The following is a 144,179-nucleotide window of genomic DNA, read 5'->3' as shown; positions in this document are numbered from 1 at the left end:
GAGTCAAATCACAAACATCCTGACACCCAATTTAATTTCCTCTTTCCTCATTTACAAACATCTTATGAGAGAGACAAACCCTGAATTATCAGTGACTGAAGATCCAGTCGGAACTGCTGCAGTCATACTTGACCATACAGACCCTGATAATGATGTGAGCAGGATTTAATCATAATGATTTACATTTTTTAAGCTTTCTTGGGACACACATTGCATATACATACATACATATATATATATACATACATATATATATATATATATATATATATATATATATATATATATATATATATGACAGCTACTGTTAGAAACAAAGCATTGACATGATCCTCTCGCATGTCTTTAGAATGTTTAGAAGAGAAGATCATCCCTCAGGTCTTTTCTGTGCATTACAATAGGAAGCCATAATCCAATGATCTCCAGTCAGTTGTGTAGCTCACCATTACAAGTGATCTAGTGTTTCCAGCCTTCTATTGTTTCCCAAGGGCAAATTTATTTGACATGTTCCACCATTGCTCATCATTTAACCAACCACAATAAAGGATGTTATCATCTGAGGACCATCTCTCTCCCGCCCCATCCTCCCTCTCCCAGCCATTAGCATAAGCTATGCACAGCAGTGTTTACCGCTTATGACATCAGCTGTGATAGCGGTGAAATTGATTGCTATTTCAAGCTCTGTAGTGGGTTCCTGTGGGTAATTTGTGTGACTTTCCACCAGCTGATTTTGATGAAGTGGTTGCTGTCTGGACCAGGGGACAACATCTGCAGAATGTAGAGTAGCTAACTGGTGACCTGCGAGTTATACACCGTGTTGCATAGATACTGTAGATATGAGCCTTTATTTAATGAGGTGGCACATATAGCTCTGAAAACCAGCAACTAAATTATATGTGTAGTATCTAAGGCTAACCAGCCCTGGGATTTAGTGCTATATTGTACTGGAGTTAAAGGATTGCAGTCCCTTAGTCAGACATCAAAGTTCTGACATTTGGCATTTTTTTTAAATTATACCAGCTGAATTTGCATATATTACAACATATAACAAAGAAATACTTATTTGACAGAAATGACTGCTCTTCTCGACTCTGTGAAGTAGTGTTGGGGGATATTAGCTGATGTTAGCTAGTTAATTAGTCATGGTATTTGATCCAGTAAACCCAGCCTCTGGCAGGTCACATCCACTGCACTCATAGTGATGGTCCCAAGCCTGGATAAATGTGGAGGGTTGTGTCATGAAGGGCATCCTGCATAACAAACCTCTACCTAATCACATGTAGCTTTCACTTAAAACAATACTGCCATATCGGGTCAGTCGGGGCCCGGGTTAACAACGACCTCCATCAGTGAGTCATGCACCAACATGGTGCTGAGGGAAACTGAGCTACTGTTAGCCCCTTTTCCACTAGCGTGGCACGCCTGGCCTTGGCATGGTACGGTCATTTTGCATTTACCTGGTACCTGGTACTTTTTTAGTACCTGCTTTGGCAAGGTTCCAAACAAGCTGAAGTATGTCAGGTCAGGCGAGCTGGGAACATGTAGTGGAAACAAGGCAATAGTACTGATTTCACAAGTGCGAGAGATGTTAATTCTCATGGCTGGTTGCAAACATTAATTTCAAGATAGCAACACCTTGAATTTAGCAAAGAGTGATAGGTGTTACCCCTGTAGATGCTATGATTGGCAGGGTTCCGACACCTTGGTTGAGATCAAATTCAAGGACAATCAATTCTTTCAAATTTGAGGACCAAATGTGCTGATACAGCTTATGGTGGCTAAATGATTGTCCTAGAGATTTTGGGCAAGCCAGTCTTTGTAATTTTCTTTGGTGAGCCAGCGATCTTGGAATTTGCATTTCCCAGACATCGTGGCATTTGTTCTGTTTTGCTTAACTCACTGTGCTCATTGGAATCTCACATCAACAGCAGAGAGAGACAGTGTACAGTGTCCACAACAACGCTACTAATGACCACTAAACGTTTGTTCTGCACAGGCCTCGTCCACGTACATCAAACAATGCAGGGCGCGTGAGACTGTAGATGGCGTCATAACAAACAAGGGCACATTGGCACAGGAGACTTTTACCTCAATATCAACTTAACTTGGATCCATGGAAAAATTGAAAATGATTTTAAAATTGTGACACTTTCCAAACTGTATTTCTGTACCATTCATCCTGTTTGCCACAGCTGCCTGCAGGAAATCATTTTGAGTGGTGAGATAGAACAAAACAGTAAGGTTTCAGGCCATACAAACAAAACAATACATTAAAAAGATGCCTAAACCCTCCAGGTACATGCCAATGTTTGCTTGTCTTTCACACTGTATGTATGCATCCACTGGTAAAATAAAAATAAAAGATTTAGGCAGCTTTAACTTTTTAACAAGCTTTTCCACATACACACATCTTCAATCTCTGTCGGGATTCAAAGGAGTAGCAAAAACTTACTTTGAATTCACCATGTGCGCGAGTGTTGGATCCAGAACACCAGAGAAATAAGTCATACCACCAGCTGATTAAAACTTTTTTTTTTAGTTTTCTTCAAAGTGCAGAGAAACTGACATTTAACAACTGAACTATTTGACTTGAACACAACATTGTGAATGAGACAGAAAGAAAATAGAGTTGGATTAAGAAGGCAACCCTTAAATCCAGCTCAACACAGAGATCTATCAGAAATTCCACATAATAGTACTTGGCACTGGAAAGCACTGCAGCAGCTACCTTAAATATTTTATCAACTATAAAAATTAGTCAGCTGGTGTTGGGTAATGCATGTTGCCTTTCAGCACCCAACACTGTTCTGTACCCAAGCGATTGATCATGAAAGAATCAAGAGATGAAAAATAAAACTCAAAGTAAACTTTTAAGACTTTTTAAGAATTTTGTTTTTCAATGCAGCTAAGAAATATTTTAGAAACAGCACTTCCCATGTCACTAAACCAATAACCATAATGCTAACAAACTGCAAGTGAGCTGCTGACACTGGTGAAAATTCAAGGAAAGGAAAATACAATAACATAAATATTACTGTCACCAGAACAATCCATTAGTGTAGGCTACACAGCCGGGGAAATAATCTGTATGTGTGAATATAAGCTTATTTTAACACTTTACATTATTTCTTTACCCCCAAGGATAGTAAGAGCCTGCAGCCAACAAGGTCCCTGATATATTACAACCTGCCACAGTGATGTTTGTATTCTGCATGACCCATGGTGGTCTGACACACTTTGGTGCTTCTTACAAAGTGTTATGTGGAGCTCAGATAGTTGAGCATTAATCATTTAGGGAAATATCCCTCCCTTCCTGTGCGTCTGCATCTTTGCAAAGGGTGCCTTAAAGGCTTAGGTCTTATTTACTGGAACAAGAGCAATATATGTGTTGTGCCCCAGTAAGAGAGTAAGTCGGTCAACAAGCATATAAATAAATTAAATAAAAATCAAACCCCCATGATGAAGGAAAATGACTTTTAACCTTTACTCAGGACAAGACACAGGGCACAGAGAGAGCATTGGTACTATTGGTACTATTACTGCAGCAGCACATAACACTGTTTAGTCATCTTGCCATGAACTGGCCTGTCAGCTGTGGTGTGGGTGTGTTGCAGGATCATACATTTGTGACATGCCACAAGTCCATCGTTCATCCTCCACCAGTTCAAAGTTGCTGCAGTCTACTAGAGAGTCAACCTAACAAACTGATGCCTTCACTGCACTACACAGGTGAAATTGGCCTTTTTTGCAAGTTAAAACTTATTAAACAAAGAAGTTAAGGAAGGTGACTTCATCAAGAGACTAGGGTTGGTGATTGAGCTAAGAATTAATGACACCCTTATCCCCCTCAGGAAATGAATATGTTAGTGCTTAGAGTTTCTGCATCAAGGCAAATCCTAAGTATAATATACTTGGTGTGACTATCAGTAGAAAGGGCACAAGCCAATATATGTAAACCTGTTGTGTTGGCAATTTACCACAACACATGTTAAGCAAGGTTTAAAGAACACTTTTGGTGAACTTCTGTTGCTACTATTAACATTGTCCTCTCTCCTTCACCTCATTAATTTATTTGATATTTTTCTAGGGTTTCCGCTGTGAATCTGAAGTCATAATCTGCGTCAGTATATCACGTCACATTCACGTACACTGGCCATCCTGGTACCGAACGTAATCATCAGGATTGTTTTTCATTAGAATGACAGTGAGGTGAAACTATAAGTGCTGAGAGTGCATTTCATTTGCAACTGAACTGGTCAGGAGGCAAATGTGGACGACTGGTATTCACCGTTTCTCCCCGTCTAGACTGAAAGGAAGCCCAGGTGTTCTCAAACTGAGCCAGCAGCGTGTTCCAACATCTCTGTTTCCAGAACTCTAAAACTCCAAGGCAGTACGGACGGCAGGGTTGATAACATAGTAGAGAGGATGTAACAACAATCCTGCACTGGCCTCCCACCAGCAAACATTATCTGTTGTGGTTGAAACTGAAAGCATTTTTATTTTTCTCTCCATCATAAAATCCAAGAAATACAGTCGATTGCAATAAAAATTAGAAATGGCATCAGTCCTACTAAAAACTGAAGTGACAGCGTCATAAAAACGGATGAAACCTCGCAGAACCAGACCCGCGTTGATGTCAGGTGACTGATGTTTTCTGTCTGTTTGTGTAATGTTATGTGGCCCTCAAAGAACTAAACAGAGCACTTTACCATATACGATTGTGATTTAAATGACTACATTGAAAAACATTGCCCTTTCAGACCCCAGCATTTTGTAGACAGGGAGATATAAAACCACCTCACACTCATATTTCAGCGAGGCGATCTCACACGCAGGTGCAGAGATTTAGTCCTAAAGTAAAATGTTAGTTGGTATCTATCACACTTCTCATTGAAGGTTGGTGCACAGGATGTGTCTCTCTCTATCAATCGTAGGAACAGTGTTGTCAGTGTTGGTGTTTTATGGGTTTTATATGCACAGTATACAGAGCGTGAGCAGTATACGAGCACGGTACATGATGATTCATGAGGTCACGCATGATTGTGTGAATGTATATGCATCCGTATACATGCATGCAGCCTTTGCAGACTGCAGACTGGGCCTAGAAGCAGGTAATTACTGCTCTACGGTGAAATACCATTATTCACTCATCTGCCCACTAGCACCATCTGTCCTGCTGAGCATCAACCTCATACACAATCAGCACCACACCAAGGACAACTCCACCCACACATGCACACCATCCATCTATCTCTTCGAGCACTGGCTTATAGGAGACCGCTCATCACTTCACCTTTCCTTCCATCTATCCTCTATCGGCCTCTTTCTTTTTTTTTTGTTGCTGTTTTTTTTTTTTTTACACATGCACACATGACACTCTGGGGTTATTCTGTTGCTCATTAAGTAATTCCATTCAAGGCTGCTACTGTCGCGTTTCATGTATCATTCAAGAAGTAAAGCTATTTCATTTTGCAGTTTCACCTTATAGTGTGCATTATCCCAGATGAGATCATGAAAAGTCAGCTTGTAAATCGGCAGTGACGCATTCCAGCTGGTGCTGGTGCACTGCAAATATCGTGCAGTAAAAATAAGCAGTTAAATGTGAAGAAAAAAAGAGCATTAAAAAAAAAAGGAAGCAGAGGTAGCAGAAACAGTTAAGACAAAGTGGCAGCTCTGACTACAGGGGCAAAGTGGACAGCAGGAGGAAAACCACAAGTCCAACTCTGCAGGACACTCTTGGAAGTATCAAAATTTTGCAAGCTGCAATTAAAACCATGAGATGACTTTATATCTATCCTAATGATGTATCTTATTATGAGTGCCCATTACTCTCCACTTGCTCCCCATGCTCTGTAGGGAAAAAAAAAAGAAACTTTAAGTGCAATTTGCAGTAATGCACCATGCCATAATTCTGATTCTGTCCACTGACTGCATCGATGGCCGGGTGTAATTGCTGTTTTACTCATCGCTGATGGATAAGAACATAAAGTAACAAGAGAGGAACAATCATGTCAAAGAGATGGATGGATGGCTCACTGGAGTGGGTGAGTGAGTGAGTGTGTGTGTGTGTATTTGTGTCTGTATGTGTGTTGTAAAAGCACTGGGCATCAAGCTCCAAATGTGGACTGCTTCTGGGAATTCAAACCACTTCCTGACTGTCATTCTGATCCAGAATGTGAACAAACACTTAGAGCTCAGACACACAAACAAAAACACCCTACAACATAAATAATTTAAACAGATTTGACACATTCTCATTTAAAATAGACACTTTTCAGAGCCAGTGTGGTCAGATACAGAAATCCCAGCAATGACATTGTTCTAGTCTTAGGTATCTGAGTGTCGCCCCCTCTTAATTCCTTAAAGCCTTTGGTCTGCAGAAGCTCTTTTAAGTTGAAGCTCTGTCAAATCAATGTGATTGCCAAGGCCTTCCTGCTTTGCTGTTTCCCTCGAGGTCAGACGCTGAAAACAAGCACCACAATGGCAAAAACAACATCAATGCAGACGTAAAATGCCATGCATTCAAGCATCAAGGCCCCATGAGCTGCAATATTCAGTATTTTTCATAGAAGCTGCACAAAAGAATGATAATAAGACAGCTATGCAGAGACTATTCATTCATCACTGCCACACAGTATAAAACACTGAAGCAGTTAAGTAACTGAAGACCCTGAAGCCTTCGAGAACATCACAGTTATTGAATTATTATTATTATTATCTTATTTTCTTCCATAAACTTTAAATATTCAGTTTGAAAAGTTTGCTGTCATTTAGTGGATTTCACCACAATGCTGGTCATTTCTTCTTCCAAACACTCGCTGAATCTACAGGTAGCCTGGACTGACATCCAGCTTGTCGATCTCCACTTTGTCCTGACTCACCCAGACGATTAATGCTGCTTTAAAATCTACGGCTAGGTAAATAAATGAGAGGCCAGGGTAAATTAAAACTCTGATGCAATTACACCACCACTTCCAGTTAACCCCCTGGCAATTAACAAGCTGTCAACTGGGATGGATAGGAGTGTGCATGGCAGTGCTGGAGTGTGTGTTTGCAGTTGTGTGTGCATGTTTATGTGAGTGTGTGTGTATCCAGCTGGCCATATAACACTCCACTGCCGAGGCAAACTCAATACACTTAATTAAACTGCACAGAAACTCTATCAGCATACTGAGAAGAAGCAGCAGGAGGCAGCCACAAGTGAAAAGTATTATTTCTGGGGAGGTCAAATGCCTTCAATGTATCTGTGTTAATACATTAATAAGAATCTCTTGATACAAATTTGAAATACACCTTGAATTGGATGCATGCCAGCTTTGGTATGACAAGGAACATGTCTGAATGAAATAGAGGAAGAAACCCTGACTCAGTTAGAGCTAAGGATGAGTTACAATCATAGAATAGCTCTGATGTTTCAGCGATAGTCTTTAGCAATAGATCAAAAGCTGTAGCTCTTTGGCCAGAGAGGGAGGGGGGGGGTGAGCAGAAAGAGTGAAATAAAGAGGGAGATGGGAGATGAGAGCAAGGTTTTGGCTTGTTTTCAGACACCCTTTTGTTTGTGTGTGTGTGTGTGTGTGCGTGTGTCTGAATGTTACACCCATCCCCGGGGTCTAGCTTTAAGGAGCCATTAAAAGCCAGATACGAGCCAGACTGACCTCCTTGCTCTCCTAACGATTTTTGATGCCAGTGGAAAAAAGCAAAACATATCATCCTCCCTCACAGCCATATTGCTATCATAGCACTTTAATGAAAAAGAATGCAGGGCACTGTCCCAGAGGTCCCAGGTGGACACAAAGGTTAGCTTCTGGAGTTTAGGGGGAATTAGAGGCAGAGAGAGGCTCACAGGACATGGATGAAGACATAGGACAACATCAGCTTCCTTCGGGAAGTCCTACACAATATTTGACCCCCCTCAGGTTAGTGTTTAACACTGTTCAAGCCAACATCAAATGGTGTTTGACACACATGCTTGCACCGCGTGTATATACACGTTTTGTCATGTAATCAATCCTGAATACAGGCATGCAGAGAGTAGCAGATCAATTGACCTATTTGCGAACACTGTAATGCATGGAAAATAGGCAAACATGAGAAGGATGCCCTCTTTTGTAATGTGCAAAGTGCACAAACACACATCCAGTGCAGTACACTCACACACAAGCACATGCAGTCCCTGAACCTAGTCTCCCGTCCAATCAAAGCAAAGCTAATTACTGTGTTTCAGTGGTGTTATTCCAGCGTGGAAGTAGCTCGCCTGTTGATGGCGTCTGGGCTTAAATTACAGCTTTAATTACTGATGCTAATGTTTTCCCTGCTATTAAACATTTATGCAAAGTGGCATCCGGAGATGTTCAATCCTTATCTCCATGGATCCCCAGGGGCTGAGGGGCTGGAGGGGAGTGGCGAGTAGGCCAGGGACTGCGGTGAGAAAATGCCATCGCTGCAGTTCCACCCAGGCCTCCGCGCTGTGTTGTTGTAAAGAACCAGCGCTGGCCTCTGGGCTTCAGGCCCAGAGAGAGAAACATGCCTCTACTGCCGCTTGAAGTATGCAACAGGGCGAGCACATACTGTACATATATATATATACAGAGGTTCTGAGGGGTGCCGGCTTCAGCTGCGAGCAGTAAGACAAAGAGCATAGTGAAAACAAGAGGTGGGAGGTAGGCAAGAAGACAAAAAGAGGAAATGAATATGCATTATGTTTGTGGAAAGGAGAGACGCGAGACAGACAGAGAAGGAAAGATGAGTCTGGAAAGAAAAGCAGAACTATACAGAAACAAAAACATAGTTACAGTGAGCCAACCATTAGCATAGTGAATGCTAATCAGAGTTTTACAGACAATCTTGGCCGTAGGTGTCCCGCAGTGATACTCCGGCTAAATCAATAACTCTGGGATTCAATTACTGTCCCCCACTGTTCACCATACTCATCGTATTCTCTCTTCTTCGCTCTGTCTCTGCATAAGAAATGCAGCCAATTAATTCATCAGGGTGACTTTCTAGCTCAGTGAGAGCACCGAGGAAAATGCGCACGTGGAGTGCTCTGGCAAGTTTGACAACCTTGATGAATGTTTGCAGACACTTTTGCCTGGATATCGTGAAATGTAGTTTTGCAACATTTCATCCCATCCTCGCAGAGAGGAGTTACGAAAAAAAACCTCTGTGAATAATATATAAGTAAAAACACTGTCTGCAGGAATACAATTGATGACATAAACCACTTAAAAAAAACTATAAATGTACATAATTCACCCATGTCCTCTCAATAACCCGACTATTATTACATTATCATTTGATTCAAAAATCTCTTTTAATTTTTTATCAGTTTCAGGAAGAAAATCCACTTGTTCTTCCAAAGTTTGTGTCCTTGGTGTTTCTGTGTTTATGAAGAACATACTCCATGGTGCTATCAAAGTGTTTGCAGCTTTTTGCATATAAATGCATGTACAATAGAGAGAAAAACAAACTAAATAGACAGGAGAAGGAAGACAATGCCTAGCCTTACTGGCTGTGTAGGGATAAATGTCAGTAACTGGGTTCCATAAAAATGTAAGGCAAATTAAAAAAAATAATAATAATTAAAAGAAAATGCATTTATGTGTTTTTCCATCCTCTGCTGTTAAAAGAGTGTTAGTTCACTGAGAAAAGCAGTGGGTGGTGCAGAATTCTTAAGGATAAGAAGGTGCAGCTTGATAATGTAAATAGTAGAGTTGTGGACACAGGTCTACTGCTCTAGACTCATGCTAACAGCCCTGTCTGCATAAATGTATGAGGTTTATCTTTTCATCCACTGTTTCCACCATTTAGCCAGTACAAAATGTCAAAGCTGGATATCCTTTAGTGAAGTCATTTCAAAACACCATCCTGTAATCACTGAATCTGTTTCCTTCTGTTTCCAACACCCTTCTTTTCCACCTCCGTCAAGCATAAATACTTTTGGGATATTTCACAATTTCTTAATGTTCAAAATTGAAAATGTGCATTAAAACACCTTGATGAAAACCTACCTAGTGGCCAGGGAAATATTTCAACTACAGTTTGGATTATAAAGCACTGTGCACAATAAAATGAGTATTGGTGAATCTGCCAAAATGTGTTTATCATATCAGCATTTCATCCACCCAGAAACGGGAGACCTAAAATGCCGTCCTTGCATTTTCATATAGACAACCAATGTGCTCTGCTGAAAAAAATCAATGATTAAGTATTAAATATTCAGATACCTATGATATGAGATATATGAACAAGTGAAACTAAAATTGTTTCTTTAAAATGTATTTTATAATTTTATCTTGTCGAGAGTTTCCTGTGTCATCATGTGGTCATGTGACCAATTCAGACGATGCATTTGTAGCTCGGACGCGCAGTGAGATGCGGTGCCACTGATGACAGCTCTGTGTGGGAGGGTTGAATTTCCAAACTGCTGGTGAAACAGTTGTAAGGAATTCTGAGGAAGTCTCCATAATTCACGTGTCCAGTGCCCTGCTGAACGTGGATTGTCGCTCCAAAAACCTCACCGAGGAAAAAGTGACAAGGTTCACGAGTACCGCAAGTTGCCACAAAGACTTTCTGAGTTCACAAAAGCAGCCGAACACTTCACTTCAATGAAACACTGACGCAAACTGACATAAACGGAGAATCGTGACATTTGGACCGAGCCGTGTGATTTCATACGTCGCACTTATTTCCCTTATTTTCATTATTTATTTAAATTGCTAAGTTAACGCAAGAGATAAGTGCGTAAATTAGTCTTAAATTAAAGGAGTCTGACTCGGCATAATATATTTCTAGGATTGTATACATTGTGACGTGTACTCGTTCGAAAGACATGTCCTGAATCATGTGCAGAACTTTTTCAAAGCCACAAAGAAAAAAATTGTTTATACTTAGTTTTGTTTTCATGCGGACAGGGCCGATAATAACTGGTCAGCCCATTGCTTAGCCATCATGGGGTCAATTTGTGCAACACTTTGGTTCATGACCAAGCATATGTGAAATTCCCATTAGCCTCAGCAGTTTTAACAGTAGTTGAGCTTGTTAGTATGCTAACAAGCTCAACTACAAACAAAATAAACATGGCTGCTTGAATTCAACAGATAACATTGTCAGTGATAGCATGCTGACTTTTTAGCATTTAGTTCAAAAGAGTACCCACTAATAGCTCAAAGACCATTAGCATGGCTGTAAACTCAGTTTCCTCAGACCGGATGTGGGCCTCAAATCATTTTTGAGGCGATGCGGTGCAAGCAAAGTCAGTGCAATGACCCAGGCACAAATTCACAAAGTGGTTGAAAATGAGTTGTGAAGCAGCAGGAGTCTCACTGAGGAGTCACACTGGGTTTAAATCCCATTGATTCTTCCCATAGACACTGTACTGTGACTCACTGTTGGAGCACTTCTGTGATTTGGATAAACATGAAAGATCCTAGTTAAATCATCAATACAAAAGCCATCAGGTGCAAATCTGAGGTAAATATCACAGACACAAGTCTGTCAGTGAGGTTAACTGCAATGCCAAAGCTGGAAATTAAAATTAATGATGGTGAAAATGAACTAAATCAATTTGTCTTTCAATTATGGGTCATTAGTGGGTGAATTTTGCAAGTACGGTGTGATGATTTGTTCTCAACTGTAAAGATGAAGCTTTTTAAATTGCCTTCTGCTCCAATTGCTGCCTGACTGACCACCTCTCCATGGCAACTGTGGCTAAATGTTGTGGGTGTTGTAGTATTTTGACATATCTACCTTTCCAAATGTATGGGTAAAAATGTAAACAAAAAGAATACAGCATAAATCCTGCTATGGGGTTGTTGCACTGACGGTGTTTAAAGAAAAGATTGAAAGAGAAATACAGAATGGGAATACAACATGTTTTTGGACCCAATATTGTAACTCACTGTATAATTAAAGTAGAGGTTACAGTGCATTATAACATTTAATCAGCACATCAATTTTAAAGTCACATTAACATTCAGGGCTTTTTTACCTTAATTGGGTGTTTGACTTGTAATAACTATTCATTTTAATATGCCATTTTTAAAAGTGTTCACCACTGGGAAGGAGCACATTGAGAAATTGCTTACATTTCTCAGTCATCCTCTCCATCACCACTGTGAACACTAATGGTGCTTTTCCACTGTACAATCCCAGCACTACTCGGTTCTACTCTCCTCGACTCCACTCGGTTTGGTATCAGGCACGTAGCTGATCTGAAATACGGCGGAAGCAGTGCTGTCGCTAAATACACCAGACTCCTCTGTTGAATATTGAGATTTTGGAAATTCCCTTGCTAAATGTTGGAGAATAACGCATGTTTTCAGGATTTTTAAGTCTCTTTAACCGATCTACATTTCGGCAATGTTCGGTTTGATTCCTGTGTCGCTCCAGTGACGACTGTTGAAGTCACGTTTTAGTCTTGGCTCAGCTCGCATGGAACCTTGCCAGAGGTTCCGAGAAAAAAAGCACCAGGTACCAGGTACTATCCGTAATGGAACAGCAAAAAAGACGGTGCTTGTTGTTTCTCAACTGAGATTACAGTTTCATTTTCTGGAACACATCTTGACCATGCTCTCTGTGTGTACACCTCCAGTGACACGTACTATATGGTAGCATGATAGATAACAGACTTTCACAATGTGTGTGTTTATCCGCTGAAAGGCTATTTTAGACACAACAAAAACAGAACTGCGCCGACAGAAGGGAAACTCTTTTTCTATTGGACTGGAACAGTTTGTTTTCCAAGAGCCTCAGAGAAGTGCTGAGTAAAGCAGTAGCAGCATTTCTACACAGCCTAAAGCGTGCACAGCCAGCACGCTACCTGCCTGTATCCATTACTCGTTCCCGAAACAATGCATGTGGAGTCACAGCGACACGAGGGGAAACCACAGTCTAGTTCAGTAGCCCTGCCTTGTGTGCACACATGGGGGGGTTTACACTCTGCCCTGCTCATGAAAGCACAGCAAACAAACAGCACCTTATTTTACCCCCGTTTTGCTAGTGATCAGTCAGAATGAAATATGTGCATCAAATGGGAATAAGTTATGATTGTGTTCTTCTCAGCTGTATACAGTTGTAGCTGCTGTACATGCAGGTCTAGGTGTTTGTGTTCACAAGCAAAATCTGTCACTTACTTTTTTTCTTTATTGGATTTCCATTGTGCCAATGCCATCAATTACCCCCAGGTATGATTTAATAATATTATGCTGTGATGTTACATAACGTCCTGGAGTTGCCTTATGTTCTGCCTTTAAATGATTGGTGACCCTCTGCAGTCCTCAGTAAACTACTTACGAGTCTGCACGGACACTCAAACCCGGTCAGCAGAGACATGGATAACTGGAAAAAGAGGGGAGGGAGAGAGAGAGAGAAAGAAAGAAATAACTTACGCCAGTAGTACATGATCAGAATATTTCTGTTCCTTCCTGTCAAATGAGTCTGCGTGAGCCAGTAAGGCTGCTTTCTAATGAACCATTTGCATTTGTGAGCTGTTAAGGTTCAGTTTTCTTTTGTCCATGGACGTCCTTATTACTATGCACCACAGCAAACCTCAGAGGCAGCCCGAGGTAGGCATATTGTGAGAACACAGGCTTGTGTAAATAGAATAAAAAAAGAGGGACATTGGGAATATCAAGTGTTTGTGTGAGGAATGTAGCAAGTCGGTGCGAAAAATAATTATTCAGCACGGCCTCTGTGCATCGGCCTCTTCTAAATCCCTCCGCTGGTATTCATTTCCTCTCAACTCCAAAACATACTCTTTAGATGCGCACAAGCACATTCACTAAACCCTAGTGTTTGTATTCACCATATATTTCTAAGAGCAAAGCTTTGATTTTCCAGTCATTCTCTGGAGTTGTGCTTTCAGGGAGAGTGGAGTCAGCCTCTCAGGAGAGCTCAAAGGTTCACCAAAACATCCCCAAATAAAGGAGCTCAAGTCTGGGAAAACTAAGTAGAAAAAAGATAACAGAGGCACCATAGGTGCAAGCAAAGCCTTAACAGAAATCATATAATGAAAGTGTCTCTTCAAATTTCATTATAAGCATAGTTTTGTTGGAGAATATGAGCTGCATTTCTACAGATATTTACAACATATTATGTTCATGTGAACGTGCCAGATCATTTTTGTCAGAGGGCAGATTTGCTCAGTGCACTCGTCCATGGCTATACTGTATAACGCTTTGTGGAAAACTATAGATTGAGTCAAGTCTCTTATCTTGCTCACAGGTTATGAAACTGACCCGAGCTAATGATTTCTGGTAACCCCACATAAATGTCACCAGGGGAATGGAATTCTTTTAGTGACACTGGACTCATATCTACGGTCAAGTGTCAGAGAAGATACATTCACGGACATGTGGATCTGTGTGTGTGTGTGTGTGTGTGTGTGTGTGTGTGTGTGTGCGTGGGTCAGATGGTGACTTCGTGCAGCCACTCAGGGCTGAAAGTGCATCGTCAGCAGAACCCCAAGAACGGCATGAGAAGCCGAGTCTGCAGAATGCTCAGAGTTTACACACACACACACACACACACACACACACAGGGGCTCAAGGTTTAGAGCATTAAATAACACGTACACACGCACGTACATAGCGTTGAGGGGCCTGTGTTTTGCACTTCCTCAGCAACATTTATATCTGCTTTATTTCAAGCGATAAAGCCACCTGATATAACTCATAGGGGCCGACAGTTGGACAGCATGTAAATGCATCCATGAAAATGAAAACTGGGCTTCTGCAGAATTTCAACTGCCCCCAAAAGAATTGAGGTGCACTGCTGCAAAGGAATATATACTGCTCTTCTAAGTAAGTCGCTGTCAGATTGGCTATGCAAAATGCATGCAAATGGGTATGTTTATTGGAGGCTCTTAAAAAAGGAGTGCTAATCGAGTATTAACACTGTGGACAACTGTGGTTGACTCATCGTTTTCACTTTGATGACGGCAAACTGTAACGATGCATTTGTGGTTAGTGCATAATCATCAATATATTCCACATGGGAATTGACCCCATAGCTGAAGTTTAGTAGAGCAATGCTTGTTATTTTTAATCTTAGGTGCTTTGTGTTAGTGAAACAACAAAAGGTCATTGCATTTTGGTATTGACCAACACGACCGACTCCAGCCTTTCACCATCTGCGCGCAGGTTGTGCGATGCGTCATCGGGCTCCGATGTGGTCGTCTTCAGGACTCAGTGTGTGTTTCCTGCAGCATATGTCACTTTGCCAACAGGAAAATGTAAAATCATGCAGCCGATGAGCTCATAAAATCCCGCTCCCACAGGTGTTCTATAAAGTTGTTGTTGCAGAGTGTTTTATACTAGGAGGTAACCTTCCATCAAGACACCAACAGTCCCGTTGAGATTCACAAGGACAAGGAGGTCACAAGACAAGCTAATAAACACTGTCTTATCTTCAGGTGAATGCACTAATAAAATCTGCTCAGCTATACAGATTGTGTGATTCATGAGGTCGTGGCCAGTGTGTTTACACCTTTGAATATTGGTTCATATTGCTGATTGGTTATACGGTCTTATTTTAAACTACTCAATTATCTGATCAGATCGTGAGGGGTTTTGTAATATACCTGCCTTTCACTGTAACCTCTGGCCAAAGGATTTACTAAATCAACTGTTCAGTCAATTTATAATTATCAAGTTAATTTAATGCAACAGGAGGTCTAACCAGCAGAATCTGTCTTTGCCTCCTCAACACCCTTTACACTTGTGGCTGAAGGACGAGGTAAGAGGAGCGTTAAACAACAGTAGCTGGCAGTGCCATGTTTACGGTGACCATGTGACCAGCTTCATTTTAATTCATTCATTACTGTGAAGTCACAGTTAGAAGTGACTGGTAAGAAGTGACACTCATCATGAATCCAGATTTATTTATTGTTAAAGGTGAGTAGCATCTCAGATTCCTTTTTTTTTATGAAAAGAGCATCAACAGACCCTTTGGCCACATTTAATGTCATTTCCGTTGTTCCAAAATCAGCTGATAATGCTTTTTTTGGAAATGGTACTTCCACTTGCACTGATTATGACTCACATTTTGTGCAATTGTCAAGAATGGTGACAAAACTGCAGCAAATATCATCATTATGTTATGTTTCTGTGTCACTTTTTTTTGTTTTTTTTATTTCTGTTTGCATAAAATCTCTGACAACTAATTTCAGACAAAGTTGGTGATTGGCTGAGGGAAGACACTCCAACTAAAGACACAACTTAAGTTAGGGTGACATCGTAAGCTGTGGATTGCCTGCTGAATGTTCTCCAAAAAAAGAGAAACAATCGTAAACAGGGTTTTTTTTTCTAGTTTCTGCAAGCGGTGGGCTTGTGGGTAGAATGTGAAAGCAGAATTCCTGGAAAAACATGAGGACAGAGAAGCGTTTGTATACATCCAACATGGCTGCCAAGCAAAGAGCAGCTGTCTTTCAGTTCAGCTGTTGCTTCCATTTGAAGCGACTTGCTCCACAGAGTCATTAGACGCCATTACTAGATAGCATTTTCTCCTAGGAAACTACAACAAGCACGTTCGCTGACACATTTTCCGTCGCTCTGCATACGTCATCCAGTCTGGTTGGTTGTAGGTCTATCCAATGGTGTACAGATGCATTTTGATCTATGCCCGTTGGTGACAACACCCTTTCCAGACTCATACTCAATCTAATGCTAATGAGATGCAGTCTGGATATGTGTGGTGTGTTTCCATCCATCCATCCATTGTCTACCGTCCACATGAGGGTCGCAGGTCACTGGAGCCAATCCAAGCTGTCACAGGGCGAAAGGCGAGGTACACAGGTCACCAGTCCATCGCAGGGCCAACACACAAACCATTCTCACATTCACACCTACGGTCAATTTAGTGAGTTCAGTTAACCTCTGCTTGTTTCTGGACTGTGGGAGGAAACCGGAGAGCCTGGTGCACACACGGGGAGAACATGCATACTCCATGCAGAAAGGTTTAAGGCCCTGAGAGGTGTATTTGTCAATCCAAATATATCTCATCCTTCATGTTCCCATTTTTATTAGCTTTTGAAAGAGAGGAACTGGAGGAATAAAGTGCATCAGCTTCCCACCAAAAAAAAAATAGCTTGACAAAAAGAAAAACGTCCTCTTCCTCATCCGTTCAACTGACTTTTTGCCCAGTGTCATTGCATTCAGACTTTGCATTTAAAGATCAAATCCAAACAGTAAAGATGTCCTTGGTTCACTTTGTAAGTGCTGCCATTAAACTGTTCAATTACAAACACTAAAGTTTTAATGTTTCTCCTTCCGGTGATATAAAACATTCTCCATAAATAGATACTGTATATGCTTAGGTAGGAGGGATCCATCTCCTGCAGAAAATGGCCTCATATTATTAAATTCATCTGTCAGACTAATTGTCTATTAAGACAGCCGGAAGCACAATGCATCAAATTTGTTGCTTTGTCACATCAATAGTCGGGAAAGTTCAGAATTAAAGACAAAATAAAAGTCACAAATGAATAACAATGGGAATATCAATTGTGTCCTTCCCAATTTTTAAAGCTCATTTGTGAGAGATTACGCTTGCTGTTTTATCACCAGGTTGTAAATATCAAAAGCAAGTTATTGGTTACTTGACAATCATCACTTTTACAGCCAAAGCTCATTTATTGTCATCTGAGGACACGTCTGCCTCCAACCAAGCTGGTTAAGCCGATGCACAATGACATGGATTTTCCTTTTACTCACAAACTACTCATTTCACCATGACAATGTGACAAAATAAGATGTTTTTTTTTTTTTTCTTTCACTCCTTGATCCAAGTGCTACCGTAGCATCTGCATGTTACCACTCTACATAGCACACAAACAAACAGATGCATGGACACACTCATACAGACAAATTGCATCCAGAAAATTACATCACTTCCCTGCCGTTGTCTGAAAATTACATCTGTCCCCCACCATTCCACCAATCACTCCCTATAGGTCTCTTTTCTACCCCCCTCACTTTTGCCCTGCTTCACTATTTTAGGCTTTTTCCCTCCACTTTAACTTGGCCCTAAATTGCCAGGTTTGAATTGCCCTATGAACAGCGTGGGGTGGACAGACCGGCAGGAGGTGTGTGTGAATGCGTGAGTCTCTGTGTCATCACCATCTCTTTTCATTTTCCTCTCCAAGTGGTGCTGTCAGGAGCCAAACAAGATATCACTCTCCTCCCGCCCCCTGACTGCGAGTCAAAACATAACATAGAGGAAATGGAATAAAAGAATAAAGACAAAGGTAAACAAAATGGTTGCCTTCCAGACTCCAGTCCCTCCACCATACAGGATTAATTCCACAGTTCTCTTTGTTCTGCTGCACAATCAGCCACTGGGGCTATGCGTGGCTCTCTGGGTGTAGATAATGGTGCCATGCTGTGTGTCTCGATGAAGTACGGGACTTTATCAAAGAGAATCCACATGCACATTTAAAAACAGGTACACTACGATGAGAAAAACTGCCATAGATAAAAATGCACATCCTCTACATTTACTGTTCTCCGGTTTTTTACCACAGTTGAAAAAAATGCAGCGGATTGAATGCTCTAAATTGACAGTAGGTGTGAATGTGTGTGGTACACCCTGGTGACCTGTCCAAGGAGTACCCTGCATTTTGCCTTTATGTCAGCTGGGATTCGCACCAGCAGCCCCATAACCCTCATTGCGAGGATAAAGCAAGTAGACATGAAATTAACGAATGAGTCTGCCATCAAGGAGATCTGTGATAATCACTGTGTTAACACTGTGAATCAGTGTGTGTCCATGTTGTGTTGTAATAGCAACCTCCTATAGAATAAATACGTATAAAAGCCACAACCGCCTTGTGTTTGCTCCACCAACTGTAATACATAGTAACACCAATGGTTGCAACAGTGTGATAAGAAGGTGGTTCTGCTGCGGCAGTTCTCCAATTACAAAGCATGCCATCACATTCAATCTTGTGTTGGAAGCTGAGGCATAAAAATGTGTGATTTAAGCCAGGCAGCCATCAAGGTTGTGTGAATCTCAGCCTGTAACGGCTTCCATTCAGCAACAGGGAAGGCTAAATGAGGGCACAATGACGAACAAGCTAATTTGCACAGCGATACTTGTTTCACTTGGGAGCCAACATGGAGAGAGCATATTTTGACATGCATTAAACACTTCACACGGAATATGCCTGCACTCATAGATTTGATAAAGAATCACATAAACCAGAAAGCTGGTACATTTAGCGAACACACAGCCTTCAATAGCAATGTTGTAAAGTATTCTCTGCTGCCCAGTTCCAGGAGGTTATAAAAGCCGCAGCAAGTAACGCACGGTTTTTCACACAGGCAGAGATGTTGCCGTGTGTATTTTGGGAAAAATGGATCTGGAGACCTCCAAGTGCCACCATGAGGTTACAAATTCAGAAGCTTTCTAGTGCCACAAGCAGCTTGAGTGGTGTAATTTCACGCTCAGAGTAAATAAAAACGTGTCTGAAATCAGCAACACCCTCTACTAATGTTTCTGACTTGGCATCTCACTTGCTATTTGCAGATGAGCAAACAGTTTCCATATCCCTTGAATCGTAAAAGCCACTGAACGAGCTCTTCTGCTTTACTCTGTTTATGGGCACACAAATAGTCTGGTGCTGAAGTGATCACATAAAAGTACTGGACATTTGTGATGACCCCAAGAGGATTCTGGTCATGCACTCAATTACAAAGCCCATTCCTCCCCCAAAGTTCACTTGAAAACTTTGAAAAGACATTTGTGTGGATAGACACACGACAATGTGGGCTAACAGCTGTCCAAGGTAGCATACATCACTGTAACTCAGCATGCAGGGGTTACTTTCTGGGCAACCTGCTCATTACTCCAAGTGTTGTTAGCCAAAGTACACACCACATCGATTCATCAGCGCACACCAATTTGTCAAAGCCAATCACTTTGGCTTGTTAGCAGAGTACTTCACATCTGAGAGTTTGTTAAATCCACTGCGCAAGCCAGCTCACTTTGTGTGTGTTGGCATGGGATAGTTCGACAACACGTGTGTCTGTGTGGGTGCACTTTACATCCGTAATCTGGTGCTTGCACCTTAGTCTGTCTCTAATTATTTGTCTCTGTCTGCCCATTTTCAGTGGCTACACAGCAGATTGTGTGTTTGCATGTACGCAGACTGTTTAATCTGTTGCTGCAGAGCTGTTGCTGGGGGACTGCGGAGGATATCCTTTATCAGACTGATTAGAGATGAGGAGAGGAGAGCAGGGCGGGCGGAAGGAGAAAAGAAGGATAGGATGGGGGATACAGCCTTCTCAGGTAAACACACCCCAGGCGCTGTTCCATCCCAGCATTTAAACACACGCATGCTCAAAGCCACAGTGCGATTATTCACGGCAAAATACTGCTTTCAACGAGAGCTAACCCCATTTAAGAGGTCTCCTCACCCGGAGGATCCTTTGTAAGAAACAGCAACAAACAAGCATGGACCAAAAGGCAGCGAACCATCGCTCAGTCCTTTCTATTTTTAACCACTTAATTAATCGAATACATTGGTTGTAATGACCTGTAGTTCATACGTCAGAGAAAGTGTAAAAGAGAGGAGTTGCTTAGGAATAGTGACAGAAATAAGCAGTGCAGCTTGGAAGTCTTTCATGTTATGATGATGATGAGAGTATAAGGAAAGATACCCAGGTGCTCAGGCTAAAACTGGAGCTTACATTTCATGTGATCGTCTGATATGATGCAAAGACAGTCCCTTATTAAACGCCTTCTTTTTCCCTGCGAATAAAAAGCATCTATTGAGACCAGAGCAGAGGGAGAGTCGCTTGCCATCTCTCATTTACATAAACACTTACTGTTCAATACAAAGAGAAAGAGAGAGCATGCAGACTAAAGCAGATTGACTCTCATGTACCCATTTTATTAAACATTTATTAAACATAGTTAAAGAAGAGATGGGGTCTTGTGGTGGGAGAACACAGTTAAAAAGCCATTCAGGGAAACTGCAACAGGCATTAAAAAAATTAAAATTGCAAGTCTGTTTTCAAAAAAGCAAGGGGAATTGAATTCCGCCGACATTGCTTGCATCACAAGGGGATACTTGTAAATAGCTCTAGTGCATAGACTTCTCATTTCCCTTTCTATTTTTTTTTTATTTATTTATTTATTTATTTATTTCTCATTTTATGCCCTTTGCTTGCCAACAGCTCTTCTGTAAACCATGTAGCTGGGGCCAGAGGCCAGTCATCATCTTGTCATTATCTGATGGGAGCACTGATAACTTCCTTACTGCCTCCTATTCCGAAGTGGGGAGGGGTCAAGAAGTCGGCGTGTGTCAGAAATGGAGAGGAAACGCTGGAGCTGGAGCTATGGTATATTGATGGCATTGACATATGTAGCTGCCTGTGATTTGAATTTGTGAATCCTCATTATCGCCTGAGCCCGTCTGAAGACAGCATTATTAACATAGCGAGAGGCGCACATGCCCCCATGAATACTTAAGTCCCGCTTGCCTTTGCTTGAGGATTTTTCCCCAAATCGATTAGGAAAATATGTACTCTGCATCACTATGAGTTTGAGAACTTGGCATCATTGAGGAGAAGTCACTGTTTTTACCCTACTCAGCATATTAGCAAAATGTTAAACTCAAGGTTAACATATTCATACTGGCCATCCTTTTTGTTAGTCAATAATTCATCACCTTAATTTTTTTTTTCCTTTTTTTGATCCATCTATTTTGATCTCAGGCCCGTCAAACATCCCCATATTTTACAGAAAGTGATGATCTAGAAGTGACTTCAGGAATTTAAGCAAGCAGTGCTTTACTCATCACTGTCTGATTCATAAAATGCTATTATGCATGCCCACGTACTCATTTATCCACACACACACACACACACACAGCCTAACCAATGTGTTATCCCTAAACCAACCTAACTAAACCAGTTTTTAGTCTCCATGAGGATTACTATTTATGACAAGGTCAGTGTTTATGCCAGAAAGGATCCTAAAGAGGAAACAAATACATGAACACACACACACACACACACACACACCTTTGTGGATCTGCTGCTCTGGTTTGCCCTTGCTCTCCTCACTGTGTGCAAACAGAGCTGCCCTGGAAGCACCAGGCCAGCCTCTTCAATGCTAATCAGCTCCTACACACTGGCCTTTCTAATGCTGTCTGCCACTAATACAACAATCCAACATTAGACAAGAAAATAACCTTCCAGAGAAGGTTTAACGTGGTCAATAGCAATCATATTTTATATTGTATAAACAAGTCTTTTATCCAGGACGAGTGCACACGCGTCACAATTGAGTAGAGGGATCTTTATAAGGACACAAATACCAATAAACCCCCTATGAATAAAGCAAAGGTTTAATGTTGTTGGTATTAGAGATGATAAATGCTGAAATGATTACGTGTAAACATAGCACAACTGTAACTGAGGAGAAAGTGATTTTGATGTTTTTTTTACCTCATCAAATAACTCATACACTGATGTCTACAGCAAGACAATCCAAGGTTATGATTTTTCTTTTCGTGTGCATCTGACTCTGAGTGCATGTGTGAATCTGTGTTTGCAAACGCGGCCGCTTGTACATCTCTGTATGATCTCTTGCCCTGTGGGCTGTAATTAATTAGAGTCGCAACAAGGCCTGATTAGGATTCCTCCGTGATTCACAACCTCCGTGACCTTTGCATCCAGCCTGCAGAACCAATCCCGACCTAATGCCATTTCTGCTATTGCAATGTACTGAATGTGTACACTGCTCATTTAGCCTCTTGTCAAACATGTCCCTGTACAACCTGCAGGAATGTGCACAGGCCAGTCTAGGTATGCACAATAATATGTGTTAGTTAAAGAAATAAAATGGCGCTTTAATGCTGCTATGGTTTAATTGGTACATGACTTATTAATGTGATTGGGCAAAAAAAAAAAGAAGAAGAAGAAGTAAATCCCTCTTTGCATTCTGCTGTGAAGCTTCCATTGGGAATATCTTGAACACCACAGCCTTTTGTCCTTGGCCACTGAGGATTACTTCCTCTAGCCAGCTATTCAAAATTGTTTCTTTTGATCTCACGTTGCCAAATTAGGATTCTAATTCACACTATGAAAAATTAATTACCATTTTCTAGGGGTTCAAAGAAAATGGGTGTGATCAGATCCACACACACAGCTGGTATTAAATATGTTAAACACAATCTTTCTTTTCTCTTCCTTCATGGGGACATTTTTGTCGCTTGGTCAGGGTGCCGAGAGCTGAATCAGTGATGACCTTCATGCCGCAGCTCTTTTGAAGAGGCTGTCTGGAAGTCAGCGTCTTGGTTTATATTCTCTACTACAAACACAAATGGTGCATCAGCAATTATTCTGCAAACCAGCTGAAGAACCACATTTGTAGAATCTCTGCACCTGGTATTACACGGACATAAAAATGTGTAGTCTGGGAGGAAGAGAAACACAGTCATAGTATCTGTCAATGTTTTTTTTTTTTTTTTACCTGAGATAAAGCAACTCAGCAGCTCACAGAGTCTTACAACTTAATATCATCACATGTTGGCAGGGAGGGAAAGAAACACATTTATAAAATATACTGGAAGACATAAGTGCACATGAGGGCCGCTCGCCAGTGAAATGAAATTATTAATGCTGCCTTTACAAGTCAACACCATTTGAACAACTCATTCAACAACAAACACCCAAAGCGCACATCGCCGTGTGGCCATTTCCTCCTGACAACAGCACGACTGCACATGAGTGGGAATAAGTGTACTGTGCTGCTCATCCACTGTGGATGGAACTATTCGTTTAAGGGTTTTTGTTTGATCAGGAAAAAACAAAGTTTCATTCAACTCAACATCTTTGATCACTTGCTTTTACTCATCACTGTGTCCTTTAAGCAGCAACTCCTACGGTTCTTGCGAGAGTAACGCTTCATTCAGTATTTCATTTGTGTGACAAATGAAGTGTCTTTCTATCGCAACTGATTGCCATGTGTTTAAATTCTTTGTCTTTTTAAATAGGCAATATTTAGCTATGTAATTAATTTCTTTTGCTGCGAACACAATTGATTCATTTAAAAAAGTAGAGGATTCTCCTTATCATTTTCCCAGAAGGTTTGCACCCACAATTTCCTGTTCTATTTCAAGCATATAAACTGTTCATTCGAGGCCAATCCCAATCAGGACACATTTAATAATAGTGCAGTCTCAGTAAGCTATTCAAAATGAGTTGACCTTACAAAATTGAAATGAAAGGAAATTAATTTACATTGAAATTAACAATATGCTTAACAACCAATGGCAATTAAGCAAAGCTTGAAAGGTTTTCCATCACCTCTTGTCTCAATATTCAGTGGACACAATTGTGTACTTTTTTTACACTAAATTGTATAATTTAGTCATTATTGTTGACAGTGAATAAGCCTTGATTTGATTGTTTTGTTACATAATAAAAAAGAATATTTTACATGGTTTTATCATCTGTTAGAATGTGAGAGTATAAACAGGAGGTGGATGGGTGGAAGCTTTGAAATAAAGAAAAGGAGAGCTTTCTCGTCTCTTTTCTGAAGCCATTACTGGACAATAGATATTGATTCCTGCTGCACCGCACATTGGAATACTCTATGGCGATCCATTTATCTGTTAATCTGTCTGCAACCAGAGGTGGAGAGCCAAATCGGATGAGAGCCAATAAACCAAAGTCTACATAACATTTTATAAACTAATTAATCAATGTTGGGCCTTAGCAGAATCTACGAAAGCTGCCGCAGAACTGCAGAAGTGCAACAGTGCCACCTGCTGCCACTCGACCAGAGGCCTTGGCAGCCACATTTGCATTAAGATGAGAAAACAGGCCCTGCCAAACACTGTCATATTGTGTTTTCTGGTTAAAAGAGACGACCACTGATTCAGCTGTTGTGAAGCACGAGGGAGACGAGCATATGGCCACAGTAGCTAACACAGAACATGCCGACAATGTTAATTATAATTCATAGATTTAATGTGGATGGAAAAGTTTGAGCTGAACAACATTCAAGGTTAGTGTATGATTTATGCCGGATTACATCTCGTTGTTGGTGATGCTGAAATCGATGGCAAGCAGCCTTTACAGAAATCTGTAAGTGGAATTAAGTATTAGCTTCCGCCTTTTTCCCCATGCATAAAACCATATACATAAAACTAATCTGACATGCAGAAATGTTTCATTAAACAGCCGTCATTAGTGTGTTACTACATGTATACAAAATAGAGTGGGCTCTGTATTTGGTGGGGACTGTTAGATTACAATAGTAATACTTTCCTGGGCTGCTCAGGGTCTATGGGATATGATGCTATGGATTAAAAATGCAAGAACTGATGAATGATAAATTAAGTGAAGGAATAAATCACACGTTCTACCTAAAAAATGCAGGTGTATGTTGAAAGGACACAGAGCCTGAATCAGTGTCAGTGAATCAAGCTTTCATTTAACCAGAACCACTGTGTGTTACTCTGATGGGTTTGTCCTCTTTATAGTGAAATTATAATGACAGTAAAAATAACATCAATTATGTGTAAAATCATCCATTTTATCGCCTACAAATATCTTTTTCTGAAACAGTGTAGCAGAGGTGGCTCTACATATTTCTGATATGCCCTTTGTTTGTGAAACACAAATTCCCAGAATCAAAATAAAACCAGGTCAGTATCCTCTAAAGAGATTTCCAATACAAGGTCTTGCCTTTTATTCATCCAGTTAGGAACAACCACAGGGAGGAATTCAATATGATATGACAACACTCATACATGCATATGAAAATTCATTGTAAAAACACGTGTTTTACAACTATTATACTTATATTACTTATGTCATCTGTTCCTAATCATATTTTAAAGCAACTCTTATTAAATTATGCAAAGTTATAAAGTGTAACGCTAAAGAACGTGTGGTTTCTGAGTGTGTGGGAGTCTGTGTCTGCAAATGTTCTACAGCCTTTACATTAATTATAATGGTCCATTCAGTATTCTACACATTTCCAGGAACTTGACACAACAGGCAATTCCAATAAAGGAATCAGTCAAAGACATCATTTTTCAAAGGTAAATATGTCAGCCTTTTAAAAGCTCTTTTGAAGTGAAATGAAACTGAATTTGAATGCTATGCCATCCTCCACCCATTTCTGCAGCTTATTGTGGAATAAATTGATTAAAGATCAGTGGGGACTTCATGTGCACTTTTTGTAGCAGACTTCTCACGGCTTGAGAGAACTTCAGCAAATGTCACGCATCTGTATCAACAATGTGGATATGATTACCTCTAAATCCTCAAAGCATTCGCTGATGTTTACTGCTGTGTGTCATCTTAATACCAACAAAACACAAAAAAAAAAAAGTTTGCTTTATCCCCACTCCTGGCATAATTTCATATATTGCGATCCTAACCCATGTCCTACAGCTGTAGCAGTGAGTAAGTGGCATGTCACTCCTAATGCATTCATTTAGGTCACTTAAACTTGCATATTTATACAAGGCTTGTGTTTCCTGTTTTCACAACAGTCCTTTTACTGCATCACACTCCATTTCGGTGTTTAATTTGTGCTTAACCTCCTGTTTTGTTTTTTATCTAGTTGTCAATATGGCAGTAAATGTATAGTAGGGGCCGCAGTGTGTCACAGTCACAGTTTCAAATAGGGTTAAAAATATCCCTATAAAAACAACAACTAACAGTATACGTATGGGCATCTGTAATATTAGCTACATGAGTAGGATGGTAAGTGAATAGACATGTATATATGTATATATGTTCATCAATGTGAACACAAATTAATCAAAATCAGTGAAATGTAAATGTTAGTGCTCTTTATTCAGAAAACCCTCATGTCACATCTACATTTCAGGATCTGGTTATTATAGACACAGATTAAATGTTAAATATAAATATTTCAACATTTATCATCACAGTAACAGTGTTACACACATTAGTAGCTGTAAACACTCAGCATTAGAAAAATACATACGTTGGTTTGGTGCTTACTTAGGCTAAACATTTATAATCATCACTTTAAAAGTTACATAGTTGTTTTTGGTGCCTATTTGTTTCCCACATATATTAGTGTGTGTGTGTGTGTGTGTGTGGATGGGTGAATAAGAGGCATAAACTTAAAGCACTTTGTATAAAGGCGCTTTATGAAGTTCAGTCCATTTCCTTTTATTAGTTTACGGGGAAGATCTGCCACATCCAATATGGCGGACGCACTGACGTAACGCACCAACCTGCTCAATGAGGCGTCTACGTATACATGTCTATGGTGTCGGTCATGTCCAACTACGTAGCTATAGTTGCTAATGCTGCTAAAGTGATGATGATGTCCGCCATTGTTGGGTACACTTACACACACAGGGAGAATAACTTTGTCCTTGATACTGCTCCGTTCAATGTGAATCTGTAGTAAGGGGTGGGGATCAGGGTCCCTCACGTCATCATACGCGGCCCATGATACTAATAATATCACGCTACAGTGATTCTGTGATGTCATGACAGATATCATCACGATATCTGTCCAACTGAAGAAAACAAAACGTGTGTGAAAAGTGCAGGATTTCTCTGTTTATTCACAACATGGAGAACAAAGTCCATACAGTCTATGGTCAATTTAGAGTGTCCAATTTTACCTAATCCCCACATTGCATGTTTTTGGACTATGGGAGGAAGCCGGAGAACCCGGAGAGAACCCATGCACACACGGGGATAACATGCAAACTCCATGCAGAAAGGCCCTTGTTCCAACCGGGGCTCAAACCCGGGTCTTCTCGCTGCAAGGCGAGAGTGCTAACCACTACACCCATACAGTCTGCGTATTGAATGTAAATGGGGAATCTCTTAACGTAGCTTTTTCCACCATTATCCCGCTGTAACTTCCCTCTTCTTCCGCCCTCAGTTTCCCTCATTCATTTGAACAGCACCACTGTGTCGAGACATCATCAGCAAAGCCCTGGGAGTGAGAGAAACTGGCAGGGACTGTTTACTTTGGAACGCCTTCATTTGTTAATTCAAATATCAATATTTACCCTGACGACTATGGTATTGCATGAGGAAGGACGACGATATATCACCAAAGCGATATTTTGACCCACCCCCTAATGGGAAGCATTTATTTTGACACCTCCACTGCGTACGTGTGAGTCCATACTAAGTAATTACAGCATGGCTATTGCACTCAATACGGTAAGTCAAGCAATAATAACATAACTACTATTCCTGATTTATAAACTGTGTATTTATTTGTCTAGAGTAGTCAATTATCAAAATATGATTCATAACAACACGATGTGTCTCTCCAATTTGCATTTTGTGTCTGCATTGCAGTGAATGTCGTATTTGACAAAGCTTAATGTTGTGTTAATGTTACTTTTGAATGTTTAAGTGCTACTAAGTGCCCTTAGCAACATTTATTTGAGAACAAGCTTAGCCACCGCCAATGTCAAAAACTGGTCTAGTTTTGACTCATAATTTTGCAAAGCAGTAAATTGAGGCTCGTCTGAGCAAAGTAGCCAATGTTGATGCTCTGTCAGCTTTTTATTTGCTAATTACAAAGAGGTCCCATATTTACTCTACTTTTTCTGAACTGTCTTGCATTACTTAGTCTATCAGCTAACATCTGTCACAAGGTAAGTGCACTGTATGTGTGAACAAGCACATTAGCGAGATTACTCATTTTCCCATATGTATAGTATTTATCAAGCCCACCAGACTGTGAATTGTGACTGAAGAAATTAAGCACTGCTTTGCGGAGACACAGTGTTGTAGCCGTTTGAAAGCACAAAAGGTCACAGCTGCTGAATATTCAGCATTCATAAAGACGCTATTGCCACGGCTTTATACTCTCTCATGCGAACAAACTGAGGCCTTCGGGGATCTTAGAAAAGTCAGGACGTAGTTCAGCCTTTCTTCAGTCCAGTACTTTTAATTCTTCAACCTCAAATAGTAAGTGTCACTCTGGTTTTGTATTTGCATAATCTTGTACTAGAAAGAAGTGTACAATTATAGGCTTATGTTGGGGCCGAGATGTCTACTGTAATCCACTTTTCTATTGTTCTCCATGGGTAAGGCCTACATGCAGTTTCAAAAGCCTGATTTGAGTTTTCAACAAAGTCTCAGTCCACCATTTGAGACATTCTTGGTTTTACGACTGGTCAGCATTCCATAGGGTCAGTGAATCTCATTGGCCGTTCTCTGTTTTATGGCCTTCCCCCGAAAACACTATAAAACCAGAGGACAGACATTTTTCGTTCTCTTTGTGTTCCTCTTCCTACTTCTCTTTGTCTTCCACTCTTCCTATTTTTGCTCTCCTGGGGCTCTTCTCCTTCGGGGGCCGCCCAAAGGGCCCCCGGGGCCCTGGAGCCCAGAGCTCCGGCCATGTGGCCCCATGCCACACGAACTATGCCCTTTTTGAAGAAGCCGTGCCAGTTTCACACTCGCTGCCCGAGTGAGAAACTTGATTTGCGTCTAACCACGCATCCTTCCAGAACTGAAATGGAGACGCTGCAGCCGCCAGCTGCCATCCTCCGACCCGCGATGTCCGCACCTGAGCCGACATCTCTCTCCGAACCTGACGCACAAACTACCGTCTTCCGCCGACGCATAGAATCATCAGCTGTCCGCTGTGATCCACACCACGGGTCGTCCACGCTCTGCGACTCCAACGAACAGGACCAGACCCGACGGACCGCAAAACGTGTTATCAGCTCACAGTAAGAGGCAAAGTGTTCTGGGCAGAGTTAGGTTAAGGTTCTGTGTTTTATAACTTTCCTTTGTGTTAAACGTGTTGGATTGCGCACCCACACGTTCGTATTTGTTCTACAATTGTTAACTGTTTGTATTTGTTCACACGTTTGTTAATTCCCTTCTCATGCCATGCGATCACGCAGTGAGATAGTTTTCTTTGATCGACCTGTATGTTTAAATGTGCCGCTGAATGTAGAGCTCACCGCTCACCCTGCAGTGACGTGTCTTCTCCCGCTGTGAGCGCGTAGACAGATCACGTGGTGAGAGAATGTCGGCATGAACGTTAAGATTCACAGACTGGCCTGGCTTTGCCTATGTCAAGTCTGTGTGGTTTAAACTGACATAAACTCTCACGTACGCGATCCTTTTGTTTCATTCACTGAACACACTGTGCTTTGAAACACACCTTTGGTCTGCCGCTATTCAAGCGCGATTCTCACTCACTCTCTCTCTCTCTCTCTCTTTCTCACTCACTCACTCTCTCATTCATGAATGAGAGTCTCCTCATAGGCGCCATCTTGCGTCAAACACGTGTCTCTGCAGCCATGCTATCACATGTTCGACCCAAGATCTGCGACCTCATGTTAATGTGTTTCTGGCGCCATCTTTGGTGGAAGCGTGCGTCTACAGTCACTGCTACTGCGCATGTCTTCTCCACTTTGGTGTTGGAAGTGGGAGTGGCTTTGCTCGGCCAACCGCGTCACTCCCCTATCTTGTCTTTGTCTCATGTTACACTCACACACACACACACACACACATCACATCACATACACACACACACACACACACATTGGTGTTTATGTTGTATATAGCCTGTGTTGTTGTAGCTTAGCAAGTGATATTTGTTGATTCAACCAATAGATTGTCGTTTTACATTAGTGTTCACTTTAGTGAACATGATTGTTTAATTAATTTCATTGTTTGATTTAATAAATTGTTACTTTATTAACCTGAAGGAATGCTCTATGTCTTTTGTACATGAATACTGTGACAAATGGGGGTTGAAAGGGTCTGTGCTCGGATTCATACCTTCAATACTGTTAAATTGGGATATCTTTGATATCATAGTCAATTACAGTTATTATTTAAGACTGATTTTAAAGGCATAGATTGATTGTCTTTTCCCTGTTTACAGGGTGGTGCCCCGTTCTAGAATTAATTAACATTTAATTAATTTTCCAAAATATTTAATTAAAATATTTTATTACTTTATCTTTTATTACTTTATCTTTATCAATCAAATTATTGCCACTATAGTTGATGCCCAACATATTGTTGCCACGTGTGAGGATTTGACTCAACTTTTTATAAGAAATTAATTATTCCATAATTAATTAATTATTAATATTCTAAATTCATAACCAATCACGCTCCGAATCCCAACACTTATGTAAGGAAAAGCACCCAGGCTTTCCCCAAAAAACTCAGTATAGTGAAATATACGAGTGCAGCTATAGCCAGCCTGGCTATAGACTACAAAATGTTAAAAAAGGAAATTCACTGCATCTAAATAACCATAATAAATGACTTGCATTTAGGCAGATATGTAGTTGAAACTTTTATGGGATATGGTGGGATTTTAGTTGAGGTGGCATAGCCCTAATAAACTTTGATTGAGGAAGGTGTCAGTCGTAACAACATTCTCTCTTCTTTTAGGGCTGCAGAGTGCCACTTAGCTCTGGATGGAGAGTGGGAGCACTTGCCTTACCTGCTAGGGTATGCATTTTTAGGGGCTAGGTGGGACCGAACTTTTAACCCAATGCCTGGTGTTTTAACTTAGTGTAATAAATGATTGGTATTTACACCAAATGGATATGTCCTGCATTGGTGAATTGTGCCGCAGCTCCTTGGTGAAAGACTGTACTACAAGAGGTTCAATCGCTTACTCGAAACATTTCAAGGATGGATGGAAAAAAATGCTTTAGCAGTGATTTTACATTGTATTTACTGCATATGGAGCCTTTTTGTTAAGACTCACTTCAAATAATAGGTCGTGTCTGAGCACAAAGTGTCCTATTGTGCTGACCAAAAAGCCAACCAAGGGAAATGTGTGATTTGATGATTCAGGAGGGTTATATATACACAACTGTCTTTGTAATACAAACTGTTTGTTGCTGCCTGAATCTTGACCACGATTTCGGTCCTTAAAGAAACGTGTTGGAAGTAGAAATGTTCAGCAGGTGCCACACAACTAATACAATTAATGACATAAGGAGACTCACCACTATTCTGGGCATGAGGTTACACCTGCTGTGCTATGCCATTAAAAGCCAAGATGGTGAGGACTATCATTGTCAAAACATTTAAGGTTATAAAATATCATTATTATGATATGATTGAGATAATTGCTTCTTTTTTTTCCACTGTGTTTTCCAGCAGAACCATTCCCATCAGTAAATGTATGTGGGGGCAATTTTTGCTCTATAATTATAATTGGAGATGATGCACACTGAAAGAATAAAATGGTTGACAATAGGTGTGGAGCAGCTCACAAAATCCACAATTTGGTTCATATCACGGTTTGCAGTTTGTTTGTTTGTTTTTTACACTCCTCAAATCTATATCTTAATAATCCACCATTTTAAATCAGATATTCTTAAGGACATGACATGCAATCATGCAAACACTGAAAGAATGGGGCAGCTTGGTTAGGCACATTATCTTAAATCAAAGTGATGTGAGATTTGTTTTACAGCAACTGTTTGCCTTCTTGGTGAGAATACAAGCTGTCTGTTCTGTCGAATTTGAAAAGAATAGATTTTCTTGTGGTGGTTTTTTTCAAAAAAAAACCCACCAACAGCAAACATGGAAAAGATAAACACCCCCATTGCTTTAGCTGTGGCTTTTGCCCCGTCTGACTTCTCACCGAGTGGCTGTTTAAATGCTGCGTAGAGTTTCTTTTCCGGCTCTCTCCTCCCTGTGCTGTCAATTGTCACACTGGGGTGATGTCTTCGGAGAAGAGCGGACATATGTGAAGTGTGTGTTGCACAGTGCTTGCGTACAGTTACTGTTACTTTTCTTCTTTCTTTCTTTTTTTTCACTGCCGTCATCATAGGTAACAGGAAATCTGAAATGCTCCTAACACTGGAGAACAAAACAATGCTGCTGGCACATCCTCTAACTCTGGCCCTCCTCCTGTGTCTTCTCTCGCCATGTCTGCTACAACTGACCCACAGCACTCAACACTCCACGCCTCGGCTTGCCTCGTACAAAATGAAAAAATAATAAAATCAAATTCACTTCACCCGAACCGTGACATGTGTCGTGAAACGGGATGGATTTCTTTAAGTGAACGGTTCCACCCTTAGTTGAAAAACCTCACTTCATATAACTTTGAATAAACTTAATTCATTTATGTCAACCTGAAGTAATATTGAAGGTTTGTCAACCCTTTTTTTTGTTCCAGTGCAGGTGTTCTGAATTATTAGAGCTTTGCAAACTAGCTGAGGTAAATAAGTAAGGACTGGACAGGCCTAAGGTTCATCTAACATTATTAGCTGACATCCATTACTGTTACAGTTGTTACAGAGGGAAATCTGTAAAATACCTTTCTGTAGGTGACCCTGTTTGGTTCCCTCTTCTCAACTTTCAGAGACAGGTTTGAACAAGCGTGCATGGGATTTGTGCATCTGCTCTACATACTGTATATAGCTGATGTAAGTCTGGACATGTCCCTGAAATTGTCTGGAGGGGCCATATGTGAGGACGCAAATGTCCGCAAAAGTTATTATGCTGGAACATTTCCTGTCAGTAACCTATATGTCAAATCTCCAGATAATATCAGAGTCTGCAGCAGCAAAAGCTCCTCTTAATTAACAGCAAGCGAGTGGACAAATGTCCTGCATCCCACACTCTTCCCTGAATGCGGAGGACACTCTCCTGCTTGCTGTTGTGACCATGACTGACCCAGAAAATCTCCCGCTGTGTTCGTCATTTTTGAATGTCAAACTCCGAACAATGTCCAGACCCTTTATTCTCCAGACATTTTCAGGATTTCATGTCTGAAAACGATTTATGTTTCCCTGAGGTCCATGAGGGACAGCATTTTTTTTGGAGTGTACTATATACAGTACAGTAACTCAAGCTTTTGTTTGGAAGGATGATAAAAGTGAAGCTGAATGTAGAATCTGTGAGGAAGGTTGCTACAAACAATGACAAATTACAAAATAGAAATGCATTTAAGGCCAAATATATATTATTTCATGATTGTAACTTTGAAATATTGATTTCATAACCTTGAACAACAGCAACAAAACACATATATTTAAGGCCTGACAGTAAAACAAAAGAAAAATGTTAGACAGACTACATCAACAAGCAAAATCTATGAGGGGGAAAAAAGACGAAAATGTTGAAAAGTAAAAACATCTATTTTCATTGACAACTACGTGAGACAAAATGGGATAAACAGTTTGCAGCAGTTCCGCTTTCTGTGCCGCCTGCACCGAATAAACATTACAGCGATTGGCAGCACAGCATGGAGCAAAGAGAGGATGCAGAGTAACTTATAATTAGTTCCTCATTTAAACTATGCTTTTCAGCAGAGTAAGATATCATTTTATGTCAAATGTGTTTAATTTAAAATGACAAAATAAAAAAAAATAATAGACGGACTGCAGTGTTCAATAAAATCTGATGAGCTGGGGGAAAAAAAACAAAAACTAAAATGTCAACCCAACTAAAATGGCTTTCTTTGATTAAGATGAGAACTGCCCTTATTCTTTTGTCAAAAAAGTTGACAAAAACTAGACGAGCCTGATTAAATATGAGAACTCAAAGGGCATTTGACAGAGGACTCAGACTAAATCAAACAGTTTCCGACAAAATTAAATCTACTGCATTAGACTCCTTCATGTGTTGTGTTGGGTGTAATGAGTCAGATGCCATTTTGAAAGATGAGTGTCCCGACTGACGCTGGAGGAATGAAGACAAATTATGGAACAAGTGTGAGCTGCATTTACCAGAATTTGACAGGCACAAAATGACAGGGTTTGGCCTCAGAATATGGACTCACACTGACACCAGCATGCACACACACACACACACAAGCACATGGAAAAGTGGAAGCGGGGGGGGGGGGATTTGATCTGTTTGAACAAACACAAATCAGTGTGCATGTGGCTCTGTATGGGTCTACAAAGACACACACACATACAGTTACAGACACACAAACGCACACTTTCTCAATCACTTGGGCTTTCTCAGACGGGGACAAAGCAAAGTCATTTGACAGTCAAGTGGCTGTCCGAACTTGGTTGTGACAGCTAGGAGAGCTGCTATTAGACACACCAACCTGAGGGACTTCCGCCTAGGAAGGACACAGAATTCTCACTCCCTTTATATATGTTTTAGAGTGAAGGATACACTGACATGGACTCATTCAGAAGTGTTAAAAAATGTTTAAACAAAGAAAAAAGGTTTATCTGGTGAGCTTTAATGGTGGATTAAATTCATTTAAAGTATGGACCGACACCAACGTATTTTTATAATTGATTCATAAGTCGATTATTTTTCCCACTAATCAACTAGTTTGGTCCGTAAAACGTGAGAAAACGTTGAAAAATGTTGATTGGTGTTTATATCAATCCTGGAAAAGATTGAATGAATGAATGCCCCATTTTTTTCAACAAACCAAAATGATTTATTTGTAATGATTTTTTGTTATATGGAGCAAATAAACCAGAAAATTGTCACATTTAAAGATCTGAAGGAAAATAATGCTTGAAACCCAAACCGACTATGCAAACAGTTGAAGATCAATTAATTGAATATTTGTTGCAGCCCTAAAATCAATCAATCCATCTATCCATCCATCTATTTCTGTAAATAAATAAATAATTCACATTAAACATGTCCATCTCATAGCAAGTCATTTTCACAGCTACAGCTATCATTTTGACAGGGCAACAGACAGGCTTCATCAATTATTAGAAGAACAGAATTTAACCACCACACTGGAAAAACACAGCCGTGCTACATGCCAAGTACCGATTGTTTGCATTATTTTAAAAGACAGATGTTTATGACAAGTTTTGGCAAGTCGTACCATGTGTCCATGTGCACATGACGTCCATCATGGTAACGCACAGAGATGATGGGTCATAAATATCATGTTGCACACCAGTGGTTATAATATATTTATTATGCTTATTTCAAGAACAGGGGGAAAAAGGTATGTGAAGAAATCTTCATAGCAGGATAAAAAGTATACACAAAAGTGATAATGGTGTATAAGATGTGTGTAAGAAACTGAGAGAAACCCAAAAACAAAATAAAGGTGCTAAAAAGATAATGCAGACGAGGTGGAGTAAAAGAAATGAGAAAAGGAGGAGGAGAGACGAGTGAAACACAGCAGGATGACAGTGACAGATGAGAGCATGAGCTGACAGAGCGCTCAGTGATGGTAGTTTATCAGCATCTGGTCCGCAGGATCACTTCAGCTCCCGGACTCCCAGTCTCATCTGTCTCCATCTCTCTCACTCCCATATCTCCTGACCCAACTTTCTCTCACATCCTGTCTTCTCTATGCAGCCCATCCACCAACAGTTCTGACATGGTGTGCACTGCAGACAATATCCCTCTCCTTTTTATGCTTATTTTCTCACATATGCACCACAGGCCCGTGCAGTGCCCTCAGACATGTCCACACACCAATTAAAATAAACACCACTAACAATAGTTGTCAATAACATCATTGACCGTTTAGGCAAAGACTTTATCGCTTTTTCACTAACATATTTAAAATGCCAACCTCCTTGGGCAAGACCAGTGGATTTACGCAGACACGCGCCAGCTGATTAAACGTGATGTTTCAGGATTAAATACAGCCTTGGCAAAAGAAACAGGAGAATGTCAGTAGAGGCCAGGCTCACACTGCATGTGTACGACACCTTAATTGCATCAATGATTACCCCTCCGCATTACACTTTCCTTGCTCATATTTATAGTTGTGTCCAATTTTCATTATGCTCTTCATTACGGAGCATAAATAACTTGCGTAAATGTGCCGGCACACGACGACACTCCCCATAACATCCCCAAGTGATATCCATCTTGTCCCCCAGTGATCCGACATTACCTGCCTGAATTATGTCTATTAGCTGCATGTAGACCCTCCCACTCCATCAGGACAGCAGCCTGCAGATGACAGCATTAACTTTAAAGGCTTATGGCATCTTCTTTACCCAATACATACTATTAATCAACTTAATGGCCACCATGACCCCTTTCATCGTGTTTCATAAAATAAAAATCTGAATAAAGCTCATTACAGTCTCTATTGTGGAGAGTCTCAGCGATAAATCAGAGTGGTTCTATTAGAAGGATTGCCTCTTTGACAAGTCAGGTTGGTTGCACTAAATCATCTGTGCTGTTTGCTTTATTAAAGCTCTTTTTTTGCCCGTTACAATGCTTAAGGCTGGAATCTTTCACTTTACACATGCTCAGAGTCATAATTCAATCCCTTGCCATCCTACAGCCAGTTGTGATAGTGAAGGCCTCTGAAATAATATTTCTTCCTCGCCTCTGAGTGAGTACTGCCTCTGTGACTTTTGGGGTGCCTTGCTTTGCTACTGACAGATATTTATTTAGTATATATCAGCGGCAGCATGAGGTGTCACACGAAACGTCATTACTCATCAATCATTTGGTCCACACTTGGTGAATGTCACAGTCTGGAAAATACCAGTCAGTGAAACCAGCACATTTAAAAAAAATAAAATAAAAATTAAATTGAGCAAATTCACAGAGTTAATTGGGGAGCCTTTTTCAGAGAGAGACACTTTCAGGCCAAGTGTGTTAAGAGATCGTGACATCCAATGGTCAGAACAAACTGACTCCTCTGCTCAGCCCTCCCTTTCCCATGCACGTTAGGGAACTTTTGGTGCTTTTCCATTATACAGTTCTAGCAATACTCAGGTGGCCCCACAGCCCCACAGTGCCCCCGTGTGTCCCACCCTGCTAGACCTCCCACCAGTGTAAAACATTACCGCTGAATAAGCATTATAAAACACAAACAATAACACCACAGTCATTGCACAGCTGCACGAAACTGTTGTGCTTTTTTAGTACCAGACAGAGCAGGTACTAAAAAAGCGCCAGGTACCAGGACCAGGTATTACCCCAAAAAAAGACTCTAGTTCAAAATGCATGCTTTAGCAGGATTATCCGCTCAACTTGCTGTAGAAACATGGCGGACACAAGACGATAGCCAGTGGCGTGCACAGGTAGACACTAGGTGGTGCTATAGCACCTGCCGTTGCCCTCTGGACCAAGCAAGTGCCCTTTTGACAGTTTGGTGTTATTTTAAACAGTGTATGTGGCCCATGCTGATCATCTAGAAATTCTCCACGATTAAAAGCGTGTGATAATATTGGCCCAATTAATGCTGCTTAACAAGCTAGACGCTAGCCCAAATCACTGATATGACGTGATGACCACCACGTAACTAATGTCGGTAGAGTTTGTGTGAATCTATCAGTACACTTAAGCTGAATATTTAGTATTGTGTAGGTTTACATTAGGCTACATAATTAACACGTATGCTTATGCTCACTTTAGAGAGTTAGCATTGCCACTGTGGCAATGCTCACTCTTCACAGTTCTGACAACTTTAGTTCTTAACATGTTGACATAAATAAATATGTAATTACATTGCACATGTGCAACAGTGCCTGTAATGTTTTTTTTTATAATCTCTCACTGCTATAATAAGGCAGCCAATAGTTCCAAAATGTCTGTGCACACCACTGACGACAGCCTCTGTAAAGCAAGACCATTGCCCAAAGAACTTAAAAACAAGGCTTACCTTAATGCTACGAGAGGCAAACTATTATTTTGAAGCAACTGTACACTTAACTGTACAAATAAACTCATGGGTGGTACATTCAATGTTTGCCAATTAACCCTCCTAAATGTTGCACACTGAACCTTTAAATGTTGTTCTCAACAGAATAGAGCAATAAATATAGGAATTCACCATCGATCCATCATTTCACTTCCTCACAACTGACCAGCCACTGAAAAGACAGTGAACAGTGAGCATCTTAAGTGACATCGGGACATGTTAACAACCAATTTAATAGCTCATTAGCTACTGTTAGACAACAGCTTACATTAGCATTCAACCACTCCCTAGCTAACATTACCCATTAATCAAGACTGCTAACTCCCATGCAGCTGACACTGATCTCACGTCCTCAGTCCACACATGAAGCATTTCTCACGCTCATTTTTCATCTTGGGTTTTTGTAATGTAAATATGATTTTCAGCATTGCTTAAACAATCATTTCATGGGCCACTAATGCACAAAATGGTGTCTGCCATCAGTCAACGACAATACAAACTGAAGAAGATTGCGAGTAAGTGCAAGGTTGAATCATAGACTAGATACATTAAAAAGTGATGTGTTTGGAATGAAGTAGCTATTTAAGGCCTAGGACGTTTCCTGGTGGACCAGACTACAGCCTTTCTGGTCAAACCTGATTCTACTCTACTCTATTCCACTGATGGCACTTTTCCACTACACAGCTCCAGCACGACTCGACTTGGCTCAGCATGGCTCGGCTACTCGGTTTTGTAGCGTTCTCCATTACTATAGTAGCTCATGAAACTGCTGTGGTGTCGTCTATACGTGACACACACAAACTAGTGACTGGTGAAGCAGTTGTTTTCAGTGTACTGAATCATTAGAATCAGTTCACAGAATCGTTCAGTACTTCCTGCATGACCCGAGTGCAGACTCTGAGTTGTGATGCGACTTGCAATCGCCGGCTTTCTGCAATGCTGTCACTAAATACACCAGACTCCTCTGTTAAATATTGAGATTATAGAAATGGCCTTGCTATAAGATATAAGATAGCTTGAGATAAGCGCCATAAGCGGCTGTAATAGTGTGTGGAGAACAACAACATTTTAACATATGAAATAAATCTATAGATATCTTAAGATATCTAAATACTGTTATTTGTTTCATTTGGGAGTTGAAGATTGCTCGCTTTGTCTGTTCTAAGATTTAAAACCAAAAAACCAAAGTCATTGAACTGATGTACTTGTTTAATTCAAGTTCAGTATCACCACACTGCTTCACTTTGAATACGAAAGTGCAAATTAATACTAGGTCACTTTTGTGATTGTATTGTCCTCTAAGGTAAAAAACAAATGTGACACTGGTTTGATGTAAATTATATTGTTACATTTGTATCAAGAATAGTCGAGCACCAGCTACTCCGAGGTGATGGGAGGAGCACCCAAAATATAATACTGCTTACAGCCACATAAAGACTTGCACTGGCCCTGCTCTTGTACAACCACCACAAACCCCTACCAGACCACCCCCGCTCTGGTCCCCACTGTCCCTCCCTCCTTCTCTCACTCATGGTGCTCTCTAGGGATGGGATTTTGTTTTTGACAAAGCGACTGACAATCAACACGTTATCACCTCGACAAAAAAATAGAGAGTTGAAATGTTGGGGGGTGGGGCTTGTGGGATTTTCATGTGTATTTGTATATTGCATTTTGTCTTTCAAGTTATTACATTGTCTTATAAATTAAAAATGAAGTACACTACACAAATGAAGACAGTGTCTTCGCAAAAGTCTTTAATTTTTATTATCACTGCTTTGATGGTCAATATTGGACATTACAGCCATGTTTTGGAGCCTAAAATGAAGTAGTACAGTGTAGAATATTTTCCACCATCCGCATTGCTGCTGTTGCTGTTAAAAAAAGGCAGACAGTTCGACAAAAATTCAACACATGGGCCTCGACAATCGACTCTCAAAGTGTCGTTCCCATCCCTGTGGCTCTCAGCCCACATTTTGGCATTTTTCAAAATCAGGCATTGGGTGGAGTTAGCATCAGAACAGTGGGTTTAGTTACCCTTTAAAGATAACCAGCATAGCTTGGACCCTTTGAACTATGGGGAATGATGAAATAGAACACCATGCATAATTGAGATTAAAGATTACAGTTTGGATATGATGCAACCAAGAAAGGATATTTTAAAGACAATATCAACATTGCAGGGGCTGAAAAAGGCTGGGGTTTAAATAACAGCTTCACAAGCTCATGCAAGAAACGTGCAAAACTTAACAACTTCCCTAAAACAGACTGACAGACTCAGGGATACAGACGGATGTGTATGATAGTTACAATCGCACGCAGCAGATGTGATACAAGTAAGTGCAGCGTTAAAAGCTAAATTAAATTTTGACAGAGTGAGACCCTTTTAACTGCTGCAGCCACTGGAGCAGTGTTGCTGCTGGTGGTGAAGAGGCAGAATGAGCCAATACCTTCAGAGCAGGTTGATCATGAGAGTAGTTAAAGTTAGCAATGCCATGCAAATCGTCTTATACCCCATGCCTATTTGCAAAAAAACTAACTGATCACTGGGAATGTGTTAAATCGGCATTCAGTCCTGGGCCAAATGACGGCAATGCTTATTCCTGCATTATTTCCAGTGCCCCACTATGACGCACATTAATCTTCTTCCCATTGGTACATAAATAGCCATGAATGTTTGCAGCTGTTGGGACAGCACTCAGTATTTTTTATTTCATCATTCAGATCAATTGAAAGAGGGACCAAAGTAAAGAATACAAAATAGTAAGCACTATTATTCTTCCACCGACTTGTTTTGTGTCTGGTCAGTTCGTGACATGCACAGTTGATGTAAGAACAAAACCCAGGGGAAGACCGACCACTGACAATGGGAATGATGTTAATCATCTTTTTAACAGGTTCGCAAATGTTAGATACAGTATATTGGCTAATTTTAGTGTGAAAGAGCCTTTACCGCCTCTTGACCTTACTTTTTCAAATCCGTAACGTTATAGTATCAACATTATAGTGAGCATTTAGCACTTTGATTCAGACTTTATTCGAGTGTATACTACCTCCATGCTTAAATAAATGTGTTGAAATGGTCGGCTGAATTTGCAAAATTAAAAGCCATTTTGACATTTTGTTCTATTTCCACATGAGACTGCAGATAAATAAGATCAAGATGAAGTTTCTGCATTCAAGATAAATGACATCCCAAGGCAGCCATACTGAGCGAGGGCATAGGCCAATCACAATGAATTAGTGTGAGTGTGTGTGTGTGTGTGTGTGAGATGGAAATACTGTGTGGATGAGAAGCTCAGGACTACATACTGTTGAATTATGGAGCAAACCCATGCTGGAAAGCATTAAGTATTCTTCTGCGGTTTCTTAAAAAAAAAGAAAAGAAAAAGAAAATCTCAAGTCCTCTGTTTTCACCTTTCTCCAGTCTCACTCTGCCTTTTGTTGCTTGAATTTTTTTCTTTGTGGTGACTCAGAAGGAAGTCCTTTTCTTTCACTTCAAAGAGTTATCTTCTTTCTTATTTCTAAGAGTCAGGAGGGGGGGAAAAAAACCTACTTTAACTAATTCCTAACCATAGTGATTGAGTGTCACATATAGTTTGTTGTTCAGGCGATGCAAACCAGTGTGTGCTAGTACACAATAACAAATGGAGTTATGCTTAACAAAAACCCTATCACTCACTGTGGTACAAAGGCCTTTCAGTAAATTCTCAATTTGAGGATCTAACACTGCCCTTGAATTGTTTAGGCACAACTGGGACGGGTGGAGGAATTAATTTCACATATTACCAAACAGCGGGGTACACCGCTCCCAAGGCACCGCAGACAAAATCTTTCATCCCTGTTAGAAAAAAATTGAATGGGGATTTAAGGAGAACACAGATAATTCAATCTTTATCTGTGGCAAGTCACAATCAAATGTTTCGTTTCCATGGGATCCGGTTACCTCAAAGGAGGACGGTGGAATAAAAGGGCAACGCATCTGAGGCATCTCCCTTCCTGCTTTCCAGCAAAAAACAAAAACATGCGGAGACACACACACACACACACGCACACACACACAGAACATAAAAGCTTCTCATCAACATATCAAAGCTGTACCTCCTGCTGTCCAACATGCTATATGGGAAACTTGTGGAAGCCAACAGGGCAAAGTACAGGCCTCCTCTGCAACTACACAACACGTATATATATATCGCAGCGACAGCTCCTGCAGAGAGCAGACAGTTACAGATGGAGATAACACTCAGGTGTCAGGTGTACAAGCGCCTACACACAAACATGGACATGTTTGGCATTAAGCTCCACAACCACCAGCACCACGCTCTCTCCCTCTTATGCATTCACACCGGAGAGGACGTTTTTGGAGGAGGAGATAGCACGAAACATTGTGTCATAAAAACATCAAGTCACACTCCACGAGATATCCAATAACAGCAGCATATACAGTAGCTACATCTGCAGAAAAGCACCGATGTAGCATTACAGTTGTCAACATGCATCTAATCCAGTAGTTTGGAGAGCCTTACACTGAGTCAATATGCAATTTGAGGCAGGTTGGCAGAGAACATTGGATTGATTGATTCTGACCTTTTCCCTGACAGTACCTGCTGTACACATTCTCAACAAAATAATGAAAAGTGTTGAAATCCCCCTATCTTTAGCTTGGGCCGCTTTTCTTCTCACAAATAAGCGCCTGTTGTTAATCCCACTCATATGACTGGCTGTAGGTCTTTCTCTTCTTTATCTCCAAGAGCAGGGGGAGAGAGACTCAGGGGGGTGATACCAGCCGTATCGATTTGGTGCAAACATGCGAGGACACACACACACACACACACACCAGCATTCATTACGGCAGGTGGTTGTGCACAGCCTGACTCTAATCTTGAAGATTTAACTCCATCTATCCTATAAACCACAACAACAAGTGATTTGTGATTAAGATAAAGAAAGATTCTTGTCATCAATACATACATGATATTCTAAAACACATACAATATTTTTGACTTTGAAATATACTGCTCTTCTACTGCTGTGATAGCAATGTTGTGGATGGCAAATACGGTGGCTTGGTGCATGGTTCCCAGAGGACGATCCCTAATGACTTTTCCTCCTGGTTCAATAGCACTCCTCCAGACCTTTGCATTATAAATGGTAGTGAGTGAGGTCACATCAACAGCTAACATGATTCAATGACAAACTTTGAGAGTAGCAGTGTTGTAATGTAACAAAAGTACAAATACTTTGTTACATACCTCGTACTTCAGTACAAAATTCACATATATTTGTACTTTACTTTATTTGTATTTCTAGCAACTATTACTTTTACTTCACTAATGGTCTGTATTTATATAGAGAGCTTTTCTAGTCTTGATGAACTGATTTACACTAGTTTTAACATTCAGCCTTTCACACATCTTTAATACAGATTCACATGCTGCAACATGAGGTTTCGTGTCTTGCTCAAGGACACAGACTAGTCAGGAATTGAAACACACAACCTTCCAGTTGAAAGAATACTTGTCCTACCACTGAGCTACTATTGCTCAACCCTAACTAATATATTTTTATACTTAAGTAATATTATAAAAAGTGACTTCAAATTCTACCAAAGTCATTTTCGAGTAAGATACTTGTACTTTTACTCAAGTATGCCTTTTAGGTACATTATACAACACTGGAGAGTAGTCTATGTTTGAGTAAAGTACAAAAGGTTACACAGTGACTTGCCAATTTTAAAGCCTGTCAAGAAAGTTGTTCGATTGACAGACAGAAAAACACTTGTGCCATTTATAGATAGATGCTGTAATTCTCAGAATTCAATACAGGTATGTCTCTTCATTGTTCAAGCACACTGAAACTTTTGCCAGCGTGATGTGCCGAGTGCTCGTATAGAGGCCTTCAATGACTCTGACCTTTTCCTTTTCCTCCAGATATTTAACAACCACTGTCCTTAACACTTTCACTAACACACATGAACAGAAAGCAAGGAAATAAGCCGTATTGTATTTTGTCTACAGTTCATCCAGGAATATGAACCCTGTCCTGCTCTTAGAAATTATTTCTGAAGGCAGGACGTACCTGGCAGTTATTTTCCTAGAGAATCCACTTATAAAGAAGCAATTGATTGTCTGACTGGTTAAGATGAGTTTTTTATTAATACCAAAACAGGCCAACGTTTCAATATGTTCAACACGTATATTTATTTTTCTCCCATTTTTGGCTAGAATCTCTCCTACATATAAACAAGCAATGCTTTCACTCCCTTCTATCCTGCTATTACTAAAATGAATAAGTGAATTGACTGTATTCATTCACCTGTGGATCATAATGTTCAGCCTGCAAAAGGAAAATAGGGTTTGTGAAAGACAGGTGAAAACATAAAAGAAAAAGACTGTGTTTAACATGTTTTACCCTAAAAGATCTGTTTAATTTTATGTTAATGCCGTCGTTACAAATGTTTGATGAATCTTAGATGATTTCATTGCCTCTGGAACTCTCGAAGTTTTGTAATTTTATTTTGACTTAATACAGATGCCTGTGTGCAGCCTTTCACAATCATTACTTTGGCTGTAGAAAACTCCAACTACAGAGGGATGCAATCATAAAACTGATTTCCAATGCTGTCAACAAACCAGACTGTATCACATCAGCCCCAAGCCACAGTGAATCAACACCCTCTCTCAGTGAGAAATGTAAAGGATCAAGCACATTTTAAGCTGCTGCTGCTGCTCATTGGTGCATGGAAAGGTTATAATACCCAGTTGGGAGGGTCACAATACGGAGAGACACAACATCCCGCTCCCCTCGGATGTGCTGTAAAAAAAAAGATTGTTCTCACATCAAACCATCAGACTGTAGGATGTATCATGCAAACGAGACAAATGCCAGTGTTAAATTAAACTCTTTTGTCTCACACTGAGCAAAACTTGCAAAAGCCAGCCACATGAGGGTTTAAATAGAAATCTATTTTTCTGTCCTGAAAATCAAACTGGCCATCATTCTGTCATGCCTCACCTCTCTCTTGGGGATGTGTCACATTTATAACATGTAGTCATTTTCTCAGCTGTCAAACCATGGTCTTGCCAAGCTCTGTGACCCAACCTCTCCTGTCAACCTCTAATTCTCATCTGCTCTCTCTCTCTCTCTCTCTCTCTCTTCATATGTGCGCATTGAAACAGGGAGATTTTCAAAGAAAAACGTCACTGGAATTATAAACAGATCACTTTCCCCTTTAGTCATTATGAATGTGTGAGCGTGTGTTCTGTAAGGGTCCAGACAGAGAGGTGGCATAGCAAAGTAGGTCGTGACAGAGGTTAGTACTGCATTAGCGACTGTCACTGACAAAACAGGAGAGTGCAGTCACCAGGGCAGCCCTCTGACTCTCAATCACAGTCTCACACGCTCACACATGCCACAATTCCACAGAAACTCCACAGAGTTCTGTCATGGATCTGAGCCAACAGGCTGTGACACACATCGAGGGCAGTGTCTGGAACAGGCGGATGTGTCCAGTCTGTCTTTTGCATGGATGTGTACACATGCATCAGACAACGCTTGCATATGGCAGGGACACTTGACCTGCCAGAATCCAAACAGTTTGCCCTTGCTTATGATTCTGAGGCTCTTAACTTTTCTTTTTTTCTTTCAGCCCTGAGTGATTTTACATTTTTTTTTTAATGGCACTTGCTCAATATTCAAAGATTTGCTCCTTCGAAGCATGGATGATTCTTGTGTAGCAGTATCCAGTTCTCAGACTTGGCTTATAAAAAGCTGCCTTCTTTCAGGCCAAAAACTCAGAAAAAGCATAATGATCCAATCTGGTTTTTTGTTATCTGCTGCATCAGTCAAAGATTTTTCTTTCTTTTCTTTTTTTTTTTATATGTTGCAAGTCTCTTCAGTCTCCATCCTAAAAAGTCTGGGATAATTATGGGAGTAAAAGGACTCACTATCAGACCAGATTAACAACATTTCACTTGGCTGAACTCTGCATTCCCTTTTATCTCCTCAAACGCAGTGGAAGAGAAGACAAGTTACGCAACTCCCACCTTGGGGACCTAGCCGACTTTCCACCCAACTTCTGTCTGTCTGTGCATGTCTGGGGCGTCTGCTAGTCCTCTGCTTTTTGATGTGCGTGTTTGAAGCAGTCATGCAACCGGGTCGAAAAGGATGTTGTTCGCAACTCTTGCCACTTTGCCGCATTCCCTAGAGGAACACAGTTTCTAAAGCCTGGCAAAGTTGGACGTTTCCTCGTTCTACATTTAACACCTTTTCAAATCGCAGCGCCAAGGTGCTGGATAGCTATGTTCCCACCTTTCTCTCCTATGATTCCTCCAAAGACCTTCCTTTCATTTGTTGGGTTTTGAAAAACTTGCCCTCCGTCTACTGTCATTTCACTAGAAGAAATAAACATCTGCTACCACATAATCTCAACAGCATCCACATCCACTTTAATCATCTTATTACAGAAATATATTTGATCGCACCAGCATGATAACCTTTTATATAATAAAATATTAAACATATTTTAATGTGTACAAATTATAATCAGCACATGGGAAAATAAACAAAATATTCCGACAGTTCACACAGTAAGTAACACAGTAAGCTCTTACTACCTTGTTTCTGTCTAAAACCATTACATACGGTGCAAAGTGAGACGGAGAGAAACTAAAACTAAATCCTGACTTTATCAGAATATAAGTATATTCATGTTAGAAGGTTTTTATACAACGTTTCTAGTATGTGAAGGATTTATGCCAAACCTTCCGTCAATGGTCGACCAACGTCAACCAATTAACAATTATGACAGCATTTGTGTTTTTTCCATATAGATGTTTTCCCCCGAATAATAAACAACAAACAAGGAGCTAAGGGTAAGGAAATAAAGGAGGTAGAAATGCAACTTTACAAATGCCAACTACCACAATACACCAAGGAAGGGGCTTTGCAGTCTGCTTTTACAGACAAGTCATTCATTATCCTATGAAAACACACGATTCAAGCTACTGTGTTTGGTTCTGTTTCATAGTTCAATGCTGCTTATACTCCATTTTCATAGAGGATTCATCTCAGTAAGAGGTCAGAATGTGAGTGTTTCGTATTTTTTCCTCTTTCAAATGGTTTGAGCCCATGTACCACGGTATCAACCAAGAATCTATAAACTGGGTGGCATTTCCTTTAATGGCACTTTTGATCAGTAGGCCATTTTTTATAGTTCACATAATTCCTATAAAAATGTATGGAACGGACAACAAGCAACACACTGCAGATTGAGCTCGGTATGAAACCAAGATATTGCTTTCTTTGATTTAGGTGCTATATGCATATCAAAAGGTGCCACATCCACAAAGTATATGTCTTGATAAGATGCAAGAGGCAAATACAGATCTACTTATGTGTAGTATAAGGGAAAAAAAGCATAAAATGTACTTTGATTCTAGGGCAGCATGAGTTGATAGCAGAGGATTAAAGGAGCCATAGTTCTGTCTATCTGTAGCCTTTTAAGTTGACAATGTTCTTAAGGTCACAATAAACAAGGTCCAGATATCTGCATATTTTTCAAAGGAAAGGTATTATTAAATCTTTCATCCAGTGAATCATCGTCCATAAGAAATTGCAGCCAATGAACTTCACTATTTAAATTCAGTGTTACAATGACAGCGAAAAGGACAAAGAAGATTTTCCAGTTTTTTTTTTTAGAAAACAAGTGGTTCGGACACTGACAGATGCCTTGAGCAGCAGGACCCAGTTTTCACTCCTGGACGGCCGGACCATTTACTGCCCGTCATTCTCCTATTTGTTCTTGCCCTGTTCCCTCTCTCTCCTCTACTCAAATAAAGGAAACTTATTTACAAAAGGGACGAAAAAATCACATTGCTCCTGCTTCTAGGACAGTTCAGCAAAGGCATCCAATAGTCGCTGAACTAAATGCTTCTTTTGCCTGGTGCAAGTTGTGGCTGCATATCAGTCCTGTCAAAAAACAACACAAAAAATACATATATACTTCCAATGGCTCCATTTAAGGATATATTAAACCTCAGTGCCAAAGAGGTGATGATAGGCAGCTGTGTTGTATCCACACTTTGACAACTGAGTCATCTTTTGATATAAAATTATAGTCTGCCACCTCTCATCTGAATGTGGCCCACCCTCGTTACAAAAGGACAGCTGCAGCACATGACAAGATGTGTGTCAAAACTGCTGCAATAAACAAAGCTTTTAGAAAAGAAAAAAAAAAAAAAAAAAAACCTGCACAATTATATTTATGGTTTAATCCACTTTGTAATACAGAGGCTGTGTAAAGACAGTATTGGCACATTACATGAGTTGTAGATTTGCTTTCGAGTTGAAAGAAATAGCCATATTTCAGGTAGTGGGTTAGATTTTGTATCACATTACAGAGAAGAACAGATTGTAAATAAACTTTCTGCATTCAACTAGTCTAAAAAACATACCATTTATCCGTTTTAATATGCAACTATTTTTAGATTGAAGCCTTTCTTTCTGATTTGTACCTGTGCTCACAGCTCCAACTTTAAATGCACCACTAGTGGTCACTAATTAGCCTCTAATCTAAACTGTGATCAGAGTGTGGCATATGGTGTTTGTCTCTCAGCCGATAAACTGTGCCAGGCAGGCCACCAAACAGCAGGGGTTAAAATGGGTATCACTCTAGGTGACTTCTCAACTTTATCCCAACTCTGCTGTTGGTATGTGCTTAGTTAAATGACTAAGTGCCACTCAAGAGCAGATCAACGTACTCACAGGTCAGGGTGTTAATGAGAGGACTCTTGTGCTTTCCGCTGAGATTGACAAAGGCCAGGTGGACATGGGGAGTTATAAAGTGGAATGGTAGCCAAGTGGAGATGTTCTCTGTACCTGCAGAGTCCCACAGGCCAAGGCCCTCTTCATTTGAAGCCACAAGCTGCTCTGGTGCACCAAAGCTTCCAACACAGGTAAGCTAATTTCTCTCCACTGTATCAAGATTTCAACTTTTTAAATGTATGTATAATAACCAGGGTGAAAATAGAGAGTAGCACAAGCAGGGTTTAATGCAACTAACCTGCTATGCCAAGAAGCCTGGCTTTCAGCCAAGAAGGATAGAGTGGCAGGCCAGATAAAGCAGGCTGCCAATGCTGTAATGCCTGGCACAGGAACATTGTTAAAGTCACTGTTAAAATGATTCATTTTCAATCCAATAATCTGCAGCACACCATAAGATGCCCCACATCCAGTCTATATAGCATCTGAACAACTGCTAAATGTATTTTTCACCTTGAAAACAGAGGCTGAACTTCAAAACCCGGGAGAATATCCATCAGACACAGGATTTCACTTATAATAATTCTTTAATCTTGGACAGATCATTCCCAGCCTTGAGCACTAGCTACTGAGCCAGACAGCAAGGCGGGGACTGACCTTGAGGATACACTGACAGTATTCACAATGCCCATTTTGAGACATGGGTGATCTTTATGGCTTGTAAAAGATAGTGCTGGGATAAAGTGAGGTCATCTGGGGGTAAACAAAAGAGAAGCCAGTGTGAGCTAATCATTTTTACAAAATAACCTTCAGTGATAAAGCATTAGCAGATGGATGGATGGCAACGATATGACATTTCGACACGTCCCAACATCAAAGACAAGCTATTTTTGGGGATTGACAGAGAGAGAACCATGTAGAAGTACAATAACATCACCCTGGTGAAGACCAGCTTCATAACCACATAGGTTATTTCTCTTAATCTATAATTAAGAGAAACTCCCAGAAATATGCATGTTTTGAGTCCTCCGTGACTTTTCTACATACCTTGTTTCACTGCAGTTTTTCATCTGGCCTTTGATATCCAGCAAAAGAATGAATTATTCAGTTTTCTGCTCACTTCAAAGCCCATGTTTTGAGTTGGGGAATTGCCGCGTGCTTTCAGTGTTGTCTTCCCACTATTATACGATCATGGCCTGGAGGTATGTGGTGAACTATCATATGCAGACTACAAAATATCTACATCCAAAAATGTTACAAAATTTGCTTAATCATGAAGCAAGGGCACATCGAATTGATGGATCAATTCATCTTTTGTTTTCAAACACCAAATACTGAGGAATTAAGTACTTATCAGTGGATTTGGTCAAATATATATTTTACTTGGTAACATTATTTTTCTGCTCTGCCCAAGTGGTCGCCTTCCTATGGCCAGGGTACAACGGTCAGTGTCAGTGATGCTACTACTGCTACTCTACTCACACGAGTTGTCCTCGACCCCTGCCCGGCATCTGTGTGGTTCTCAACTGGTGGATGCTCTCTACTCAGTATGTGGAGAAAGGGGCTTTTTCTACGGTCCCAGTCGACTCTACAAGCGAGATTTGGAACATCTGCTCGGTAAGGTTATATTAACTCTGGAACAGTTATGATTTATTTTGTTTGGCTTCTGTAAAATAAGTTCCAATTGTCCCCTTGATGGTTGATGTTTAGAAAAAAACAGTATGACCCCCTCCCTGAGAGACCAGGGTGGCTTTGTGTCTTGCTGTATCTGTGTACCATGTTCAAAGTTCAGACTGCGACTAATGAGAATGCCAATTTGGATGCTAGCTGGAGGAAAAAAAATGTTGAGGGACAGCATGCTGGAAACTATAACCATGTATTTGTACAAGCCATCATTAGTGTGCAAAGCCCCTCTCTGGCCACTTTGAATTCAGTGGTGTTGCCAGGCTTTGGTTCCTTACTGTTGCTTAACATCTATGATGTGACAAATCCAGTAAACATATCTTGTGAAATACCCACATTACTCATCAGGTCAATGCAGTATTTAAATCTTCCACCTCAAACATTTAATGTTTTCAATTTAACTAGAGGTATGAGCAATGACATGCCTTTGTTGCAGCACTGTGAAATCTCCTCTTGAAATGGATACCAACAAGAGTAAATGAATTGGGGAGATCAGATTATATATTCATTAAGTCCCTATTAAAGTGTGAGCAGTCTAAATGGTAGTTTGAGGAATTGGGAGGTTTGTGTAGCAGCAGTGAGATTTAACACCCAGCTATGGAAACTTTCTTCACTTCAAAGGGTTCCTGTCAAAAAGATCCAGACAAGAGCAGAGCCTGTGGAGGGGTCTGTCTGGTCACAATGAGCCCAAGGTGAAGAGAGGCATCGTGGAGCAGTGCTGCAATAAGCCTTGCAGCATTAACCACCTGGAGGGTTACTGCAACTGATGAGCCACCCCACAACTGCGAAACAATCATAGCTTGTAAAAAGGTCCCGAAGTCAATTTCTGGCACAATATTTGCTGGCTATGTCTTATCAAATGAAGGAAATAAAGCTTCATGACCCATAACCCAAAGCTCCGCTCTGCAAGATGTCAATGTGTTCTTTGTAGCTGGTACATGCGGTGAATGAAACATGGGTTACCTCAGCCCTTTGCTGTCCCACACTGTGTGGCTGCAGTGCTAGAGTGCACTCTACTGGCTGAGGACAGGAATGGCCAAACAGGACGAACGCAGCAAAGGTTTTCATTACAACAATTTTACATTTGGGAAGCAAATAAATCTCAGATCATTTTGCTTAAGAAGAGAGTTAAAATTTGCCTTTATTTACAAAGAAGAGTTTTATAAAGAGCTATTCCACATCAAAGAGTTCCTAGTTCTGCTGCCCTAAGATTTCTAAGAAACTTACAAAGATAAAATTCTAAAATGCATTATAAATGTTTATGCCAAGTATGCTTTTTTTAAGCAACAAAGACATCATCTATGTCCTCATCATTTTTCACACACTGCTTTTTTCACACATTTCTTTTCAAAATCAAAATACATTAGGCTCTTTAAGCAACATTTTGACTACAAAAAGCTATAAAACATTGCAATGTGAGAATGTGCTGAGAATGTTTAACACTTGTTAGAGGCTGGTCAAATAATCAAAAGGCCCAACCTTAGAAATTAAAAGTTGTTAGTTTTTTGAAGAGTTCCCTCCACTATGCGTAATGATTCCCTGACAAAAAAAACAAAGAAAGAATTAGGCTTCCACACAAACAAAGTGAAACTCATTAACAAACATGATACTTTAATGTTTTCGGGTTGCAGTGAGAGGTCAGTTTAGTGCTTACCTTCTCTAAGAGGTTCACTGGCTTGGTCTGCTCTGTTCTCCTTGTCGTGTTGGAAAGCTTTGCTGGGATCAAACCTGCGGCGAGGAGCACCGGGCAGGTTTGACTTCAGCTGCTCCAGATCACTCTTTTGTCGGCTCACCTGTGAGCGCAGCTTAGACACCTCCTACACACACACACAGAGTCAGTAAGAAGTGGATGAAGTGCATGCAATTGAACCATGCTTGCTTTGGAAAAGCAGACTGCTGCTCTTGTGTGATTTACCTGTTTGAGGGAGACGTTCTCATCTTTCAGCTTTATTACATGTTTAATCTTTTGCTTCTGGTTCTGGTGGCCCAGCAGACGAGCATAAGCGTCAGCCAGTTTGTTTAACTCCTCTTGATTGACCCCATTTTCATTGAGCAGTGCATTTCTCTCTGTTGCAAATGCGTTGAGCTGTTCCTGTGGACATACAGATGTCACCATTCAAATGTGTTTTTTTTTTTACTTAAAACAAAACTTTTTCAAATAATTGTACCAATGGGTGTACAATATAGAAAGATGGCTAACATGACAGCAACCCAAAAAAGAACACAAAACATCTATCTACATTGTTTCCCGGTGGTATAGATTAAGCAGAGAAGGGACAGAAACAAATACATGTACACCAAATACATTTTTCCCTAAGATGAGTTTCAAGAGTCAAGAGATTACTTTTTTAATTGGTTTTTCGATTGTTATAACACCTCTATATAGTGGCTCCACCCCCAATTCAACACTGCACACTGACTATTTCCAAATTGCATTGCCTGCCTAAGATGCCACCTGTATCTTGGCTATTCTTAATTTTTGCACAATGGAAAAAGTGGAGACTATTGTCCATCTATATACACAATCTCTTTACCATGTTTACCAAGGTTCTATTTACATCTGCCGTTTGGTGTCAAGAATATTTTATACAGAGCTTTTATCACACAGGGTTTAGCTGAAAATAGTTGCTCTGGGGCTAAAGATCAGTGAGATTCAATCAAAACGGTAAAGTTGTGTATTCTTAACCATAATCTGAAGCTAAATGGAGTGGATCATCTGTGGTTTTGTCATTAAAAATGACACCATTTTCTATCCCATCACATTTTACTTGATTGATGTAGATGACTGACCTGGAAGGGCCTGACTTTAGCAAACAGCTCCTCATATTGTTTCCTCCAGTGTTCTGTCTCTGAACTTGGGATGCTTAGAAGAAGAATTAATGAGTTTAAATAAGCAAATAAACAAATAAATGAAGATAATAAAAACAGACACGCACACACACACCTCTTTTCTTGTGCTTCAGTTATCTGTCTTTGCAGTTCCTGTCGCTGCTCTTCCATCTCCCAATGCAGTGTAACCTTCTCCTGTGACAGCACTTCCACCTGCTCTTGCAGAGCCTGTCCATCTTGTTGCTGTTCTTCCAGCTTGTGCTGCAGGACCTCCATGATGTCTAATTGGGCCTGGAAGCTAATAGACTCTTGTACAACCTCATCTAGACGAGATTGAAGCAGACTTCTATCCTGTTCTGCCACATTTAGCTTATCTTCAAGAAGAAGCCTGGACTGGTCTTTGAGTTGTAATTGAGACAGAAGACTCTTTTGTTCCTCCCCCACCCTCTCAAGCTCAGCTTGCAGTCTGAGCACTTGTGACTTGACCTGCTCATGGTCTTTCCTTTCAACCTCCAATGCTCCCCTGTTCTCCTCAAGAGCTGTCTGAATTTTGACTTTCTCTTCTCTTTCTTCATTGAGCTGTTCCATCATTTCCTCTTTTGCAAAGCCGACCTCCTCCACTAGCTTCTGTGCTTTTTCCTTCTCATTTTGGAGCCAAGTAAGACTCTGACCCCTCTGTTCCTCTAATAGCCCCAGCGCTGCTTCCCTCTCCTTTGTCTGCAGCTGTAGCTCTTGCTGTAAATGGCTGAGCTGGTCGGCATGGTTCACCTCCATGGCCTTCATCTCTTCGTCTTTCCGTGCAAGACGAGTCTGCACCTCCAGCAACATTCTATCAAGTCAAGGAAAAAAGGAACTTAAAAAAAAAGGCAGGAAAGTGACAGTTATTTTAACAGGCTGAAGGCAAATTTGACGCTTACTTTGCACTCTCTTCCCTGGCTTTCACTTCAGCTAACTGTCTCTCCTGGCTCTCCTCCAACCCCTCCTTTACTCTCTTGATCTCCTCTTCTTTCTGTTTAACCACTTTGTCCATCTCCTCCTTCATCTGCTGGGTAACCCTCTCCACCTCCTCTTCCAGCTCTTTCTGTCTCTCCTCTGCTCCCTTCAGAGCCTCTTTGGTACTGGAAAGTAAGACAAGCAGTCTCTGAAGGTTACATCTAGACAGATTTTAAGCTGAATGTCAATGCAAATCACACTGATGTTGCAGGAATACCTAAACTCAAGCACTCACCTTTCCATCTCTGTGACAATGTCTCCAATCTTGCTCAGGGAGTTTTTGCGTGCATCTTGGAGTTGTCTTGTGGCTGATAAATGCTCCTTTTTCAAAGCTGCCAGATCTTGGCCTTTACTAAAATTGGCAAGTACACATTTTAGATGTGGAAACAGTAAATATCTTGACTTTACCACATCTTTTTATTCTTTTTTTCTTCTAAATGTTGTTTGAGCTACTTTGGTTTTTCTGGAAAAGAAAACGTTGATGAGGATGAAGAGAAATGTCATGGACATGAACAGGGGATTCCCAGTCATTGGAAACCGGAATTTTTGTACCACAGAGGTTAATGGTTTATATAAAACTCACTGAAACAAACCACATTTGGTTAGAAATGTATATGTATCAAATTATTTGTATTAATAAATTTCATGCAGCCAAGTCAATGATTAAAATGATCAAAAGCCAGTCAGCTGGCAAACACTTGAAAGTGTAGAAACAAGTGACCAAATGCTGGGTGAAATCTACTTATTATCAAGCAAGTTGTTAAAATGTAAAAGGAGTAGAGAAAATGGTAGAAACAAACAGTTCAAAGCAATATTTGAAATGACAAATTAGTTATGAAGTTGTCAAAAGGCTATGTGATGATATGAGACTATGACAAGTAAATAAGTCTGAGACCCACTGGTCAAACAGACAGATCAAGTTATGGAGTCATCGTTAGTTGCAGACACAAGTCAAAAACAATACAAAGCCAAGCATGGTTCAAATTTGGCACAAGGAGTTTGTTGGGTGTCACGTCTGCCATTTTTTTCTTTGTCACCTTTTCCCATTCATATACCGCCACAGTGAAAGCACACGGGGGGCCCTCATATTCAAGGAAGTGGGGTGCAAACTTTAAATTGCTTATACACAGAAATAGACAGTGACCCACAGTGTCTGTGTCAAACCTGTGATGGACTGGCATCCTGTCAATTATTTCTCTCGTTTACACTTGAGATGTATTGTGTATTTTGGGCCGTGTTCACAGACGTCCATGACTATAAAAACACAAGCAGTATCTATAGATCCAACAAAGGTGTTCTGCAAATATAAGTTGCAGGATTTTATTTTAAACTTTAAAACTCAATCTTGATTTTTGTGATGAAAATATTTTGATGTGTAAAAATGTTGCTTCCATGGTGTACTTGGCCTTTGGACACTTACCTTTCCAGCTGTGCCCTGGCATCATTCAGCTGTCTCTCCAGCTCATCGTTTTCGTCCTGCAGCTGCTGATTTTTCTCTTGCATCTCTTGACTCCTCTGTTCCTGCTCCTCCATAAGAGCAAATTCACCCAGCACCTCCTCCATCTCCTCCTTTAGCTGTTTTAGCTGTTCCTCTGAGTCTTTTCTCTCCTGCTCCACCAGCACAGACAGAGAGTCCACAAGTGCCTGTGAAAAACAGGAATGAGTAAGTCATGGTTTGGAGTCTTTGCACTAACTGAAAAACAAGATTTGCCAGATTAGAGAAAAGGTTAAGGTCACCTTTTCTCTCGTCAGTTCCTCGTTAAGAGTGGCATGTTCTAGCTGGAGCTGGATTTTTCTCTTCTCCTCATCTCGTTTAAATTCCTTTAGCAGGTTGAGTTCTGTCTTTAATTCCTGCACTCTCCTCAGCCCCTCCTCCTGAGTCTTGCCTAAACAAAAACAAAATACAGAAAAAACATGACAGTTTTATTTGTGCAATTTTATTTATTTGTGTTTTTATTATCCTATTAACAGGATCTTAGGGAACATACTCCTCTCCTCCTCAGAGTAAAGACATCGCTGTTCAAGATGTGCAACCCTCTCATCCAGCTCCTTCTCCGTCCGCCTGAGCACCTCCCTCAGTCTTGCCAGCTCTGCCTCCTGCAGGCGAACTGTTGCTTGAGAGTTGTGCACTTCTTGGTTTGCTAACTTCATCTGCTCCTCCATGTCACTCACTGACTTTTGTGCAGACTTCAGTGTCTGCTCTTGGTTTTCCAGCCTCTTTTCCACTTCCCATAATGCATCCTTAGACACCTGCAGCTCTAGCTGGAATTTTAGTGCCTCATCCTCTTTATGCCTCAGAATATCTCGAGTGGTTTCAAACTCAGTGTTGTGTTGCTCCAGTTTGGTTTCCAGCTGCCTGTGGAGTAGTGACAAATGAGCATCATGGAATACAGTTGAGAGTGAAACTTGCTTAGAGGAACCATGAGGCATCTGCTTACTTTAGTTTCTGCAGCTGAGAAACAGTGAGTGAGTTCTCTTGTGTCTTTTCTTGAAGCATCAATCGAAGATCCTACAAACAAAAATAGATAAAGCACACCCTCCAAAAAAAAAAAGACAGACAGCAAAAGAAAAATGTCCACTCTTTTTAACCTGGATCTGGTCATTGGCTGCATCCAGGTATTCCTGCAAGACTCTGATCTCCTCCCTCAGCTCTCGAATCACAGCTGGAAAACATCAAAAAACTATGGGTGGTAGCAAGCAAGCAAGCAAACCCTGCATCTTTTATGCAGGAAATAATATAAGACATCTAATAAATGTATGAGTAATAATGTTAAAATGTATACATTCCTTCATATTATTGTCAGCATGACCAAACTCACCATGTAACTTAGTGTTGTCATTCTCAAGCTCTTCATTCTGGATTTTTGTCACTTGATGGAGTTCCTCTATAAAAAGGTAAAATACTTATTTAGTTAGTCTGTACCAGGGCTGCAACAACTCATCAACTGATAATAATAATGAATACTAAATGAATCACTAATTGTTTTGATAACAATATATTGGTTTGTGTTTTTGAAACATAATTTTATATGTTTGTGTTACCATCTCCTTAAATGTGAACAGTTTCTGATTTCTCAGCTCATCTCTAACAGTTAACTGAATGACATTTTAAACCACAGTTAATAGTGAAAACGGACAATAGTTGCATCTGTAGTGTGCACAGAATAAACATGTTTGTCTCCCATGGAATCATTATGTAAAAACTTACCCAAGTCTTTGTTTCTGTCTTTTAGAGCAGTGGCAGTAGCCATGGCAGCTTGAAGGTCTGTTTCTAGCACCTTCAGGTGGCCCGTAGTGTTAACCTGCAGGACACTTAACTCCTGAACACACACAGTTAATACATTAGCAAAAATTAATGTAGCTGCAAATGTGCTCCTACACTTACTTAGAAATTATCTGAATACATTATGACTGAAGGTATTGAATGAATAATGAGCAGAGTGCATGTACATACCCGACTTTTAACATCCAAAGTGTTCCTGGCCTCCATCAACTCCATCGTTAGTGAATTGATTCTCTTTTTTGTGGTGTCAGCAGAAACCTAGAAAACATTCTACAATTATAACTTTTATGGGGGCAGTATAAAGGAATGCATAAATATTGCTTTTAGCTCTTCAAACAAGATATCTAAATACACTAAAAGCATCAAAGCTCAACGCACCTTGTTTTTAAGAAACTCATTGACTCTCTTGAGCTCAGCCCGCTGTCTTTCAAGAGTGGTAACACTGGCAGAGAGGCCTGTCTTCTCTCTGACTGTGGCCAACAGCTTGGCCTCCACCTTTTTCAGGTCTTCCTCCAGGGCAAGCAATCTACGATCCTGATCCCCTCGCTGCTGAACCAGGGACCTTATCTGTACAGAGGCAAAACAAAGGGTTTAAATCCCACATTACAGAACATATGTTCATGTAAATTTCAATTGCAGTTGCTCTGGGTCATGTGAACCGGATTTGTTTTTTTACAGAACATGTCATATTGTCGTTTAGTGGTTACACTGACACAGGGTGAAGTGTACCTCTTTCTCCAAGAGTTTCTGCTGTTTCCTTTCCATGGTCATGCCATTCTTCTCTTTCTTCACACTTGACCCTTCGACCTGTGTTTTAACAGAACGCAAAGAGGGGTGATTTTGTAACAGAAGCAGGTGTATGAGGGAAGTTATTACAGGTTATTAAGGTAACATTGAACTTACAAGAGCATCCACTGACATAGTCCTGCGGACAGGTGACACCAGGAAATTTCTGGAAGGAGATGGCGGTGGTAGGAGAGCCCCAGCAGCTACAATTAGAGCGTTGAGTTTTAGGCAAATACACATAATTAATTTCCTTATAGTGACTTCTAGTGCTAATTTGATTTACCCACCAGCCTTTAGAGCTCTGAATCGATCAGACTTCTCAAAGGACGCTACTCCCTTTAGGTCCCCGGGTTTGATCTCATAGGACCCCGGCGCAGGGGCACAACCTTCGGCCACAAGCACAATGTTAGCAGAGTCAGCGTCACATGCTACGTTTGTTAGCTCACATATCTAGACAGCATTAGCTTCGTTGTTTGACTTCAGTTAACATTAACTTGTTAATAAAACTCGTTCGTTGCTCACAAAGCACCAGCTAACATACTTGAGCTGCCTGTCGCTGTAACCAACAGTTGCTAGTATGCTAATATGATTAGTTACTGATGTGTGGACGTTACTCACCCACGTTCTCGTTGAACCTTTTCACCGGGGCTCTTGAAAACGACATTTTACAGCCAGTTTACGTAAATAATGTTGAATTGTCAAATGATATCCACAAGGCTGCAGCGCCCTGTGACACACACACAACAAATGCCTGTGTGTGACCGCTGAAATTTCAAAATAACGTCATACGTACGTTTAGGTACGCAGGACCAATAGGCATCCGGCATTTTGTCTCTATGACGCGGGCCCGCCCCCTTCCTTGTCATCGGTTCCTCCAGACCCCACAAATTTCCCCCTCTTGTCTTAGCAGGCTGCTCACAGTGAAAAGTCACGTGCACACACCGAAAATGAAGGCGCGTGTTCATATGATCATGTTCACGTAACATGTCACGATCATTTAAAAGGCACTTAGAGACAAACCTTCTTCTGTATCTGTGGATTCCATGAAACATCTGGTATTATTTTGCATTACCTCACACCTTTTTGACTCGCATTTGTATCATAGAAGTTATACATGTATATATAATTAAACATGTATATATATATATATATATATATATATATATATATATATATATATATATACATATATGTATGTACATGTTTAATTATATATACATGTATAACTTCTATGATACAAATATATATATATATATATATATATATATATATATACGTGTGTTTATGAATTGTATGTTAACTATACATTTAGGTGTGGCATTTTCAAAAGAGGGTAGGGACTAAATTAATATAAACTTAAAATAAACTATAAACTTAAAAGCCAGTGAAAGCCCTCCTCACAAAATGTAAGCTCTTGTATTTTAATTAATTTTTCTGATTTTTTATTTTATGCTTTTGGTATTTGTCAATTTGCATTTCTTTTATTTGTGTCTCTGTGTTGTATTTTAATGTCTCTAGTCTCACCTTGCAGTTTGCTGCTCACAAACAGACAAACTCCAACAACATAATCTCCTTGAAGAAGGGAAATATTACTGCAGACCATCTAATTAAATGATCTACGAGAGGAAAGGCTGAGAAAAACCTGAAGAGACAAGTCTGTTTACAACTTTAATACTGCACTCAAAGGTAGAACCCACTGAAAACCAATATTGTAAATACATTGTTTCAGTTAAACATTTTTTTATTTCTTGGAAATACAACATAATTCCAAATCCTTTGCAGGACCATTGTTGTACATGTTATACTCTTTTCTGTTTTGTTTTTTTGTTTGTTTTTTTTGGACTTGAAAACATGGTCACTTGTACAACAATATAATAAACAAAGCCTCATGTCACAAATGGAGCCATTGATGACAATAAATTACACTTGCCATGCTAAGGTTTCAAGATTGATACATTGTACCTTCGTTTTTACTAGATTAACCTTTAAATCAACAAGAAGTCAAGAGTTGAATAAATATAATAAAAACAGTGGTGTTTTTTTAAAAAAAGAAAAAAGAAGAAAACGTCTTCATTTAAACCGAAGCAGAAAAAGATCACAGGGGTTTAGGTGAATGTGACTTATTCATAATTCATTCGTTTTCCTTCTAATGAATAAAAATAGGGAACTTTTTTTGCATATTGTAATAACTTTGCTAAATCTAAAACAAAAATCCATTAACAGTAAATACTGACTATAAGTAGGAAACTGCCCTTTAATTATAATAGACATTTTAGTTGTGATTTTTTTTGTTCTTTCATGTGCAGTTTGTTTCACAGAATCACCCATTCACACTCAAAACAGGTTAATCTAGTACAGCACTGTCTTTATACAGCCTAGAGGTATTTCTTCTAGTCTTGTTTGTTCTGTTTTGTCTTTTTTTTTACCCTTGAAAAAAGCAAACGCATTTATCGAGATAAAGATGTAATTTCCAAATTGTAAATAATATCACTGTATTCATGTACAGAATATAAAAATCTTTCCAACAGACAAACAGAAAAAGAAACAAAACAGAGGATGAGGTTTCCAGTCAATAGTAGAGAGGCAAGCATACCAAGGATGTGTAAATAAAAAATATTAATAATTAATAAAAACAAGAACAATTACAACACTCAACACTTCACTTTGCTCAACAGTGAAATTTACAGTGGAACTGGTACCAAATAAAAATGTGGCAGGAAAAGAAGCAAGAAAACCAGACTGAGGGGTGACATGATTAAAAGCAAATAAAATAAAACAGCTTTGTGAATTAATTTCTTACAAAGCATTTTCATTTATGCATCATGAACCCAGTCAGATCAGGTTATTGTACAAATGAGTCTGAAGAATGGCCAGGTCATATCGAGGACTCACATAATAACGATAGCAGGTGTACTTGAACCTGTGCTAGTAATGTTAGTAGCTGTATCAGCACATGAGAGCACCATGTTGCACTTAAAATAACTTTATATAACTTACAAAATAAGTTAATCAGTCTCATCATTTAGCAATTTATTCAAACAATGTTAGATTTAAACTTTTCTCTAAGCTCCTCAGTGAAATGTCAGTGCTTTTGACTCCGAATGACTGTTTGTTTAACACATGGAGTCAATGAGGGCTTTAGATTGTGGGATACACATCATGTTTAATCATTTGTGTCACTGGCCCAATCCACAGGTGTGCAGCGGAGCGGATAACAGAAGGCATGCATGAATCTTGAGAGCCACACAGAGAGTGAAATAAAAAGAAAAGGTGTGAATATTCACTTCCACCTCTGGTCTGGACCGTTCCTATGGGTTTTAAGAATCCAAGGACAATCACAGTTTAGACAGAAGAGCAGTTAGAGAGGATTTGTCGTTGGATTCTTACAGCCCATGGGGGCCATCACAGTCATCTTCACTTCTACAAAACCAGCAAGAAGAAATTAGTATCACAGCTATGAGTGTGTGTGTGTGTGTGTGTGTGTGTACTAGGTGTGAAGGGTCTTTTTCAACAGGTTGTAGCCAGGGATTGATGTATAGGAGGCTGGAAACAGCGAACATGCTCCACAGTGGAACTGTCTGTCTCCACTGCCTTCATGTACTTGTTGAGGATCGCGAAGATCTCATTGTTGAGGATCTGGTACTTCCTAATGCGGTCTGCCATCTTCTTCAGGGGCTGTGAAGGACAACAGATGTTTTTGTTTTTTGTTTTTTTTTTTCACTCACAAAGCAAGAAAATTAAGTCGAATATCAAACAGTATGTTTGTGTGTGGGTCAATGTAAATGTAATGCTATACAGACCACATTTTTGATGATCTCATCCTTGCCGTCCTGTCTTTGGACCTTGAGCAGGTGGTAGCAGAAGTCAAAGAGGTCAAAACGACGCTGCTGTCCCAACAGCACGATGATGGCACAGCCGGCCCAGTTCAGCCCGTCGCCAAAGCACTGCCTGGAGGGCAAAGCACATTCAACACAGTCGTTACATTTCCATGTAAGTGACATACAACTCTCCAACTTATTCTATAAAATAAAATACAATTATGTGCATGATTCCCTTAAATACCTAATTGCAGTTATACCAGAAGATGTGATGCATTATGACATCTTTATTTGTGACTTGCTGTTGCATGGTCATGTTTTCCTCCAATTACAGGCATGTGCAGTGTAAATGATCATTAATACACACACGTGCTAAATAAAAAAACACCGCGGGCCACTGTGCTTGTTGAACACTATGGTAAAAAGGAGTCAGTAAACATTTCCCGGAGGAGTTAGTTGTCTCAATCACTAGTTTTTAAATTGAGCATGATGTCTTATTATACCATCATGATTTTGTAAATTCTGTTCTGATTTGGAGGAAAAAGCATGGCACAGATGAGTAGACACCAGTGTGATGGACAGCTGTTATTGTCCAATAGGTGCTTGCTTGCAGGTGATGTCAGGGTCAAAAACCTGACATGGCTTTAGGATTCAAAATGAAAGTTTGTTTTGCTACCTGAAGACTACGTCCATTTTTATATACAGACTATGTTATGTGAGTGATCAGCTGACGAGAAAAAAGTCATACAACACATGTTTCTTTAAACTCATCTTTTCGTAAAGTGAGAAAATATGCAACAAACTGACTGAGCTGAATACAATTCAATCATAAAAGAATAATGGGGCAGAGAAAAATCTGACAACCAAAATTTAGCAGCTCCTCAGCAAACAAACCTGTATCTCTGAGCTGATGCATAAAACAAAAACGGCTATTTACTGTGATCCACTGACCCACTGTACAAGCAGATGCCATCACCTCCATTTAGAGAACATTTTGTTACTTTGCAGTGAGACAAGACAGCATAGCCACAGTCTTGCAATAACTACAACAGCCCTGTAGTATGTTTGTAGTTGCTATGGTAACAGAGAAAGGAGCAAGTCTCAAGTCATGTGAGAAGTGGTAGAAGCACCACAATCTCAAGTTGTACTTATCGCATCGTATTTATGACATGCTAATTTTTACAATGTTGTTATATTGTTATTACAAATTATACTTTATATTCTTACAACTTCTATTATCTATACTACATGTTAATGTTTGGGCGCAGACAACTGTGCAACTCACTCTGCTGTGAACTCGTGTGTGCCCACAGGGATGCAGTAGACAAACTGCATGGCACTCCACAGGCGGTGGAACTCCATACACTCATCAACATGCATCACGCCGTTGGTGGGCGGTGGCCCACGCCACACACCGTCCTGCAGGAAACTGCGAATGCGCGTCAGGATGACCTCGAACATGGAAAGGCCACAGCACAGGCGTTCTTTGGTCAGCAGGTCTCCCTCGCGGGCAATGGCAATTTGCTGGTTGAAAAAAAAGAAAGAAACATCCACAGTGTTTTTGAGACACCAAATATTGGGGGCGTGGTATATGATTTTTTAACTTATTTTACAAACTGACATTTTAGTCCACTAGATGATGCCAAGTGCCCACTCAGAGCTGTTGTGTGTCCCAGTATTTTTGCAATATCATGATATCGTATTGTGACTTAACATCGCATCATGGCGTCTCTGGCGATTCCCACCAGTAGTAATTTCTGTCTCAGACTCATTTACCTTCCTGACTTGAACTAGAACATTGTTTTGTGAGACACATCAGTTCATCTCAATATAAGTGCCACATTTGAACGGTTTCTCTTGAGGCGTTCTGAAGATAATGCATTATGCAAAGCAGAAAAGTGTTTTTTTTTAAGTCACGGCAACCTTAATCTTTGAGTCCAGATTAACATTTGTACCAACATTTAAACGATTCCATCAAAGGCATTCTTGACATATCATATTTCCAAGAATGGAACAGATGTACTGTACATATGTACAAGCAAAAGACCCAGAAAAGTAATGCCTCTGGGCACTGGATTGTCACCAGGCGTGGAGGTGTGAAAATACATGATTTAGTGGATCTGAATGTTTTCATCATCTGTCTGCTTTGACGTCTGGCAGCTCTCCCCAAAGACAGTACTACATTTAACTTACTTGCGGGGTTCCCAACCTCTCAATGAGAGGCACAAGGTGGAGAGGGGCGTACTTGGCCTCCAGCCTTTTCATCCTCACCTCCAGACGCTCGCCCTCTGTGACACACACACACAGTGTGGACATTTACATATTGCAGAAATATGACACCGAAACCAATAGGCACTGTGTGTGAGTAATGTGATTATGTACCTTTGATGTAGACTCGAGGCAGGATGTTCTGGAAAGGCGCAGCGTGTAGCAAATCGCACACTTCCTCCTGTGACTAAGATTGAACATAAAACACAGATTATTCTCCTCAAGGACATTGGCCCAGGTGTTTTGTGGACGCAGTTACCAAGCATGCAGTAACCAGGAAGTGATGCAGATTTTTGTAGACCTAAAGCTTTAACGATATCCTCTAAAATTATTTTAAGACTTTAAGGCACAGTGTATAAAATGCATCATTTATTGTTAAAGTTTCATGTTACTGTTAAATATCATTTAACCTCACTTAACTTCTCCTTCAGGTGTGTTGTTGAACCTATGTAGCCCTCAGTTGGCATCAAAACTCAAAACATGTGTAGTTTGTCCATTGTGGGCTACAGTAGAAACATGGTGGTCCAAAATATAAATATAAAAAGCTCATTCTGGCATAATAGTAATAACAATAAAAACAACAGTTCATACAATCAGGTAATTGTACTTTTATTAATTGAAAATGTTATTATTATAACTATTTGATCATACAATTTTACACACTGAACCTTTAAAATAAAGTACTGTAGGACTATGTTGCTTAATTTGTCTCCATCTTTTGCAGAGAGAGATAAATGAGTCAATGTTTTTAAGTGTGTCATGGAGATGAGGTTAATCAAGCCATGATGATGATAGGCCAACATTAGCAGGGTTATAATTTATCAGCCTCCAAGTACAACACCCCATTTAATCTGGTTTAGCAACAAAAGGTCAAGTTTACAACCCTCTTATTAATCTCTCATCCCTCCAGATGAATGGCTAGAGTGGATTTTAGTTGTGTGAGGTTGAGGGAGAGAGTGAGATAACTCACACATGTCCAGCTGACTTAGGTTGATGGCCGCCGTGGCGATTGTTAGTCGAGACAAACAAGCTACAAATCAAACTAAGAGGCTGAGATGCAGCATCTTGAAAGCTCGGCTAAAGGGTGATGAATGAGAAGGGAGAGCCATGCAATGATTAAAGTAACACACAAGCAAACACATGCACACACACACAAACACACTACACAGAGTTCAGTGCAGACAGACAGCATTACAAGAGCCCAGAATCAGAAAAGAGTCATGCACAAAGACTGAACCAACACCCAACCAAAAAATGTGTCATCACTTCTTTCATGGAAGACAAGGACAAGGAAGATGTTGTAATGCAGCAGCCAAAAGTTGTGTTTGTCAACTCAATCCTTTGCCTTTAATCTGTATTTGTGTAAAAGTGTATTATTTTTTTGTTTTGCGGAATCTCTTCAATCCTTTGCCTTTAATCTGTATTTGTGTAAAAGTCTATTCTTTTATTGTGTGCAGAATCTCTTTAATCCCAGTCCTTATGCTTCCATGGTTGATCAGAGGTGAAACTGTGTATGTCAGACTAACATGCTGAGAAACAGAATAAAAAAACAAAACAGAAACACAGCAGCCTAGACCAACAAGAGATAAAGAAAATGTCATTCTGATACTAAAGACAAGGCCTAAATCCTTACCACCTGAGGTAGTTGCCAGCGTGAAATGAAAGATAGAGTTGTATTTCAGAAAAAGACATCAAAGATCAAAGACACTTGGGGGCAGTCGGACTGGGGGCCTGACAGTTCATGTCCCAGACATTTCATTTAGAGACGTGATCAACACTATAAATTAAACAGACACCTTCAGGCCACCCAGGTTGTTGCTCACCCACATAAAAACATGACACTCAGCTACACATTAGAGGCCCCGCTCACTGATCAGGGAGCAGAATTAAACAGGAACAGGAGTCTCATAATAATGACAAAGGGACAAGTTGCAAAGGAAAACGTCTTACCAGAGCTTGTTCGATGAGCAGGCAGAAGAGGATTGCGTTTCCCACTTCCCTTAAGCTCTGGAAGACGTCCGTCTTCAGCTCAGCATATTCAATGATGTCCTTGAGCTGATGGTGAAAGAACTCCAAGATACCTAGAATGTACGAAACAAACAAATACAGTCGTGATATATGAAACTGCAGCCACACTTAAGAATGTCACGGCTAGAGCTGAAACAATTACTCGATGAATCGCTTACTAATTCATTACTAAATTAATCGGCAACTATTTAGATAATCGATTAATCAGTTCGAAGCTTTTTTTAATGATTAAAACAAGATTTCTGATTGTTTTAGCTTCTTAAATGTGAATAGTGTCTTCGTTTCTTTGATCCATATAACAAAGAAATCATTAAAACTCAATAGTTTTGGTTTGTGGACAAAACAAGACATTTGAGAACGTCATTTCCAGGTTTGACAAACACTGATCAACGTTTTCCGGGTTTTCTGACATTTTATGGACAGCTAAATACGCACTTTTAAATAAAAACATATAGAGTTAAGATATGATTATTTTAAAAAACACACATTTTTACGGTACGCTACAGTTTAACAGACGAGCCACATTCGGTCCAAACGCCAGGCTCTCACCACAGACGACAGGAGGATCATTAACTGCTGGACTGTAAGATCACACACAGTAAGCCCGGCAGAGAACTCAGACTACAGAATGTCAGTAATCTACAGATTGCTAAACCCTCTTCAGGCCTCTAATCTGCACACACAGATTGGGTCAAAATGCACCAAGACAGGTCAGGGAATACACTGAGAAAGAACCTGAGGAGATGAAAGGGACATCTTTTAAGCCTGACATTAGATTTATATTTCATTTCTGTGTCACTAAATGCTATTTGTTTTACTTTGATTACAATTTGAAAACCTATTTAAAAGCAGAGGTGCCATGTTCTTCACTATAGCTGGCTCAGTTACACTTCTCCTCACTATTTATACCTCTTTGTGTATTTTAGTGGGAAATATGTGGGAAGAATTTTCTTCTGCTGCAAATATTTTATTTATTCTCTTAACTACAACTGAATCTAATTGTAATAATGTGCAAATGCCAAACTAGAACTAAGGTGAGGAGGAGGAGGCTCATTGTAAAATGGGAATGTGGACTAGACTAACAAAAACAAAATAGCTGGACAATATAATATAATTGCAAATCAACTCCTAATTCTGGCCATTTGTTCATGTTGTATTAGAACATTAAATTGTCAGTCTCTGCCGTGCACAAAGGGAGATGTAGACCAAAGTGTTTGGAAGACAGCTCGACAAACATAGATGGATGAGACTCACCAACACGCTGGTTATTAAAAATAAGGTAGAATGATGAAGTTATAGTGAAGCTCAGGTATAGAGATAAAGGCTCTTACATGTCATGGACACAGTCAAATCAACTGCACTGAATAGTTTGTAATTTTCTACAATTTAAACAAGTGACTTCTTCTGAAAACCTCCTTTAATACACTCACCTAAAAGGGAAACAATGGTAGAACGCTGCTGGTATTAAGCAGCAATGTGAACTGCCACGGTTGTTCTCTGAATGAGTTACATCACCAGGTAATGTGGATATGAACAAAAGATTTATGGAGGCAATGATAAGTACAACCGAATAAACACTCAAAACACTTGTGTCCCAATGTAACGGGATGAAAACCTGTGTTGTAAACACTGTAGATACTATAACACCAACACGCACTAAATGCAGTGTCACAGCAGCGACAAGAATCTCACCTGGGGAGCCATACTCATGACGCGGCAGGCGACAGATCTTGGGCATGACTTCTATCAGAGTTTTCACATACTGCAGGATGGTTCCCTGTAACTGTAAAGCGAAGAGGGGGGAGAGATAGAGCGAAGAAGATATGAGAAAGAAAGTGTAGTTAGAATGACAATGAGCATTCAGTACACTGAGAGGGAGGGAGACATGTTTTCCTAGGATATGAAGATTAATACCAGGCTCTTGACAATCTTAAGGAGCTCTTCCATCACGACAGCAATGCCTTGGTAACCAAGGAGACGGCAGATGGTCTTGAAGTGAGGCGGGCCGACAAAGTTTCTGTAGGAGCTGTATATGTGGGAGTAGGCAATGTTCAGAGGCTGCGGAGAGAGGAAGACACAGAGAAACAGTGTTCAGCTATAGTGGTGAGAACAGAGGTGTTGTTGTATGACACACGTCATATGTCAGTTTAAGTGTAGCACAGGAAGCAGGATGGAAGTAGCAGTTAGCCACCAGGGGGCGACTCCTCTGGTTGTAAAAAGAACTCTTTTGAAAGAACTTCTGTAGCAACTGGACTAGTAGATTTCTTGTAGATGTTTCACCTCTCAACCAAGAGGCCTCTTTAGTTCTGAGTTAGGGTGAGAAGCCTCTTACATGAGAGGTGAACTGTCAAGACTATTTGCCACTGAAAATGAACCAACTTTTCCTGAGAAGTTCATGTCTCAATTGCTAGATTAACATCTTCAATGGCACATGATGTCGAATTTGAAAGGAACAGACAAAGGAGTCTAAACCGGAGTCTAACAAGGAGGCTAACGAGGCTAAGTACCTGTCTGCAAGTGTTTTCGACCTTTCACATATGTGCCTTTTTCCCATTCCTGTTCATGTCTCTTCTCATAGATACTACAAACCTCACAATTACTCACAGCATCACCCTAACCTGTCCTCACTTATCTATCCCACCCGCTCCACACACATCCAACACCTTGTCGCAGGGGGCCTGTGGAACTGCCAGTCAGCTACCCGCAAGACTGAGTTCATTTCCGGCTTTGCTACTGAGCAATGCCTGGACTTCCTTGCTCTCACTGAGACTTGGATAACACCCTCCAACACAGCCACCCCTGCAGCTCTCTCCTCCACCCACTCCTTCTCCCACACACCCAGATCCACTGGAAGAGGTGGTGGGACAGGTCTGCTCATCAACCCCAACTGGACTTTCACTCTTTACCCACTGCCACACTTCTCTTCACAGTCGTTTGAATTTCATGCTGTAACTGTAACTCACCCAGTCAAACTAATCATTATTGTCATCTACCGTCCACCAGGCCCATTGGGACACTTCTTGGAGGAACTAGATGTCCTCCTCTCAAACGTCCCAGAAAATGGCCCACCACTTGTTCTTCTTGGTGACTTCAACATCCAGTCAGAGAAGTCATCCGATCTACTAATTCTACTTTCGTCTCTTTCTCTCTCACTTGCTCCTTCTCCACCAACTCACAAAGCTGGCAACCACCTTGACCTCATCTTCACCAGAAACTGCTCCACCTCCGACCTCACGGTAACTCCACTTCATGTCTCTGATCATTTCTTCATTTCCTACTCTCTCCCACTCTCCCAATCTGATGATCTCATCTCATCAGATACTGCACTTGTCCGTCGCAACATTCGCTCTCTCTCTCCCTCCTCTCTCTCCTCAACTGTTCTATCAGCACTTCCTTCAGCTGACTCCTTCTCCCTCATGCACCCCAACTCTGCCACAGACACATTCCTCTGTACTCTGTCCTCCTCTCTTGACTCTCTCTGTCCTCTTACTTCACGGCGGGTTCGTAAGTCCTCCCCAGCCCCGTGGTTGTCGGACTCAGTGCGTACTGAGAGAGCCACGATACGGGCAGCAGAAAGGAAATGGAGGAAATCAAAACTCCCTGACGACCTGCTTTCCTATCACTCTCTTCTCTCCACCCTCACTGCCTCTATCTCTGCAGCCAAACAATCTTTCTATCAGACTAAAATTCAATCCTCTTTCTCTAACCCCAAAAAACTTTTCTCGATCTTCTCTAACCTCCTTGATCCCCCCCACCCCCCCTCCTCCCTCCTCCCTTCTACCAATTCACTTTGTCAACTACTTCACAAAGAAAGTAGATGACATTCGCTCTTCTTTCTCAACCCCACCTCCTGATATCACCTCTCTACCAACCACAAATTCAGCTCCTTCTCTATCCTCTTTCACCCCTCTATCTCAGGATCAAGTTCTTTCCCTAATAACCTCTGCCCGCCCCACCTCCTGCCCCCTTGACCCTATCCCCTCTCACCTTCTTCAGTCAATTGCTTCTGATCTCCTGCCTTTCCTCACCCACCTCATTAACACATCTCTATCATCTGGTTGCTTTCCGGACTCTCTTAAAGAGGCCAGAGTGACCCCCCTCCTTAAAAAACCCACCCTTGACCCGTCTGAAGTAAATAACTACAGACCTGTCTCTCTTCTTCCTTTTCTCTCCAAAACTCTGGAGCGTGCTATCTTTAATCAACTCTCCTCCTACCTTCACCGGAACATCCTTCTTGATCCTCTTCAGTCTGGTTTTAAAGCAGGTCACTCGACCGAAACTGCACTCCTTGCTGTCACTGAGCAACTCCACACTGCCAGGGCTGCCTCTCTCTCCTCTGTGCTCATCCTCTTGGACCTTTCTGCAGCGTTTGACACAGTTAACCACCAGATCCTTATTTCCTCCCTTCAAGAACTAGGTGTCTCAGGATCTGCACTTACCCTACTCTCGTCCTATCTTCAAAACCGAACATACAGAGTAACCTGGAGAGGATCTGTGTCGGAACCCTGTCCTCTAGCTACTGGGGTCCCTCAGGGTTCTGTCTTGGGCCCTCTCCTCTTCTCTCTATACACCAACTCTCTTGGTTCTGTTATTCTCTCTCATGGTTTTTCCTATCACAGCTACGCCGACGACACCCAACTCATCCTCTCTTTTCCCAGCTCCGACACAAATGTAGCAGAACGGATCTCCGCTTGTCTGACCGACATCTCTCAGTGGATGTCTGACCATCACCTGAAACTCAATCTCAACAAGACGGAGTTTCTTTTTCTCCCAGGAAAGGGCTCTCCCACCACAGACCTAACCATCACCCTCGACAACTCTGTGGTAGCTCCGTCTCATACCGCAAGGAACCTGGGTGTGACACTTGATGACCATCTCTCCCTCACTGCCAACATTGCTGCAACAGCTCGATCTTGCAGATACATGTTGTACAACATCAGAAGGATACGGCCTCTTCTAACCCAGAAGGCGGCACAGGTTCTGGTCCAGGCTCTTGTCATCTCACGCTTGGATTACTGCAACTCCCTCCTGGCTGGTCTCCCTGCGTGTGCCATACGACCCCTGCAACTCATCCAGAATGCAGCAGCTCGACTGGTCTTCAACTTACCAAAATTCTCCCACACTACACCTCTCCTCCGCTCCCTTCACTGGCTTCCTGTAGCTGCTCGCATCCGCTTCAAGACTCTAGTGCTTGCGTTCCATGCTACAAACGGATCCGGTCCAGCCTACATCCAGGACATGATCAAAACCTACACCCCAGCCCGCCCACTTCGCTCTGCATCAACAAACCGGCTCGCTGCCCCCTCACTGAGAGGATCGCAGAGGCACTTACAGAACTCGAGACTGTTCACTGTCCTCGCTCCCAAATGGTGGAACGAGCTCCCCATCGACATCCGGACAGCGGAAAGCCTCCACATCTTCCGCCGCCGACTAAAAACACATTTCTTCCGACTCTACCTCGACTAAGACGATAATGACAACGACAAAAAAAAAAAATAAAATAAAATAAAAAATATATATATATATATATATATATATATATATATATATATATATATATATCGCACTTATGACTAGCACTTCATAGTTTGATTTACTTGAAGCTCTTACTTACTTCTAGCTCTTATTTGTACCCAAATGTTTAAATGCACTTATTGTAAGTCGCTTTGGATAAAAGCGTCTGCTAAATGACATGTAATGTAATGTAATGTAATGTAACAGTATATTGCCATTTAGAGGAAGAAAGGATGACATATATGAGCGATTGACAGCCAGTATTGTCAAAAACTGACATGGTAGTGGACAAATCACAAATCTTGAAACCCCACAACGCGAGTTACTGTACAAGCTTTTTCTCAAGTCATTCTCCTACTGAGCTGCTTCTCTATCTCTGAGAAGCTCTACATCTTTAAAAATGTGTGAATCAACAGAAATGAACAGGAAAAAAAAGCAAAGCTAAAACCTTTCGTGCACCTGAGGAATTTTCTTGTGTTGCAGGCATATTTTGTTTTGCAACGTGAATATTGTCCCTGCTGCTTTCATGCCTGGTTCAACTCACACTCTGACTACCTCTGTTTCTTGTGTTCTAAATTATATCAACAGCTTCATCAAATCCACCTATTTCCTTGGCTCATTTTTCACATCATGTATAAATGAGGCTTAACACCCCTGATGCCCTGAAACTGAGTTCACACCACATGACTTTCAGATTTGTGGATCGTTGTGTATTTCACACTGCAGGACGTCTTGTGTTATAATCTGAGCTCGTCAAGTCTGTGTGCGTTCACACTACATGAGTAATTAACTAGAGGGGACAATGAAGTGTGAAAGCAGGATTCATTTTGATTCATTTTATGTCTACAGATCAACTCGTTGTCACATTTTCCACTTTGTCTTGAACCGCCCTCTGTCCTGGTCTAAGTCTTCAGTCTTTGACTGTACTTTGGTCATGTTATTCAGTTGCCAACCGCTTTTCACCCCGTCATGTGAGTTAATGTAAATGTAATGTATGAATCACTGGTGGCAACATACCTTAGACCCGTACAGGTAGTAAGGCTGCACGTTGGCTGGCTTGTCTCTTTGTGGCTCTTGGGTGAAGGGAATGGCTGTACGTACAAAGCTGAAAAGAGAGAAAGAAAGTGTTAAAAAACCCAAAGAAGAAGAAGAAGAAGAAACAGGGTTTAAAGAAAAAAGTATCTCCATATAAATACACAGGTCATTAAACTAACCGATTTGTGGACCCATTGTAACAGTAATTCGGGAGGAAATCAAAGTTCAGCTCCCAGAAGACGTGGAGCGTGATTCGTCCATAGGGAGCGGAGACGTTGTGGTTGGCCTCGCGAAACATGGCGTCAAAGCTGTCCAGAGTCATGTGCTTGCACAGGAGCCTGTGGGTTAGTCTGTTGATCTCCAGCAGCCATTCCAACTCCTGACCAGGAGACATGCAGGAGCATTATGAGGAAGTTGATTTGAACACAAAGTGGGAATGGTGCCGCTTTGACACGGAAAACTGAGGGGTTTTTTTTGTTGTTTACATCCCTGAGTGATCTTACCACAATGGAGGTGAGGTCCTCGCTTTCAAAGCGGCTGATTGCATGGTCCAGAGACTTGTACATCGCTGCAGAAATCCTCTGAGTGATCAGGCGGTTTAGGTCGATGGAGCGACCGAGCAGCTGCAAGATACAGGAGGAAATGTTTGAGAAAAACACAATATGGTAAATACTAAGAGCACAATTATTCATAGTCCTATTCAAACTCATAGATTTGCATGGTTATGCACCTTGTGCTGCTCAACGCCAGTGTTTATCCTTGGAAAAAAAAGAGCAATTCAGAGAAAAACTAACACACTCTTCATTTTACTAAAAACACCCAAATTTAAAGAGCTGGGGTCTCATTTATTAAACTTACATATGCACAAAAGAAGGCATACGCCACATTCAATGCAACTAAGTTTGGTATTTTTTATAAAAAGCAAACTTGAATATGCCATCCTTCATGGAAACTCTGACCCATGCATATGCACATAAACACAAGAGAGGTGATATTACCACAGTGTAAAGCAGGTAGTAGTTTATATAAAAGGAGTAGTATACTGTAGTAGTATACTGTATATACATGGTAACAATGTCGGAAAGCTTCAAAATCTTTGTTTAGCATTCAATTTCAAAGGCATAATGTGAAGAAAGGGTCTCTTCATACTGCTGTGCTGTTGCAAATGCTAAATATTTCTCTATGTTATTAATGAATCTTACCTTTATTTATACGTTTTCTAATGCTTTTCTTTTGATCGATCTGGATATATTCAACCATTCATTCTTCCATTCATTCATAATTCAATCAATGGCAGCCTAAAAGCTAACTGACAAGTGTCATTGCTCCATTACCTGTACGTGTCTCTGTTTGAGCAGCGTCTCATAGCGGTTTGATGGAGGGTAAGGAATTATCACGCCATAGTTTTTACACTCTGCTCTGAAGCGCTTGTCTAGGAGGACACTGTGGAACACAGATTATATGATTTATATACAGTTTACATACAGATTAAAGTACAGTTTGTTACGGTTTGCCTACCTCCCAGCCATCGCTTTGTAGTAGGCGAATATCTGATCTGCGAGCTTGTAGACAAACTGATCAAAGCAGAGGTTTACCTAAAAACAAGAAGCACATTATTTTTTAACGACGTAAAGATGACACACTTTATTTCTTAAAGGACAAAATGCATGCAAGTTACCTCAGCTTCAATTTCATCATAAAGGAACTGCTTCTTGAACTTGGTGAGTGCATAGTATCCACTGTCATTATACAAGTCAAGAGGATACAGCACATATCTGCAGGAGGACAAAAGGACAGTAAGGATTTCTGAAGAAATGAGCTCTGAATTTTACAGTGAAAGATTTTCATCTTACTCCATCATGGAGGGTTCCTTGGTCTCAAGGATGTGGTCGGTGAGGATCCAGGGCATGGACATCTCAATGGGGAACTGGATTCTGCGGCCCATGGTCAGCTCCAGGAAGAACTCTCTGAACCAGAGCTGGGAGAGATCACAGCACTGCTGCAGGGCCTCTGGATGACAGCAGGAAAAAGAGACAGGAGAAGGGATTCAATTACATTTCAATCACTACAACTAGTAGTCTAGGTTATCCTGCTGACTGTAAAACTACCAGTTAATTGATATGTCTGGGCTTTGTTTACAAGGTATATGTTAGGTCTCTTTCTCTCTCTCAGGTCCTCAAGCAGAAAGGAGGCCATGCAGTTTTAGACTCCTCTCATCTTATACCCAGAGGCCCCTCCCATCTTTGATCGACTATTACGATTATATAATATTCTACACTCTTCTAAATTCTATTGGATTCATTTGTGGTTCCAGACCGCCACAGTGGTCGGTGGTTTCGATCTGTTTGGCAGCATCTTGGGTTGCCAAATTCTTCAGATGTGACCACAGTCTGGCGAAACCTGCACCACTGTGTTTCCATTTCCCAAGTACGGACCTATAACTGTGAACCACCCACAGCCTTGCGTTCATGTCATCTTCATTAATATTAATGTTGATATTAATATTAATGTTGTTTGATTTTACTGTTATTCTGACCATCTGCCCCTCTTCTATTAGCTTCTGTTACACTCTCCACTGTTTTCTACACTTTAAATTCCGTGATTTGCATGTTTATATTCTTTGTAAATTTTACATGCTTATATTCTTTGTAAATTGTATATTTTTATAAACTGCTGAAGTTGTTTTTGTACATGTTTCTGTCCACCTGGCTCTTCCTGAGGTTTCTCCCATTTTTTATCCATGTGCAAGGAGTTTTTCGATGTGTCCCCTGCTGAACAGACTGTAAAGCCCTTTGCGGTGAACTGTGATTTGTAAACTCACCGCTGAAGTTGAGCAGGTGTGTGAAGAAGAAGGAGTGTTTGTGGAAGTCCTCTATGGCCACAACGATGGGTCCGTCCAGACTGCTGCGGAGAGTCTTCTTAGACCCACTCTTATCTGCGATCAGTGACTCCAGCATGGTGCGCACCATGTACAGCTGCAGAGTTAAAAAGAGGAAAACTCAAAAACCTCTAATATTGACATTACTCATTTACCAGTACAGGTTTAAAACACTGTTTTTATCTTTTGAAGATGGTTGGTGAGTCAGTGCGGAGATGGTTCAAGGAAATAATTGGTCCAATATCACCATTATTTCTAAAAAAAACTGAGAATAATTTAGAGCAGATAGTTGAGAAAGATTTGTCAGTCATGTATAAGTTTGATTTATTCTCACGTCTGCTCCTGCTCTAACCCGTCTATAAAATCCACCTAAGCCAGAGTTGCTTGTAGTAACTCATATTTGTGTGAGTTTTACCAGATGGCAAATTTTGAGTAATTCAGATCTATGTCACAAATTTTTGCAGTAGTGAAGTTTTTGCCTTTTATGGACGGGAACAATCTTTTTTGAATCACTTTGTTTACCAGTGGATGAGTTGAATGTGTATGCAAGGATGCAGGCAAAGTCACCAAACTCCATTTTGAAGCACAAATGATTAAGTTGTAACAAAACAAACACCAAAGCCTGCACCTTTGTTTTAATTATTTTTCTAATTTTAGATTTTCTAATCTTGAATGAGTAAATAATTACCTCAATTGCTAAATGAGATTTAATCCTGGACATCTACTTGAATTTTTATAAGCAGCACAAGCACGTAGTAAATAAGAAGAAAATAAGCGTTTTTTTCATTTTCTTTCCTTTTTTCCCCTCTTACTGTAAAAGAATGTCATGTCAGGAGACACCAGGAAAAACAAACCTAAAAAGCCATTACATTATCTTGAGGGATATAATTTTTCTGACCATTAGACGGCCATTTTCAACAGGAGACTGAAGTCTGTGTCACTCATTTTGCTGCACTAATGCCCATAGAGAAAACCAGTTTTTAGCTGGTCTTGTGTAGGATAGAATAATCCAAAAAGGATTTCAAACACCAAGTCACAAAATAACACATTTCAACTGAATGATGGAGGCAGCACTAGATCAAAAACTCTTGTGTGCTGAAATGTAAACTTGTAACTGAGCATTTCCCTGCTTGTCTCCAGAACACCTGAAAAAAACCTGAAAACTACAATGATTACAGGTCACTGACTTACCTGAGTGCTGGAGGGACCAACAGCTCTGCGGGGCACTTTGATATCAAATCCACCTTTCGGATCCTTCTCTCCCCTCAGACAGGGGTCGTTTGGAGGCTCCCTCGCCCCTTCCCAGTCACAGACAGTCTTTCGAATGGCCTGGAGAACACTAAAAAAGGAGGCAGGGTTGTGCTTTAAGGGCCCCGAAACAAAAACACAAAAGCCAGAGGATTGCATATTGTATATCAGATAATCTTCATATGCGAGTACCTAATGAGAACATTCTTCTTCTTGCGAACAGCCTGGCGCAGAGGTTCTCTCAGAGTCATCTGAGCAAAGTCCTGCAGCGCAGCGTAGATGGTATTCCTGATGGCCTGGTTAAATACTGACTCCATTCGGCCCATCAGAACCTGCACATGACGTTACACATCATCATTGTTACTATTATTATTATTATTGTTGTTGTTATCATTGTTATTGTTATTATCATTATTATTATTATCAATAATAATGATAATAATAATAATAATGTATTGGTTGTAAGGACTACTGACTCAATCCAGTATAAAAGTGGTTATTTGGGAAAATACACTTGAAAATATTGATACCATGATCATATACATTATTACAGATTCCCTTCAGACTTGACTGTAGACAAAAAATAACCTACCCAGATAATGATTTATGTCATATTTTTAAAACCATATCTACCACTTTATCACTCCTTGAAAGTCTAGAAGCCATGAATATGCTAATCTTTTTTTTTTTTTTTTTTTTTTTTTAAGTTTTAACTACAAGACACACAAAGGCTCCTTCTTCACTTTAAAGTCTATTCTCAGGAGGATTTCATTTTCAAAATGCATGTGGTTACTGGACCCTGTCTGGCTTCGTCGCTTGCTTATGAGCATCTTAAAGTGAGAGTAAAGGAAACTTTTCACCTTCTTCTAGTTATAAATTCTGCACATTGTGCCACCTGAACATCAAACACTAAACTGAAGTTGAACTGCACATCTCTAACAAAGCGTCACCGAGCTGAGCAGGGCTTTAAAAAAAAATAAGCTGGCTTCAGCCAGCCAGCAGGATGGATGGATTTTAAGAAGATTTTGGAAAAAATGCCAAAGAGGACTATGAGAGCTCAAGAAATAAAGGTGATCAGAGCATCAGATGAACCAATCAGGAGAGCAGCACAGAGGAGATCTTTTTGGTCCAACAAAAGAAGATGGATATGCAAAAGTGTGTGACGGCACAGGACCTCACACCTTTAGAGGTCATCGTGCTTGGTCCCTACTTTTTGAATACATTTATGATTGTTCTTGACTCTGCATCAGCATCTAAATTAATAATGCTACATATGCTTTACATGTTTGTGCTTTAATGAATGATTCTCCATTTGAAACGAAAATTTCCTCCAACACATTTACTGATAAGTCAAAACAGCAGTGATGTGGTTGATGTGGTAGTGATGTGTTTTCCTCACTGACCAGTTTCGCAACTTCACAAAAAGATGATGAAAATTCTACAGATGCACAACATGAGCAGAAAGTGTTAACCAACCCTTTAATCCGTCCATTTCTCGTGACACATTTTAAAGTGTCCTGGGACAGAGTGTGCATCAGACTTGACATTTAACACATCCATTTTCCAATCTCTGCTCATCCAACCAGCCTCTGTCTGTAATTTTGTTTTAATATTATGCAAAATTATGGCTTGTTTCGCCACATGCTGGAACAATGGACGGCACTGTTGCCTCACAGCAAGAACATCACCGGGCTGAAATCCGGGTTTGACCTAGGGCTTTTCTGTGTGGAGTTTTCATGCCCGTGGGGGTTTTCTCTGGGTACGCCCACAGTCCAAAAACATGCAGAGGTCAGCTGGACACTAAATTTTGATGACTAGTTACTCAGTGTTGGGCTAAACAATATTTAGTGCTTTGCCAGCTGTTGAAAACAACAGTAAGGGAGAGACAGTTGGGGTAAGTGTTTTACCTGTAGCCCTTTGATCATGGCAATGACCTCCACCAGGGCAAATTTCTCTTCACTGGTGTAATTGTAGCGTGTGGCCCGCTCATACTCCTCCGCTGTGCCAGGACAGTCCTTGTTGCAGAATTTATCTGTGGGATGGACCAGTTTCCATGAATACTGCAAGAGAGAGAGCGATCATTGGCAAAGCTTCAAACCTTCCACACACTACAAGCATATTCAGCCCACTCACAAACACTATCTGCCCCTTGCTCTACTTACAACTTCCATGACATGAGTGCTCCACTTGGACAACAGCTGCAGCCCCCTCAGAGCCAGGTCGAACAGCTCCCTGTACTCCTCGTCTGACTTCTGGCTGTCCAGGCCCGAGCCCGTCACCACCTCGCTGTTGCTGTAGCGTGCCAGCTCTGAGATGAAACGGATATGGTCCTCCCTGATCTGCACCATCTGCTCACACAGGTTATACTGTGGAGAGATGCTGCTCTGGGTGCACGTCCACCTGGGTACAGAATGGAGAAGACAGATGGTTGAGGAGGGGAGTTGGGAGCAGATGGCACAATGGTCAAGAATTTCTGGTTTTGGGGTACAATTTTTCAAACTAGATATACAGATGGCTGGGTGCCAGTGAGTTCTCTTACTTGGACTTGTTTTCTTCATAGTGGGCACTTGTCTCAATGTAGCGCGACAACTCAATCTGCATGTCCCCAAAGAGTGGCACCACCTGAAGCTGAAAAGCATTGGAAAGATCATCTCAACTCTTTCATATTAGTATTGCTGGATAAATGAGATTGTCAGACGCCTTACTTTGAAGAACTTGTCAATCTTGCTCAGGTTGATCCTCTTTTTGGCATCTAGTTTGTAGATATTACTCACGTTTCCATCCATCAGGTACAAACCAAAGCCCATCACCTGATAAGTAGCAAGAGATTTGTTTTACAATGACAAACAACTCGTGACTGAGACATCACACTATTGAGTTATCAGTACTTGGTAAGATCTCAAATGTGTGTACCTTAAGTAGCATGTGTTTTTCACTAGGTGTCAAATACATCTTGTTCTCATAATAGTCCACACAGATATTGACGATGTCAGCCAGAAGTTCTTCGTAGCCAGGAATCACCTCCAACTGTTGGTGCAGGCACTACATGGAGACAGAGAGGGGACGACAGGTCAGTGGCAGCAGAACGTCATTCATTTACTGACAAATGACAGACAGGACTGCTTCAACAATGAACTCTGATATTACTGGATGATGACCAACCACATAAAGACAGTTTTAAATGAGCTTTTGTGGACAACCTATCGTAAAATGTGTGTTGTTTTGAACTGTGAGCTGAAAAATCTACACACACACACACACACACACACACACACACACACACACACAGAACTTTAGGGCGGACAGTCCAGGGACAGGAGTTGCAAACTAGCAAATTGTATCAATGTACTTTATGTCCACTATGTCTCACTGCATCGTCCCTAAAAATAAAGATTGATTGATAGTGGAAAAGTGCCAAAACACCACAGCCTTGACAATCTCGTGATATGACCCTAATAAATTTAATGTGCAAGTTAAACACTATTCAAGTGACTTAGCCTGGTCTACCGTATTAGTTCAGGTTAGTTTAGGTTAGGTAGACTAATGGCACACCTGGAATTGAAATGAAACCTGCTCTGTGTGGAAATAATAGACACGACCGGAAATTGGAGTGAATTATTTTTCCACTCTGAGTTTAGAGGTGTGTCACTGGGATTGTGTGTTTATTGTGCATTTAGCCACTTAACACTCAGCCCTTGCAGAGAAATAACTCTTGACATTCATTGCCAAAGTTTGTCTAACAAGTAAAATCAAGTAAAACAATATCATATCAAATGGCAGTAGCAAACAATTTCTGCAGACCAACCTGAGTGATCCTGTTGTGGTTGGCTAAAAACATGGAGAGATTCTGGGATTCCTGGATGGACTGAGGGTCGGCCATCTTCCTCAGGAACTGAGCAGCCCTGGAGAAAAGCAGAGGAGTAAAAAGTGACTAGTGTTGTAGCCAAGATCACACTAACAAGACCAAAACATGACACATATTCTAGGACACTCTGGTCTTTGTGTTGTTTGTGTGGGTTTGACAGCACTATTATTTCGGCTCGTTACCGTTTGTAGGCAGAATGATCGTTCTTGACGCTGCACTTCATGTTTTTCAGTTCATCCAGCACTGCAAACATGTTGATGAATTTGCCCAGAGTGAGCAGGTAAGCCTCGGACACGAAGTCCTTCCTCCTCTCAGCGTGACACAGGCGCTTCACCTCACTGCAGAAACGTTCTATGGCTTTCCGCTGTGAACACAGAGACACCAGAGTGTATGAAACGGATCATAGATCATTTATCAACAAAAGAACATATTTTAAAACACATGCTCTCTGTTCAGCTTCAGTTACTTAATAAAAAAAAGAGATATTATCAAATCTTACCTGGAAGTACATGAACTTCATGAGCTTGGTGACTTCGGGTTCTAACACCTCCACTGTTTTCTCATAAATTTCAACTCTGTTGGGCTGCTCATTGCATTTCACCTGTTCAACACAAGAGGTCGCCATCACACAGGGTGATTTTACAGAAGTGGCAACAACAATTCAACATTGCATGGATGTGTTTTCTAGTCTTAATGTATTAATGTATAAGCTGTGTCTGTACATTTGTGATCTCTGAATGAAGTATGGCCAAAAAAATAAAAAATAAAAAAAATTGTCATGCATGCATGTGTGATTATGCACGCGTTACCTGGGGAATGGCTCTGGAGCAGCTTCTCCAGGTGTAAAGCATCACTGCATACTCATGTCCTTCCTCCAGCATCTCATTCTGCAAAAATCATTAAACATATACACAATACATTACAGTGCAGTTACAACAAAACAGCCTTCATGCTGCTTTTGTTGGTATCTCTTAATAGTTTAACTGTTACTTTAATCAACATTTCAGAGGAGTCACACGTTCCAGGATGAATGGGGCTTGACAAATATTTGAGCATGGGAACATTTCCTCCATTCAAAAATAAGAATGGATAACAAACACCAGTATTATATTGATCCACACTCCTCACTGGTCAATACCAGAGTGTCATTATGCATCTGGCCCTCCATATTTATGTTACATTTATTCTGACTTGGTTAGGAATCTGAAAATGCTAGCACAGTTAGCCACCATTTTTCTGATTCCCAAACATTCCCAAATGAAGAAAAGATGTCAATGTTGAGCGATTACGTGCTACAATGATTAATCAGCATCATAACAAACCAGCTTTTGAAAGTTTGGGTTTATTCATTCATTGTCACAGGGAGCTGAAGCCAATCCCAGCTGCCATAGGGTGAAAGGCAGGGTATACCCTGGACAGGTCACCAGTTCATCACCGGGCCAATAACATGCTGTGTTTCCACCATGGCACGGTTCAGTTTGGCACAGTGCGCTATGTTTTTGGAATGGTTTAAGACATGGGTCAGGCTTGATTTTTGACTAAAAACAGTACTTTTACTTGTAGGTGCTTAGAATGACGTTGTACCGGTGCGACGACACTACAGAGGACATCCAGCAGCTCTTTTTTCCCTGACATTTTGTGGCTGTTTGTCTCAAAAAGATGTCAAGTTTGAATCAGAAGAGACTGTGGGCATTTGTCACCCAATCAGCTGACTCTAGTGGGTGGAGCCGCTCTAACTCTACCCTGACTGTACCGTACCATTGTACTCTGGTACCCCAAGGGAAGAGTGCCAAAGAATGGAACAGTAGGGGCTGGATATTTTGGTACTATTCCTAATGGAAACGCAAAAAAATGATGTGCCGTAGTGCATCAAACCAGTCTACTTGGTATTCACTCTAACATGCACACCTGTTCCATTAACCTCTACATGTTTTTGGACTGTGGGAGGAAACTGGAGAACCTGGAGAAAACAAAATACAACAGTGTACAAACCTAAGGAAGTGCAGCGAGTTTGACAGCCAAGATAAGGTTTAGCTAAGCTAATGACCTGCAGCCCCCTGGTTTTGAAAATGATAGTAACTTAAGTTATTGTTAAATATGCAGCTACTTAATGAAGTTGCTGTTTGCATATCACTTTGAAACTTTCCCTGAAGAAACTTTGAAACAATATCTCTCCACCACACATCTGCCTTCAAGCGTCCTCAGCTCCAAATACTAGAAATGATGGATACTAGTATCGATAAGTGTCAATATCGATGATCATTACCTGTATCAGTATGAGTATATATAATACTCATCTCTATTCAGAAACATGTGGCACATATTTCTCCATCACTCTGTTTAAATAGGGAGCATCCTCAAATAGACCAGCTTCAACCTCAATAGGACTTCCCATTGAATGGAGTTAAATAAAGCTCTACTTCCCCTATTTACCAGTCGAATCACACACTCCATTCATTCACCATCAGGGGAAAGAGGTTTAGTGATCCATTGCCTGCCTGATTCGTCAGAGTGTGAGGGAAATGTGTGAGTGTGTGTGTGTCCTGCCACAGGCTGAGCCAAATCCTAACAAAAAGAGCCTACTGATAATCAATTCACATAAAAACAAGTCTGTCTTTAAGGGCGTGAGGCTGCTTCACACTGTCTCCTTTCTGTTCACTGAAAGAGGAACAGCAGCTTTTTCTTAAGACAGACAGCAAAATATTGATTTAACCAATGACATGTGAAAACCAACATGATGACAAGCCATGACATGGTTTTGGAAAACTGGAACACAAGTCTCACCATGCTGGAGTGGACTGTGGCTTGCTCTATATAGCGGGCGATGCCAGTCACGAATGCATTCCTGTCTTCAAAGTTGGTGTCAAAGTTCGCCTGTAGATGGGTAATGGAGAAAAGGGTGAGAAGTGGACACTGGCATTGTTTTCAAGACTGAAGATGATGGTGAAAGTCAGTGACGGTGTCTGTGAGTTTGTACCTGGTACATGATAGAGGAGGGAGGGGGTTCGATGCATGGCTGCTGGTCAGGGAGGGGCAGCTCCTCCAGCAGGTCCACGTTGGACAGAGCGTCCTCCAGGGTCACGTGGGTCGTCATGGTAACAAGGCGTCACTCACACAACACCCAAATCTGACAGAGAGAAAAGAAGAGGAACAGAAGTGAGATAAGGAGGTAAATGAAGCGCCACTGCAAAAGTCACAAGATGCATGACAGTGCTGGATTTCTTTCAGAGTTTTTCCACACAGTATGTGGAAGTAACGTGGAGTCAATTTAAGAAACTAGATACTGTGATGAGATTTGTAAAAACATGTGAAAATGTTGTTTGTAAATCTGCAAAATCCACATTCATTTGTACTTAAAAATAGAGCTGCAAGTAACGATTATTTTCATTATCGATTAATCGGTCGATTATTTTCTTGATTAATCGATGAATCGTTTGGTCCGTAACATATCAGAAAACCTTAAAAAATGTTCATCGGTGCACAAACCAAAATGATTAACTTTTAAACATTTCTTTGTCAAGTAATGAAAAAAGCTTCAAACCGATAAATCGACTATCAAAGTAGTTGTCCATAATTTTAGTAATCGATTAATTGTTTCAGCTCTACTTAAAAACAAGTTATTTTGTGTTATCGGAAACTGTGTGAAAACTCCGCAGTTAAAAATAGTTTCAAATAAACAGCACATTAAATTAAAATTGCATGAGTTAATCCTTCAAGCTGTAGGGCTGTCTTAGAAAAACAAAAGAAAAACTGAATCCCTGCTTCAGAAGAGACATGTGAATAGATTAAATATGCAACAGTCAACAACAATGTTTCTCAGTCACAAAGAAATACAGCAGTCAGATTATAGTCTAGACAATCTCATTTCCTCTTACGAAACCCTTTTTGCTCTGCACGCTGCACCTGTATCCTCTCCTGTTTCACTACACAGCACATGTCAATAGCAGACTGTCACTCAGAGGAGGTAAAGGCCAGAGGCCCCTCGCTGTTTCCTTTCTAACTTCTAATGTGACTGAAGGAATATGTGAAGTGTCTGATTCTTGAAATGCCATGAACTGAAAATCAAAAATAATGCACCATCTCTCAGAGATCTGAAAGACATTTGTAGTTGACGGAGGAAATGTTTTATACACACATGGGTCTGTAAGTGCACAGATGATGACTTTATGACAGACTATACATAAAATGGATGTGTGGTCTGTTTGTAAATTATGTTCAAATAATGCAGCATGAACATCTGAGTGGTTGACAATCACATGCAGGAAGGATGTGCAGTGGACAAGTGCTTGGTCAGGTTCACCTAAAACCAAAACCAATTTGGTGAGGGTCAAAAAAGGAAACACAAGGCTTCAAAGCGGAAGATCAGTCATTGCAATAACCTCACAGTGGGTTGCTCACTCCTCTTGAAGCTGTACAGTCCAAGCAGCGCCCTGTCCTCTCCTTTTAAGACACAAGCCCGGCCACAGCAGTGTGCATGTACCCACCCTGTTATCACATGCCTCTCAGAAATATCTGACCAGGCAGACCGGACCAACAGCAGAGATAATCAGCTTAAATTTCACAGCCACAGAGCACACAATTAGAGTTAAGAAGAGGAGGTACTAAACATCAAAGACGGAGAAAAGAAATCTATCATGGCCGTCTTTCGTCTTCTCCTTGTTAAAGTTAGAGAAAGAGCTTCCAGCAGCAGATCATAAAGTGTTGCATTAAGTTATAGAACGACTGTGATTTCATGTTTAATCTAAAAACAAAGATAAAGTTGGGTTGTGGCACCTTGTATTGCCAAAAAACTTTTTTAGCCACAGAATGACAGAAAGACACTTCTTACACCAATCTGCCATAACATTAATAATAACTGATTGGTGCAAATACTCCGCCAAATATTTTTTCCCCAGTTAATACATAATTGTTCCATGTAATTAACATCTAATGTGTAAATATGAATATTGTGTGTTGACACTACACATTTGCATTCATCCATTCATACAATGTACTGTATATATACTGTATGTGTATGTATATACATATAAAAATATGTACATGTGCTGTATGTATATTTTCCATTTACCATTCACACCCACACACATGCCACCAGGAACAATGTAGGGTGTTTTGCCCAAGGACACATCAACAAGCAGACTAGAGGAGGTGGGGGATCAAACTGCAAACCTTCTAATGAGCAGAGGACCCACTCCACCTCGTAAACCACAGCTGCCCTTTGTATCCCTGTATACTGAACTCAGTTCAACTAAACAAAAACAAAACTACAAGCTCTATTGACGTCAACATCATGTGACACATGTCGATGGTCACACCCAATGTGCATTTACTGATGTGATCGCAGAAAAGAGAAAGAGAAAAAGGTGGGTGTAGTTTCCTTTCCTGTCACATCAAACTGACTGCATTAAAACACAGTTCACAGATGAATGAGGTGAACCACAACACCCGACAGGACAGGGGACAAAGTCAGACAGAAAGAATGAGTCGTAACATTAACATGATACTTAAGTGATACTAAATACTCCATTTCAACAACACATGGATGGAAACAGAGAAAAGCAAGTGAGAAAAAAGTGAGTGTTCCTGGATTCTCATGTTAAATCTACATTGTCCTGTTTATGAATGTCTTCAATTATGATCATTATAATTAAAATGGAGGGTGGAAAATCGATCAGTGGCATTATTTTCTATTGTAGCATATGGTAGGAGTTGTGGTCTTTAATCAAAACATTGTGTAAACATTTGTTGTTAGTACACATATAATTATTTTAATTGTTTTATTTCAGATTGATGAAATGTTCCACTATTTAACACATATTTGTCATTTTCTGCCCATAATGAAGTTTAAAACCACATTTAACTGACTTCAAATCAATCTTTATGTATTTGACATGTTACGGATAACATTTTTGGCCATACTGTTCAGCCCTCTGACAACCATTTTGTTGTTTTTTTTATTAGAGATGCACCATATTATGGGCAGAATATCAGTATAAGCATCCTCCTTGACTTCTATGCTGGCACCCTATTTTTTTTTTACATTTACTTTCCATTATGAAGAAAATGTATATCTACATCTGCTGCAACATGAGTAGGCAAAATATTATCTTCATTTCACAACAGAAGAAAAGGAAGCAAGGAAAATGTATATATTGATATTGTTTATCTGCAAAAAGTCCAACATCATGCATTTTTATATTTCCATTTTGCAAATCAAATTCCAGGTCAGCACAGTGCTTCATCAATGCTGGTGCAATCAGCACCAACTTAATCCATGTGTGCTCTATTTGGAATACAGGACATAAAAAGAGTTATTGTCTTGGAGAATGTGTTTCCTACAAACCCGAATCCACACATTCTCTGCATCTTTTAAGACTCGCAGTTGATTCTTTTCAACTGTTCAGCTTGTAGAAAATGAAACATGTAGCCTGCTACAAGCGTTGTCTGTCAAGCATACAAACATGCACAGTGCCACTAACCTCCCATCTGTGCTTGGGAACACAGACACACACTGAAGCCTGGGTTGGCTGAGTAAACTTTCCCACCCTATACCAGACTCTGTTCAATAGTTGGTGTGTGTATGGGTGTGCATCTTTACAAAGAAAAGGGCCCCTTCATTCCTTTCTGGACACTTGGTAAAGTAGCTGCAGGCCTGTGTTACACCGGAACGAGGGAGACAACAACTCCTCTCACAATTCCCATACAGTAATCGGACTCTCGAACAAATTCCACACAGACAAACATCAATTAGGTGCAAATCAAAGGCCCTTCAGGCCAATCTGATTACAAGCTTCTATACATCAATACATGTTGTCTGATGTCCTGATGATAGCGGTAAACCATGAGGATGTTGTAAAAATATTCAAAACAGCATATGTTCCCTATACATTACACACTTTTTCACCAGTGCAACAATTGCAACAATTTTCATTGGTTGTAGTTCAACCTAGGTATTGTATTGTATTGTATTGTTGTAGTCCTAGGTATGACGTTAAACTGCATCCAGCTTGCGGAGGGCAAGGTCGTGGGCAAGGCCACTAAGTCCCAACTGGCCCCCACGGAATGTCCACCGAAAAGACCATTGAACACCTCCCCACGACTGGCGAGTTTCAAGTGCCACAAAACCGTCTGAGTCCCCTCTTCGGCAGCGGGAAGAGGCGTGTTATGACTGGGCGATCTTCAGGTCCGGAGATATCGGTCTTCTAACTGGTGCCCACGGATGACCTCGGTATTCTGAGTCAGCGGCAGGGACCACTAACCCTAGTGAGCTGGGAACCACGGGGCAGCTGAGTAAACCTCCTGCCGTAGCTCGTACGTTTGCATGAGGCCTGCTGGTCTTTAAACACATTGTGCAAGTCCTACTGGGCAAAGCCCAACGGCGATGGGAGGACTCCTACACGTTTGGCGGCTCACGATGTGATGGCCGCGTAGAGGCCATCACATCAAAGTTTATGTCCTAGTCTGCCTAGACTGACTGACTTTATATATAGCTCTTCAACAGTGGTCTGTGTGAGAAAGACCATAGCTACAGCCTATTACTATTGTTTATCTTACTATCGATTACTTACTATATGATTTAATCGTAATTATTTGTGTCTTTAGAAATAAAGAAACAAACATTTTTTGAAATAAAAGGGACATGGGGGTGCAGTGCCAGAGGGATGGGCGGGGTACACCCTGGACAGTTAGCCAGTGATTTATTTTATATCATTATATAAAGTATATTGTGATAATAAATTGTTTTCCATATCAACCAGCACTACCATAAGTGTCATCAGTTACAATAAAATCCATGAAAGACATAAAACTCAAGCAAAACAAACAAACACATCTCATTAAAGTAAAAATAGCAATAAGGAACAAATAAAGTAAGCAGTCAACAGTGAAATAATAAAGGCAACAGAGGAGCATTTTAAGATGAGATTTAAAAGCAGGCAGTGAAGGGGACAGCTTAATGTGGACAGACAACTGGCCCCAGAGTTTGGGAGCTGCAAATGCAAAAGCTCGATCCACTCTCAGTTTCAATCTGATTTCTGGGACTACGTAAAGGAAAAACACCTGGTCAGCAGACCAGACAGACTGCAAAGGCACATGAAGTTGAAGCAAGTCAGACAAACAGGGTGGAGCAAGACTGTTCAGGGATTAAAAGGCAAACAGATGGCATTTGAAACTGAATTTAACATGCATTGGGGGCCAGTGGCGAGAGGCCAACATGGGGAAAATATGATCAGGCATCATACTTGATGCTGTACCCATGTTAAGTAAATCTCGTGAATTGTAATTTGTAAAATACAATCGTCACCACTATGAGCTGAAAGGGTGTTTGTGTAGTAAGCAGTGTTTCCATTGAACGGTTTGGTGCAGTACGGTATATGTTTATTTTCCTAATAGTGCCAAAATAACCAGCCCCTACCTTTCTATTTTTTGGCACGCTTCCCTTGGGGTACCAGAGTAAAATGGTACGGTAAAGGTAAAAGAGGTAGACCGGCTCCACCCACGACTGATTGGGCAACAGAAAAATGTCACTCCCTCGTAAGGAAAGTCAAGGCAAAAAAGGGAGGTGAGGCAAAAAACAGACAAACAAACTGAGCAGGTTTAATGTCACCGTTCGTTGTAATCGCAATGGTACGTAGGGCTGAACAATTAATCGAAATTTTATCAAAACCGCAATACGGCTTACTGCAACTTTCAATTCGCAGGAGGCTCATTATTTAGTAAAGCAAAAATGTGTGTCAAATTATCATTTTAGATTAAATACTGTGCTGACAGACTGAAGAAAACATATTTGTTTTTCACTGATCTGCACAAATATCACACGTTATTAATTTAAATATGTGATTCAAATGAAAATGAGAGCAATTATGCAAAAATTGCAATTCCCTCTCATATTCACAAATCATATTGCAATCGCAATTTCAGTCGAAACCCAAGCCTTTACCCTTCCAAACCATACCATACTGTACCAAACTGAACTGTACCATGATGGAAACACAACAATAGATCCGGCCTGACAGAAAAGCAGAGAGAGAGTGAGAGAAAGTATGTCAACTCCATGGGTCACACCACTCAGTGGTTTCCCCTGCCCCAGGGCCAGCTTTGTAATATATATTCATGCACACAATGAGATGAGATCCGATCAGTGTGGAAGACACAAGGATCTCCAGCACTGTAGTCAAACTCATGGTTATTTGCAAGACATTCACTGACAAACAAGTACACACTGACAACAGTGTGTTCCAGCAGCATTTGTGCTGTGTGTACTGTGTCATCATGTGCAGGAGGCAGGCCGGCCGAGCTCTTTGACAAGCTGAATGTCATTTTCACAGACCAGCAGCAGCAGCAGCAGCAGCAGCAAAGAACTGCTGTGGTCTCATCATTCCCATGATGTCATGTCCACCTTTCAGTCAAACAATGGTATATGCATTACTCACATGACTATGCTTAACAAAGCAGAAGAGAGTAAACAAAAATAAAATCACTGGAAATTATATTTGTGTATTTTAAATAGCAATAAGTACACTATAATCATATAATAATAATAATCATTATGATTATAATCATTCGCTTTGTTAATCAGCACTGTAATTCTCTACTTCCCCTTTCTGTAGAAGTTTGGTTCTTCACATCTTTGGACATTTGTTTATCAATTTACTCAACCACAAACAAAACACAGCAATAATGTTGTCAGCTAATGGCTGCACATGATATATTAGTTGTGATAGATGTGGTCTTCTTGTGTCATGTCTGACCAACCAACTGCCTAAAATCCCAAAACAATTTGATTATAAAATGGTATAAAAAGAGAAATGACCAAGTACTTGCATTGTAAACACTTTGAGACATCTATCTTTAGCTTTTTATGAATAATTTATCACCCCACATAACCACTTACATCTATGTTATCACAAATATGACCATTAAAATGGTCATATCAGTCAATATCAATTACTACTGCAATAAATGCCATTGTGGTAAAGATCGATTTTTTTTGCCACTAAGAGAAAGTTAAAGAAATCAGTTAAGTTTACCAGGTAACTGTTCATCAGTAACAGTAAAACATTTATTTTTTCAATACCGTAGTGTGTGAAATGCATGAGCATTGTGATATATCAATCATTCAAGAAAATTACACTGCAGTCATTACTGTTAGTGAATCATTCCCCTGCTCTACTATTGGCATATACAGTACATATGCATAATTCAGCCAATCTCACTACGCTCCATTGGTCATGTGATGCGAAAGCAGTCAGCTATGTCTGCCAACACAAATGATGTTGTTTGAGTTGAACTCAAGCCAGAGTCTGTTGCTTATCCATATGTTTAATCTGAATTTGTTTTTTATCAAGATTTGAGATGTGAATGCGGCCTATCAAATTTGAGTATGTTATTTGAATATTTTTAACCCTTTTATTTTTAACTCTCAAATTTTTAACTTTAAATATTTGAAGAGTTGAATTCAGAAGGGCGGGAACTCAAATGTAAAAGAACATCAATTCAAGAGTACGAGGGTCTAATAACAGAAATCATGCTCTGATGCAAACTGGTGAGTTTGATGAATAAAATTGAATATTTGAGGAGGAAGTTGTAGATTATAGGAACATTTCCATTTCATGTGTGGATAAGTAGAAGCAGCCTCTAGATCATCGCCTGCCGTTCAGATTTACAACTATGCTGCAACAGTGGCTGCTTTCTATTTGAGATAACACAGCAGTGATCATCAGATGCTAATGTAATGTGGGAGTGAACCTGTCATTTGTGCATCAACAGCAGGCCTTATTATTACTACATGTTGTGTCCTGTGTTTGTGTCTATACTTGTATTCCTCACCTCATTAGGACCTTTTACAATCGGACGACTTGCCAAGTCCGAGTATACCTACATGCGGAGAAGAAAATCGATTTATGGGCCGTGTACGTCCAACTCCGCCTCCATAGGTGGCACTGTATCTCTCTATAAGGTAGTGCGTATTCACAGAAAAACAAACATTGTATGGTGATATGAATCATGCTGTGGTTCTTTAGGTTTTGTACCTGCCGTACGTTAATCGTGAAACAAATTAAATCGAGCATGGTTGCCATGTTGTCCAAAGAAAGACACCTCCGCTGTATGATCCTGGAGAGCTTCCAGGTCAAAGACCAGGGAGGAAATGTTGGTGCATGTGCAAAACACCAAGTCCGACTCCAGTCCAACTCCAGCCTTACTAAGCGTTGGAGTAATCAGACCATGAATTCCATCATCGAGGTAAGTTAGTTCGACTAAGACTAGCTCGATTTTAGTTGGTCTAACTTGTTTACATGACAAGAAAAGTAAATTACTGTTTTATTCCGCCTAACATCAGACTTTTAACACACACTGACTGTCCTTGTCTAGGACCAGTAGTCTTCATGGAGATCAAAAACTGGTCCGAATGACGCAGATCCTCCTTTACGAGGAACTGGTTAGGTTTAGGGTGAAGATGTGAGCTGTGGTTAGGATTTGTTTGTGTTACCTCTATAGAATATTTTTTCTATTTTAACACTCTTTCAGACCAGGTAGTCATCTTAGGAAACACAGCCTGGTCCTAATGAGGCAGATCCTCATTTCTGAGTTACTGGCAAAGATTAGAGGGAAGATTTTGCTCGAGTTTGCAAATGAATGGAAGTCAAGTTAATGTCCTAACAAGAATAGCTGTGTGAACAGTGTGTGCATGTGAGTTTATGTTCTTGTATGTGTATCTTATGTGTATGTGAGGACCAATGAAGTGAGGACATTTTGAGAAAGTGAGGACATTTTGAGAAAGTGAGGACATTTTGAGAAAGTGAGGACATTTTGGCTGGTCCTCGGGTTCTGTCAAAGCTTAAGAGGTCTTTTTGAGGGTTAAGACACTAAGGTTTTAGGTTTAGAATTGGGTTTAGGTTAGGGTAAGGGTTAGGCATTAAGTTGTGTTGGTTAGAGTAAGCACTATGTCGAGGAGTGTCTGCATGTGAGTGTATGTACTTGAAAGCATTCATATATAAACCATAGAAAGTAAGGACATTTAAGGACTATGGGGATATTTTGGTTGGTCCTTACAACTTTAAGGGGCCTTTTTTTAGGGTTTAGATCTGATTTAAGGGTGAGGGGCAGAATTAGTTTTAGATTAGGCTAAAGGGCTAGGGAATCCATTATGGATGAGTGTCCTCACTAAGATGTCCAAGAATGAGTGTGTGTGTGTAACAGAAATGATGATGGAGAGTAGAGCAGTGGTGTCAAATGAAGCATCGTATTCAACCATCATCCTCGCTGCTGCCACCATCATCATCATTATCATCGTCATCGTCATCATCATCTCTTCCATATGTTGCTAAGAAACACTTTATCTCTCCATCATTCATCGTTGCACTTGCTACAGAGAAGCCCCCTCCTCTCTTCTCTTCTCCTCACCCCACCCATCCATCCATCTCTGTGTGAGCTACGCCGCCGCTGCGAGCTAACGGGAATCCCATTCATGTGTCACAATAATCAGCGGAGAGCGGCTCGCTTCCACCCGCCGGTTCCCGAAGACGTTTTGTCACTGTAGTGTGTTAAGTGTTTGTCAAAAATAGCAGGAAAAACGACAGATAAACACGGTAGTAAAGAGGAAAAGGGAGAGGGAGAGGGAGTAGAAAAACAGCAGCTCTCTCGTCTCCAGCCATCATCACTACCCAGCTCACATCGCTCAGCGCTGCGGCTTCATCCATCTCTACATTTCACCACGTACCTGTAAATTTCATGTCCGTGCGGAGACACACGGAGACGAGCGGCCGGTGTCGCGGTCTGCGACGGGGGTGCGGTGTTGTCTGGTGTACCGTTACTCTGTCGTGTTTTTTCGCTCTTTCGAATATCCTCGTCCTCTGTGCCGACTGATGCTCTAGTTTCGCTCAGGAACCAGCCCAGTGCTAATCCACCCCACACAAAGAGCAGAAAATGGCTGCAAGTGCATTTTCTTAAAGGGACAGTCACACAGAGGAGGAGGGAGGGAGGGAGGGGGACCTCCCCCCCCCACCACCCCAACATGTTCTACTCATGTCAGTTTTTATAATAATTTAACGTTTCTGTATTATTCAAAATGAGATAGAGGAAGTACTGCTCAGTCAGTGCACAACAACATATTCATACTTCTCCATCTCGCCACATCATTCTATCTATAGAGAGTCTCTTTGCAGCTTTCATTTGGTCTATTGGTTTCATTTTGATAAATGAAACCGATTCATATACTCATATAGAACATTTTACCTTTGACTTTCTTTAAAGTAGTGCTTCTTAAATATGTCTCCACGGCACAAAATTGTGAAAAGTTTCCAGATAAATTCATCATTATAATGATCATGCCACTGGTTTGAGGCCCCTAAATCTTAAAGTAAACATGCTGAAATGCTGAAATTTAAATTTTTTGTACCTATGTCCAATAAATAATCATAAATTATTTGAGTCAGCATATCATTAAAATGTGAAGGAACATTAGATTAATATTTAATTTATGTAAAATACAATTTGGTGAATTGGATGACTTGCAATACCTTTAAAGCCCACCAGTGGGCCACTGTCCACACTGTGAGAAGTGCTGATGCTTTGGCTGAAAAATAAAATGCTTTCTGGACCCTAGTATCACCTGCAGGTAAGCGTGTGCAACTACACCTGCAGAGCAGATGGCCTCACCGATTGCCTGACAGCAAAAAAACCCACATTATCCTCCTGTGCAGCAGTAGTTCTCGTCAGTTTTTCTCAGTATTTTATTTCCCATGTATAGTTCCTCTGCTCTAATTTTGGCAGAAGTGGGTCAAGCAATAGACGCGGGCACGGGGCGGTCCAGATGCTCCACCAAATGTCCAGCTACATCCCAAAATCAAATACATTGTATGTATAATTAGGTTCTTGAGCTTTAGTTTCAAATACATAAAACTGTGTGTGTATTCAGTCACTTGCAAGAGACTTAAAGTGTGGCAGATAGTGACCCGTCAATGGAGAGGACACTATTTTTGTCATGACAACTTGGAATTCACTGCACTGCATTTAAAACTGGTGACAGCTGCTGCTCTTTGCAAGGAAACAAAAGAAGTTTTTTTACAGCCACATTTATAACACAAAGGTCACTAGAGGTCAGAATATAAATTTGGTGTCACATTCTTGAATAGCACGGATTATGTCAAAGCCTGAAAAGCAGCTGCTTTTACCTAACAAGACATCATTGTTGCTAAGAACATATATGAAAATGTCAAACATTTAATGATAATCATTTCTTTAATTAACAACATAAACATGTTTAATATACAGAGCTTTTTTTTTCAGACTATTGTTACATAAAGTTTAAAATTCTCAGGGACTGTGACAGAAAAAAGATAAAGTGCAATACAAATATGAAAATAAATTGACAAGCTATAGATACTCTACAAAATCCATAAATTAAATAAATAAATAAAGCTTCTTCTTTTTTGGGTCAAATCATCCTCCACAGACTTTGTTCTGGTTCACAGGTTTGCGAGGGAGGCCAGCTCATCTAGGAGCTGAGCAAAGGACGGACGATCGTCGGGTTTCTGAGAACGGGAAGAGTTAAAACATTATTATAGAACACTTGGCATCTGTGCAATATCAACACTTTTACACACACACACACACACACACCTCCTTCCAGCACCACTCCATAAGCAGGTAAACGGTACCAGAGGCCAATCGAGGCTTCAGGAGCCTCAGGCCTGCGTTCAGCGACTCCACCACCTCAGTGTTGGAGCGATTCTCATAGGGAAGACGTCCCTCGTTGTAAACCTCCCACATGAGCACACCTGAGCAGAAGATAATGAACACAAATGTAAATACAATATTTAGACACTAAATGGTGTGGATGAAGAAAAATGACTTCCTGTGCCTCTCTTTAATCATTTGCATGTCTTTGCAACTTTGGTGAAAGCAAGGCTTATAAAGGACCAAGATAAGTGAGGATGGTGTCATTTTTCTATCACTGTTGTACTTAATAATAATCTGTTTTAATATCATAATAACAGCTTTAAAGTTGTTGATTTTGGGAGTAGTTATAAGCCAAGTTCCTTTTCTACTTGGCCACAAGCTGCCCCATGTTTGTATAAGTGAATAATCGCTTTGAAATAAAAGTTGTTTGTTCTTTGTGGCCATAAAATAAGCCTGTATGTACTTAAAGTAAGGGCCTTGTTTTACAGAAGCTGCCATCTTGTGCCGCCATGTTTCTACAGCAGCCTGAATGGACAAGTCACCACTTCTAAATACATGTAAGGTACTGTTTGAACCCTTGCTCTGAGGAGAAAGTCCATTTATTACAAAACAAAAAGCTGACAATAGTTATCGTGTAAATAATTATGCATTCAAATATAAAGGTGTTTTTCATCACACGTTCATGAAATCCATGTGTCTCAGCATCTGCAACTGCAGCTTCCACATGATGAGCCTCAACAGTGTGTTCATGACTTTAAGTGTGTCCCATGATGGTCATGTAAAACCGCTGTGGTCTATTTCAGCCTCCAGCTCACTTCACAACAACAAACCACAAGAAACATGGAACAATCAGGCATACAAATGCGTGAGAGACAGCTCAACATACCAAATGACCAGACGTCTGACTTGCTGCTGAACTTGCAGTATTTGATGACCTCCGGCGCCGACCACTTGACAGGAAACTTAGAGCACTGGGAGCTTGTGTACTGGTCATCAAGAACAAATCTACAGTCCGCAGAGTGGACACATGAACAATTAGAAAGAGTAAAAACAATACAAAATAGTGTGGTGAAAAGGCTCCACATGGAAGAATATGTCGACTGTACCTGGTCATGCCAAAATCAGACACCTTCACTTCATTGTTCTTTGTCACAAGGCAGTTCCTCGCCGCCTCCAGAAAAAAGAACAGAGGCCCGATTGATTACTCTGACAGCGAAGTTAAAACGTTAATACTAATTTGATCTTGTCTACTGGTTTACCAGATCTCTGTGGATGAAATTGGAAGACTCCAGGTACGCCATGCCCTCACTGACGTCCATACACATCCCCAACATCAGGTCCTGAGACAAATGCCCCTTCCTGTTCCTCAGGTACTCTGACAGACAGCCGTTCTCCATGAACTCAAACAGAAGACACATGGGAGAACGCTGTGTGCACACGCCGTACAGCTGAACCAGCTTGCAGTGTGACAATCTCCTGATAACACACACGCACACACACACACACCCACACAGTCGTCAGTTCACGCGACGAGGACATGAGATATCATCAGGAATCGCACTTACATCATGACTCTCGCCTCTTCTTTGAACTCCTCGTCTGACATGCACTCCTCTCTGATCATCTTCACTGCGACCTTCCTCCCCCTCCATTGTCCTTCCAGCACCAGTCCAAACTGACCGCTGCCCAACTCCTGACCCAAGATCAGCTCTTCAGGCTCAACCTCCCATTGATCTGAAATGAAGTGAACAACACCCATAATCTTGGTGAGTGACGCTGAAATAAGCACAGAGGCAGAACGTAAGGGGACATGTTTTTACGTTGTTTGTTTTGGTCACAGGAACACAAAAACGAATGCAAACACATTATTATAAATTAAATAGCAGCATTCTGCACATAAAGAAATAAACCTATTTTGTCTACCTTAAGTACTTTTGTTACCTTTTGGCGCGTGATTTATAAAACAAAACCATTATCACCAAAACAAGAAAAATACATTTATCTCCAGACAAACTATTACTCTGTCTTCATAAACCTATAAACAGTGAAAGTTTTACATACTTTTTTAAGTTTGAAAAATGACAAACTTAATTTTAATTCCTCTGTGCAGCTGTTCCACATCTACACTTTTAAGAAATATGGTTATTCTTAATATTTGTTCTAAAATGCTGTTTTTTAAAATATTTAATTTCCTCTGAGGTCATTTTTTATTTCAAACACAAATTTCAAAGTGTTCAGGTCCACTAAGTTGTATATTTTAATGTCTGTAAGTAGAATAGTTTAATTTAATGAAAATGTTATAGGTGATACGACCAAACTTAAACACTATAGGTTATATAAGGCATTAAGAGAGAGCAATATATAATAAATAGACTATTTTTATTTAAAGTACATCTAGATTGACATGGTAGAGCAATTACATTATATGTGATTTCCAAGTGAGCTTATGGTCAATAATGACTCTACAAGAGATTTGTGTTCATATACTCTCTCTATCAGCAAACACACTGTGAGTAAAACAAACAAACAAACAAAAAACACCAGGTCAAGCACATGTTATATTAAATTGGTGCAGCCTCTAACCGTCTGAGGGACCGGTGTCCTGACAGCAGCCGCCATCTAGAGAGACAGGGTGTCTCAGGCGAGTTATCAAGCCTGACAAGGAAACAGAGAGAGATTTTTAATACATGTTTATTTATGTATTGCAGCAAACGTGTGTGCAAACCCGCGACCTAACCTGCTGCATTGTGCTGATGGTAGAGGATGAGCTCAGGAATGGTGCTGAACAGGTACTTTTCTGCCAAGTAAAACGCACTCTCTCCTGTTTCTGTCTGTCTGATCTGATAATGTTTCACCCTTGGATTCTTTTCCCCATTAGACCTGAGGGTCAAATCAGAAGAAAAGCAAAGTGTTTACACAGAGAATGAAATGTAAACTACAGAAAAGTCACATTCATTTCCAGTTTATTGTAATAATATATCAGGACTGTCAAGCTGTTGTTAGTTAGTCTGTTGACATCTCATGTTAATAGATTCAGTGAACTCTCATTTGTTAGGGTTAGATTACTAAATGAATTGCCAATTGATCTGGACACAACAAAACATTTGAGAATGGGTCTCGGAATCACAGATCAATTTTCTTTCTGCATGATTTTATTGTAGAGACACTTTAAATGAGAGAATAATCACAAGATTAAATGATAATTAAAATCCCGATTAGTTCAGAATGATCTTAATTGTCATTATACCAAGTACAATACACATAGTTGTTCTAGTTGTGGCCTCAGTTATTATCGAGAACATGCACATACACAAATCCCCACATTCTCTTCTAATTATTTATAATTTGTACCCATTAATTAATTACATAAAAGTAGAAAGTGAAATTACCCTGGTGCTTTGGTGAAGACGGACACTGTGTAGACTCCTGCCTGCCTCGAGTCACGCACCATGAACGCACCTTCTTTTCCCTATAAAAAAATAACAATAAAAGTGTTGAAAATCCTCACAATTTTCTGTGTGTGTTCATTTTTAAACAACCTTCCTTATCATTGACTGCATCTGTAGGAAACAGCAGCACCGGCCTGGCTTAACTACCAAATGACAGCGAGTAGCTGTTTTACCTCCTGCTTGAAAACATGTAACACAGCAGGAAATTCATCAGTGTGTGGTTGTGAAACATGGTTCAAATCCTGTGTCATGTGCCATTATCTTTTGCAGGTGCATTTGCGTTTTCTCTTTCTATTTTTGCAAATATTGCAACATGCCTGTTAGTGACACAGTTGCAACAAAAGTGCACATACAGAAGCAACATCCTGCTAAATATCATCACAATTTTATACATTTTCTTCCAGCTGGACGTACCAAACAAATAAAAAAGGGAATAATAATTGGATTCTTAAACTCTGACAATGTTTTTACCTCTTTCATTAACAAGTTCTCTGCTTCTCCGCGGGTAATGTTTTTGTTGTACCACCTGTGAAATGACAAATTAGACACAATAAAACTAATGTATAGACGATTAAATGAGTCAGTATCTATGTGTTAACAATGTGCAACATAAATGCAAGGATAAATGAAATAGAACTCACTCAAATCTGTTCAAGTTGTTTTTTTCTACTACATAGGTACTGGGCACAAAGCCTATGTTCCTGAAAAAAAGATGACATTAAAGTTAAAGGAACTTAATATAAGTGGGTTGTTTTTCAGTCTAATCAAGAACTAAGAGTGCCATACCCGAGGTGATCCTGTACAGCCCACCAGTCAGGGTGGGAGTTTTTAATCAGGATATACTCCTGGTCTTTCTGGAGAGGCAAGTCCTCGTCTCCCTGCGGTGTGTAGTCTTGCAGAGCGATGACCGTCCCTTTGCCGAAATCATTCACTGCCATCTGCCCCAGACCAGGACAAGAACACGGTTAAAACATTATTAAAGCTGTGCGATATTGAATTTTGGGTGATCCGCTGCTGTGAAAAAGCACCCAATGTGGGACTAAGTGGGTGACATTACACCAAAAAACAGTTACATTAATTAACTATCAAATATCAGCACCAGACGAGGCCTCAGTACAATCAGATAAGAGCAAAAGAAGCCAACAAAACTAACTGCAAGGTTGTGTAATCCTCTGTTCGCACACCACAGGAGCGTTGGTTTAAAAACATGTTTTCAAATCGTCAAAGTGAATGAATCAAGTTAATTACAGCAGTTAATTACAAAAAGCTTCTTTTTTTTCTACCCCGTGTTTGAATAATCAGTAACATTCATTAGTTCTGTTGTAAAAAGCCGTACCTCCGCATCTGGGATTTCTGGAAGAGGCTTTTTGGAAGCTGTGGAGAAATCATAAATATCATAAATAATATTCCAAGTCTCCAAAAATACAGGTTTTTGTTTTTGTTTAAGTTAATGCAACAATGGATTGCTTAAATCGCCCCATCGGGCGTCACGTAACTTTGCTGTTCATGTGCGTTAGGATGTGACAATGTTATGTAATGACATTAAAATGATAAAATAGGAATAAAAGAAAGAATAGAATAAAAAAATGACACAAACCATAACCCTCTGGATCATACACGTGACAACCTGCTGCCAGTTTCTCTGTTTGTTGGCAGCATTTCCATTTTCCATCCATCCAGAAGTTTGGATGGTATTTTGAAACCAAATTGTTGTGCTTGGTCTCTGTGTTAGACACAATTACAAAAACAGAATATTAGTGACATTATTATTAAATTATCTGCTGTCACTATTTTAAACGAAATAGTGATTCTCACCCTCTTTGAGAGCTCTCACCCATCTCTGGCGACAATCATTGTCTGGGGCGAAAATGTAAAGGTAGTGGCTGTCATGAAAGACCTGTGAAGACAAAGATTGTCATTGTTTTTACGCTGTTATATAATAAAACATGCGTCACATTTGCTGGATATTGCACCATATTTAACCTTGTTGTGAACCTCACCTGAAAAGGATACTTGTAGCTGCACGGTATGGGGACATCGCTGCACACAATCTCCGCGCACTTAATTCTAGAAAGCTCGATGCAACCTTTCATCATGGGCTTTTTCTGAAACAACACAATCTGTCATTCATTTCCCTGAGAATACACAATCATTCAGATTACATTTAGCTCCAAACAGGTTGAATTCCAAAACATATCCTGGGAAAATCGAGTGTATCCGTTGACTCTGTGCAGATACGTACCCCTGGACGGCGTTCAGAATACTTCAGGTCTTGTGTGTCCAACACAAAAAATCTCTCCTTATAGTTACAAGGTGACGTTCTTTTCTTTTGTTGAGATTTTTTGATCATAGTCCCCTTCAAGATTACCCTGGGGAACATGGTCACAAATAGAAACAACACAACGTGAAACACTGACGGTTATGAAGAGAGTCTGAGTAACTCACACTAAGTAAAAAAACTGGATTGCTCGACGTGATAGAGGCTGTGGGGTTTCCGGCATAGAGTTGTTGCACTGAGTAAACCACATCCTTACGGCAAAAAATGGGCTGCAAGCAAACACACACACACACATGAACATGTAATAAACCATGTAGGTGTAGTAGGAGGATGAAGTTGTTGTTTTTTTTCACAGCAGTTTTTTCCATAGTGGGCAAGTATTTACTGTATTCTGGTGATGATGAGTAAACTATTAGTTTAACTATCAGTAATAATGTAAATACTGAACCATTTGTTTAACCAGAGAGTAGCGCTGAACTAAAAACAAACTTTTAACACTTTGAAAATGGATATATTTGACATAGTTATTTGAAGAGCATGTAATGTGGATTTGTTATATGCTTACATGATTTAATTAATGATTTTTGTTTGTTTCTTTGGTTAAAGTAAATATCTCTTGTGCTGCGTTTACGTTTCAGAGAGGTTTCAGTTTTCCTTTTATAATTTCCCACTCTCACTCTCTCTTACAGGAATCATAGGCAAATTAAAAAGTGTTTGATAGATAGATTGAACACTATGATTTTAAAATAAAAGCTTTTAACACTTTAAAAATTGATATAATTGACATATTTATTTGTACTGAAACTGAGGAATGGGACATAATGTGGATTTGTCATATGCTTTTATGATTTACGTAATTCATAATTTGTGTTTGTTTCTTTGGTTAAAGTAAATATTTCTTGTGCTGCATTTACATTTCAGAGAGGTTTCAGTTTTCCTTTTATAATTTCCCACTCTCACTCTGTCTTACAGGAATCTTGGCAAATTAAAAAGTGATTGATAGATAGATTGAACACTGTGATTAGCTATAAGGAACAATAGTGTTGGGCTCCAGAAAACATGAAGGATAAAAATGGAAACAGTAGTAAAATAAACAAAACGTTTTGGAGTTCAAAGCTGGAAAATTACTAATATATTTTGGCTTAACGTTTTGGATGAAAAAGGGTTGATTGTCTTTAACCCTGGTGAAAAACGGTTACTATTTACATTTTAATTATTATTTATTGATCATCATCAGTGGCAGACTGGGACAAGAATTCAGGCCGGGAATTTGATGCCATTCCAGGCATCATGCAGACCACCATGATGCCTGGAGGGTTAGAATACACAACTAGTACCTCTAGTTGTGTACAGACACACCACAGACACACAGACACACACACACACACACTTCTCTGTGTATACATATATATATTCATAGATTGATTTTATTTTATTAATGATTGCACACACAACCCAGAAAGACAGGTTGCCTGTGAACACAGCCTATAAACTTTATAGTCGTACTATATAGAGCTTGTATATATTATAATGATAGTCAAACTATCATTTATGGTGAAGAATTACAATAAAGAAAACTCCCACAAAGCTGCAGCCTAATAGATTAAGAGTAAACAAAAAAGCTAGCTGTATTTAATTATGATTTATTATTTCAGCATGTATAAACTATCCTGTAGTGGCTCAAACATTATGCAACAAAATCATATTTTTCATTCTCCTCTAGGTATTCTGGATTGATTGTCGGGCCGTGTGTGTGTGTGTGTGTGTGTGGAGGGGGCTGGGGCGGCGCATGTGACTTCCACTATTGTTGCTTAATAGGTGATGGAATTAACCCTCCGTGAGACACAGACAGTCTGCGGTGGCAAGAGCTTTCCGTTTTCTGCCCTTCTCTCACTCTGCTCCACCTTTCCTTTTCTTCTGTCCCTCCATTTCTCTCGACGACTACTAGAGTGAAGACAGCGGAGCTAATTGATTGTTGTGTGACGCCGACAGGTCCTCTAGTTATTATCCAACTAGATGGATTGATTTGATTGGCCGGGGCGTCCGGTAACTCCAGTCAGTCCAACAGTCACTGGACAACTAATTATGTTTTCCGGACAACAAATTCACTTCTTTTATTGACGGTTTTGTTCTTTTAAATTCATAAAATGTTGAGTACAAGATGTTAAAAGTTACTGTTTTTGTGTTGCGGTCAAATCAGCCGACGTTCCCTCCTCCGTGGTCAAACCAGACGACATTACATTTGGATTGCGCCCTTATTCTAGCTCTTATGGTAGAAACACTGAAACGGCCCGAAGGGAGCGTACGTGCAGAGTTGATGACATCCGGTTTTCACAATAAAAACCTTTATAAAGCTTCTGGAAAGTATATGAGGAAATAAGATGGAAAACACATATCCACAGAATACGAGTGGAAAAAAAGTACTAAATGTGTGGGATGGATGGATAGTTAATTTTCTTGAAAGCACTGAATGTAAAATATCTGATATAACAAAACTATATAAAATAAATACATACCTCCACAATTTCTGGCAATGTGAATATAAGACTTCAGCACATCTCTGAATACCTACGTGTGTGTGTGTGTGTGTGTGTGTGTGTGTAACAGAATATGGGTAGTCGTTCATATCCTGGACTTTAGCAAGAATTTAGCAAATTTAGCAAGTTTTAGTGACTAATGTGGGGCTCTTAATTTGAAATTGTTAGCATGTAGGCATTCAGAGATGCCCTGAAGGAAAAAACAGTAAATTCACAATTGCCAGAAAATTATGGAGCTATTTGTTTTTATATTTTTGCCATTTCAGAAATGATATAGGTTCCAAATCAAAAAACGAATTAGCCTGATATGTTAGTGTTCTTTTCAACGTTTGTTTTGAAAACCGGATGTTGCTCATCCTGCGTGTGGGCTCGATTTAACTATTCTGGTGCTTCTACCGTAAGAGCTAGAATACGGGGGCACTCCAAATGTAGTTTCGGCTGGTTTGTTGACCGCAGTTGTTTTTGTTGTGTATGCAGTTCCCAGGTGGCTGTTTTTAAAGCCTCGTATGCCTTTTTTTTTTCAAATTAATTTGAATTTGTTACTTGGAGTCTAAAAATAAATTATTATTATTATGGACATTTTGACAAGACGGGTAACATCACATAAAATGGCGGTGCTTGCAGTCATATCATACCTTGATACGTACGTCCTTTTGGTGCCTCTGGTTTAAAAAGCAAGCTGTTTTATTAAATACCACGAACATATCCTATATGACCAAGACCAACTATTCATTTCCTTTTTCAAATTTCCAACCAATCTTCGGTTATGTTGTTCGTCACGTGGAAAATTCAGCCAATGGAACAGACACGGGGGGGCGGACGTTCGTCAGTAGTAAATGGCAGGAGCGTCGCTTGCTGTGAGCTAACGGTCCCAGTATTTACTTCTGTCACATTTCTCTTCTAATTTCGATTCTTAACAATCGGACAGTCTTTTAAAAGGTGTGTAGAAACATTTTCATTCAGCCGTGTTGCTATTTTGCCTTCAAATTAACGGAGCTTCAAGTGTGAGGCAGAAACTAGTAAGCGATGGTTAGCATGTTAGCCCTATAGCCGCCACAATGCTAAGTAACTAACTCGACAGTCATCGTTCAACAGCTGCTAGTACACTGGGGACCTGGCATGTTCAGCAATGTCATTAACTATTTAGTGCTTATTGATGACGTCTTCTCCTCAGTTATTTGTGGCTGATTGTTACTAACATATCTGTCACACATTACGTTAGCATTTAAGGACCGGCTATAAGCAGGCTAACTTTCGCCTCACATACGCTTTTTTTTACACTAATCTCGATAGACTTTGGCCATACTTTATTCAAAAAACAACAATGTTGTATACTTTACCGTGCTCGTTACCAGTCTATATATGTCGTCTCAATTTATGTTCATGTTCTTATTCATGCCATTGTATTTTGTTACTTCCCTATGTGCTGCTCTATCAATTTGACTTTGGGGATCATTAAAAGTTAATCTCATCTTATTTATATTGCAATTGTACAGTAATATCACTGGTGTTTCAATGCTTTAGAAGCCATAACTGAGTACATTATTAATACATGGTCATGTACTACTAAATGTATGTCTTAAACCATTTGTTTGTACTAGTGTTTACGTTTATTTGATTAAATCTGTTGTTCAAATCCACAATCGTATCACAACATATCAGGTAACTGTACAAACTGTTTAACTGCTCACCTAACAACTGTGTTTCTTTTTACACACAGCTGGCCAACAGGTTGTGGCTAATTGTTTATTAAAGGAAAACATTTTTGTTGCCTTGAAGATTAATAAGTATTGTATTTCTCTGTTTCAGGTCTACATCATGGGTGAACCTCAGCAGGTTAGTGCCCTGCCCCCTCCACCTATGCAGTACATCAAAGAGTACACAGATGAAAACATCCGCAAGGGTTTGGTTCCAAAGCCACCGCCTCCAATCAGAGACAGCTACATGATGTTTGGCAACCAGTTTCAGTGTGATGACATAATCATTCGGCCTCTGGAGAGTCAAGGCATTGAGAGGCTCCACCCTGTGCAGTTTGATCACAAACGGGAGCTTAAGAAGCTCAACATGTCCATTCTGGTAAACTTTCTGGACCTGCTGGACATCCTCATCAAGAGCCCTGGGAGTATAAAGCGTGAAGAAAAGCTAGAGGACTTAAAGCTTCTGTTTGTGCACTTGCACCACTTGATAAATGAGTACAGGCCACATCAAGCCAGGGAGACCCTGAGGGTGATGATGGAGGTGCAGAAGAGACAGAGGCTAGAGACGGCAGAGAGGTTCCAGAAACATCTGGAGAGGGTGGTGGAGATGATTCAAGGGTGCCTCGCCTCTTTACCTGATGACTTACCACAGATAGAGGGCTCAGACACAACAAGAAGTTTATCTGCTGTTGGTATTGGTTGTTCTTCTGGTCAAGCCCCCAGGCTGAAATGTGAACCTATGGATGTGGAGGAGGCAGGTGCCAGCTGTATGGCAGCAGGTCAACAGGACAAGAGTACCCCTACTAAAAAGAGAGACAAAATATGGGACAAGGATGCTGCTATGTGTCGTATAATAGATGAAATTGCTTGAGTCTCATGTTCAGTTGTTGTGTTTCTTTTTGTACATTTAAACTGTGTTTGTTCTTTTTTTGTTAGTTGTAAGTATGAATACATTTTCTTGTGTGGGCCTGAAGTTCTGATTGATATCATGGACATTCAAAGAATTTAATTATTATACAGGTCAACTGGGGTGCCACCTCTGTTTTTGTAATAAAACCCATTAAAACAAGTAATTGACGTAGCGGTGCAATGCTATCACACACAGAAGTATTACTTTAAATCTTTGGAATTCTGTCCGTAATCTAGTTAGTGGTCAAGGAAAGGTCCAGTATATAGGCTATAGTCAAAGGAACCTCTTACTTATCTTTTTAAATCAGGTTATACCGCAGTTCCTGTTAAGATTATGTGAGTTCACGCTTTAATTTTGAAACACTAAAAAGTGCTCTTGGTTTTCAAAAAGTATAGACAAAATGCCATATTTAGCAGTGGACATAAAAGCCAGCCTTCTATCTTCATCACTATCATTCACTCCCATTACTCCGTTAAAGTTAGAACGCTAACTAGCCAGCTCGGGACTCATCATATTCCAACATGAAGTCACTGTAACATCTGGTCTGCTAAAGAGGCAGCAATGCACACATTGAACATTAAAATCTCTTGTAAACCCAACAGAGAGTGATGCTCGTAACAAGTTACCATTGCCTGATTGATTCTTAACCATCATCTGTTAAAAAGACATCTTCTCTTCCAGACCTTGCAAATAAAATGTGCTGTAACAAAGGTTGACTTCCTGAAACAACATAATTGTTCTGTAGTCATTCTAATACAATAGAAATCAGCACACACTGAGGACGTTATTCTTAAAAACTTATCATTTAAGTAATCATTAACGGGACAAAACAACACAACAGGAAATTCATAGTACAAAAAACCCTGTTCTATTTGTTTTTTTTGTTTGTTTTTCGTAAAATGTCCATGCTACATAAGTTGCCTAACTGGTCCACCTCATAACTGCCCTTGTATAACAAATGTAGGTTACACAGATTTGTTGTTGTGCAGCCTTATATGTGCTTCCTCGTTCTAGAACAGTGAATGCTTCTGCAGAAAATAACTTGTTTGCTCTGTCTGTAGCCTTAAAGCCATGTTTTTAACCTGTCCTGCCCAGTACCCAGGACATGTAATATGGTTGACTGCATGCCTTGTGGTGTTGGGACAGGGGGACAGGGGAACAGGGGGTGGACAGACAAGGGGAGAGGGAGGGGGGAAGAGAGCAAGGTGGACAACAATATCAATGGTAGTGTATGGGTTAGTAACATTGAACAATTGAAATTATATAAAATAGACAAAACATCCTCTACAAAACATAGTAACAGGTAAATAACATTAAACAGTTGAAATGATATAGCACACACAGAACATACTTGGCAAAATAAAACATAGACAACATTAGACTGACATTCAGGTACAGTTTCTATAGTAATTATTAATAACCACATCAAGAGAGGGCTTACAACAGCTATATCAGCTTAGTTTAATTTATCTTAGTGTGTGTTTGTGAGCGTTAACATGCACATTTAACTTGTAAAGGTTTATGTGTTCATCCTGTGTCTGTTGGAATCATCATCATCATCATCTGCCGGGATTCCCTGCATATGACACGTTCATTTTCACGCTCATGTGCACAATCATCATTGGCAGAAGCACAGAAACCGAGGACATGGTAATATCAACCCACGGCTTTTAATTAAACCGAATACAAACCCTAGGTGCTGTATCTTTGTCGCAGGAATTATGTTATGAAACTGCATCCTTTGGTTTCACAACAGGGCGGAAAGTCTCCGACTCGTCCAATGAGATCGCGCGTTGCTGCGTCACGTGGTCTTTATTTATGTAATGTAACGTAACAGTGTTACATACACAGTAACCCAGCTTTGAGGCTCTGCGTGCATCGTTACGGGAGTTAAAATCGCACACGGCTCCCAAAAAGAGAACTATTGAAGGGACTGGTATTGCTCGTGAGGTGTTTGTGGAGTTCGGACTGAAAACGGACTTCTTTTATTTATTTTTTTATTTTTTTATTTAACCTGACTGTGAGAGGGAGACGTAATGTGTCCCATACCGAAGACCAAGTTGTCGCTGAAAATTGGAAAATGTCACGCTTAATACGAACATTATTCACCGGCTGGCTGTTAGTGTGTCATTAAATGCTTAATTTCTTGTTGGTGCTACACACTGAAGCTCCGTCGACACTGCTACGGTGAACAACAACAAGCCGTATTTGCCTTCTTCCGAGGACCAGGACAGAGTTACGCTGTTGCGGTGACATAACGCGTTCTGCCATGGACCTGCTGGAGTGTCCGCTCTGCCTCTTCCTGATGTGCGAGCCAGTGACCATGTCGTGCGGTCACTCTTTCTGCCGGAGGTGCGTGGACGGCTGCCACCTCCCGTCCAAATGCCCGGCGTGTAAAGTCCGGCTGAAACAAAGGGAGGTGAGAGGCTCGAAAAACAACGTCCTGCTCATCGGCGTGGTGGAGAAGTGCTGCCCCGAGGAGACCAGCGCGAGGAGCCTCATCCTGGAGAAGCTGAGAACCAGCGGGTTCAGCGAGGCGATGCACATCATCAATGAGCGGCTGCACGCAGGTAAACGAAGGGACTTCATTTACCTGGGAAGAGAATTCAGACTTGTATTCGTGTGTTACTCGATGTTACTTTTTTTTGGTCCAGTCCCGATATTTTACCACCCAGTCATTCTTGAGTTGTGTAACATTATGGTTCTCAAACTGTGGTATGTGTACCACCATTGGTACACAAGATTCTTACCAGGGTACGTGACCAGAGTGGGGCTGAGGAATGTTGACTGAAGTGTGTAGAAAATGAAACAAATACCAACAAATGATAATACATGAAATAATAGTAATTAGAGTCACCTCATCTCTCGTTTCATCTTAATGTGAGGAGGATGATAAGAGGGCAAAATTATCTTATTGGGAATTAATCTGCCTCCTGTGAAAAGTCTATTGTTGACTTTGCTCGGCCTATTTACACCACTGTATTTTAACGTTGGCGATAATGGTGTTATTTTGAGTTTGAACAAATATTGTTCTTTCACAAAGTAAAATAAATAAAATAACAATAAATATGCACACTGCAACATGACTCGCTAGCTAAATTGCTGTTGCCTATGCGGATTGTTATATGCAACTCAACAGTCTGTGCACGGTTACGGAAGCACAGAACTGCTACACAGGAGAAAGAAGTAGTCGTCTGAATCATTCAGCTATGTGCAGTGATCGGTCACAATAACCAGATTTCATTAACTCACTCATACCAGCATGTGGGAGGAACCTGCATATGCCAGTGAAGACGCTATGTACGCGTTCCAGTTACAAGAGGAATGAAGCTATAAAGTTTCTGTTGCAGCTGTGAACCTCAGCACAAACCGAGCCTCCACACCTTTAAATTCATCCCTCCCTCATATAAACATCATTAAACCCAAATGAAGCCTGATCTTGTTCTGACAAACTCATTATAATGACATAACAGCTCAGATTTTAATCTCCTCTCTGTCAGTTATATGCTTCTGTACATATTAAAACATGCAATAAGAATTTTCGATTGTAACGGATTTTACATTTTCTACAGCTAGTGATTTTGACCAATATTGAAACTAAGTATCATATTGTCGTCTACATCCTCTGTAGATTTACTTGAACTTCACACAAAACGTTTTACAACAATGAAAGTTCAGTTAATCAAATTTACACCATGTAATGTTGGGGTGGGGGGGAAAATGGATACATTGACTGATGTTACAAATAAACATCAAACTTTTTGTGGATTAGCATTAAAAAAAAAAAAATCAATTGACATTTCGGTCCACCAGATGGTGCCAAGTGCTCCCTCTCACTACAGCTGTTGTGAGTATATCGCAATATGATTTTGTGGATACTCTTTTGCACTATCGTGATAATATTGTCTCCAGCGATTCTCACCCCTTAGTTGCCTGTTTAAACCAAGTATAGTCAGTTTTTAAATTCACATTTCAGAAGTTGAAACTCTGTTTTCTATCAAACTGATAAATAATTATCCAAAATAATTGGGGTTTAATTAAGTAATCTGTTAGTAATAAATTGACTGTTGCAGCATTTATTGTTGAATACAATCTGAATCTTAACGTTTGACTCATTCTTGCAGTTTCCTGTCTTTAAACTGTGGAAATTAGTTATTGTTCATATAGTTTTGCTGAGGTTCCCACTGTTTTTTCACTGAGTTAAATGTTTCCATCTGTTATTCAAATATATACAGTCCAGTGTTTCTATATTTAAGAACACAGAATGACAAAGATTTCAATGGCAAGAAATCATGGAGTTTTTTAACACTGCTGCAAAAAACGATTAGTCATACTTTTGTGAATTGCACAGTCTTGGTTGATGCCTAGTGATTCCTCTCACATAATACACTTGATATACAATATGCACAGCAGTGACAAAAAGATGAAATGACAGAAAATTCAGGAATCCTGCTGCTGCTGATGTCTGTGAAGTCACTGTACCCACTGATTAAGGTCAACTATGACCTGGATGTAAAACTGGGTCACAATTCAATCCTCAGATACTCTTAATACGTCTTGTATATATTGAATAATGAGGAAATTGAACTGGAAGAAGTTAACCTACATCACGTTGGTGTCAGTTAGTCACACACAGTAGTAAAAGCAGCTACAGCAGCTGTTGTCTGGCAACAACATTGCACACAGACTGAGATAACACTGTCAGGGCTTCATGCACACAAAAGGAAAGTTCCTAAAAACAGCATTGTAATCAAAACTATGCAGTTATTTATCTTACGTGTTTGCCTTCATTGGTGCCATTGACCTTATTTTCTCCTCTCAGTAGGAAGAAAGTTGAAGGCACAACGTCTGTCCTACTTAGTCAAGTCTGTCGTAGGCCTCCTGGGGATCTTAGGACTGTTTGTGCTACAGTGAATCACTGTACATAGTTACCATGTCATTCTACTTAAATGCTGTTGTTTCTCTTTCCTCAGCAGTCCAGCTGGACTTTGGTAACTAATGGTTTCCTGGGTGATTTGTAGTCTGTAGTTTTTCATTACTGGCGATTTTCCTTTTATGGTTTCATAACGTGGGCATTGTCAAGACCAGAGGGAGTGTCTGCCTTGAAAGGTTTTTAAACACAGTAAATAAATGTACCTCACAGAGAGAAACAGCTTTGGGCAGTTTCATCGTTTGACTCGTTATGCAAAACCTCTATGCTGTCATTTCATGGGTGTAGGTGACATGTTGAGAGTTGTGTAAACCTTTTCAAAAGTTGCACAGTGCTGCAGGATTCTGCTCTTAGTCTCTCTCCTGTGTCTTTTCACCCTCAGTCCCAGATGACCAGAGTCTGACGCTGTACAGAGCAGAAGCAAACTGTGGCCTGCTGCATTTCTCCGATGCTCTGACGGACCTCGACTACCTGTGCTTCCTTCGTCCTAACTGGACCGAGGTAAGTCTATGACGGCCAAACAACCTTTTTATTTTATACTACACTGTTGCAGCATACATGTTCTGTCCACCTGGTCTAATCTTGCAAACACAGTATCTTTTGATATTTTTGGACATTTTTTACAGATAGCATGAATTGCTTAGAATCTGGTGGGACATGACAAAAAGTCACTGTGACCAAATTAATAACTAAACAACTTGTGCGGCACTTGTAACATGCCTGTAATAGCACACATGTAACCACAGAAAACAATGTACAGCCTTTTATTTTTTATTTTAACTATTTAAAGTGATTATATCTGCTGTTTTTGATGTTATGTCATTCAGGATATTACGCAAATGGCTACTTATGTCATAATGTCATTTAATCACTATTTGCTGTGAATAGTGGGGGACAATCATTTAATTTAATACCCAGAGTTGTGTTGTATCACATACATTTCTTTTCACTATTCAAGCAGTTACATGACAATTAGTGCAAAAGTATCACACTAAAATGTAATACATACCAACCTGTTGATGCGGTGTTGTTCTTAGGTGTTCTCTGCAGGCAGTCATGTGCTGTTTGTTCTTGTCTTGTCTGGTCTGTGCAGGGTTTCTATCGTAAAGGGAATGTTCTTCTGGAAATGGGTCAACAGACAGAAGCTCTCATCCAGTTCCACCATTGCCTCAAACTTCAAGCTGACTTTGTTCCTGCAAAGAGCCAGATCAAGAAGGTTTGTTCACATTATTCACCCCAGACACAAAGTACTACCAGACTGTATTTGTTGCTTGATGGAAAGCCACATTTATACTGAATTAAGATAAATGGACAAAATGGCGAGAGTGTGTCCTAGATTGTGCTTTCATATATTACAACATTACAGTACTTGAATGTTTACATCCACATGTGAATCTAATTAACCATCTCTGCTATCGACCTAATTTTTGAATGCAAAAGTAACTAAGGGTCTGACTTCCTGTTGACGTGTGGCACTCCCGATATTCTTTTCCTTCACGTATCCGTGAATGAAGCGAGTCTGCTTTTTTTGACAATGTAGTGCAAATACTCATTATTATTGATAGCAAATTTAAATTGGCAGGTCAGTTCCACATCCGTTTAATATTACAGATATATAATATTTAATATTATACTCAGACACTAACAACACTTAATCATAATTAGCTGTGGTTTTACCGAGGCTTTTCATAGCATAGACAAATCTCTGATACTGGATGTATCAAAGTGAAATGAGCTGACAGAGACTTTCAGTGGCTTCTTCATACTCAAGGCTTTATGCCACAGCACGTTTCTTTATTCCTTGGAGGAGGACAAAAATGTTTACAACGCTTTGCAGCTACATTCCCGTCTCACTTGCGGCTCTTGATCAAAACATTCCCGTTCCATTAAAGCCTTTTTGCGTAAAGCACCTGATGTTATAGAAACCCCTGACTGCACACATGATACCCCCCATTTTCTACAAGCAATATTATCTGTCAAAATTATTGTCCTTCCAAACAGGAAGACTTGTTGGTTGCTGCTGAAAATGTAACTTCTCTTAAACTTCCGGGACCAACAACCTAGAAACATGAGAGAAAATTGTTAATTGTTCTGACTGAGAGACCTTACCAGCAGAAATGATATACTGTGTTTTCAAATTTCAAATGTATACCCATTCACAATAATTTATTCTGGTCACCTTTATCCTTTTACTGGTGTAAACAAACACATTTATCTTAATAATAATAACTATGTGATTCACTTCAAATGGCAGATCCTGGAGGCAGAGGGCATGGCAGTGCCGGAGGAGGTGTCCTGCATCCTGCAGGTTGTGTCTGAGTACTTGAAAGAGCCCTGCCCCATCACCAGCCTCAGTGGATCACAGGGGCTCACACACTTTGAGGGCCTCAAACACCCAGTGAGAGAGGAGGGAGAGAGCAGAGAGAGGAGAGAGACACACCAGGTAAGCTGGTGAAGTGAATTAACTTGGTTAGAGGGGTTTGAATATAAATGTAACCCTAACCGATCAAATTCTTCTAGGTGAAACATGACACAGGTACCGAGTGCTGCCTTAGCCTCTGCCAAGCTGTTTCCTTCCTCCCAGTGGCAGAAGAGGATGAGGAGATGATGATGAGGAAAGAAGATGGACATGGCAGACGTGCGGTGACACACTTGCATTTTCATTATTCCTGTCTTTGTGATAGTTGTCAGTGACCCTATTAACACATTTACAAAAACACCCGACAAATGTTTTGAAATATTAGATTCATTTGCTTCTTCTTTCTCCTTTTGGTTTCAGGTGAAAGTAATGACCGCAGAGAGAAAACACTGGCTGTTCTCACTGTGTCAGACTTTGAGTGCCCTCTCTGCATTAGGTCAGTGTCCTGGAGTAGTCAGATTAATAATGCAACACTGTCTGCTGTAGAGTCATAGATCAGCCCTCGTCTCTGGTTAATGTTTAGCTGGAATACACACAAATCGTCACCACTTTCACCTGCTGTACAAACAACATTAACATCCTTCCTCCGATTATGTCTCTATTTAAAGGTTGTTTTATGAGCCAGTCACAACTCCCTGTGGTCACACATTTTGTAAAAACTGCATCGAGAGGAGTCTGGACCACAATCTCCGTTGTCCACTCTGCAAACAGCCACTTCAAGAGGTAACCACAAGCACAAGTTGTGTTACTGCTACCATGTTGTGGTCTTTAGATTTCAAATTAAGGTCAGGAGATTTGTTTCAGTGTGCGACAGTCAATATTCACATGAAGTTACTGGACAAGAAACCTTCAATGTATATTGTTTAATAATAAACAATTTTCTCTTTAAAACAATTGTACAGGGCTGCATTATCAATTATTATGTTAATTATTTAGTTGTCTGGTCCATCAAATATCACTGTATTTGTGACATCCACAAATGGCAACAAACTAAAGCAAATAGTCAGAGTGAAAATCTGTATTTCATCATATATTTATATTAATATATTGTGTGTGACTGCTTATAACCTACTTTCGTGTTTTCTCTTCCTAGTATCTAAAAAATAGGAAATACAGCCCCACAGTTCTGCTTCAGGACATCATGTCCTGCCTTTTCCCCTCACAGCTGGCTGAGAGGAAACAGGTGCACGAGGCTGAAATGGCTGAACTGTCCAAGTAGGAAACTCTTCAGTTGAACATTTAACACAATAAACACAGGATTTATTTGTGGTAACTGTCCAGATGGTCTCACCGATTTCTGCTCCGTCTCTCTCTCTCTCTCTCTCTCTCCAGTCTTAATAAGGACATCCCCATATTTGTTTGCACGGTTGCTTACCCTGGTATCCCCTGCCCCCTGCACATCTTTGAGCCTCGATATCGACTGATGATGCGTCGCTGCATGGAGACCGGAACCAAGAAATTTGGCATGTGCAGTTATGAGCCTGGCAAAGGGTATTTAATACACAAAACGAACATGTGTGCATCTAACACAAAGGTTTTACATTGTTTGTTCAACTCACTTGTCAGGAAATTGTGTGCTTTGGTAGATAACAATGTGCAAACGTAAGATACTGTTAGAAATATGAAAAACGTTTCCCAGACATGAGACTAATAATCTTGTCTCCCAGGTTTGCAGACTATGGCTGTATTCTGGAGATTCACACACTTGAGCTGCTGCCTGACGGGCGGTCATTTGTGGACACTGTGGGAGGCAGCAGATTCCGGGTGCTAAAGAGAGGTCAGAGAGATGGCTACCACACGGCTGATATAGAATACCTCGAGGACATCAAGGTCAGCAGCTTGCAATCACAAACTGTGCCAACGCTTAAAGAAGATACACACTGAAAATGTTCCTACTAGACAGCTTAATAGCTTGACCTCTCCTCTCACCTCCTCCCGCTCTTGTTTGTTTCCTCTCTTTCCCAGGTCGATGGTAGCGACTTAGAGGACTTGCAGTGTCTCCATGACAGCGTGTATCAGCAGGCTCAGGACTGGTACCAGCGCATGAGCAGCCGTATTCGAGAGCAGATCGACAAACAGTATGGCACCATGCCAGATAAGGAGGACAACATTCAGGTGGGGACCTCAACAAAGTTGTGACAGAGCGTAAACCTGTTTCTTTTTCAGCACGTCTGCTGAGGTCAGCTATGGTTCATGTGATTGAAATTTTCAATTTGAATCATGAATTTCTATATTTGAGACTGTGTGGACCTTATGTGTCACTGACATGTGTTGTGATGGAATAGAATGTGAGAACATGTTTGCATTGGGGCTGTCACTTTTTCTTTAAGTCAAGTGTGTACTCATTCACACTCAGGTGGGCAGCCCATAGCCAAGCAGAAAGAGGGAATGGGCTTGTAACCCAAGGGTTGCTGGTTCAACTCCCCTGCGAGGTCAAGGGATGGGAAAAGGTACCCAATCCCTATTGCTCATTGCCAATTGGACACTTGAAATTGACCCCGGCGTTACTCCTGTACTCCTTGTGTCGGTCCCTAGCAGGGTTGTGTCAGGAAAATCCTTGCTAAATCTAATATGGGGCTGCCCCTAGAGAGAGGGAGCGCTAAGCGAACGTGAGTCCGCAGATTTGCCATCTATGATGTAGAAACGGAAATACTCCCACATGTCGCTTTTCAGATGCATTCAGGTGTCATGATTTTCTGCTCTGGAGGACAGTTTAGCTTGTGTCCTCCATTTTCACAGCAAAACAACATAAGATCCCTGTCTTATTTTCTCATGGATTCTTAAGGCCAGTCTGCACTCACAGCGACATCTGCTGGACCATACAGTAGTTGCATTAGGTTGAGTTCAAACAAATAAGATCATTTTGGACAAAAGGTGACAGCCCTAGCACAGCCCTAAAATGAGGGTATGCATATGACCTTCACTTTCTTTCTTCTGCAGTAAAGGCGCTTTAATTTTCCACGGTCATCAAACAAAAGTGGCTAATTGTTCTTACATTACTGTAAAGTAACAGGGTTTTTTTTAAATCAATAACTTTGTTTCACCCAAGTTTTATGTGAAGTAATTTAAGTCTAAGTGAAAAAGGCAGCGACCTCAGACTCAAGTCTGATTATTGCTGATCGCGCAGAGAGGATAATGGGTTCTTTTATGTTGATCAAAGTTCCGTTATTGTTTAATGGCGACGTCGTGCAGACTTTTCCAATCAAGCTGCACTCAGAGCGCCGTCACAGCACTGTGTTAACATTACCCTTGACACAAATTAAAACAGACATTATGTTCACAGAGACAGGATCTGTGCCAGCTGCAAACCTTCAGCAGAAATGTTGTCTAGTTTCTATTTGGGTGATAAAACAATTTACTGAAAATTGAGAGAAATGAGTAAGCCTGGAAATGTAGAGCAGTTTATGTCAAGTGGCTCCTGATGAAGAGTTCATTAGCCTGCGTGGTACTTAATACATTTTCCTGATAAACATGATTACGTGTCATTGCTCTAATGCTTTCTAATTTGTCTTGTAGGCCTCGTCCAATGGTCCAGCCTGGTGCTGGTGGCTGCTGTCTGTCCTCCAGCTGGACCCTGCATATCAGACCACCATCCTATCCCTGAACTCACTCAAAGACCGTTTAGGACACCTCCGCCTCGTTCTTGAGTATTTCTCTCAGAGCTAGATCCCACAGCTCAGAGGGATCGTGGTACCACAGCCAGCTGGGACTCTAAATGTTTTGTGCACACAGATAAATGGATTAAAACCAATGACCGCACTGGTGCCAAAAAGCTTAAGTTTTTTTAGTTTTTTTTTAAATTACTCTGAATCATAGAGGGACTGTTTTTAAAGATTTAGGGCAAATCACCTTTGTGAAAAGGGGGAAGGTTGTGATTTGCTTACAACAGTGCAGCTGTACAGGGTGGTGTTGTTTTTTGTTTTTTTTCCTGTTTACATCCGTTTAACATTTTCTTCCCTGTGAATTTTGAGATTTCAGAAAAAGATTCTGGATACACGCTGTACTGTAAAAACTGCAGGGATGACCAAAGATGCTTATTATTTATGGTCAGGAAAAGTAAAGTGGTGAATTATTACTATTATTATTATTATTATTATTGTTGTTAGTGGATCAACCAAGAATGTTGATTTTCTAAGAAACAATACTTTAAATCAACACTGGGTGTCACAGTTCCCCCCCCCCCACCATTTATTACACATGTGAACATGAAACAACATAACTTGAGCTGGTAAAGTTCAGTGCACATTTCCTAGCACTGTTGTTTATTCTCTTTTTAAATAAGACTCTTTGAAGTGAAATAGCTAAATTTGGAGTGAGACAACACATCGAAAGCACAATCTGTGCAGAAATATTAAGGACTATGCACATCAGAATATTTTAATTGATGTATTTTAGTAATTATCATTTGCAGGTGAGGATTACTGCTTGTGTTTCAGTGACAGCAACTGTCTGTGATTCATAATTTTTATGCTATTGATTAAGCCTAAAATATCCCTATTTTGTATTAGTAAATATTACAATAATGATTTAAAGGGTCACTTGAAATGACAGCAACCGGGGGCGATGTTTTTACACATTATTGAATCTTTGGATAATGGATAATCTTTGGGGAAGTAGAAGTCTTTCAGATGGGGGTCACTGAGTGAGCTATTTTGTGTGATGCTGTATGTCGATGCTCGAGTGGATTCAGCACTATAAGTGGGGTTGTGTGCCAAGTGTAAAGAAGGAGTTATATTTGTCAGACGCCACCTTCATAAGTGGATAGGGTACTGTGTTAGCACTGTGTTGTCGTGTTTGCGTTCAAACACAAGAATGCTCTCTTGCATGAAAGCAGATGTGAAATATTCTCTTATTGGGTGTGATTTGGGCTGAGTCACAGTGCCTCTGCAGGCTGCCATAACTACCTGTGCCCCCCCCCCCCCCCATTCTGTCTTGGTGTGTGTGTGTGTGTGTGTGTGTGTGTTTGGCCCCTCTAACACTAGTCTTGGTGCTTCTGAGCGCCTGCGCCAACTCAGCAGAAGACCTGCAAGTCTTAAAAGTTTCTCCTCACTGCGTGAACTGTGTGGGCTTTTGTCATTGTCATGTTTTTATTGCTTCAGTGCAACATTCCTTAAAAGATTGAACCTGCAATTTAATGATAATTTGTAAAGGAACATGGGTGTAACTGTTGAACATCTGAGACATGTGCCATTAGAAATTGATCTTTGGAACTTACATTTCTGTGTAATGTGTTACTTTCTGCATCCATGAGTCTGCAGGGGTTCTGTAGACTGTATACAAGAAATGAACAAACTCCTGTTATGAATCCACGGACTGATGCCACGTCAGTTTTTGAAACTGGAAATTCACAGGGGTCACCTGCACCCATTTGCCCTATTGAATGCGAATAGCCATCAATCCCAATGGTGTCCTCTCATATGTGCCATAATGTGAAGTCAATTTCCTCTAAATGGGAACATAATCTACAAAATTGACAACTGATCCTGTGCTATTGAAGAAGATGCAAAACTAGCAGTTGAGGCCACAAATTTCTCCTTTAAGTATTAAATTAAAGGATAAATAGAAGCTTATTTTCCCATAACCTTCCATTTACCCGAGTTCTCTTTGCAGGCAGTAGAGTCGCCCCCTACTGGCCAAATGCTACTTCCATCTTGTCCATTTTTGATGTAGACTCCATAAGGGGTTTATGAGGGTTTGCATGATGTAAATTTCCCATCAATGCGTGTCTGCGAGGTTCCACAGGGATGTCTGCCTACTCCCGTCTTTATTGACCACAACATTACGATGGCACTAACCGTGTCTGCTTTCTTCCAAGTGGACCATAAAGAATTATAATAACTCCGCGTCTACAGCTGTCCACAGCTATTTGCGTGCATGTCTGCAAGCAAGTGTAACTGAGGCCTTAAAAAGAATAGTTTGCTTAATCATAAACTGTGATGTGTTTTGTCTACATCACAGACTGAACCACGGCTTTGACCAACTTATCACTTAAAGTTTAATTTGTCCATCAATCACACAGATGCATCAAAATCGAACTAACAAGCTACAGCAACGTGTCCCAGTCAAGGACAAATAGCAGTCTGGTTGTTTACCTGAATGAGAGCCTTAACTCTGAACTAAGACTTAGTGAAGTTACAGAAAATGAACCTTGTTTTTACAGTTTCATAAGATGGGTTGAATGATTTTGACATTTTTGAAGCCGTCTGAGACTTGAATGTGCAGGTTTCCTTAACATCTCTAAACTCTCTAAAAGCTGCTGGTTTGCATCATCATCATAAATGTCAATTTCAGATAATATAATAAAGGGATGGAATATTTTTTGTATGAGTTCTGAATGTCCAGCCTCTGAAGCCTTCGTGGTGATCATGTGTCATTGACGCAAGACAGCAGGTCCCTGACCACGGAGGTGATTTGTCTCTACTATTTTCTGCTTGTTTGTTTGTTAGTTTTGATGCTCAGAAGCAGTTTCTCACATTTTCCCCTCTGTTTTTCCACATCACATGTACGCCTGTGTTTTAATTGTATTACTTGAAGTCACTGTCATTGAATAAAATGGTGATGCACTGTATATTGATCACACCAATAAGTCTGATAGTGGTTTACCTATTGATTTGATGTCCTCACCATTGTGCTAAAATGCTAAACACACAGTACTCTGCATGTTCTCGGTCAAATATTTGTCATCTTAGAGTCACATTCGCATACAATTGTTTAACGGCTCCAACTTTGATGTCACTAATGCAGTCCAGACATGATTCCTCATCTCCTTTAAAGCTTTTGCCCCTTTTAGACTCTGGCAGACGTCCATTAGCTACCGTTGTGGCATAATTAGCCGTCAGAAAATGTCCTTTTAACACAGTTAAAACATTTTGCACTGAATACACATTGCCTCAAACGGAGAACAGGGAGCATAATAAGTGACCCGTTGTTGGCAGCAATTCCCAGTGACAGTGAGTCTTACACTTGTCTCCTCCAGAGAGGCTGTGAAAAGCACCATGGCTGACGTGTTCCTGCTATGAACTGCAGCTTTGCTTAAAGTCTTGGCTGATGTGGTCGACAATGCCACTGCAGAAACGACAGACATCTCTGTACAAACACATCCATGCTTTAATTGAAATGGAAGTGGCTTTTTGTCTGTCATGTTTTGGTATTAATTCCTAATGCCAAGAGTGCCCAATTTGATTATTGTTTATCCTTTTAAAATTGCACTATAAACACAGCAAATTTAAAAGCTGCATTAGGCTTCATTTGCATGTTACACGCCACTGATTTTTTGGTCATTACAGTGACATTATGAGCCAAATGGAAGTGCTGGGATCTATTGCAAGATACAGATTAAGGGTGATGATGGCAGTGAGACATGCCTCACATACTGATAGACAGACAAACAGTTATAATTACTGAGAGGACTGTGAAGTGCTGCAGCTGCAGCACGGTAAAAGACAGCCTTGGGTTTTGCTCATTTGGATAGAAATTAAAATTAGAATAGACAGAACGGGTATTCCCACTGAATATTTTTAGATTTACTCTTTTATTTGGTAGCCACAGAAAAATATACTTTAAAAATTGCCTGGGATATTTGTCTGGGACTCACCTAACAAATGCATTCACAGTGATGAAGCCTCTGCAAAGTGTGATCCTTACACAAAGCGCCAAAAATGTGAATAACGTCCTGCACATAAAAGGTGTTTTGAAAGTCTTGAAACATGTGTTATGAGCAAAATGTCCACCGGGGGGCAGTCTGTAGCTGTGAAAGGACGACACAAGTATGACTCAAATGGAATCATACTTGACAAAACAAGATGAAATCTCATTAGAAAATGGCTCATATGAGCAAAAATACAGCCCTTCCTCGGATAATTTTAGCTTCACGGTTGGGTTCAAAAGACAGAGTCTGAAAGGGGCGAGTCATATGAATAACATCATACAACCATGAAACAGGCAGGCAGGAAGTAGTTATTTCGAATGCAGCTAAAAGAGGACAAAAATGAATGTTACTAAGAGAGGATGTGTGAGAGTTGGTGTGCATCAACCACACAGAGAAAAAAATATCAGTGTAGCCGAATGAGACGCGTGTCATGCCAGCCTTCCTGTGCGCACGAGGCAGGCAGATGAAAAGAGGTTTCACTGGCTTCAGCTGGCTGCTGTAATGCAGCTCAGCCTCGACATCAAAGCCCATTACATTTGAAGAATGCCACAGCTTTTCTCAACTAAATTGATCCATCAGCCTGCACTGACTCCCTGCTTGTGTATGACTGACTAAGGATGACAGGCGTTTTGTAGGAGTTATCACAAAAGGAGTGTGTGTGTGTGTGTGTGTGTAACTAAGACTAAATATCCTCACAGGGACAAGGATGTTGAGAGAATCCTTCACATGTTTTGACTGTTTTAGAGTTGGAAGTCAGGGTTTGGGGATTAAAGGTAGAATTTATGTGCAAGGTGAGAAATGCAACAGAGAGATTGGTTTCAGTGCGAGTCCTGAAAAGCATATTAGAAGCGAGGGTGCAGACCGTGGACAGGCACGAAGCTTTAATAAGTTTCTTCCATAATTACGAAACAACTCACATGGGGTCTCTCCTAAAATAGACCAGCGTGCAATATAGAACAACACCAAGAGAGTCAGAGAGCATCAGAGGATGAATGCAGCTCTGTCGTCATAGGAACAAAATCCAGCCTGTGAAACCTTGATATCGAGAGAGAGATTATTCATTCAATTTCTACTGCTGCATCCTCCACATGAGGGTCAGAGGAGCTGGAGCCAATCCCAGCGGACATTCACTCTCACACTCACACCTACGTTCAATTTAGTTTCCATGTAACCTCATCTGTGTGTTTTTGTACTGTGGGAGAAAGCCGGTTAATCAGGAGAAAACCCACGTGCACAAACAAACTTCACACGGAAAGACCCTCGATCAGGAGCCAAACCGGTGCCCCTTGTGCTGTGAGGCAACAATGCTAGCCACTGCACCACTGTGCGACCCAGGGGAAAGAGAAGATCAGTTTGGAAATTGTGAAACTTTTGTCTTTGAGTAACACCGCCTGAAAGACAGCATGTGGAGAGTTCATTACAACAGAGAACTGAGGAAGATTGGAGTAAATGTGTGCTTGATTGATTATAGGCCACTTTTCCATGTCTGATCACAATCTTTCAGTACATCGTCATCATTCTGATACAGTCTGTTTCCAGCTTTTAGCTTACTTAAGAATATTAAGGAAATGACTAAGATGTTTGAGCTAAAATGTTTTTAATGCTTTGCATTTTCATTTTAACGGTCTGTGCTTATATGCATGTGTGTGACATAAAGGGATTGCATTCTATATCTTTATTTTTTGACCAGTATCGGACTGACACCAGTACTAAACATCCTATTGACTCATCCCTGGTGTCAATATGTGTGTGTAGGAAAAGAAAAAAGTGAATATTTGGTGTATTTTCATGTTCTGGTAACTCCTTGTAGAAAAACATAATACAAAAACAAATGAAGCAGATCAGAATTGTCTGCTGGGAGATGAAAGACAAGCAAAAAAACAACACAAAGCTGTGGGTACGGGAGGGGTGCTGCTGGATACATGATATTATGCAAGTGGCTCACTGATTGACTGAGTGACCACCTGCTGAGAGACACACCTAGCTGTGGGGTCTCCTTTCATTAGGTCCTCACAGTTGAATTAAGTGTTCCGTGCCTATTGTGTTGCTTATTTATAGGCTTATATTTTGTACCCAAGGGACTGTTGGAAGTTATGTTTTGATGTGGAATGTATGTATGTATAAAGATAAATGCTACATGTATAAATTCAATGGTGCAACCTCCAATATTCAGCTTAAGAGATATAAATACTGATCTACCTGCATTTGAGTACTGTCGAAACTGCTGGATCCTGTATATTAATACGCACATTTAGAAATGTGTGTTTTTTTTTTACCATGTTCAATTAAGGAGCCAATTTTAACACTCCCATATTCCTATTCATGACCCGTTAAATAACTTGTCACTCAGTGGCAGAAAGAAGTCCAAGTTAAAGCAGAACTATGCAGGATTTTTAGTCTAATTTAACAGCTGCAGAGTGATTGTGATGGTTAAACGTCTTGTTGCTGTCTCCACTCCCCCTACCGTCTGTTTGTGGAAAACCAGCCTTACACGATCAAGGCACTGGAGTCCTCAGAATCAGAAGGTATCGCAAAGTCTCGGGTCTCACACACACCCTAACCAGGTACCGACTGTAAGATCAAGGCAGCAATAGCATTGTGTTTTACATGTTCATCGTAACAGAGTCGGTGAAAAAGAAGCAGAGAAAAAACATTGTCGGAGGAATCGAGGAAGAAGAAACGACTGCCTGACCGAGCAAGGCGCACACGAGTAAACATCGAACCGGCGTTTTTTGAATTGAAAAACACAGAGGCAGAAGGCGTGGACATGTCTCCATCAGTTTTAAAGATGTGTCTTAGGTTGTCAGGCTCATCATAGAACAGTTAGGGCAGGCTGATACAGATTTATTAATATTTACATGGTAATTTTTGCATCTTGAAGCCTGTTGTTTTTTAAAAATAAGCCCATTCCCAGTAGTAGCAGTCAACTGCTTTTAGTAAAATGAAAGTAAGGTGCGTTGAAAAGCTTGTAGTAATAAGTAAGCAATAATAATAATAGCTAATAATGTGTATGCTAATTGTGTTTTAAAACCCCCAAACATAACATGTTACTCATAAAATTAATAAAGTTAGCTATTACAACGAAAAAAACAACAAAACAACTCATGAGGAGAGTTTGTCATGTCACATTTAGTGCGTGTTGTGTTCAAAAAAGCATTTCAGTCGTAAAAAAGAGCTTTTGACATGGATGTGACGAAGCAGAGAACAAAGTCTGTTGAAGTCGAGCATATTACAGAGAAGGCAGATCCATGTTTCTGCCTGAAGGAGAGGATGACAGGATGCTAGGAGACAAAGCAAGGGAGGGAGATAAGTCTTGAAAAATGGCCATCTGAATTATGAAAAACAGTGCGACAGGTCGTAATCTATCTACAACAAGTTCCCAGACAGCGGAGAGGATAATGACTGCAAAAAAGATGATGAAAGAATAAAATAAGTAGTTGAGGGTGAAAATGAGAGGATGCAGAGGAGGAGAAATCAGGGAGAAAAATGAGACGAGAGCATGAAGGCACGCAGAGGTCAGATTGTTTGACGTTGTTTGACTGTTTGACAAATATGCATACATCAGTGAATACAGTCATAACAGTATATATTATCTCATCACCTGGGGGTCATGAATTTCCCTGTGGCAGATTCTCACAGCAGATCACGTCTCACACCTCAGGTGAGTATGAGGGATTTGATGCATAGCAACAGTGCGACGGGAAGATAAGGGAGACGTCTGGACAGAAACAGCAGAAGCTGTGAAGCTCATTACAGTAAATCCTGTAACCAAGGAACAATGTGCAGCGGCAGCAGCAGCAGCAGCAGCAGCAGCACCAGCAGCAGCGGCAGCAGCAGCAGCAGGAGGAGGCCGAGAAGACGTCAGCTGTGACGTGGATAAAAGACAAAACAAGACGTAACGGAAGTTTTTTTCCTAAGCATTATTAGCATAGTGACAAGCACTTGCTTTGATATAGCTCATAGAACACAGCACAGGAACTTTCTCCATGTGTGGTTGCCATAGCGGCAGAGCGGTTGGCCTTGGTTACTGTTGCAGTGAAAATCTGCTGGTGGGTATTTCTTAATTAAATCACTGTTGGACACAGACGTCCTGTGTATCTGACGACATTATTTGTGAGTGAGTGTGAATGTGTGGACCACAGGCTGTATGTATGAATGGATGTAGTCTGCTGGCTTGAGAAGTGAAGCCCAGGATGAAGGACAGATGTAGAAAATGGCCACCAGGGGGCGACCCCACTGATGGAAAATGGACTCTAAAAGGAAGTCTATGGAAAAATTAGCCAATTTTCAGTTTTCTCAATCCCTTGTTTGAAATCCTACTAAATTGAACATGATGCTTCAGTCTTGTAAATTATGTTCCCTGTGAGAGGGAAATAGGGCCACATGGTTGATGTAATGGTTAGCATTCTTGCCATTGCAGCAAGAAGTCCAGGGTTCACGACCCGGTCCGAATAAGGGTCTTTCTGCATTTATTTATTTATTTATTTTATTTATCGTGGTTCTCCAGTTTCCTCCTGCAGTGCAAAACATGCAGATTTGGGGATTAGGTTAATTGGACACTCTAAATTGACCTTAGGTGTAAGAGTGGATGGTTGTTTGTCCCTATGTGGCCCTGTGATGGACTTGCAACCTGTCCATGTACCCCACCTTTCGCCCTATGTCAGCTGGGATTGGCACCAATGCCCTTCGTGACCCTCATGTGGAGGATAAAGCGGTAGAAGTTGTATGAGGGTGAAATAGACAATAATGCATGGCATCCTATTGTCCAGTATGAGTCTGGTTGCATGTGCAGGTGAAACTGCCATGGTGCTGGTCAAATCACAAATCTCAAGGCTTCAACACGAGAGTCACATTGTGTTTGTGTTCATTTTAATGCACAGTCTCAGGTGTGTACCCTCTCTTTGATTAGAGTTAGGCATTAACTGGTTCATGTTAGGGGTATACGGTTGTGGTTAGGCCATTATTCTGTTTAGTCAATGCAGATGTCTATTATGATTCGGGTTAGTGTGTGTGGGTGAGAGAGAAATGAGTATTACAATATTTATCAGTATTTCCACTGTTCTGAGTTATGATTGTAGAATTTAGATGTGGTCTTTAATGGTAGGATTATGTGGAATGATCATGTTAACATTTGACTGGTTAAACTCAGCCCTGGTTTTTGTACAGTTTGAGGAAGGTAAACATTTATTTAAATCATTCATTCATTCATTCCTCGTCTACCGCTTTATCCTCCACATGAAGGTCACTCTGGTGCCAATCCCAGCTGACATAGGGCAAAATTAGGGGTCACATTCTGAACAGGTCAATATGGTCAATTTAGAGTGTCCAATTAACCTCTGCATGTTTTTGTATTATCAGTGTTATTATTAATATTACCATTATTATTATTATTATTATTATTATTATTATTATTATTATTATTATTATTATTATCATCATTGTTAATATTATTATTATTATTATTATTATCATCATTGATACTTGTATGGGGCCTTTAAAAGTAGATAAGGCTGCTTTACAGAGAAGTAAAAAGTATGGAACTATTATTTATTATGTTGGGGAGGCAATGGTGAGACAACTGAGAAAACCTGGATTGATAAAAATAAGAAGAGCAGCTAGAGAATGACTGAACAGACAGGATTCTGTGGACAGTCTATATTGGGACTGTCTGGCTAAGATGTCTCACAAAATAATGGAGGACCTGGGCCATTCTCTCCATAACAGATTGATGGTTAAGGTCATGGATCACAGTGGTAGACTGAGGACTCTCTGTGGATCGCTCTCTCTATTACACCTTAAGCCATGAGACAGCACATTAAGACACTTAAGCACACATCCTTTCGACAGGGCAGGAAGATTAATCAATTATAAACAAATCACTATTTTGATAATCAATTTATGGTAAGCATGTTTTTTTATTATTTAAAACAAGTCACCTCAGCTTCTTAAATGTAAATATAATAAACAAAGGAATCATTAAAATAGAATAATTGTAGACAAGACACATTTGAGAATGTCATCATTTAGTGGTTAAGAGTGACTTTTCTGGTTAAAGAATTCTGTATAAATGAAAGTCAATGGGAAAATTAGCCAATTTCTCAATTGATTTATAAATTATAGTAATGGGTTAGGGTCAGGGTTTCTCAATCACTAGTTTCTTCTAGAGTTTTTCCCAATAGAAGATGATGCCATTTTTATGAATTATGTTGCCATTTAGAGGAAACTAGAAGCTAAAGCTCAGCATATATAAACAGACACCAGTGTGACTGACAGCTGGTTTCATCCAATAGGAGAATGGTTGCAGGTGATTTTCTAGTTGCAAAAATGGTCATGACTCTGGTAAAAGTTTAATTTTCATATACAGTCTGTGACTCTGAGTGACTAAATGTTTCAAGACTCTCTCGTCCACATGGTCATCCCTAATAGATGAGTGATGTGACCTGGTCACCTCTGTCCCAGTTTGAGCAGCATATTCCCAAAAATGTACAAAAATGTACTTAAAGGGTTGAATATACATTACTCATATAAAACTATATATGTGTCTTTTCGTGTGCGAGTGTGTTTTTGTGACTATACACACACACACACACACACACACACACACACACTGACTGAATATTCATAATGCTTTGTAACCATTTTGCTTCAGGGAACACTTCAAGAGAGAGAAGCACATTCAAGCACATAAGTAGCCATGTATGTGATTACTGTACAGGAGTGGGAGCATATGCTTACACACATGCACTTAAAGACAAAAGCCAGAGTGTGCCAGAGTTTTCTTTTTTTGTCTATGTGTGTGAGGGATTTGCATAGCATAGCAGTGAACACAGCACAGGATCCCTGTCATCATTGAACACACGGGGAGAGGAGTCTGCCGAGACAGCAGCATTGACAGATTGCATGAATAATTTAGGAACAAAGTGAAAGGCCTCATAGACCTCTGAATCACTACCAATGACAGCTGCCTTCTCTGACTTTGGCTCCTCTCTCATCTTTTTTAATGCATATTATTTCCATAAATTCCTCTCCTTACATCGCTAAGCTATGTCCAGACGCAAAGGGCATAGCGCTGAATCTGTCAACGCCTCTGCCAGCAACTACAGGGCATAATGTTGTGTTTGTTTGCTGCCTTCAGCCAGCCCCCACCTGCCACACCACCTCAGCTGCAAACCTCGAGCTGTACTCCAATATTTCCAGCCAGTCTCCTACAGTCACCTGCCGCCAGCCCTTAAACCTGCTCGTCTTATCTGTGTCTGCTTTCTGGTCCAACAAATATCTAAAAAAAACAAAAAAAACTGTCACAGAATCTCTGACATGAGAACAGAAACTGGTCTCAGGGGTGAGGAAAGATGACAACAGAAGAAATGGCCCCAGGATTGAACACATATTTTCTCAAAGCAATGAAACCACAAGTGGTTTACTGTCTCGGATGAATTTATAGGGAGGAGGTGTAGCGGAGCTGCACTGGACATAAATATCCTTACAATGTTATTGTACAGAAATGATTTCCAACAGATCCCCACTTACATCGTTAGCATTCTGTAAGGAGTCATGGACAGTTTTTTATTGATTTGCAATTTCCACTGTGATAGAATTTAGACACTTCAGAAGGAAGAGGAGGAAATAGATATAGAAGTTGGTGCAAACTGCTAACTGCAATGCAGAGGTCCAGCATCAGTCAAAACCCAGCTACACATCAGTGATGTGATTCAACTTTTTAATGAAGCAGATGCCCAGATACCAAATGTTGTACTCATTTAACATCTTAGTGGTTCCCATCCCACAGTTTCATCCGTGAGGAAAAGAAACAGCTACTTACTGAATCATCATTCTTCCTGACTCATCATTCACATTTACATAATCATCACAACTGGGGAACAATCTGTTTATAAACATTTTTGTTTTTCCCCATGGTTGACTTTTGTAGATTGTTTTTGTGTATTTTTACCTGCCTTGCTAAAGAGCACCTGTTTGAGAAGCTGGAGCTGTTAAGATGTGGTTTATTTGGAACTTGACAAGAACAATCTGCATATTACTGTATATATGCCAGTATCAACATGTATATACATGCAGAAATGACCAACTATATCATTCATGCAATTCAGAGACACAGACACCACTTTATACTGTATCTATGTTATGTTTGTCCTCCAGAGAGTACAACAAGTTGACTAAAACATAAGGATTTCTTGCACAATACTCAATTCAAAAACTTTATTTGTCCCCACGGTGCGATTTATAGTCTCAGAGCACTCATATAAAACACTAAGAAGCAACAACGCAAATTCAGGCAAGCGAAGATATAAAATAATGAAGTTAACATAAAAAGTAAATGGACACTGTGCAGAATTACAATGAGAAAATGATCTGTAAAGAGAAGTGTAAACAAGCAGTTTTACAATGTAAGTGCATAGTGAAACTGAAGGGATGTGTGTAAAGACAAATAAGTAAATAGTACAAGGTGCAGTCAGTACTACGTGTGTGTTGAGAAGAGCACGAACTGTGTCCTCTGCAGCTGGTGCAGTGAAACCAGCAGGTCATGGAAAAAGTTATGATGCTCAATGAAGGAGTAAAAAAAAGAAAAAAAGAAAAAAGAAAAGTTAACAAAATGTCCTTGCTGACTCCAGCGGAATCAACCTTCCTCAGAAGATATTGCCGATGCTGACATTTCCTTAGGATCTCCTCAGAGTTTCAGCAGGTTGTCAAAGATTGAGCCCAAGTATTTATATTCCTCAACCAGGTCCACACACAGTTTACTGTCGTCATATATCGAGTGTTATGATTCATAAAAAAAAAAACAGGGGCAAATGCAGGGCTGTGTTTCAAATGAAAACTATCTGCTGTGAATAATTAATGATACTTATAGTATCATTATTTTTTTCTAATTGTTGTGGAAGTAGTGTTTTATTTATGTACAAATTCTACCTGTAGTTCAAACTATAAATCTGTGAGGAGATAAGTTCATTTGTAAATCATATTCCAGATTGATGTAAATACCTGGAAGTAAAAGCTGAAATGTTCATCTTTTGTTTCATATTCAAACCCAAATGTTTTCAGTCAATAGCAAAAATAAAGGAATTGGCCTCACTGTTCCAATTCTATAGGATGGCACTGTAGTTTAGATTGATTTATTTGACATCAGACTCTGATTTTCAGGATGTTTTGGCTGATGAAGGGGCAGAAAGAACTGTGATTCAGGACAAACTGTGAAGGGCAGCATTTGACCTCTCAGTGTCCAACCTGTTGGAATTTATGAGGAGAAGAAGGAGAATTGGCGAGTTGTGTGAGTTAAACCATAGACGTATAAATGCGTAGATGTGTCGTGATCAGCAGCATCGTATGACGATGTCTCTGCCATATTGTGAGCATCAGTACAGGCGCCTCATTCACACAAGCTACAGTAAGTCGTCAGTGATGCGTTTACTCTTGATTTGGTGTGAAATACAGTCAATCTGAAAAAGTTTTAATACTTGAAATGGAAAGACAATTTCTGACAAATCAGATCATCAATGCCAGAAAATGCAGCTATAGAATGTTTTTCTACGATATGACTTTTTTTTAATAATATAAGCATGACTACCTTAAAACCAATAGAATCTCCGTTCAAAAAGGCTTTAAATGATAGATTAGATAGAAAGCCTCTTTCCTTCCATCATTGCCTCATACTTCAGACTTGCTCCACCCCCATTGGGTAAGTTCATCATGTTATAATTGAATATTAGTGGAAAGGTAAACCAGAGTCTCTACTGAAGGCAATTGTGCAATACCTCATAGACGTACAACGTTCAGTAAACCGGCGTTATCAGTCAAAGGCAGTGAGATATGGAATATCATATCTCTGCAATAAGAGAATGTACAGTACTGCCTTCAATACATGTAACTCATCTCAAGCGATATAGAGGAACCAGTGATCATTCATTTTCTGCCAATATGAGTCACATTTAACGCTGGATGTTTTCACATTTGTTGTCCCGTGTTTCTCTGATTGTACTTTGGATTCTCATTCATGTAGTGCATTGTTTCAATGGCCTGTTATTTTTCTTATTTGTCATTTTTGTCGGACCTGCCAAGGATGTAAAAGTAGCCTTTTGAATAAATCTGGCTCATGTTCATCAATATCCACTGTCCCTTTTAAAGAAATACATTTACAATTTCAAAGATTAGCTTGAAAGTACTTTCATATTGCAATCATATGACTGATTACGGCAATAAATAATTAATGTTAAAAAGATCCATTGAACTTGAAATCATACCGCAGTTAGCAGCTGAATATATAGGCTATATTTGGTTTTCTACAGTCGTTTGCTTTGGCCACAGCTGTATTGTCATTATTGTTATTTGCCCATATTTTTCTCCGATGCATTATTACAGCCCAGAATAATCATCAATTTCACCGACTTCTTGAGGAACAGTATAATCACATTGCTGGAAATGTTAAGGATAATTTACATAATTTACAATTTACAAGTTGGCAAAATGTGTACATTTTCAGTTATTTAAATAAGGACTAAACACTCAAATAAATAGATGTTGGGAACATCAGCAACATCTTCTAGTATCATTTATTCACTAAATAATAAATCTTTTTTAGTGTTTAATGCATTGGTAATTCCGACAGACAGTCATACCTTTTGTATTAGAGTATTATTATTTTTCCCCACTTCACACACTGGTGACATTGTATAGAATAAAATGATTGCCAATAATTCTTTCATTGCAGAAAAGGGATTTACAATTTTGATTTGCAGATATCATAATGCGTTGAATGTAAACATTAATGTTTTAAACATTTGTGTTTTTCATTGAGAAAACCCAGCCTCCACTTCTACCCTGTATTGGTTTACAGGTTGGACTTGCCTCTCACAATATGGTGGACACACTGATGTATGGCATCAGCAGGGCAACACAGCGAATGAGGCGTCTGTGTATACATACGTCTATGGATTAGACGTCTTATTTCTCACAGTGTCTGACTTCTGTCTCCTTCAAGTGCAGCCTTGACTATTGAGACACAGCTAGAAACGACCTTCTTTGAGGAACATGGAGAATAGAATAGAATAGAATAGAATAGAATAGAAATACTTTATTCATCCCCAAGGGGAAATTGTTTCAACATAGCAGCAATACAAACAAATATTATAAAAATAAAATGTAAAATGTGCAACAGTGGGAAAAAAAAATAGTGCAATAATAAAGGAGTGCATAATGGAGTGCAATGTCATACTGTATGTCACGGAGAGAAAATGTGCATTGTGCAAATGAGCAGTTTTTTTTTGTACTATTACAGAGAGTTATTGTAAGTGTTGATGGCTGATGGCAGGAATGACTTCCTGAATCTGTCCTTGTGACAGCGGAGCTGTCTGAATCTCTTGGAGAATGGGCTCTCCTGGGCCTGGAGGATGTGGTGGAGAGGATGATCCATGATGGAAAAAAGTTTATTCAGCATCCTCCTCTCCACCACCGTTTCCACGGTGTCCTGTTTGCAGCCGATGATGGAGCCGGCCTTCTTTATCAGTTTGTTGAGTTTGTTAGTTTCACCGGCTCCAATGCTGCTCCCCCAGCAAAACCACAGCAAAGAACAGTGCACTGGCCACAAAAGACTGGTAAAATAACTCCAACATCTCCCTGTATACATCAAAGGATTGCAGCCTCCTCAGAAAGAAGAGCCTGCTCATCCCCTTCCTGTACACAGCACTGGTGTTAGCCTTCCAGTCCAGTCTGTTGTTCAGCCTCACACCAAGGAATTTGTATTCCTCCACCATCTCAATGTCCTCCCCCAGTACCCTCAAAGGTTGTGGAGCTGTCCTCTTCCTCCTGAAGTCCACCACCATCTCCTTGGTCTTGGTCAAATTCAGAATCAGGTGGTTCTCACTGGCCCACTTCACAAAGTCAGATACCACTGTCCTGTACTTCCACTCCTGTCCATCCCTCATACACCCCACCACCGCAGAGTCATCAGAGAACTTCTGCAAGTGGCATGAAACAGAGTCATATTTAAAGTCTGAGGTGTATATGGTGAACAGGAAGGGGGACAGCACAGTTCCCTGTGGGGCTCCTACATCACTAACCACCACATCAGACAAACCACAACCCAGTCGGACAAACTGTGGTCTGCCTGTCAGGTAGTCAGTGATCCAGGAGATGGTGGGCGTGTTTGTACCTCCTCGATTTGGCTCTCACTTTGGCTCCGGCTCTGCAGCCGCGACGCTTCCGCTTCAGTTCCTTCGGAAGTTCGGGCCGTGTTGTGATCACGAGTGATGGCTCCCTCAGCGCGATCAGCTGGTCGCGTGTGTGAACAATGCCCCCGCTGCGCTGTGCGTCGGTCTCGCCACCAAAAAGTAAAAAAAAGTAACAGAAGAGCCATAGAAACCGCACAAAAGTAGCGGAGTACATGGCGCAACTGTTCCGGAAAGTGTCACTCCAGATGCGAAAATAATAAGTTAGAAAAAAGTACTTAAATTAAAGAAAACGCTAATACACAAAGGGAGCTGCTGTGTCAAGCTGCCGCTAGCACGGCGCCTAAGCTAAAAAAATACACATGGACAGACAAAACAGAGCATATGAGAAGCACAGAGATTAAATCTACAATGAACAGAGGGATAAATAAAAACACAGGTGAAACACATCAGGACAGGGCAAACCACCAGAGAAGCAGGAATAGGACAAAAACAGGTGATTAATTGGGACCCAACATACAGTGCCCTCCAAAAGTAAGCCAATTCCTTTATTTTTGCTGTGGACTAAAAAAAACATTTGGGTTTGACATCAAAAGATGAATATGAGACAAAAGATGAACATCTCAGCTTTTACTTCCAGGTATTTACATCTGGATCGATACACAACTTAGAAGATGGCACCTTTGTTTGGTGTTTGGTGTTGCCAGGTGTGTCCCATTACATTGTTTATTCAAACAATAAATAGCCCTGATGTCTAAGCTCAGTTTCAGATTGGATAGGATAGGTTTTGCATGTGCAGACAGCATTTAGAAGTGGAACCAACATGAACCAGAGAGCTGTATATGGGGGAAAAACAAGTGAATTTGAGAGAAGATGGGAAATCGATCAGAGTCATTGCACAAACATTGGCCATAGCCAGTACAACCATTTGGAATGTCCTGAAGAAGAAACCACTGGTGTACTAAGCAACAGATGTCCAACAGGTAGACCAAGGAAAACATCAGCAGTTGATGACAGAAACATTGTGAGAGCTGTAAAGAAAGACCCTAAAACAACTGTTAGTGACATCAGAAACAACCTCCAGAGGGCAGGAGTGAAGGTATCACAATCTACTGTTCACAGAAGACTTCATGAACAAATGTACAGAGGCTACACCTGAAGATGCAAACCACTCATTAGCAAGAAGGATAGGAAGGCCAGGCTGATATTTGCCAAAAAGTACAGAGACGAGCCTCAAAAATTCTGGGAAAAAGTTTTATGGACTGAAGTCTAAAGGCTAAGTTTGGAGAAAGAAATGATCTGCTCATGATCCCAAACATACAAGCTCATCTGTGAAACATGGTGGAGGTAATGTCATGGCTTGGGCTTGCAATGGTTCCTTCTGGGATGGCCTCATTAATCTTCAATGATGATGTAACACATGATAGCCGCAGCAAAATGAACTCAGAAGTCTACAGAAACATTTTCTCTGCCAATTTAAAGAAAGATGCAACCAAACAGATGAAGGGAGATCCTTCATCATGCAGCAAGATAATGACCCCAAACACACAAAGGAGTTCATCAGGGACAAGAAGTGTAAAGGAGTAAACCCCCAAAACAAACAACAACTGAAAGAGGCTGCGGTGAAGGCCTGGAAGAGCATCACAGCAGAAGAATGCAAATGTTTGGTGATGTCAGTGGGTCACAGGCTTGATGCAGTGATTGAAATCAAAGGATTTGCAACTAAATATTAAAGGCCACATAGACCAGAAGCTCCAATTAACGCTGTGATGTGTGTGTATCTGCGTCATTACCTCGTTTATGAAACCCTAAAGTTTCAGAACAAACAGTTCAGCCACTGCTGAGAAAATAGTGTTGTATTATTTTCCTGGGCTCTGCGAAGCGGATCGGCACTTCCGTAATTTGATGTCATCATCAGAAATCCTAACCACTCCTCTCACCACCGTAGCGCCTCCTGGTGCGGGCACTAGTCCGGGCACATCCGGTTGTGTACATTCAACCGCAGAAGAAGAACTACTCTCGTTGTAGCTGCTGAGATGCAGAGCATCCACCGTGCCAGAGGGGGAGCTGTGTATCTGAGAGCTGGCCTACCAATTACGTCACTTCCAGGTACCTGGCCAATCACAGGACAGTCCTCGGTGTGATTTTGATCTGAAACAGCGCGGCTGACGAGAGCGTCACCAAGGAGATATTTTGATCGGCTCATTTGCAGCGATTAGGAGGTTTTTAACCATGAAAACAAGTTAATATATGTAAGTAGACCTCCATAACTAACATATATGTGTGATACAAGCATTCGATGTCACCTTTAAGTCTTATTCACTTCAATCCTTTTTAAGTCTATCTGTTCCAATACTTTTGCTCCACTAAAAATGTTGTGTTCCGTTACAAATAATGCTATCTTCTAAGTCGTGTATCAGATCCAGATATAAATACCTGGAAATACAAGCTGAAATGTAGATTTCTTGTCACATATATATCTTTTGATGTCAAACCCAAATGTGTTCAGTCTACGGCAAAAATAAAGGAATTGGCCTCACTGTTCTAATGCTTTGGGAGGACACTGTACAAGGAAGAACCTACCAAGTAAAACATGAACAAACCAGGTCTCATGGCAGACTGCACAACTATTGCAGTTACATCGGTTAATTTGCAAGAAAATCTTTGTAACATACCAGCAACTATTGGCCAGTCTGCATTAGTATTTTATAGTAGTTTAAGCTCTGACATGATTCATATGAAAAAAGAATCCAGTTAATTGAATTCAAAAATGTGGCCATTCTGTGCAATTTAAGGATTTATGTGTGCGGGACACTTCTAAATTATGCTGACGATTAATTTACTTTGGAAAATTAAGAATGCTCCAATTCTTATTCATATTTTTACTTTCCCTGAATTGAAGGCTCCAAAATAAATGAATGTGACGTAAACGAGCTGAATTAATACATCAGTAAAAGTTTTGTTTTAATTACAACAAAACTAAATCATGAAGTGTTTGCCTGTCTTTAGAGATGTCAATAGTTGAACTAAATAGTGCTTGATTATATCACACATCAGTAAATTGACTTTGTTGTCCTGTCCTGTGGATCTACTGTATACATGCACGGTGATGGCTGAGGTTGTTCGACAACTGCCCACTCCACTGCACCTTGTCTGAAATAAAGCCACGCTGTAGGGTTTGATATATTTACTCTAGCTTATGATTAAAGAGGGTTTAAAGCTCTGTCTGCAGTGTGTGCTTGTGTGCGAGTCAAAAAAAGGATTGCCGGCATGACATCAGAGCCTGTAGACTTGTTCCAAAGTGGTTTGTGTAAGAATATATGAAAAGGGAACTAAACGCAGGGTTTCTGCGGTAAAAAACAGGATGCGGTTTACTTTGACCTGCCTCTGTTTCAGTTCACAATTAAACTAAACCAGTTCAAAATTCACATTCATGTTGACAGTTTTCATTAACATGTGTGTTTTTTTTAATCTTAGGCTGCATTTACTCTGCTTATATTGTCTTTCAAAAGTGACCCGTGTCTGAAATCCACAGTTACACTGGTTAATACTTGGAGAAGCAACCTGCAGCGTGGGCGTGACAACTGACCTGAAAATGGTAAGTAGGGTGAAATGAAAGTTAAAGTGGTGTCACCATGAAATTTACAAATCCTCGCCCCAAACGGCATGAAACCTCAGCTTGGGTCCACTGGATTGAGCACCTTGTCCTCCATTGCACAGGGGAGTGGGGCTTAGAATATGAAGAGATGAACAATGCGGAACCAAAACAGGAATATAAATCTAAAAACAGCAAATCCAGGTAAAATAACTCGAGACCAAAGACCAACATTGTCCAAATAAGCCGAAACTAATATCCCACAGAGGCAAATCATAACTGTTTAGAATGATGTTAACTTTTGGAGAACTAGCTCCAAGTGACTTCAGGAGTGTTTCAATTCAACACACAACCAAAAACAATCCAGGTAATCCCACCAGGCACTCTATAATCTCCATGGCCTTTATTTAAGAGTAATCAAAGTCCACTGTTTTTTTTTTTAAATAGAGTTTTGGTCCAGAAGTGATTAGAAGCAGCATTCCTGTTCCACATGTCACTGACAGACCTCCTGTAATCTGCATTTTCAACCCTCTGCTCGTCCTTTTTTCAAAGAGGAAGTTGAAATTTTATTAGAGTTGGTGGCCTGTGATTGTGTTTTAATGAGAGAATGACTGCGGAGGGGAGATAAGGCTCTCAGTTCAGGCTGAGAGGTCCTTGGTGGGATTAGAATAATCATCAAAATATGCCGTGTCTTTAAAAAACACACAATGGAGCAGCGTTGCTCGTGCCATCCTCCCTTCCTCTGCCTATTCATCCCTCCATCTCTCCACTCTTCCCTCCACCAGTCAGCCAATTGACATTCCAGGCCGATGGTCCTCCGCTTGCAGTAGAATGTGACATTTTCCTCTCATCACTTGCTGCACTGAGCCAAATGTGGGGTTTTACAGATTAGAGGACAGTGAGAAAATGTGAAGATGGAGGGAGGGTAGAATAAAGATGTGTTAGATGCAAGACAGTGACGCAGCGAGTGAAGGATAATGAGGCATTCAAGTACTGAATTAATGCAAATCCATGTTAATGAGGCATTTCGGATACATGAAGCGTCATTAGTCATCGAGATTTCAGAGTCACTGTCTTCTTGTAAACTTTACTCACAGGCTCCTTTTTACTGTCAACAATGCAACACTGGCTTTAAGGTCTGAATTATGTAACAAGAATTTCAATTTTATTAATCGCCTTAGGGAAATTATTCCTCTGCATTTGACCCATCCTAGAATGAGGAGCAGTGGGCTGCCACACTGAGTAGCGCCCAGGGAGCAATGAGGGTTGGGTACCTTGCTCAGGGGTACCCCAGCCCTTTTGGCCGGGTGGGGATTTGAACCAGCGACCCTCCGATTACAAGCCAAGTTCCCTTTCAACAAAGCAGTGTCACTAAGATAAAAGTTATTATTATTTAGTCTTTCCTGTACATTTTAATATTAATGCCCCTTAAGACTTGTATGTTATGATTTCACAAAATGTGAGGATTCAATGGGCAGAATATAGCACGTGGAACAAAAAGTATGAGAACGTGTTTATTAATAAACACCGACTGAAACGATCAACAATGGCTGAGGCAACGTCACGCAAAACAAACTCATTTTAAAACCTTGAGATTCACAATTAGACTGGTACAGACATCACCGGCTGCTGCAACAACTGCTACTTCCATCATTCTTCCTGAGCCTCTCTTTTCAAACTGGAAGACGACACCAATTTACATACATTCTATGAGTGCTTGGAGTAGAGAGCAGGAAGAGTCACAAGGATCGTCAAATGACTGACCCCGCCAAAGGGCTGCATAATGTGTACAATGCCACCAATGACACAGTATACAATATAAATGAAATCACAAATCAGAGACTAAGGAAACATCCATCATTCTTCCTCTATTGCTCCATCCTCCACACACAGGTCGCGGGGGTATAGGAAACATGTTAAATTGAAATATAAAATTGTATTGAAGTTCAATTTCATTTGGATTTATAGCCTTCAAACACTGTTTATGATGTGGAAAAGGGCTACGAGTGTCACTCCTTGTAGATCTGGGAGTACCATTTGAAATTTTGATCGCAGTATGCTCTTTCCCTTTTGCAGCAACTATTTGACACAGAAGACACAGGGTATCCATCATTTACTCACACAGGTTGTAAAAAGCTGTTGTATAATTTTCTTTGTATCGTCTCCAACATTTAAAACAGACCATGAGGGAGAATACGATCAGAATAAAATAAATGTAAATGTTGTGTTGTTGAACACGTCAGTGTGACACTGATGTGTGCTGAGCAGAGAATTTAACATCCCTCCTTCTGCTCTTTAATCTTCTTGCAGCAGCGTTGCAGCGTGAATGACCTTGGAGCAACTGGTATGTGGTGGAAGACGACTGAATATAATAAAATATGTAGTGTGCATTCACAGGGACATAAATTGACCAGTGTGAAAATGCCTACCTATTGTTTGGTTACTGATAAAAAAGGAGAAACCCATTGAATAACAAGAGCGTGTGCTAGTTAATTATGATTTGGTTACCCTTGTGCTTTTTTGTGGAAGAGAAAGTTCAAGAGGTGTCTGACAGTTGCTGCTGTTCCACTGTATTTACCAACGCCTCCATCACAGAGTATGTGTTTGCCCTTTTCCTCATCTGATCTCACGGTTCATCCAATTATGATGCTTTTTCATCTCCTCCATTCACTTCATGTTTGCCACTGAGGTTTTGCACAGAAAAGGAGCAGACTCAAAATGTCTGTCGTCAACAAGTAGGAGAGGCGTTGAGAGTCAACAGAATCAAATGTTTTGAATGTGTTCTTTAAAAGAATCATACAGATTAGACGTACTTGTGTTGTCCTAGGGATGAGCTGATACAATACATGTACTAGTATTGGTCTGACACTGGTCAAAATCACTGCATCTGATGTTAGAAAATGGAAAACTAAATATCACAACTGTAAAAATGTAAATAAAAGCACCAACAGTCTTTAACTATGGGCTGTATAGCTCCTCTTGGCTGCAGGTGATAAATGCATCAGCACAAAATGCATTAACAGCTTAGTAGAATATAAAGCAACTGTACTGGTAGCTGTGGTATCAGACACACACAAAAAAAGGAGTATTGAGCCATCTCTAGAAAAGTGGGGATAGTGATTGGTGACCTGATGAAGGATGAAGAATGATGGATGTGATGAAACTTGGTGCTGGTGGGCCAGTGGAGCGTGAGCATGACAGCAGAGCAAGAGCAACTAAGACCGAGAGAGACAACATCCTATTTAAAAAAAGATAGCAATGGGATGTTTGTCAAACAATGCAGACGCGTTGCAGCACTATTGGGACTATAACACCCCGGGAGCTGAACATGTCGAAAAGGTAAACAATCACAAACTATCAGCCTCTGACAATCTGGAATTCTCCCCCCAGAAACTAACACACGTGAACATCACGACTCAGAACTGTCTTCCATCTATGGCCAGGTGATAAATGCGTCAGCACAAATGTGTTAACAGCTTAGTAGATTATGAGATATAAAATGACTGTATTAGTCAAATGTTTCATTTTAATTAAAACAACGCCATTTTTGCCAGAAGCTGCACTGTGGAACTCTACCATCGCTTTGCCTGCTGTTAAAAAGTAAAGATGAAGAGCTTTTGTGGGATACCAAAACAGTCAGGGAGAGTGTTTTACCAGATCCCCTCCAAGGTCCCTGCTGCCATAAAACTTAACATAAAATAAAAATTCACAGGCAACCAATTCTGCTTGTGTAGTAATCCAACCATCACTTATTTAAATATCTTGTTTACTTTCCATGCTTCATTCTGATTTTACACGGACTAGTTAACGTTGCACAACTTACCTTCCAGGGATGACAATGCTGTCTTCTGCTGGTAGTCTCCAAACGTGAATATTTGTCCCAAGGACAGCCAGTTGTATCCTCCGAGCTCAGGTAAACTTTCAGGGACACTCTGGAGTAACACGCCAAGGATTTTCCTGGCAACATGTTGTGAACAAAATTAACAGAAAGAGTAATGAAACAAAACCTAAAGCAGGAGGGAATACATCGAAAACTAACAGTGTGAACTGAAACGAACAAAGCAAGACACTGGAGAGCAGACATGAGGGAGGCGGGGCTAATCAAGCACAGGTGCAACTAACAAGACACAGGTGAATCACATTAGGGCGGGGCAGACAATCAAGAGGGAAGACAGGACAGGAAGTACAACTTAATGTATACACAAGGAGAAAGTACAAAATAAAACAGGAAACAAGGAACACAAAACTAGACATTAAAAAACAAATAAAAACAGCAACAAAGATTCCAAACCGAATATTCCGACAAAAGTCACCTGGACCTGGAGAACAGGGCAGCCTGGATCTCTATAGTCAGGCACATGCTCAAGGAGAAGAAAACAGGAAGTATGATTGAAACTGAGATCAAAACTAAGACTACAACAGAGTAGTAACTCCTACCTGAGCCTTTGAGGGGAAATTCTCACATGGAATTGGAGGCAGGTGTATGTGGTGGCACGGAACACAAGGACACATTGGCCGAGCAGCAGAGAACACCGAGACCAAAAACACACATTTATTGTGGTGTTATGACGACATTCAGGTGTGTTTTTATGGAGAGGATGTTTTCGTAATTCTACTTTTTTGTGTCTAATCTTAGGAAAAAGAAAGACATATTCATGGTTTGTATCACAAGGAAACATGGTGTACATAATTCATATAAATTCCTACGCAGGAAACAGTTATCGTCACCTTCATGTGGTTCAAACACCATCACTTTGACGTGCATGTTTGTCGACGACTAACTCACTCACTCATGACTGTGGTTTAAAGTAATATACTTTGTGACTGCGATGGAGCCGCACGTTCAGTCTCAAAATGCAAAGATACCATGAAGGTTGTGGTGTAGCTTTCATTCCAATCGTCAAGAAGAGAGAACCTGGACGTGATAAGGTGACAAAACCCAGCTAGATATGGGGGGAAATGAGTGAAATAAGTTAACTGGAACTCTGGCTTATTTACTATTCTTTAATACAGTTTAAATCAGGCCCGCTAATCTGAAAGGGTTTACCAATGTTGATGTGTGTGTGTGTGTGTGTGTGTGTGTGTGAGTTTGCTGCCTCTCTCTACAGGGAGTGGGGATTATGTTTCTCTGCTGTCATGTGTTCTGACATTCAGAATGTTATTAAACTTCAATAGGCTGAACTCAAGGTTCACTGATTACTCTTACTGGGGGATAAATCCATTATTCAGGCTTTGTGCCCACACCGTGTGTTTACCAAAATCACAGCCATGCTTCACACACAGGCACATGTGTGTGCACATAACTGCACTTACATATAATACATGCATATGTGACAGTTATACATTTTAGGAAGCGTGATCTGATTTGTGTACTTATGTCCTGCAGGAAGGACACGGCCAGAGTTTTGAGTTAACAATATTTCTCCAGTCATGTATGTGAAGTGAGTGGGGCAAAAAATAAACAACCACACACCACTGTGCACCGACAAGTAGATGGAAAAAATATCTTCTAATGTCAAAAAGCAGAGTCCCGTTTCGACAAATGGAAAGGACAGCTGAAGTATTGCTTTGCAGTGAGCAGATTTAAATAGGGAATTGTGGCCAACTGAGACAAATATTACACTGAAATGGAGGGTATGTCCTCCTCATTGGATTTTGACCCTATCTACCAGAACGATTGGCTGGAGTCCACCGGTGCTGTGTTGGGGAGGCTCTCTAACTTTGATCACTGTGGAAAGTAGCCGCGCTCCATAATCCCATCATCTGTCATTCTGTCTGAGGCGATGTGGGCCGCCATACATCTCTCCCTCACTCCCTCTGCGGCTCTCCTGTTCTGGTCTCCAGTGTGCTGTTTACTACCTCCATCCATCTTCCCCTCAAAGCCATCGACTGCCTGCACCCACCGAGATGGACGGATGGGAAAGGGAGGAGAGAGAAGAAGGGTTCAGGGTGCAAGCTTTCCCTCAAGTTCAGGAGGCCTGGCAATACAACAACTCCTCCGTTGCCTCAACAATGAGGAGGCGCATATCCCAAACAAGGACAGTTTATCTTGAGAGCATTAGACTAGCGGGCTCTGTCCTGTGATTGACTGTCCCTTTCAGTCGCTCCCTGGGTGACCCTCAACGCCCCAGATGGGAAGACCAATAAAGCTCCAACTGGATAATAACCTACCATAACCTCATACGTTTTCATTTACCGAGCAATATAACTGCATTACCAGTTGTAAATCAGCAGCTAATGGGATAAGTGGAGCCGCAAACGGTGAGCCATGATGTGCGCACTGACC

At 40.4% G+C, this 144,179-nt stretch overlaps 6 protein-coding genes across 11 annotated transcripts; 3 read left to right on the top strand and 3 right to left on the bottom strand.

Moving 5' to 3' along the window:
- The first annotated feature begins 49,265 nt into the window (after positions 1–49,265).
- On the top strand, positions 49,266–52,025 carry insb (preproinsulin b). Of its 2 annotated transcripts, none has more exons than XM_058650429.1 (3): positions 49,266–49,541; positions 50,762–50,964; positions 51,652–52,025. In XM_058650429.1, exons 1-3 carry the CDS (start codon positions 49,435–49,437, stop codon positions 51,795–51,797), a joined length of 456 nt encoding a protein of 151 aa, XP_058506412.1. In that variant the 5' UTR covers positions 49,266–49,434; the 3' UTR covers positions 51,798–52,025. The 2 variants fall into 2 exon arrangements, with proteins under 2 accessions (XP_058506412.1, XP_058506411.1); XM_058650428.1 differs by lacking the exon at positions 49,266–49,541 and adding an exon at positions 50,140–50,549 and having other exon boundaries at positions 51,652–52,015.
- Positions 52,026–52,146: 121 nt separating this feature from the next.
- hmmr (hyaluronan-mediated motility receptor (RHAMM)) lies at positions 52,147–59,713 on the bottom strand. 2 transcript variants are annotated; one of them, XM_058650426.1, is made up of 20 exons: positions 59,540–59,713; positions 59,209–59,307; positions 59,039–59,124; positions 58,865–58,942; positions 58,514–58,702; positions 58,307–58,393; positions 58,061–58,172; positions 57,672–57,737; positions 57,442–57,515; positions 57,291–57,361; positions 56,841–57,208; positions 56,590–56,738; positions 56,273–56,496; positions 55,088–55,204; positions 54,777–54,977; positions 53,975–54,688; positions 53,821–53,893; positions 52,946–53,122; positions 52,685–52,847; positions 52,147–52,569 (listed from the first exon to the last, which is right to left on the bottom strand). In XM_058650426.1, exons 1-20 carry the CDS (start codon positions 59,583–59,585, stop codon positions 52,553–52,555), a joined length of 3,111 nt encoding a protein of 1,036 aa, XP_058506409.1. In that variant the 5' UTR covers positions 59,586–59,713; the 3' UTR covers positions 52,147–52,552. The 2 variants fall into 2 exon arrangements, with proteins under 2 accessions (XP_058506409.1, XP_058506410.1); XM_058650427.1 differs by having other exon boundaries at positions 57,291–57,363; positions 57,450–57,515.
- Positions 59,714–60,576: 863 nt separating this feature from the next.
- On the bottom strand, positions 60,577–94,490 carry cyfip2 (cytoplasmic FMR1 interacting protein 2). 3 transcript variants are annotated; one of them, XM_058649580.1, is made up of 30 exons: positions 94,294–94,490; positions 84,553–84,702; positions 84,360–84,449; positions 82,385–82,462; positions 82,075–82,176; positions 81,758–81,939; positions 81,516–81,612; positions 80,624–80,752; positions 80,416–80,520; positions 80,250–80,338; positions 79,873–80,110; positions 79,618–79,770; positions 77,903–78,042; positions 77,654–77,801; positions 76,406–76,559; positions 75,438–75,594; positions 75,263–75,359; positions 75,103–75,179; positions 74,919–75,027; positions 74,088–74,207; positions 73,764–73,963; positions 73,567–73,654; positions 68,950–69,093; positions 68,728–68,818; positions 66,958–67,088; positions 65,122–65,194; positions 64,933–65,027; positions 64,025–64,263; positions 62,722–62,869; positions 60,577–62,596 (listed from the first exon to the last, which is right to left on the bottom strand). In XM_058649580.1, the coding sequence occupies exons 2-30, from the start codon at positions 84,667–84,669 to the stop codon at positions 62,429–62,431; spliced, it is 3,759 nt and encodes a 1,252-aa protein (XP_058505563.1). In that variant the 5' UTR covers positions 84,670–84,702; positions 94,294–94,490; the 3' UTR covers positions 60,577–62,428. The 3 variants fall into 3 exon arrangements, with proteins under 3 accessions (XP_058505563.1, XP_058505565.1, XP_058505566.1); XM_058649582.1 differs by having other exon boundaries at positions 65,122–65,195; positions 66,956–67,088; positions 80,250–80,332; XM_058649583.1 differs by lacking the exons at positions 60,577–62,596; positions 62,722–62,869; positions 64,025–64,263; positions 64,933–65,027; positions 65,122–65,194 and adding an exon at positions 66,256–66,643.
- An 868-nt stretch (positions 94,491–95,358) lies between these two features.
- Positions 95,359–105,265, bottom strand: itk (IL2 inducible T cell kinase). 2 transcript variants are annotated; one of them, XM_058650647.1, is made up of 18 exons: positions 105,154–105,265; positions 101,946–102,072; positions 101,704–101,808; positions 101,519–101,600; positions 101,301–101,426; positions 101,040–101,077; positions 100,490–100,641; positions 100,345–100,404; positions 100,175–100,229; positions 99,644–99,723; positions 98,992–99,134; positions 98,838–98,909; positions 97,820–97,988; positions 97,514–97,730; positions 97,361–97,425; positions 97,141–97,259; positions 96,195–96,352; positions 95,359–96,106 (listed from the first exon to the last, which is right to left on the bottom strand). In XM_058650647.1, the coding sequence occupies exons 2-18, from the start codon at positions 102,051–102,053 to the stop codon at positions 96,041–96,043; spliced, it is 1,815 nt and encodes a 604-aa protein (XP_058506630.1). In that variant the 5' UTR covers positions 102,054–102,072; positions 105,154–105,265; the 3' UTR covers positions 95,359–96,040. The 2 variants fall into 2 exon arrangements, with proteins under 2 accessions (XP_058506630.1, XP_058506629.1); XM_058650646.1 differs by lacking the exon at positions 105,154–105,265 and having other exon boundaries at positions 101,946–103,129.
- A 62-nt stretch (positions 105,266–105,327) lies between these two features.
- Positions 105,328–107,284, top strand: med7 (mediator complex subunit 7). Its single transcript, XM_058650648.1, has 2 exons — positions 105,328–105,457; positions 106,328–107,284. The coding sequence occupies exon 2, from the start codon at positions 106,337–106,339 to the stop codon at positions 107,084–107,086; it is 750 nt and encodes a 249-aa protein (XP_058506631.1). The 5' UTR covers positions 105,328–105,457; positions 106,328–106,336; the 3' UTR covers positions 107,087–107,284.
- Positions 107,285–108,961: 1,677 nt separating this feature from the next.
- Positions 108,962–120,792, top strand: lonrf1 (LON peptidase N-terminal domain and ring finger 1). Its single transcript, XM_058650476.1, has 12 exons — positions 108,962–109,695; positions 112,438–112,556; positions 113,149–113,271; positions 114,310–114,498; positions 114,576–114,693; positions 114,835–114,910; positions 115,083–115,197; positions 115,568–115,689; positions 115,807–115,965; positions 116,142–116,304; positions 116,440–116,589; positions 117,991–120,792. Exons 1-12 carry the CDS (start codon positions 109,395–109,397, stop codon positions 118,138–118,140), a joined length of 1,785 nt encoding a protein of 594 aa, XP_058506459.1. The 5' UTR covers positions 108,962–109,394; the 3' UTR covers positions 118,141–120,792.
- The last annotated feature ends 23,387 nt before the right edge of the window (positions 120,793–144,179 follow it).

The sequence above is a fragment of the Solea solea genome, chromosome 14 (assembly GCF_958295425.1).
Source record: "Solea solea chromosome 14, fSolSol10.1, whole genome shotgun sequence".
In the NCBI taxonomy this organism is placed as follows: Eukaryota; Metazoa; Chordata; class Actinopteri; order Pleuronectiformes; family Soleidae; genus Solea; species Solea solea.
Note: the sequence above shows the minus strand (reverse complement) of the source record. Positions and strands in the feature narration are given on the sequence as shown.

What these genes read in the sequence shown, in the direction of transcription:
- lonrf1 (XM_058650476.1), top strand. Translation starts at nt 109,395, where the DNA reads ATGGACCTGCTGGAGTGTCCGCTCTGCCTCTTCCTGATGTGCGAGCCA. An exon ending in CAATGAGCGGCTGCACGCAG is followed by an intron (nt 109,696 to 112,437) that starts GTAAACGAAGGG and finishes TTTCACCCTCAG; the next exon opens with TCCCAGATGACCAGAGTCTG. An exon ending in GAGTGCCCTCTCTGCATTAG is followed by an intron (nt 114,911 to 115,082) that starts GTCAGTGTCCTG and finishes CTCTATTTAAAG; the next exon opens with GTTGTTTTATGAGCCAGTCA.
- med7 (XM_058650648.1), top strand. Translation starts at nt 106,337, where the DNA reads ATGGGTGAACCTCAGCAGGTTAGTGCCCTGCCCCCTCCACCTATGCAG.
- hmmr (XM_058650426.1), bottom strand. Translation starts at nt 59,585, where the DNA reads ATGTCGTTTTCAAGAGCCCCGGTGAAAAGGTTCAACGAGAACGTGG. An exon ending in CTTTGGATGTTAAAAGTCGG is followed by an intron (nt 58,173 to 58,306) that starts GTATGTACATGC and finishes GTGTGTGTTCAG; the next exon opens with GAGTTAAGTGTCCTGCAGGT. An exon ending in TTACTCTGAGGAGGAGAGGA is followed by an intron (nt 56,739 to 56,840) that starts GTATGTTCCCTA and finishes GTTTTTGTTTAG; the next exon opens with GCAAGACTCAGGAGGAGGGG.
- insb (XM_058650429.1), top strand. Translation starts at nt 49,435, where the DNA reads ATGGTAGCCAAGTGGAGATGTTCTCTGTACCTGCAGAGTCCCACAGGC. An exon ending in CACCAAAGCTTCCAACACAG is followed by an intron (nt 49,542 to 50,761) that starts GTAAGCTAATTT and finishes GCTCTGCCCAAG; the next exon opens with TGGTCGCCTTCCTATGGCCA. An exon ending in AGATTTGGAACATCTGCTCG is followed by an intron (nt 50,965 to 51,651) that starts GTAAGGTTATAT and finishes TTCACTTCAAAG; the next exon opens with GGTTCCTGTCAAAAAGATCC.
- cyfip2 (XM_058649580.1), bottom strand. Translation starts at nt 84,669, where the DNA reads ATGACGACCCACGTGACCCTGGAGGACGCTCTGTCCAACGTGGACCTG. An exon ending in ATGATGAAATTGAAGCTGAG is followed by an intron (nt 75,180 to 75,262) that starts GTAACTTGCATG and finishes TCTTGTTTTTAG; the next exon opens with GTAAACCTCTGCTTTGATCA. An exon ending in TGCTCATCGAACAAGCTCTG is followed by an intron (nt 65,195 to 66,957) that starts GTAAGACGTTTT and finishes GTTCAATCTTAG; the next exon opens with TCACAGGAGGAAGTGTGCGA.
- itk (XM_058650646.1), bottom strand. Translation starts at nt 102,083, where the DNA reads ATGTTCCCCAGGGTAATCTTGAAGGGGACTATGATCAAAAAATCTCAA. An exon ending in GCTGTACAGGATCACCTCGG is followed by an intron (nt 100,405 to 100,489) that starts GTATGGCACTCT and finishes TCTTTTTTTCAG; the next exon opens with GAACATAGGCTTTGTGCCCA. An exon ending in AGAACTTGTTAATGAAAGAG is followed by an intron (nt 99,724 to 100,174) that starts GTAAAAACATTG and finishes ATTTTTTTATAG; the next exon opens with GGAAAAGAAGGTGCGTTCAT.